The 140418-nt window shown below is 37.6% G+C and overlaps 14 protein-coding genes and 1 long non-coding RNA gene across 20 annotated transcripts; 8 read left to right on the top strand and 7 right to left on the bottom strand.

Annotated features, from left to right (window-relative positions):
• Positions 1 to 4699: 4699 nt before the first annotated feature.
• LOC149047816 (FH1/FH2 domain-containing protein 3-like) lies at positions 4700 to 6334 on the top strand. The gene is made up of 3 exons (XM_089200085.1): positions 4700 to 4851; positions 4995 to 5135; positions 5265 to 6334. The coding sequence occupies exons 1-3, from the start codon at positions 4777 to 4779 to the stop codon at positions 5577 to 5579; spliced, it is 531 nt and encodes a 176-aa protein (XP_089056211.1). The 5' UTR covers positions 4700 to 4776; the 3' UTR covers positions 5580 to 6334.
• A 1563-nt stretch (positions 6335 to 7897) lies between these two features.
• Positions 7898 to 14226, bottom strand: LOC113675241 (uncharacterized). The gene is made up of 3 exons (XM_027191787.2): positions 13376 to 14226; positions 11461 to 11776; positions 7898 to 10883 (listed from the first exon to the last, which is right to left on the bottom strand). Exons 2-3 carry the CDS (start codon positions 11746 to 11748, stop codon positions 8880 to 8882), a joined length of 2292 nt encoding a protein of 763 aa, XP_027047588.2. The 5' UTR covers positions 11749 to 11776; positions 13376 to 14226; the 3' UTR covers positions 7898 to 8879.
• Positions 14227 to 14717: 491 nt separating this feature from the next.
• LOC113675222 (chaperone Ric-8) lies at positions 14718 to 21600 on the bottom strand. Its single transcript, XM_027191764.2, has 5 exons — positions 20786 to 21600; positions 19009 to 19366; positions 17638 to 17901; positions 16988 to 17201; positions 14718 to 16132 (listed from the first exon to the last, which is right to left on the bottom strand). Exons 1-5 carry the CDS (start codon positions 21571 to 21573, stop codon positions 15861 to 15863), a joined length of 1896 nt encoding a protein of 631 aa, XP_027047565.2. The 5' UTR covers positions 21574 to 21600; the 3' UTR covers positions 14718 to 15860.
• Positions 21601 to 21625: 25 nt separating this feature from the next.
• On the top strand, positions 21626 to 36337 carry LOC113675223 (N(6)-adenosine-methyltransferase subunit METTL3). Its single transcript, XM_089200061.1, has 22 exons — positions 21626 to 21876; positions 22694 to 22884; positions 24306 to 24379; positions 24729 to 24795; positions 25265 to 25298; positions 26098 to 26134; positions 26465 to 26540; positions 27863 to 27898; positions 28265 to 28318; positions 29412 to 29531; positions 29611 to 29647; positions 29759 to 29814; positions 30442 to 30522; positions 30926 to 30982; positions 31766 to 31858; positions 32287 to 32381; positions 32678 to 32716; positions 33487 to 33595; positions 33672 to 33737; positions 34101 to 34176; positions 35202 to 35238; positions 35643 to 36337. Exons 1-22 carry the CDS (start codon positions 21756 to 21758, stop codon positions 35758 to 35760), a joined length of 1674 nt encoding a protein of 557 aa, XP_089056187.1. The 5' UTR covers positions 21626 to 21755; the 3' UTR covers positions 35761 to 36337.
• A 630-nt stretch (positions 36338 to 36967) lies between these two features.
• Positions 36968 to 40241, top strand: LOC113675248 (uncharacterized). Its single transcript, XM_027191794.2, has 3 exons — positions 36968 to 37143; positions 37889 to 38778; positions 40105 to 40241. The coding sequence occupies exons 1-3, from the start codon at positions 36997 to 36999 to the stop codon at positions 40109 to 40111; spliced, it is 1044 nt and encodes a 347-aa protein (XP_027047595.2). The 5' UTR covers positions 36968 to 36996; the 3' UTR covers positions 40112 to 40241.
• A 4774-nt stretch (positions 40242 to 45015) lies between these two features.
• LOC149047817 (uncharacterized) lies at positions 45016 to 60301 on the bottom strand. Of its 3 annotated transcripts, none has more exons than XM_089200054.1 (11): positions 60099 to 60301; positions 56388 to 56456; positions 55887 to 55937; positions 55619 to 55684; positions 54623 to 54682; positions 54163 to 54324; positions 53631 to 53708; positions 52707 to 52774; positions 51834 to 51965; positions 46539 to 51531; positions 45016 to 45997 (listed from the first exon to the last, which is right to left on the bottom strand). In XM_089200054.1, the coding sequence occupies exons 3-10, from the start codon at positions 55933 to 55935 to the stop codon at positions 46576 to 46578; spliced, it is 5571 nt and encodes a 1856-aa protein (XP_089056180.1). In that variant the 5' UTR covers positions 55936 to 55937; positions 56388 to 56456; positions 60099 to 60301; the 3' UTR covers positions 45016 to 45997; positions 46539 to 46575. The 3 variants fall into 3 exon arrangements, with proteins under 3 accessions (XP_089056180.1, XP_089056179.1, XP_089056181.1); XM_089200053.1 differs by lacking the exon at positions 60099 to 60301 and adding an exon at positions 58607 to 58766; XM_089200055.1 differs by lacking the exons at positions 55619 to 55684; positions 60099 to 60301 and adding an exon at positions 58607 to 58758.
• Positions 58316 to 64297, top strand: LOC149047818 (glucose-6-phosphate exchanger SLC37A4-like). 4 transcript variants are annotated; one of them, XM_089200089.1, is made up of 4 exons: positions 58316 to 58404; positions 61750 to 61968; positions 62663 to 62733; positions 64118 to 64297. In XM_089200089.1, the coding sequence occupies exons 1-4, from the start codon at positions 58383 to 58385 to the stop codon at positions 64157 to 64159; spliced, it is 354 nt and encodes a 117-aa protein (XP_089056215.1). In that variant the 5' UTR covers positions 58316 to 58382; the 3' UTR covers positions 64160 to 64297. The 4 variants fall into 4 exon arrangements, with proteins under 4 accessions (XP_089056215.1, XP_089056213.1, XP_089056214.1 ...); XM_089200087.1 differs by lacking the exon at positions 58316 to 58404 and adding an exon at positions 60505 to 60705; XM_089200088.1 differs by lacking the exon at positions 58316 to 58404 and adding an exon at positions 60925 to 61094.
• Positions 64298 to 67151: 2854 nt separating this feature from the next.
• Positions 67152 to 70851, top strand: LOC113666982 (uncharacterized). The gene is made up of 3 exons (XM_027182778.2): positions 67152 to 68110; positions 68704 to 68935; positions 69471 to 70851. Exons 1-3 carry the CDS (start codon positions 67814 to 67816, stop codon positions 69743 to 69745), a joined length of 804 nt encoding a protein of 267 aa, XP_027038579.2. The 5' UTR covers positions 67152 to 67813; the 3' UTR covers positions 69746 to 70851.
• Positions 70852 to 73493: 2642 nt separating this feature from the next.
• On the bottom strand, positions 73494 to 77897 carry LOC113666972 (uncharacterized protein C8orf74 homolog). The gene is made up of 3 exons (XM_027182769.2): positions 77622 to 77897; positions 75860 to 76158; positions 73494 to 74382 (listed from the first exon to the last, which is right to left on the bottom strand). Exons 1-3 carry the CDS (start codon positions 77872 to 77874, stop codon positions 74083 to 74085), a joined length of 852 nt encoding a protein of 283 aa, XP_027038570.2. The 5' UTR covers positions 77875 to 77897; the 3' UTR covers positions 73494 to 74082.
• A 1342-nt stretch (positions 77898 to 79239) lies between these two features.
• Positions 79240 to 80319, top strand: LOC113666949 (ciliary microtubule inner protein 2C-like). The gene has a single exon (XM_027182747.2). The coding sequence runs from the start codon at positions 79292 to 79294 to the stop codon at positions 79880 to 79882; it is 591 nt and encodes a 196-aa protein (XP_027038548.2). The 5' UTR covers positions 79240 to 79291; the 3' UTR covers positions 79883 to 80319.
• A 1564-nt stretch (positions 80320 to 81883) lies between these two features.
• Positions 81884 to 82696, bottom strand: LOC149047819 (protein SPATA45 homolog). Its single transcript, XM_089200090.1, has 2 exons — positions 82415 to 82696; positions 81884 to 82123 (listed from the first exon to the last, which is right to left on the bottom strand). The coding sequence occupies exons 1-2, from the start codon at positions 82605 to 82607 to the stop codon at positions 82104 to 82106; spliced, it is 213 nt and encodes a 70-aa protein (XP_089056216.1). The 5' UTR covers positions 82608 to 82696; the 3' UTR covers positions 81884 to 82103.
• A 47-nt stretch (positions 82697 to 82743) lies between these two features.
• LOC113666960 (cleavage and polyadenylation specificity factor subunit 1) lies at positions 82744 to 109623 on the top strand. Its single transcript, XM_089200091.1, has 43 exons — positions 82744 to 83075; positions 83551 to 83590; positions 84126 to 84259; positions 84884 to 84967; positions 85511 to 85668; positions 86369 to 86518; positions 87280 to 87419; positions 87737 to 87847; positions 88160 to 88253; positions 88883 to 88970; positions 89750 to 89837; positions 90373 to 90401; positions 91262 to 91319; positions 92254 to 92327; positions 92495 to 92563; positions 92954 to 92959; positions 93176 to 93256; positions 93879 to 93959; positions 94453 to 94506; positions 96025 to 96132; positions 96549 to 96582; positions 96724 to 96896; positions 97154 to 97275; positions 98557 to 98655; positions 99392 to 99571; positions 100497 to 100680; positions 101282 to 101354; positions 101439 to 101497; positions 101688 to 101840; positions 102492 to 102608; positions 103074 to 103164; positions 103353 to 103437; positions 103860 to 104001; positions 104463 to 104531; positions 105405 to 105488; positions 105691 to 105837; positions 105980 to 106012; positions 106571 to 106637; positions 107224 to 107271; positions 107364 to 107504; positions 107770 to 107899; positions 108221 to 108359; positions 109108 to 109623. The coding sequence occupies exons 1-43, from the start codon at positions 82932 to 82934 to the stop codon at positions 109153 to 109155; spliced, it is 4209 nt and encodes a 1402-aa protein (XP_089056217.1). The 5' UTR covers positions 82744 to 82931; the 3' UTR covers positions 109156 to 109623.
• Positions 109624 to 116054: 6431 nt separating this feature from the next.
• On the bottom strand, positions 116055 to 135194 carry LOC149047820 (uncharacterized). Its single transcript, XR_016184910.1, has 2 exons — positions 134980 to 135194; positions 116055 to 116503 (listed from the first exon to the last, which is right to left on the bottom strand). It is a non-coding gene; the product is annotated as an uncharacterized LOC149047820 (long non-coding RNA).
• On the top strand, positions 126781 to 130670 carry LOC113685140 (uncharacterized). The gene is made up of 3 exons (XM_089200060.1): positions 126781 to 127159; positions 127362 to 129339; positions 129780 to 130670. The coding sequence occupies exons 1-3, from the start codon at positions 126928 to 126930 to the stop codon at positions 130213 to 130215; spliced, it is 2646 nt and encodes an 881-aa protein (XP_089056186.1). The 5' UTR covers positions 126781 to 126927; the 3' UTR covers positions 130216 to 130670.
• LOC149047821 (uncharacterized) lies at positions 130575 to 132191 on the bottom strand. Its single transcript, XM_089200075.1, has 2 exons — positions 131959 to 132191; positions 130575 to 131696 (listed from the first exon to the last, which is right to left on the bottom strand). The coding sequence occupies exons 1-2, from the start codon at positions 132070 to 132072 to the stop codon at positions 130677 to 130679; spliced, it is 1134 nt and encodes a 377-aa protein (XP_089056201.1). The 5' UTR covers positions 132073 to 132191; the 3' UTR covers positions 130575 to 130676.
• Positions 135195 to 140418: the final 5224 nt, after the last annotated feature.

Genomic DNA, 140418 nt, shown 5'->3' on the forward strand with positions numbered 1-140418 from the left:
AAAGGGCCAAGATCTGGCCGTGTTTTAAGCGAACAAATCACAAGTTCCTTGCACTTCTTTGGGTTGAGGTTCATATTATTGCGCGACGACCACTGTGCAATGGCGTCAAGATCTTTCTGAAGGGACGATGTACCGCCTGATGGGATGACCTCGGATATTGTTAGGTCATCTACATATTTCCAGTGGCTCGATAGTAATGGAGTTTCAAACGCGAGATCGTTAATCATCAGGAGGAACAGGATGGGGCCAAGCTTAGTGCCCTGCGGGACTCCAGCGTGCACGGGCAACCAAGGGGATACAATGTTCTTAATCTTAACAGCTTGGCGACGGCCATAAAGAAAACTGCAAATCCAACGGATAATAAAACCACGGACCCCAAGGTGGATGAGTTTATTGACTAAGATAGTGTGGTCAATATGGTCAAAGGCCTTACTAAAATCCAGGAAGCAGGCCCTTAAGAACATACCCGGTTTGTCAATAGAGGACAACCAGTTGTGCATCATATCCAACAGGCAATAGCTGGTTGAAGTTCCTTTGAGGCAGCCGAATTGGCTGAAATCGATGAGGTGCACAACATCCTCAATTAGCCATTCAACTACGAAATCCTCCAGGACTTTAGAGACGATCGCTGTTAGGGAGATAGGTCTTAAATCTTCCCTACCGGTTATGGGCGTAACCTTGGGTACCGGTGTGACATTAGAGTCTTTCCATGCAGTAGGGAAGGAGCCTGATGCAATAGAGGTGTTGAATATTCGCGTGATCGGCTCAGCGAGCTCAGCAGCATATTCTTTCCAAATACGAGTCGGAATCCCATCAGGCCCAGGGGCCTTAAAGGCGCTGATGGCAAGTAGCTTTTTGTAGACCCTTTGTGTCTCGATCACGGGCGGTTGAGGGGATGGTAAGTAGCAGGGCAGTGCACTTGTATCAAGCGGCTTAATGTCAGATATTACAGATACAAAAAACTCGTTAAGGCGTGATGCGAGAGTCGCGCCAGAGATAATTCTGCCTTCCTCGTCAGTATAACTGAGTTCGTTAGGGCTGCTAGCCTTCCCTGCAAGCTTATTCACCATACTCCACCATTTCCTCGGGTCAGTGCTCTTGAGGTTATTAACTTTGTTTTTATAGAACTCGCATTTCCGGCGGGTGATAACCTCTCTGACCTTATTTCTAAGGCGACGCCATTTCTCCTCCGGGCCATTTAGATAGGCGCGTTGGCGCTCTAATATGAAAGCCTTAATCTCAGGTGACATCCAAGGCTTGTCCATTGGATGAATCTTCACGTATTTGGACGGAAAGTAGATATCGCTGGCTGATGAAAGATCCTTAGTAAATGAGTCAGTGAGAGCTTTATCTGAATTTTTGTCGAAGACAACCATCAAATGTCTTTATGATCGATGAGGTAAATAAATTTATTGTAAGGAACTCAATCAACAAAATTTCGACACCCACGTTAAACTGTGCCATGCCTCAAACAAAAATCAGGGGTCAGACATCAGATTGCTTCTTACGCTGATTGACCAGAGCAGAATAGATAGTGCGGAAATGGAAGAGAATATAGCCTCCAGTCGAAGCCCAAACACTAATCCTGCAATGCACGATTGACTAGTACGCTACGATATAGATTTGCTTAAAGTTTTCGTATTTAGTCCAATCTGGACTTTTGCTAAGGACACACACATTTTATGAAGAAGTTAGCGCATTTTGCTTCAGAGCCCTGAGCTGTTATTCACCGATTTCACAAGGCTTTCCAGGAGAGTTTCCCGGTCTAACTTCTTGGCTTCGATCAATTCAATTTTTGTATGGAAAAGGAGCAACGCATTTTTTCAATGGTGTCGGCGGTCACTGGAAAGGAAACCTTGGTGACGTTGGCATGTCGCCAACTGAATGGATCAAAAGTCATAATTTAGCTGGTCTTCCGCCCTGAGCCCTTTCAGCTATGAGCCCAATGGAGTGCCCCATGTTACTAACGGTGTGAGAATTGATGATGTTTGTCGAATGTTCTTTCAATTGAAAGAAACTGAAGCAGTCAGCATGAAAAGACAGGGTGCGGTTGGGATCCTTATTGCTACAGCAAGGGATGCTATGGCTATCAAACCAGGTCTTCAGGTTTCACAGTACGCTGGTGGTATTATAGGGCTGAAAGATCTGCTTGCTATGCTGGTAGATGAGGTTAAAGATCTTTTGCACAGGTCAGACGAGGACATTGTAGCCCTCCTTGAGTCATGCAAATTCAACACTCAGACCCTGGAAGTACACCTCACATAAATGGACGATAAAGTGTCCCGACCAGTTGCTGTGTTTTGCGGAGTTTCGCAAGGTGGATGGCAAGTTGTACAAGATTTGCATAAAAAGCTAAGCATCATCGACGTTTGTGAAGCATGTCTCATAAGCCACTGAGACGACAGACCAGTGCTCTATAGGTGAAAAGATTGCTGGACCGATATACGCGTTTGCGGTTTATGTCTTAACGCAGAATTCAAAGAATGGCAACCCACAGCAAGAGCTTGCTCAAATTGTCACGATAAAAATCAGATTTGTTTCAGAATTTTGTAACTAGGATGGTGTTCTGAGTGCGAATCTCGTCAAAAGGCCTTCATGGAGAGGGTGTTTAGTCTCTATCTAGATACTTTTCAATTTGGTATGCCAGATCCACTGCATAATTTAAGATCTGTCCGATCTGCAGTGTTTTGGTACTGGCTTTTTCTGAACGAAAGACTCATCAATAAGGGTAATCTTAGCTATCCAAAGAGACAGAAACAGCATTTTATCATCTCCCATAAAGAAGGATTTAAGCCTAAAGGCCTTAAGGAACAAAGACATAATGTCAATGGAAACCGTACTGGAGGTCTTTTCACCAAGTGTTCAGAGGGTGCTTCCACAAGAAGATGTAACTGTAACGATTGATCCAAAAATATACACATTTTGGAGGCAGAATAGACCAGGAACTGTGATCTGCCCCGTTGATGCTGTTGTACATTGAGAAACTGGCACTGTGTGTTTTAGCGATCATCAGTTGAACCAGGTAATGTCGTATGATCTTCATTGCACTGCCACGCTAACGTCAGTTGCGGAACATAGCCAGTCAGGTTTCCGCGATTGGAAAAGAAGCCTGTTTTCACAACCCTCAGGTCTTTGCCTGTGAACATGAATCTTATCTTTATGTGCGATTCCGGAAATGCTTCCATAAGGGTTAACGACATTGCAGGGTTGGTGTCTAGAAAGAAAACTGCTCCAACATTGGAAGAGAGCCCCATTGAATCACAGGAGCGAGAAGATGACATCCCTATTGCGTCGAAATACAGTGTTACCTCTACATTTGCTCTGATATCAACACCTCAACGCCGTTGCGGAGGCCCTTCTGCATATGTTGTGGCCGACGACTCCTGCAAGATTATCCTGACCTTTATGTCGGTGACACGAAGCAAGGAAAAGTACCCAAGATCACAGATGCTAAATTACAAGATCAGTGCAGTGGAAGACTTCGGCAAATTTACTCAGCAAATCCAGGTAATGGCGGCATTTATTCAGTGGTAGTTGTGTTTTCAGAGGACCGATTATTCGTTGCAAAAGGAATCAGAAACGAGGCTGGCATTATGATCTTGCACGCTAATCTTGGAACATTGGTGTCTACAATCGTTTCGCTCCTTATCTTGCCTCCTTCTGGAATGTGCCTCGTAGGCAAATTTCTCTTCGCGTCTTGTGGAAACCATACCATCGTGAAAGTTTCACATGTCCACAGTTCTGCGAGTGTCGAGGTCTTTTCTGGAAAAGAAGACGTTCCAGGAAATGAGGATGGTTTTGTCTTATCAGCCAGGTTTTGCTCTCCTCATGGTATCGCTTACAAGGGACATTCCCTATTTATTTGTGACAGTGGAAACAAGGCGATCAGAATAATCAACAACGCAGACCCCCTTCGTAGACTTTCATCGCTTCTTTATCCATACGCATAGGTGTTTGACATTGACCACTAAAGAGGAGCAGCGAGGTTCTCATTTCCCGATACAATGTCTGTGATAGATAGGTGGGTGGAGTTTGTGATGTCTTGAGGGCAGTAAACAAAGGAGAGGACCGGCAGAACATCTACTCAAGGTCCTGACCAAGTTTTACATACTCAATAAGAAGGTCCTTTGACCTGATGTATGGTAGCCTCAATCGACTGCAAAATCTGCTCTCAGAGTTAGGTGCCGAAAACCTTATTGAGGATATGATGTTATCTGCTTTAGTTACGCTAATGGTAGAGAATTTGTTTCCGTTAATGAGGCAAGACGATGCCATACCCACTCAACTACAATATGGCACTCGACGCGCATCTTGTATCAGAGAACTTGATGAGAGAATGTATCAAAGTCATTTCCATTACTTCACCGGCCCAAAGAGCCATTCCTCTCCTCCTCTGAAGCCACCTGTAACGTTGATTGAAGAAGGAATAGCGAGAATGAAGAAACAAGAGAGAGGAGGACAGGGAAGACACTGCCCATCTCCCTTATGCCATATCGTTTTCCTTACAAGGACGCGAGCCCTCTTCCAGTGTTGAAACAACCGCTTTGATGGAGGGTCAAAATGACGCACAACAGCAAGACCGAAAGCTGCCTTTTAATCCATCGTTACTGCAATGTGAGGTCTATTTGAAGTCAGAGGAAGTGATCGTTGTAAAGCACAACGCAGGTAACGCACATGTTTATTCCAATTCATATTTTGCCTGAGGGGATACTTAGAAACCAGTAAAGTAATTCTCGTAGCATAAACTACGGCGCCTGTTTATCGATTGTCATTTTCATGATTATTTTTCAAAGATTTCACAAGATGTTGATGTGCCTTGGACTACAGTCAAGCGTAGCGAACAAGACCAAGGTAACACGGCATGGGGAGTATGTGTTAGTTTGTTGAGCGTTATTTGAAGTCACACAGCTCGGAATTTAACTGCTAACGTTGATTTGGTTATGCTGGCAAATGACGAGTTTACTTTAATTGTCAATGTCATTATGTTTTACCAGGTGAACGAGTTTTGCAAGATTATTGGTGAGTTTTCCTTGGAATACCGAACCACCAGGGAACGCGTGATTCAGATGAAGAAGAAGAAAGAGAACATGAGGGAACGTAGCAAGACGAGAGGAAAGCTTATTACAGAAACAGAGGTAAAGACTTACATTTGGACCTAATACTTTATGAACTACCATTAGTGTAAGGGAAGATCACCATATCTTAATGGAAATTCTTCTTAATTATGTGGTCGTAAATTCCCCGTTCGTTTTCTTTGTTCCCAGTCTTACGCAGTAGCCGCCAGGGTATCCGCTGAGGAAAACATAGAAGCGTTTCGTAAAGCTCTCATATCTAATGGCGATGAAACGGATAACGCAAGAGAGAAGTTGAAAAGCGCCACACTGCCGGGAACACGGAACAGGATCAAGAATGCTGGTCTCTCTGGCACTAATTCAGGCATACAAATACTAGATGAATTTCCCGACGATGCTACTGATAAAGTGATCAACACGCTGGCCAAGTCGACGACAGTTCCGGATTCAAGAACACGACAAGGAAGAAAGCGACCCAGGGCTTCCAATAGAAAATCAGGTCTGTAAGTTAGCAGATTAGGAGGGCAATAGAGGGAAAGCACATAGTTTTGGAGTCGAATGTTCCCGCCACGATTAAGTGTGTACGTAGAGTAATTTGGCCATAGGGCAATAAAAAAATCCAGTGCAGTGCGTTTGAAGGGAAGAAGTAGCTCGGCTTATCTTTTCGTACAATAATCAAACGTGGCTTGAAGATTATCTGGCCGCGTCACGAATCATTGTGACGTGTTTTTATACAGAGAGAGAAAATGCATGGGAACTTATTAACTACAAGCATTTCATTCTGAAAGAGTAGTAAAGCTCTATCGAAAACTAGGATTAATTATACCTTTCTCACATTTCAACACGGGGATTCATGAAGGGTTGTTTTGTAGCTACGGCGAACGAGTATTGAAATCTAGATATTTGTATAGAAATTGTGAGTTTTAGGGAATTGTAAAGTTTATTTCTCTTCCCATGTTGATATCAACAACGAATTGTAGATTTTGACCAACTAACGGTGGTGTAGTTGATCTGTTTTCACTGATACTACTGGTACATTCCTCTTATAATATATTTCCATCAACTAAAACTTCCAGCATAATAGTTTGAGCTACCACGAATTTCCTTTTCTCTCTAAAGGTAAACAAGCAACGTTTTGATGTCAGTTTTTACTACTTTTATTCTCTTACAAAGTATATTTTAACAAATTTGTACTTATATACATTCTTAAGATTTTTTCTAAAATAAAAAAACGACTAACGCGTTTCATTGTCGTTTGTGAATTCCGCCTGATTTCATGACTCGCAGTAAACTTAAATGGCACATTAACTAGCCGATCACCCAAACATTGTTTTGATCTTTTTCTCTCCTGATTTCCACGAATGATCAGTTGTAGATTCTTCTCACAAATAGTGCGATAAGAAGTACGAGCTCTAAAGTATACCAAATAATCAGTGATTGTAGGGGGCGTATAGCTGAGTACCATCTTAGCTTCTAAGTTGACAATTAGACAGCTGTCCTCTATGAGAAAGCATCACCTTCCGTCGCCGAAGATTTATCGGAGATTGTTTGTGCGTTGTGATTCGTTTCCTTGGCGGTAATTTTGTATATTTGTTAGGGTATAATTTGTCCTTATTAATAATGAACTATGTTAAATGAGCAGTATTTCCTTTTCGGTCACAAGCAGGTCTTGTTGTCCTGACTTCAAATGGATCCTATGATAATACTGCCACATAACATGAAAAGTCTACAATTGTTGCTTCTTGTTCGAATATTAATTACTTTGGTAGTAAAGAAACCAAGGAGTTAAAAGATAAAGGGTACACCTATTTAGAACTGGGTTGTTTTGCAATGATACGTATGCTATAGAGTTTTATCCTTGTTTTATAGATAGCAATGTCAGTTGGCACCATAATACAGCCAGTTGATTGGCTGAGTAAACAATCCGGTCTATTTTGAATCTTACGAGTTCTTTGATTAAAAAGTCCAATGTTTGAACTAGTTGACGAGTGTTTTCCTTGTCTGCCCGCTAAAATATGCCTTTAAATGTTTCGATTCTTATTAACTTCTCTTTTTCTGCAACTCTTGAACGTTTTTGAAACTCTATCTTCTAGTTCAAATCAACGTATACCGAGTCTCTAGGATTCACCCAAAAGCTGAGTCGAGCTACTTACGGCCTCATTCTCTAACGCAATTAGTTCTTTATGTAACAACATGCGAGACTCACATGAGAAGGGCACATACGCTTCTTATTCATATACGTTTGTTTGAAATGTGGACCTCTCAGCCTACCGCTTTTCGCTTGATTTTTAATGGCTGATGGCGAGAAGTATTTAATGTCCAATAAAAAGTGTTTGTAATCGGACAGTTTAGAAATGAACAATCATTTAAGCATTTTGTTATTGACGCAATTATACATTTAATTCCTGGGCTGTACAATGAACGCGATTTAAAAATCTCTCTAGTTCAATCATTCTTTACACCGATCACGATGGGATGACGCTAGTTTGTGGGTTTGCCTTTGGAGTTAAGAAGCCACAGTTACTTCAAAGGTCTGTGCGAAAGAAAAAAGTCTCTTTTAATCCTCTCGAGTAGTCGTTTATATAGGTTAAGGCAACCCATCTCCCCTCACAATGACTAAACTTAGCTCTGTTATATTACGAAACAAAAAGTTTAGGGATCAATATCAGTATCTGGGTAACTGCCCACCTACCCCTCCCCTAACCCAACATTAACCTTAAGTTGTTGTCAATTGACTGTTGTTGAGTTAGGGGAGGGGTAGGTGGGCAGTTACCCAGATACTGATATTGATCCAAGTTGAGCACACAAGATTGAACTAGTACGGCAACTCGAAAACTATGAGGTGCTTATTTAAGGCCAAAAGTAATTTTAATGACAGCTATCAACAAGTAATCGTAAAAAATGCTGGAGTTTTCTGTTGTGGTGGTTAAGGTCTAATGTAAAATGTGCGTTGAAAATATCAGAGTTCACGACGGAGTCCGTAAGTATCACACACAGTCACCTCTCAGCGAGGGGGCTGAAATCGAAGCGAGGTTTTCACATGGAAAATAAACCGATCGTGTTATCAGTAATATGTATGCCAGATCAACATTACCGCGCAAAACGTTACGTAATTTTTACTTTTCTGGTTTGTAATTGGTCTTCTCGATTAACCCAAAGAGTGATGGACATGGAACGTTGTTCGGTTGGAGGCAGGAAACGTTGCGTGATAACCCACGGACCAAATGTGAATGAGAGTATGACCTGAATGAAACTCAGTCCTTAAGACCATCGGCCTCGCCTGAATACAGTCTGCACATTCTTCTTCGCACTCCTTCATAGTATGAAACTAGTTCAAACCCTCTAGAAAAAGATAACTAAAATATCCAGTACTTAAAGTACTTTTGGTGTCGAACGACTCAGTTACGGAAGTTGACCATATACTGTAATCGCTGTCATCCTTCACTCAATAGAAAGCATTAGAGTTTTTCACTCATTTACCCCTTTAACCCCTAAGAGTGACTAACATCTAATTTCTCCTCACAACATCAGCCCCGAATAAAGCATTCAGGTCATGAGAATAAGGGAAACAACTAAACTAAAGAAGCTCTTAATTGTTCGACACATTCTCCTTGTTAGCACCTCAGGAAATGTATAGAAAACAGTACGGAGAATATGCATACTGATGTTAGGATGTAAAGGGTTCAAGCCGTTTTCAGTTTCTTAGCCCTCCAACTCAAAAGTTGTGAAGAGCACAAGAACCGCTCCTTTTCTTACTAACAATGTAGTAACTTAGGAAAACTAATCAGAGAGGAGCCTCACATTGTTTTAACACATCGTCTCGCGACAATGCAAGTCTAGAGAACGTAAACAAGCGCCACAATTCTTAGCGTTCTCTTTGTTGTGGTATGTACACGACCTACAAACTCTGCTGCCCGGCTTTGACAGCTCCACAGCACTAAGTCCACGCGTCGTGGAACACATGGCACAGATTTTGTTCTCAGCAGGATTTACATACGTGCAACGAAGACAGGACCATTCTTCTCCACTAATTCCAATGCCTTGTTCACCCTTTCGTTCAGAGGCCGTGAGGTTCGCAAATTGATGCTCTCCTTTAGTAACCGTGCAAAGATCCGTAGCAAAGACTGTCGTACACTTTCCACAGACTAATTGATAACAACGACGGCAAATGCATGACGCGGGTACCGAGCAATGCTCACATATACTGTTTCCAACGTGTTTGGCTTGCTTAACTGCACGAGCCTCATGAGACGATGTTGTTTGAGCAACTGATACAGCTCCAGTTTGAGAACCTTTCACTGAACCTTGAGTAAGATTTTGAACCTGGAAAGGAGGGGAATGACAAGCTGAACCATCCTCTTTTCGAGTCGAATCCCTGCTCGTTCTGCTCTGTACAGATGACGGGAGTTTCTCTAGTGAATGATTCTTCCCCTCAGTTGCACCAGAGCTGAAATTGTAGACACCTGTAGGTGCAACAGGACTTTCAATATTAACTTGCGATCTGTGTGCTTGTCGTGATTTAGCAGCTTCCTCCGCACTAGGAATATGCTCCTGCCTCCTGTGTCCAGTGGACATGTTTTTCTGCTGCTGAGGAGCTTTTGTAGCTTTACCAACGTTAGATGGCTCGTCGCTACTTGACAAATGATTTGAAGATCTCACATGCGTGTCACCCTCCATCCCAACCGAACCCTGTGCGGAGCGAGAGATGTGAGTTTGCTGAATTATCGGTAACCTGTCTTCAAAGCGTCTCTCACCCTCTTTCGTGGGCAAAGATTTATCTGATCCACTGCATCCAATGCTTTGACAGTCAGAACCACCGTTATATCTGAGGTTCACATACCTGCTGGTGTTTATGTCATGAACACTTGCGCCAGCTTCGGCTGAACTATTGAACGAATGGCCATTATTATGGCCGTTAGTGAGACGAGGAGAGTGTGGTGAACCATGCTGATTGAAAGTGTAGTGACTTGAATGAGCGCCATTCTGCTGGCCTCCTTTTGTGTTAGCAGGGTACTGTGGGCGACCTGTTGAAGGTGTTGTAACATGTTGGCTATTACCAGTCTTTTCTCTGAACGTGGCACTCCTGCTGGCATCATCATATCGAGAACTATTCTGGTCGCGCACCTCCTTGTCGTATGCACTTGCGCGCCCAGGTTGGCTTTCTTCAGGATTTACACCGTACAAAGCGTTATCTGTAATCTGTACCGAGTCAACACCGCCTAGTGGTAATTTGTGATGTGATAAAGCAGTACGAACGTATCCGTTGCGGAATGTAGGCTCATTTGAACGATTACTAGCATTCGCAGCACCACTGTCTGTTGCTTTTGACAGAACAGAGGGGTTGGCTGAAGATCCGCTATAGCTGCTGGTGGTGGTTTGGTCCCCTGACGCTAATTCACCTGAAAGCCTGGCTCTGGCTTTGATGTTATCATTGGACGTCCCCCTGGTGAACTTGTAAGATGATGCATCATCTCCCTGCCGTTCGTCAAGTTCTGGCTGTTTACTGGAAGATTTTCGGTCTACATAACGAATAGCTTCCTCTATGGTACGCTTTTTCGATCTTGCTTTAATAATTTCCTTCAATGGAATATTTCTGCTTGAGTTTTGACTTTGAATTTCCTCCATTATTTGCAACTCCACCTGAAGTAAAAAGAGGTTGAAGGACTTCCATATGGGATTTCTTCTCCCAGAATCTTTCATATACACTTTGTGTTCATCTCTTTCTGTGTAGCCAAGAAACTTCAACACAGAAAAAATGAATTCCTTGTCTTTCAGTTGTTTTTCAATATTCTTAAAAAATGCAGTGTAAAGCTGTTGGAGAAGAAATGAAAAATTTGTAAAGCTCACCGAAAACCTCGACGCGCAGAGGCCGAGAGTGGCCATTGGAAGTTAATTCCAAAGTGAAAAGTTAGTCAGGACATCAGCATAACTAGTAAACATAACACAGCCCGTTGACTCATTACCAACTGAACAAAATTGACCAATCACAACTGACTTAATTACTGGGTGAATCTGCAAAGTGAGATGTCAGGTAATGAAAATTGTACATAATGATTTCTGAATCTGACTTTTCACCTTTGATATTCACTAATGAACTTTTTAATTTTCCTTTTGATCCGATATTTCCCACAACCTCTAAGAGCCGCCTGAAATACACATCTCAAAGGGCAAACTCGTGTTGCTCAAACGCTACTTTATCACTGGGAAACAAAACAGACTTTCACAAATCTTCTGTTGTCTCTAACCCATTTACTACCATGAGAGACTATTCAATCACAGACTGAACTCTAGAAGTGATATGCTATTTTTAAAGAAAAAAGTTAACACTCATCATCACTGCCAAAGAGGAAAAAATTCATTGAAAATCATTTATATCCATACAAGGTACCTTAACAGTGTGGTACTCTTTACGCCAGGGGAACCTCCACAAGTTCACTCCATATTTCTCAAGGCTGTTAATTCCAGCCTTCATCATTTTAAAGAAGTCTTCATCACTATCAAATTTCTGAGCAATTCTTTCTACATCATCATAAAATTCCACTTCCAGTGCAAATCTGTAGCCAGGTTTAGAAGTGCTCAAGAATTCTTTAGAATTCCTCACAAGCACCTCCTTGGTTTCATTGGCATTATTTGAGTGATATTCTATGTATTGACTTAACAAAGATTCCCAATCCATTCTTTTTTACTTCACATCACTTTTAAACCTGCAAAGAAAATCAAATCTCATCTTTAAAAAAAATCAAAACCATCAAAAACTCAAAATAAACTGATTTGCATTTCAGCTTTTCAGATATTTTCTACAAATATTTAACATAGAAATCAACATAATTTGATTTCAGGTAAAAAAAAAAAAAGAGGAAAAAAACCTCTACAAGTAAAAGGGAACAGAAGATCTGAGTGAATGAAGTAACATTGTATCTACAGTACATTATGTAAATCAACAAGCTCAAATGATAGCTGGCATGTTTAACCACTTTTTTGGGGGATTGATGATACCAATTTTTCATTCCAAAGTTCTCATGACCTTGCCAAGCATACTTGGGAGCTGCATAGCTAAATTTTCAATTGAAAAGAATCCAAGCTGACTTCAAATCCTCTTAGCTATCAAGAGTCACCGACAGCTCTTGGTTGAAGCATCCACTTTAAATTTCCCCCTAGTTTTATTGAATCATCATGACTACAAAATCATATTCTTTCTCAGAAATTAGATATAAGTTCTCTGAATCTCACTGCAACAAATTTATGGTAAAAATTCAGCATCTTCATATAAGAGATCTTCAAAGGAAAAAGGAATTAGTGCCTACCTAAACAATTTTAAATGAAGCATTTACAAGAAAGACTAGACAGTTTTAAGAATTGCAACATATGTTCTTAAATCAACTATACAGCATTTATCTATTGTTAGTACACATTGATCAGTTGCTCTTTCTCCAAATTTTTTTAAAATTTTTCATTCTTAATCATTGTCCACAATTATTTTGTCAATAGCTAAATACCCTGGCACTTACATTAAGACTACCAACCTCTCTATTTATTAAATGAATTGTGAGGATATAAAGAATTAGACCATTCTGATATAAAGTTTCCTGAAAATTCTGTACATATTAACTTGCAAAATTATGTCAAGGACTTTTTCATGTCTTGTGTTCTACATTTCATCTCGCAAAGGACAGTTCAGTTAATTTTATCTGGTGGAATTTTAACAAAAGATTAATTCTCCTTGATATCATTTCTTCCAGATGTACCATTCATGGGAAGGGAGAAGATCAAAAGTTGCACATTTATTTATTAACGTGTTTTAACTCCACTGTGACAGCTACGACAAAGCAGGAGTCGAAAGTGAAACCGGAAATGTATCATTGGGGGGATCACCGCTTCGCAATATTTATAGAACATTAAAATTGACTTCCTTACGAACCTTCGTTGTGTCCCAGATACAATAGTAAGTTAAATATCGCAAGAAAAATTCAGACTGTTCCTACGATAGAAGAAGATATTCTGGAAAAAAAACTCTAACATTCAAAGAATATTAAATCGTGTGAAAAACGACCTTTTTTTATGCCTACATGTCAGCTTGCACAATCTCGATCAAAAGTAGAAAATCGGTAACGAAACGAAATATTTCGAGCGTTTTTGCATGAAGTCCACCGAATTTCGATCGATCCTAAATTTCTAAGAGATCACGAGAACCTGTCGTAGAACATAACAAAGTTACCACGAAACATAAGCAGAAAAACATTTGCTTCGCTGATCACTGTGCATGACATAACAAACCTTGACGATCAATTACAATAAACACTTACCGTAGTTCAATCTGTCGCCTTGAAATAACTCCAACAGACTGCTAAGATGTCAAGAACCGAAGTATCTCCAAATATCTAGTCATAAAAATATATTGCCTAGTATGACTTCAACCACCTCGCCATCTCGCCAACGAAATAAGGATATAATGTGGGAATTGTGGGATCGGTGGTCCAACTGGTCCAACGCTAGTGCCCAGGTTTTAGTCAACTGATCGGCCACTTCCAGAGGGTGTGGTTGATATGTGCAAGTGAGCAAGATGGTGCTTCAAAATCTCCCAAGAGATGGCCAGTAGAAAAGTAACAGGTTCGGGGGAGGGAGGGGGGGGGGGAGGGGGAGCTAAAGGAACAAAAAGGTAAGAATTTGAGTTAATTATTCAGCCAAGCCAACGTAATATAGCTAGGAAAAACGTACTTGAGTTGATGAGTGCAGATACTTAGTAACTATTACCAAAAACCAACGAGCTCTTATTGCAACATAAATCGCCAAAGACGATTATTTAAAATTCATTGAAAAGATTACTTACAACCTCGAGGTCAATCCATGTCAATTATTTCTATTCCTAAGTATTCAGTCCCAATTATGCATGCTCGTAGGTCTTCATTTCACCATTTTCCACTTGTGTGGAGATGTGGTCTTCACGTTGAAAATTGTTCCGAGCGTCCCAACTGACGAATTGAGAAAACGGTGTTGTGTTAGCCCTTTATCGACATCGAAAGTGGTGTGGCTATATCTCGTCAAGAACTAAAATTTTTACGCTAATTTTCATTCTCAACTTGAAAAACGAAAAGGTACTGAAAGAAAATGAAAGAGATCAGACTAAAGAACAAGGAAGTTAAAACAGATTGGTCGTCTGCGTTTCATTTCGAAGACACCGGTATTGATACATTGTAGCGGACGATCACTTTGTTTTGCTCTCAGTTCTTTAACTCTGGATTTACGTTTGTAACCCATGTTGTTTTTTGATGTTTAATTCCTCCTTATTTGGTGTCGTCTCCTTCCCGTTTAAGAATATCCAAGTCCAACAAAGGAAAAACAACAACTCAAAATATTGTTCTATGCAATTGTTTTCAATAGCACGGAAAAGACACAGTCCAAAGTTTATAGGGACTCCAAATCGACTGTATCGCGAGAAAAACGAGGCATCCTTAAAAACGTTAAGACTAGATTGGGGTGAAGAATCTGCAGGATGAACAAACTTACAAGCATTTGATTTATAAGAAAAAGTACAAGATTTATCTGACATTACCTTCCCATTATACATAACAGGTTTGATTCTATTCAGACCTGTATTGTACGAGGCAGATAATTCAGGCTAACGTTTTGAACTAATGTAAAACTAGATAGCTCAGAGGAAGTTTTATTTCTTTCAAGATAACATCGCCTTTACACACTTTGCGCGTTTGTGAGGTATCAAGTAAAAGATGGCGGGCAGACCCCGGCACTTTTCCAAACCTAGTCTACTTTTCAAGTAAAACAAATGCAATAAATAATAAGGAATAGCTGTGGATCATGTGATCTGATTGTCTGGGTGAGAATACTTCTAAAGCAGAACTGTTATCAGTGACAGTGACTGTTTCAAGCTGGGTTATTAAGTCCAGCAAGTAACGCGTGATTCTCGTGATTACGTAACCAACAACAGTCCTTCCAGGACTACTCCTGTCCAGACGAGGTAACCCTTTCACTCCCCAGATCTGATTGTTAATTCTCCCCTCTAGCTGCTACACATTTCCTTGTAAACGAGTTGCGAGAATTTGGTGTTAGTTAAAGATAACAAATTCTACCTGATACATTAGAATATTTTCATTACCTGTTTGCTAGATAGTGCATGGATATTGCGGGGATAAGTTACTTGTTAGCGACTTCTGGGAGTTAAAGGGTTAAACGTCTTTCTTAAGTTTGCACTGGTCCCTAACATACATGCAGCGTCAGCGTGGTTGTCTGTAACAAGCTTATCCTGCTTGATAAAGGATATCATTACATGTGCAGCGCACTTGTCTTAGTTATGACGATGGGTCTCCCCTCCCTCCCTGTCGTTACGCTATTGTTTGGACTTGCGATAATTAATATTCCATCCGACTGCGGAGCCGGTAATAATGCATCAAAAGAAATAATTTAACCTCATCATGTCGTCAAGTTAAACTTTCTTTCTGACAAAGCAAAACAGTACCGACCAAATATTTTCCAGCAGGGTTTGGACTGATGGCCGGAAAAGGAAAATGTCACTTCAGAGAATGGAGTTTATATTTCTGAATAAAAGGCTTTCATATGTGAAGAACAAAAGAGAGAAAAAAAAAAAACTTAACACAAAGGACTTCCTGGTTTGACCTAATTGCTATCAACATGAAAGAACACTAATTTTATAGTAGCAATCAGAACATATTTTACACTTTGTATCACAAATTAAAACTATTATGAAGATCTTACAATCCTCTAAGAATAATCTACTATTAATTTTTGTCGACGAATGCCAGAGTTCCCCTCATTCTATGATAACTTTCTTTCCTCTACGTTTCCGTTACTGATTGACTCAGAATCTCCAGTGAATTCATCCTCTTGTTCTGCGGCCTCTTCACCCAGAGCTTGTGCCCCTTGAAATTCTTGAGGCCTGCCATCAGGTCCCACCTGAGCTGTCCTGATCAAACCCTTCCTATTGAGGTCTTGGATCAGACCAGCCAATTTCTCAGCTTCTTCCTCCTTCTCTTGCTCAGTCATTTCATCCAGCGGATTAGACTTACCATCATCCTTTGGAATAGCACCTAACAACAAAACAATCTTAGCATCGCCGAATGCCCAGTGAAAATATCTTACACCAAATGCAATTAACTGTCCCACGGTTGCCACAGTCATTAGGTTTGGAATTGTCTCACTTTTCCCTACCAAACATAAAATTTCTCCAACCAATTAAATTAACAATTTAACAAACAAGTCCTAGTTAAGGCTTCCAAACTCCAATCACAGCGAACGTTTCACCAATAACGTTTTGCTTTTAAGCAAGTCACATACAGTGTGCATGAACTGAAAGTTCATTTTTGGTATCATAGAGAAAGGATTGATATTCTTGGAAACCCCATATCAGCTTGTTACTCAATTTCATTACAAAAAATTCTACCAATCCAACACCTTCACTCTGTGAAATGTTCTAAAGAATTGAAAATGATGAAATATTAATTGAGTGGCTAAGACATTGCTGACTTGAATTGACAATCTTTATCTGGCAATCTGGGTATCCCTCTAACAAACTGACCAATAAACTATTACATTGTAAAAAGATTCTACACACAGTGTGATAACTGAGTAGTACTTTTAAGTCTTTTGCACTTTAGTAAGTGAAAAAAAACTACTCACTGCTAGACTGTACAAGACTGTACCTCAATGCGTTTCCTACAAAATACCTAAAAATTCATATTCTCTCTTTTTGTCCTTTTGAAGCATCATATAATACTGATCAACCAGCATCTAGAACAGGCTTTTTTAAAGCATCCCATGTGTCCTTTTCCATAACCTTTGAGGTGTTTCTCTTTCTCTCTCTGTTTCATCTTATGATGGCACAACTGGACCAAATAACTATTATTTACTCCTCTTGAAATCTTAACCTTCATAAAGAAACTCACCAATCATAGGATCAATCTGTGCCTTATCCATGGAATATTCTTCAGTCTCAGAATCATCGTCATCTGAAGAGTAATCTCCAATACTCTGTGGCTGAACACCACCCATAAGTCCACGTGAAGCCAGCAGCCCTGCTGCATTGCCATAACCAGTGTATTTAATGAGCCGATTGACATTCTCCTTACAGAGAACAAATAGAAAATCTGCCACCAGCTCCTGATGAAAAAAAATTCCAATTTTAGCACCTAACTATCCTTGGCAAACTTTCTTTACAGGGCTATATTGTTGTATTGAAAAGGGAAACACTTGTGACCTTCAAGTAATTTCTTATTACCTGCTATTTTGCTAATTTTAGAAAATATTAGTGAACTGTGAAAAACTCTAGGACAACTATAGTTTTGGAAAAAACTTAAAATACAAATTGTGTTAATAAAAAAAAACTTAGTGTTGCAACACCTCAGAAAATTATGGTTTAGAAGTTTAGACTTTTCCACTGCACTGATTCTTGAAATGGTGTTCTGCATATCATCATACTTAAATAAACACAATGTTCATTTGACTCAAGGTGTGCGTATGTGTCCTTCTGTCTCCCGAACTCTGTGTGAAACATTGTAACAGTCAATACAAATGGCATTAATCTCCACAAATCCACCTTAATATCTCCAACTGGCGATGTCATAAGCCTGACCAGGCCATTCCTTATTAAGTTTCCTTCTTCTGGGCGAGTGGTACCCACCCTTCCCAAGGGTGGCAGCACTTCTTGTCGTAGATACTTCCTTATCACTCTGTTTCCACGCGCCATTTGACAAAAGGCACTAAGAAATGGGATGATTTCTTCCTGTGGTGGCTGACTGGCAACTTTAAGACGACCATCCAGGATTGTCAACATAGTCTGAACTGTCAGCATATTGTATTTCTAAAAGACAAAAAAACAGGTATACATGTTTTGTTTGTAAAGTAGCAATAAGGTCACAAACTTTGTGGAGAATCATGACACAATCCCCTCTAACATTCAAATAGATTCTGCTTTGGCAGTTGTTGTAGAATTTGCTTTTAAAGTAAATTATTATTGTCAAATTAAAATATATTAATTAAAATGTTCTTACCAAAAGGGTTTCAGTGTCTTCATTCAATAATTTACAAGTATGCATAATACATTAAAAATTGCAGTTCTTGGCAAATGTAACTGTTTTTCTTATATTATTTGTTAGTAATTTAACAAGAGAGTGAACGATTCAGAATCAGACAGACCAGAAAGGTTTAGTGTCTTATCATTGACTGTGTTGGCCCTGCTCTATGGAACTTGATTTAATCCAGCACATCACCTTCAAGAAACTGCCATAATGAATGGCACATTTACCTTATTAATACTCAAGTTCATAATAAAGAGTGAAACAAACCCTCAAAGTAGCAAACAAATTTTCAACTTTCATTTGTCGCTCTTATAACTGTATCTGTTGGAGATTCCACAAAATACAGAATGTTTAACAGTGAATTGCACTTTCCCTTTGGTATTCATGAAGATTGAAAGAATAACTACAAGTTAAGTAAAACCATTAAAAATAAAAGCCCTGTGTGTAACTGTATTGTTCCTCAAACCCTACATTTTACTTTACCTTACACATGAACTAAACTTATCAATTGAGGAAATTGTTTAATTCTAGAAGTCGTTCCTCAGTTTTATATGTAGTAGTACTACTACTACCTCTTTATAATTTTTGTAACATATTTTGTAGAGGCAACTGGTTAGAAAGCCCAACAGGTTTCTTTTTGTATTTTATTGTGACATTTGTTTTTGGACCCAATTGGACAAAATTTCAGTGGGATTCCACTGATGTCATATCGATTGACCAATAGAAACTATCTGTTGTTCTATTCATTCCCAACGCATGGACATGAAGGCAAAATATTGTGCACAGTCTGAGAGTTACCAACCAGTCATTGCACCACCACTAATATCATTTTTGATGTCTGCAAGATTTTCCAACCAGTTTCCTCAGTCTATTGATTAATATGCTCAAACCTCAAAATATATCCTAAACGTCTTCAATGACCATCTTGTCTCAAAATCTTGAGCAAGTGCTTTACAAACACTGGACGGCATTGTCCACATTAAGTGTTGGAGACAATTAGTTGGCATGTTGGATAGGATGTTAATTGCATGATTTGGAAGGTTCTCTGGCTGTTCAGACAATGGATTGATGTGTGCAAACATGGTTCGTACAATAAACACTATCCTTTCACAGTGTTCAAGTGTGTCAGTGCTATCGGCATCAGGTAGATTTATTGTGATGTTAAACATTGTTTTCAGGATTTCAGCAGACATACGAATCTCATCCTGGGACATGGTGTAAGTTACTGGACTTTCCTCAATCCTGGACCTGTAAGAGGGTTACAAATAATAATCATATAACTTTACATACCACAAAATACATTTGTTAATTTAAGACATGATTTGCAAGGAAATTTACACTCTTTACATCTGGTTATGACAGAAATAATTATTTTCACTCTCCTCAAGATGACTTCATGATAAATATAGTGGCTCAATGGAAAAAAAAACTAACTTCCTTAGTTGGGAGAAGGTAATATCAGTGATTTTCAATCAAGGAGAGGAACATAGTCAAATAAAAATTGACATAGATGATTCTAAAAGGCCTTGTGATCCCTAATTAACCATTGCAAATCAAATTTGGACCACAGAAAAGCAAGAGTGCAATTTCCACCACAATAGTTAAATAACGTGAAAATAACCCAGTTTTATATAAAATGAATGAAATATTAAAAGGGTATATAAAAAAGTCTAGAAGCACAGTGACTGATTGCACTACAAACAGTGCACACAATCAAAATGTTGTCTGCCTCAACGTTCTGTGATATTAATTTCATGTCAATTGTTACTAAGTAATATAACTTTTCTTGGGTAATTTGGTGTAAATAAGCACCTGCAAGTTTTTTGATGACTACAAATGGCACTTTCCCTTGTCTTTGAAAAATTCACTTGTGCTTGTTTACACCAAATTGCACTTGAAATCATTTCATTACCAATTCTAAAACTGACAGCAAAGATTTTTGGTTCTCTGTATCTCTTGCTCAGGAGGATATAAATATCTGATTGTTACATCTTATGGGTTAAACCAGAGAATTGAATCACATCAATTGTTCCCAGCAATTAGTCTTGAAAAGTAAAGTGAAGAAGATTGGTAAAAGTATCTATACTGATGGTAACCTCAATGTGGCACATGCCACTTTCCACCATTTGTGTGCACTAATATGCAAAGAACAGGGTTCACAGTCCATTAACAAAGAACCACCTCACATTTCATTCTATGTTGTACTGTACTAGAGTTAAGTCTTAAATTAAGCAGGGTTTTAAGTTCACTATCCTTAAGTAAAGTTCAGCATATCATTGAAAAAATTGGTGCACTGACAATCCACAGATTGGATGAGTTTTAGTTTGCTTGAATTGCACCTACATGTTGATGACACATCAACAGGCCCTGGCAATATAACCTATCAATTACCTACAACATATACATAATACAATAAAAGTAAAATTAATATTTCTATAAATCTATGCCGTGGTTTGAAATGACTTCAGATTAAAACAACCCGAACTGGTTGGATTTGAATTGTCCTTTCCACAGGAGTATGGTAATTTATCATGAATTAAGGAATACACACATAAAACTATTTGAAAATAAGTTGACCTGGAATTCATCTTAAATTGCAATAACTGCTCATTTGTACAATCTGAAGTAAATTAAAGTCTATCTTTCGCTAAAATCATCGATATTTACCTTTCCACAACAGTCAGCGCCTGGAGCCTTGCTCCCGTCAACTGTCCACAACCTTCTCTAACTTTGGTTTCATGACAGACTTTTCTCTGATCTTTCCCTGGAATACAGCTATCCAAAGCATGAGTCAAGACACAAAAGCCATTGTTAGAAATAACGTCCACTCGAGCAGCGTTTTCAAGAGCAGTAAGAAGGAAAAGAAATCTGAGATCAAAGTATTTCACATCGGTAGCCAAGCGGCTGATCTCAAACCATATTTTTATCCTTGCAATGATTGCTTCTATGCATTTGTATTTCAAACAGAGTCGACGAGCTGCTTGGCTGTGATAGACTACATTACATAAACATTTGAGCGCTTCAATAACTACATCGCTGTATGCGATAACTCTCTCACAAGTGTTCTCTCTATTTTCCTGCTGGTCTTCATATCTTGTTCGCTGTTCTGGTTCTTTTTTAGGAAGACTTTGCGCGGCTTTGGACACTTCTATCATAAGTTCTGCCAGTGAAAGTAGAACTAATGACGACTTATCAGAAGTAAGCGATCCCAGACCGTCTTTATCACGGCTTAGAATCCTCAAAGCACGCAGACCGTGTATTTTGAAGGTAACCCCACGGTCTTTCGTGGACAAATCATCGAGGATCGCATCGATCAATTTCTTTCTAAGACTTAAGTCCACATGGAAGAAGCTGAAAGTCTTTTCGTTTGTAGAACAAAATTGTTGAAGTGTTTTCACAGCAGCTGCTTCGTTTTGGGAACCTATACTTTCAAGAATAGCAGTGAAATTCTCCATGACTTGTACAGCCTACTTTTCAAATACAAGGCTTGGACACTTAGCATCAAATGTTAATAGCCAGGTTCCTAAGGTCGCGTGCATTATCTTTTTTTCCTCTGGCTCTGGCTAACAACTGACTACTCTGAATACCCTTTACATCCTTTTCCCTCCAGTATCCTTCATTTCAGTGAAACGATAAAATGTCCGACACTTGGACCGAGATCCAAGAACACAAGCGCCGTCAGGAAAGATTTCGTGATCGTCTTCAACGGCGAATGAGGGATCGCCAAGGAAGAGGTGTGGAAGACAATGATTCATCAGGTGATGTAAGGACTTGAGACGTCAGTTCTTGATTTACACTCGAACCTCAGAGAGAAACTGAGAAAGGTTCAAGTTAGGAGGGTGTTTATTTATCGAGAGTGGAGAGCTACGGAAATTAGAGGGGTTGGGGGGGGAGGGATTGGTCTACTATTATTATATTTATCCAGCATGCACCATAATCAGATTTAATCACCGGAAACAAACAGGAAGAAACATTGAAAGAACGAGGATATTAAAAGCAGAGCTTTAAAGAGATGCAGGTGCACTTTACTGAAATGAATACTTTGTGAAAACTTGATCCCCAATTAATTTGCACCCCCTCCTCCTCAGGAGTTTTGTCTCTGATCCAGTTAAACATGTACTCTTATTGTCAAGAAGACTCCTTGATTGCTTGTTCATTTATGTTTCATGGCCTAGTGTATATTTGGACACAAGAGAAAACTACTTAGCAGGATTCTACGTTTTGTTTAGATTAGAATTACTGAGACCCTTTGTTGATTTGTTCAAAGATTTTATCAAGGGTACTTGTAAGTTTGCTTTCTTGACTCAGATATATGACCTGTCAATTCCTTCCAGGGTTTAGAAAATGAACCAATGTCACAAGTGTGAAATTTAGTATGCTTGTGCAACAATTTTTCTTGTAATTACAAAAATTATTACTTGAAAAGTTTAGATCCTGAATTTCTGCAATACTAAGTACTTATATATGCAAACATTGCTGGTTAGAACAGAAAGATTTGAAAAAGGGCTGTTTCAGTAAACTTAAATTAAAAATTAACATTTTCACCTTAATAACTGCTTACTAATTGTTTATTAGGTACTGATGCACCTCAACCAGATAGAACAGAGTCCATCCCAACAGATCAGTCTCCTAGTGCAAATAAACAGGCTGATAAAGTTTTAAAAGTGGATCCTTTGCTGGAAAACAATCTTCTCGAGTGTCTGTGTGATCCTTCCTTAACTTTTCCAATAGATTCTGTTCAACTGACAAATTCTCTTTCCACAGAGGTAAGCATTTCACTAGTCTTACCATGTATGACTTCTCCACAACTGAAGTGCTTCTAAAATTTGGTCAAGCACCATTAAATTATATTTACCAAAGTTTGCTGAAATAGTTGTTAAAGTGGTTACATGATTGTTTAAGTGTACATGTACAAATTTTTGTTTTGCCTTCTTGTCAATCCCTCTGCCGTAAACCTATCTTAAATCTTTGATCAACTGACCTCTGGCTGCTCTTTATAATTCAACTATGTCCTCGGTTAACTTTTCTTCTTCCCTCAAGTGGGTAAATTTTCTAATCTTATGATGAAAAAATGAATTAAGGTAAAATTGAAATCTGGTCAGACAAGCAAGGCAATTTTCCGGAAGTAATTACCTTTTTTTCAATTAATTTTTTAATAATTAGCTAAAAAGGGCCAACTTGAGATGTAGCTCCTTTAAGATTGTTAAATTATTTGCAGGGTTGGCCTAGAGTCTTTTGAAAAAATCAGCAAATCCTGTTTGCTTATTTATTTTTTATCATTTGCTGTGTTGATACATTCATTTTCACTGTTATGTATATAATTTATTTAGTAATTTTCCACTACTGCCTGAAACCTTGAGAACATCAGCACACTTTAACAACTCAGGTGTAATAAGGAAATCCTTGCAAAGCATTGTCTGATCTCAATTTACCATTAACCCCTTAAGTTCCTCTAGTGACCTAGACAGAATTTCTTCTTACATGATCAGTATGATATCAAGCAGACAAGTGATGAGAGTAACAAAAATATCAATTAGGGGATTATTGGTTGATCCAATTCCATATTCTCCAAACTATCATCACATGTGTGGCAGACAGTAAGGAGAATTTCTCGCCAAATCTTGGGTGTTAGAGGGTTAATGTCACACCACTGAAAAGAAAACCAATTAACATACAGATTTTTGTTTGTGGCATTTCACTTTCTTTCTGTTCCATTTTCTTATAGTTATAGGCTTTAATCAGAATTCTGTTTGGTCATTTGCATAGATTAAAAAAACAATTGGTCTTTTGCTGTAGAATAAAAAAACAAAGCTTACTGATACATGCCTTGTAATTAAAAAGAGTATTTTTCTTTCCCTTTGTACTCATTAAAGAGATTCTTGTATTGAAATTTCTGGAAAACTATCAAGACATGCTTCTTTCATTCATTAAAAGTTATTAATGGACTGACCTTTTCTTAGTTTCATACTGTGGATCAAGTTTGTCATCAATGCCAGCTGATGCTGTAAGTAATTAACAGCATCAGCTGGCATTGGTGACAAACTTGATCCACAGTATGTCCTGTAAATGATAAGGCAATGGAAACTGTCTTTTTGTGTAGATATATGTGTAAATGTACGTTATAATTAATATAAACTCGCCAAGCACTGAAAATTTGTTCTTGTTTTCCTTTGATTTGGTGACAAAGCTGGATGAGAACAGTATTTCCCACACAGCAGTAGAGAGCCTGCTTCACAAGTTTGCTGTTCAGGACTTTATAAGGTTAAAGCTGTTACCTCAGTTCCTTCACAAAAGACATTGTTATTGTTGATACCTCAGCCAATCTTAGTCTCAAAATTACATGTTAATTAGACTGTATACAATTTTTAGAGCTCATTTGGCATGTGCATAATCTCATGTATTTGAATCCTTATACACCACTTGAATCAGATCAGTGATTGGGGAATAGGTATGGTCTTCCTGAAATATTTAAAAGTCAAGATTGTTTGAAAGTGCTGGTTATGACAATGATGTCAGCAGTGGATTGTGATTGACATCATGGTTACTCTTCATTTAATTCTGACATTTTAAGATAATGCTGAGCTGTGTGTTTTTGTTTTTTTTTCTTCAGTATTAAACATGGGACTTCACCTGATGGAAACACTTGTACAATAGTTACAACTACAAACCATCTGAAGGTATTTTGGAATGAGGTTGTGCCAGTTCCATTTGATAAATTGCACCATTAAGGGAAAATGTTAGCCCTTAAAACCCCTAAGAGTGACCAGCATGCAATTTCTCCCTAGAATATCACCCCATGTTTAAACATTAAGATCACGAGAATTAAAGAAATGATCACCAACTGAAGAAGCACTTGATTGTTGCATAAATTCTCCTTGCTAGCACCTAGGAAATGTATAGAGAACAGTATGGAGAATGTAAATACTGGTGTTAGGGTGTACAGGGTTAACATTCCATCACAGGTTTTTCATTTTTTCTGTTTGATTTGGTTGACTTCTCACTATGACTGTCACAAGATCGCATTTTACTTCGCTTCACCTGAGTGATGTATGGGTATCTGTATACTGTAATCTGCTTTTCTTTAATTCCTTTTTTTCTCTTGTTTAACATCTTGTTTTTTGAAAAATTCTTTTGTTTTCCTACCAGATAGATGCTGTTCGTAGAAATTTTCCCACCAAAGGTACTGTTTTTCTAGTGTATAAGTTTTTTTTCTCTTCATTACATCCATTTTGAAATCACTTGTGATCCTTACAATCTGATTGGCACTCAACAATGCGATTTATTCCCAAATTGAACCATTTTATACTCTAAATTGCATCTTTTTCTCAGCCGATGAGACAGCTTTATTAAAACACAACAATGAATCAAATTTCAAAGCTTGTTTAAAGAAATCAATCAAATTGCAGGAAGATGAAAGACAACTTTAATTTGCAACTTTTTACAAACTAGTCCAATATACTGGATCAATAAAATGTTTTTACAGTTTAAAAAATATTGTATTAGGCAACTGAATTTTGCAACTTCAAATAAATGTAATTTAGTGGTAATTGCACTTTGTGTTGTGCAATTTTGGTTTGAAATCATACTTGTGATTTCAGATCAAACTCATGCTGCTTGTTCATTTAATGTTGAAATCATGCATATGATTTCAGACCAAATTGCACTCCACTTAGTTTAATTATCATTATTTATCAGTCTATATATTTTTCTTTCACTACAAATGACATGTGAATCATTTTGCTATTTCTGTTGGTATCCTTAACAATTTAATGAAAGATGTGTAATAATGACCTTTTTGTCCATACCAGCAAACTCTGTGTGCTGAGGACTGATTGGTGATGAAGTGCACTTCCAAAACCTTATTATACTACACAAAATTATTTTCCTTATGGTTGATTAATGCATTTTATATTGATTCATGAGCTGGTTAGTTTACATCATAAAGGAAGCTGATTTTCTGATTTTCCATTTCTCTGTAGAAGAGAAATCAAATTCAAAGAAGAGGAAAAGAGAAAAGTAAGTCAACGATATGCCTGCTCAAACTTTAAATTATATTCATTTGTTTATATCCACTTGTTAATTTTAACATACAAGTACCATTGTCTGCATGAATTATGATTTATGTCATGTATGCGTGACTCTCTGTTTATTACAGGCAATGATTTCATGATGCTGGCTTTTTTTTTTTTTTTAATCTCATCACTTATGTCTTTGAATATTTTATTTGATTTTTTATATCATTATGATTACTTTGTCACAAGCCCTTTCATACTTATAGCTGGTTTATGGAAAACCAAGCAGGAAAAAACATTCAACTCCTCTGACTGTTTTCTCTTCTCTTCTCAGTGATTCCAGCAATCCAGTGTCATCACCAATCATTGCACAAACAAAACCAAGAATTGAATCAGCTGATGACCTTGAGGTAAGACTGGTGTTTTAGTTTAAATAAGGCAGTAAAATCAACTTTTAATGATGAACTGTCCCTTGAATCAGTCTCTGTAAGTATACTGTATCATCTATGGTTTTGGGAGTCTAGAGTGTCAATTATTCCTAGTTTCAATTCTTTTTTGCTGTCTCGTTTTGTATTGAATCACAACACCACCTAAAAATTTTGGTATACAATAAGGAAACAAGATTTAATTTGCAAGAGATTTCCCAAACATGTGGTAAAATTTGGAGTGAAATTGCCACCCATTGGCCATTCAGAAAAGTAGATTAATTTTTAAACTTTGATTTATGCTAACAGATTCAGATTTCAAATTATTGAATCATGAATTGAGTCTACGAGTGTAAGCTTCTCATATTTTACTCTAGCTTACATATGAATGCTTGAGTCTTAGAAATGCAAGCCGTTCCTTTTATTTTGTATTATTCGTTTGTTAACCCTTAAACTCCCATATCAAATTTGTAATTCTCCCTACTGTCAACCATACAGTTCTTATAATGTTAGTTCTGAGGATTTAGTATTGGATCAACTAATTATCCCCAAATTGATATTTTTCTTTATTTTCGTCACTTATCTGGTTGATATTATGTTAATACTGTAAGGAGAAATTCTGTCTTGGTCACTCATAGGAGTTAAAGGGTTAAATCTGCAGTCAACCATTCAACCAACTTATCTCACTTGAGTTTTATCACATCAGTAACAGACAATAACATTACTGCAAAACTGGCCAATCAGTTTATATGAATCAGACTTAAAACATTTGACTGACAACAACTATTCACTTGACAATGATGACGACCTCTGCTCAGGTTGTTGAAACATCAGTTACTGCTATGAGCAACAGTCCTTTTTTGGACTACACCCATCCAGACAATTAGACTACACTATTACAAAGAGGTTTCATTTACTTGCATGCAGACAAAAAGTGTTTTTGACATCAACTTGTGTCAGCATCACATTTTTGTGGACCTGTGTTGCAGTCTTATAAACTCATTTGAAAAGTGATAAATTTTTGGATTAATCAATAATTGGTTTGAACTGCTCATAGAGGTATACCAACTTGCATAGAAAAAAGTTGCTCATTTATTCCATAACAAGTCCCAAAGGAAGCTAGCGCTTGGGTGGAGATGACCTCTCTTTCCATATAAACATTCCTGATACTGACCCCCATTATTTTCATCTTTGTGGATATCACTTTGTTCCCCTTGAATTGTTGTTTTGTGTAATAGGGTTACTTTGTTTTTCGGTGGTCAATTTTCTTGTAACAATTTGATATTTCTCCTTTTTTCCATTTTTAGAGTCTCCTATCAATGCCAACCATGAAAGAGATGGAAGTAAGAAATTATGATATGCCTCTTTGTCTCACTCAATCAAAGTAACTTTTGTTGACTGTTAAATAACATAACAATTTGTGGTGTGTGTGTGTGTTTTTTTTTTTGTTTGTTTTTACTGCATTGAGACCAACCTTCTGGGGATCAAACTTGGATAATTTACAAGCAGGTTCCAGCACCAGGAAAAGAAAAAATCATTCATAACAATTAACCTAGAAATACTTGTAGCTTTTTTTATGTCTTTGTATTTTTAACTGAAGTTATCTTGCAAACACAATTGAAAGATTGAAAATATGTGGGCAATGTTTGATATTTCCTACTTTTTTCATATACCTTTGAATTTGATTTAATATATGTCTTTCTGTGTAGAGTAAAAAAGTTGGAGAAGAAATTTTGGATCTTCTGAATGTACCTTCACATAAGGTGAGGGAAGAGAGGCAGACTGTCATCTGCTTTAAAAAAAAAACTTTGAAAACGATGTAGGTAAGAGTCATGTCTTGCTCTTCTTAAACAATATTAAAACACACCTTTCATTGTGCCTGATTAATATTGAGCATCCATCATTTGTATACCAGTCAAGTAGCACCTTTAAAATTGGCTCACCATGGAACATCCTAAAAGCTACTTGTGTTTTATTGTTATGCACACAAATCTTTAGAAAAGTCAGTCAGCTAGGAAAATTAAAGTGTCAAGTTGGATATTCTGTAGTTTACCACAAGAAAGTGAGGATACTGTGAGCAACAGAATCAATGAACATATATGAAGACTTCATTGTGAATGGTTGTGAGCTACAGTGTATACCAGTCGTGACCTTGGCAACATTTTCTTTTAAATTTTGAAATAATTTGTTTTTTATAATTTATGAAAAAATGTTTATAGCTTAAACTTCATGACACAAAATGCAAAAATGCACAACTAGTAAAACTTTTGTTAACAAATATGTTACCCAAAAAAATCTGAACAAAGTATAGAAAACATCAAATTGTCTTTCCATGAAAGTTGATAAAAATTAAGTTGTTGAAGGGTTCCAAAAACAAAATCTATAGTATTTCATAATTGTGGCCTAACATCTGAATTATTTAAGAGCTCATTACATTTATTTTGCTCAAATCATTGAGTATACAATGAGTGATAAAGTTTTGGTATGCTCTAATAATTTTGAATTTTTTCCTTTTAAATAATGTTCATTTATCTCCCCCTCCCCCATTTCAATGTTACATGGTGGTACAAAATGGTCACACATATCAGACAAAATTGTTAGGGGGAAGGGGGGACTGGAGAGTAACTTATTAGAGATGAATTACAAGATTTTTCTTCATTATGTTGAGTGTAGGATAGTTGACCACTAAGTAAGTGAGGCATACCATCTACTTTTGCCACTCATTATAGGTTTAGAGCCTTGAAAATCCTTTTTTCCTTTTCCATTAGCAACTTTCTGAGAGAGATGAAAGCAATAATTACCTAGATCGTTTTAATCTAGTTGTGAGTAGCGGTTGTAAATTCTTGAATATTGCAGGAACAATCTACAGTTGAAAAGTTCAAGTCTCAAGGGGGAGCATTTGTGCATGAGTTCTGCGATCATGGAACAAGAGAAGACTGCAGGAAGAACAATCCCAGAGGTCAACCTTGTAGGAAGGTGAGCTTATAATGTTGTGTGCCATTTGTTTTCTTACTTCTTGCCTTTTAACCAACATGCCAATATCTCTCATTACTAGGTTCATTTTCGAAAAATTATTCAGAAGCATACAGATGGTAAGTTCACTTGTTATCAAGACTAAACTTTTTTTGGAAAATTTATTTTGTGTGTAAGTTACATTGTTGGAAGAGAAAGAGTTTGAATAATCATAACTTTTGTTTACTTAGAATCCCTTGGAGATTGCTCATTTCTCAATACATGTTTTCATATGGATACTTGCAAGGTGAGAGTCTTTCCTGGATAACTGGCAATACTTTGAGATTTTAGTTTTAAAAAAAGTCAAGCTTGAGGGGAGTAAATTTGAATATAAATTGCTTTAAGGGTTAATGCCTTTAACCTGGGAGTATCATTTGATCATGTAGTCTGTTTATCCAGGCGATTGTTGTCTTGAAAAGGACTCATTAGTAGTAGTGACTGACATGTCAACAACCTGAGTGGAAGTCATCATCACAGGCAAATGAGGAATTGTTTTTTGGAATGAGTGGTTTGAGTGTGGTTCATGAGATCACTTTAGTCAGTTACCCAAAAGCACAACACACACGCAAGGGATATAACCAATCACAGATTTCCCATTTGACAAGGTTTTCTAACAATATTTCAAAACTCTTTTAAATTTTGTTTGGGAGATGCAGGCACAGAAAGAAGTGTGTCTTTTTCCTAAGAACACAACACGTGTGATCTTGCAGGCCTGCAGGGTTTAATTTGAGTCTCATGCACTAAGTCTGTGTTCTTTCCTTTTCTCTTTGGAGAGAGAGATATATTTTTTGGTAATGGGATTGAAGCCCCTTTCATGCTTTTCTATTTCAACCTGTTGTCTTTTTTTAAAGGAAACTTTTTTTGTCTTTGTCAGTATGTTCATTACAAGGTTGATTACAGTGATGTTGAGTTGAATAAGGAAGAGAAAGAAAAAGACAAGAGAAAAGAAGAAAAGGTAAGCTTGGTTTACCACTTTGTTCATTGGCTTTTACATCACTGAACAATTATCTAAAGTGAGCGCTAATTAAAATTAAGAAATTCCAGATAAGAATTCTGAAGAAATTCAGGTTTGATAAGATTGGAACTCGTGCCTCTCAGATAGTTTGTTGCTGAGTTACAAAGCCACCCGTTTGGGGGGGGGGGGGGGGGGTTTAGTAGATTCTTCTTTCCTGCAATGGAATCTGATTACAATTTCCTTTGAAGAGTGAAAATGTGAACGATAGAGATCTATGTAATTATTATTAAAAAATTAACTATTGAATCGAATAAGTGGCAAAATGACCTTTTTTCGTGCTTTTTTTTTCCTTGCTCTGTAACCAATAATTCGTTGATTCGGTTTTTTGTTTTTTTAATTGGAGGCATCTTTAACAAAAACCGCAGAGGAAGAAAACCGAGTGATACTCTATCCACCTCAGGTAAGAGGGATGTCTTTTGTTGTGTCACCTGCATTGTGAGATATAATGAATTCTTTAGAACAGGACGGTAATATCATCTACTCCCATTTTCTTTCATGTGGCTTGTTTTTAACCCCGATGGGGCGAACATCTACGAAACCCTTGCTAGTGTCTATTTAACACAGGGTGCCCATTTCCATGCTGGTTCTAGTAAATTGTCCAGTCTGTTACAGCGTTCATCACATATATGATTGACTACTTGTGAAATCATTTATTTCAATGATCTGTCAGGATGAAGTGCTGAAATGAAAACAGGGTTGGTAACAAGGTGTAGACGCATTTGCTGAGTAGTTTGTCACTGGTTCATCTTGTCAAAACATCTGGTCTAGTACGCTGTAAATCAAGTAATTACTTGAGCGGAATTTGGCTCTAAAACTGCAAAGTTTTCCCACGACATAAAAAATCCCGTTGATTTGCATGCTTAGTATAGGTGTCCACTGAATGCAGGCTCTAGTCACATGTAATTTGGGAAGGCAAAACTGGGACATTAATTCGTGTTGGCCCGTTTATGACAGGTTTTGTGGATGACGAAGCCCGGGTTTGAATAAATGGCTTCCGTAGCCTCTATACCTTCTTTCACGTGCTATATTACGTTTAAGCTTGGGTCTTGTCCAGGCGGAGCTTGGTTTTATGATAAATAAATCAAATGGGTTGAATCATTCTTTGGAATACGAGGATGTTTACGTAATTGCAAATTCCTTGCACTAATTTTCCAAGACTAGTGGTGTGTTGTCTTCATTTTAGTGGATTCAGTGTGACATGAGGTATTTTGATATGACGGTGCTGGGCAAATTCTCTGTGGTCATGGCCGATCCTCCTTGGGATATACACATGGAGGTACATGCCGTATTTCATTTGTCCTTTTTTTCTGGTTATCCACTCGTTTGAAATCACTGTGACCTCTGTAACTTTAAAGAAAGAGTATAAATATCAAGTTACAGTGATTTGGACTTGGACATAAAAACATAAAACGACATTTTTCATCTCATACGCATTCACATGTATGTTCCAAGACACGCACGCATATGTCCTGCTTTCCATGCAGACCGTTGAGTAGTAAAGCATTTACTGGGTGAATTTAAAAGGCAAAAGATTTGCTAGGAGGCAATTCAGTCCGCTATGATCGCAAACGTTGGGTTACCACCAACAAAATCGGACATACCATTCCTTGGATTTTCTTTTTCTGAATTGATGATCGTGTTTCTTGTTTTAAATGAGTGAGACTTTTTAAGGCTCGGATGGGTAACAGTTCGTTCTTTTTCTAGTTACCGTATGGTACTATGTCAGACGAGGAAATGCGCAAGCTAGACGTTCCCTCCCTTCAAGACGAAGGATACATATTCCTTTGGGTGACTGGTCGGTCAGTACGGAGTTTTTACTGCTTCGTTACTTTATAAAAAAAAAAGTTAGACAAATTTTCCCTGAACTTTATCATAACTAATTTCTATTGCGGAAGTCTTGTGACTAGTGGTTCGTTTTTGCTTAGATTCGCCAAAATTTTTTAGCAAAATTACTCCATGGATAAAAGGCAGCTGTAAACAGTCAAATGTTTCTTGTTTTGTCGGCGAAAGTAAAGTTCCGCTAATTTCCAAGTGTATCGGAGTGCGGTTTATAACACTGTGACTCAAACAAGTACTTTATGTTGTTGTATTGTAGTGCGATGGAACTTGGTCGAGAATGTTTAAAGCTTTGGGGGTAAGTATTTCAGTGGATGAGCTCATTTTTACGTCCACTACACGATGGTGGCCAATTACGGTTTTTGAGCCATTTTTTTTTTTGCTCCGGCTAATTTGCTTAGTTTGAGAATCAACTCGACACTCAGTGTTATTAGTGAGTTTTTGCAATGGGAATGAAGCACCGCTCTTTTATACATGGCTTAAAAACAGTGTTCAGTGAGCAGCAGAGGTTAAGCTGTAGCAAAACTTATTTTGGTTTGAAATTAGAAGATCCTCGCAGCTAAGAACACTACTGAAACTAGTAGTTGTAAGTAGGACCTGAAAAAAATTTCAGGCCCGTACGGGATTTGAACCCATGACCTCTGCGATACCGGTGGGCCTGAAATTTTTTTCAGGTCCTACTTACAACTACTAGTTTCAGTAGTGTTCTTAGCTGCGAGGATCTTCTAATTTCATCTTTCCACCGCAGTGCAAATATGTGAATTTTCATATATCTAAATCTTTATTTTGGTTTGTGCAATTTATTTTATCAATGAAGTTTGCTTCTATAACATAGTGTTACTTGTAACGAAGAATGTTGGGAATATAGTTTAAAATACGGCTCCCTCAGGGTGTTTTCAGCCATCCTAAAACATTATCAGTTTATTACAAAATTTTTGTGCGTTTTCTTCCACATACCACCTGGTAAAAGTTGTTTTTGTAGCTTTGGTTTTTTGGATAGCTACTTTGGTTGTATTGCTAAAAATCCTCACAGAGAAGTTACTGAAGTTGTTTTATTTTATTCAATAGTTATGCGGGCTGCGACGAGTTAATCTGGGTGAAAACAAACCAGCTACAGCGCCTGATTAGAACGGGAAGAACTGGGCACTGGCTTAATCACGGGAAAGAGCACTGTTTGGTAACTTTTAAATCTTTGTATTTACATTCAATTGATCTTCATCTTTGTCATAACCAAATGCATTGTCGTTCTTCAGGTTGGCGTGAAGGGAGAGTGTAAAAACTTTAACAGAGGTTTGGACTGTGATGTGCTTGTTGCTGAGGTTTGTTCACCTATTGACTCTTCCAAGCAAGGCTGATTTTATCTCCTTGCATCTAATTTTCTTTACCTTCTGAAAAATATAAAACCTTTGCAATTCTATTTACTTTTGGTAACAAAAAAAAAAACCTTAGCGATGGTTGAAACAACCAGACAGACAAATAAACCAGGAGACAGAAAAATCTGAACAAAATAGACAAGTATAGCCGTGCGCTATGAATCAACAATCAATTTTAATTTATAGTTAAAATTCATTGTCTCCTTCACTTAAATTGTGCAATTTTTTGATGAATTATTCGATTTTCGTTCTGTAGACAGTTGTCATTATTTTTACATTGCTTACAGGGCAGTTGGATGTATTTTGCAGGTGAGACAGACAAGTCACAAACCAGATGAAATCTACGGAGTGATTGAACGGTTAGCACCCGGAACGCGGAAGATAGGTAGGTATTTTTTGCCTTCTCATCATCAATGTTTTATTTTAACATCAAGAAGAATCAAGATTTCCCTCGCATCTCGCGCATGAAATACCTTCGCTGCGTATAATAAACACACTGTTCTACGTATACCAAATAAGAAGATAAAAATGATATCAAGGTAACCGGGTATATGCAAATGATATTTGTGCATTTTAGGGCCTGTCTACAAGGATGTGGGAGCCCCCAGGTCGGTGAGGTAACCTGCCTAACTGTGGTCGAAAAATAGCCCGCGTTTACATACAATCTTACAACCCCGGAATCCCGGGGTGAAGTTTCTCGAGGTTGTTATCGCACTTGTAGTTAAGGAGTTTAAGATGTCACTACGGCGATGTGTGGTAAAACGTTGCCGAAAAAAAACTAATTTATTTTCCTAAGTTTTCCGCCAATAGTTAGATGCGTTAACCGTTTCTAACGGTACAACGTCTTCACCTCGGCATAACATGTGAATGTACTGTTGAGTTTAAAGTAAAAGTATGACTAAATTGCTGTCGGGGTTTTATTGCTAAGAGGAAGTAAAAAAAATGGTGTTTTAACGTTTTAGCTCTCTATGGGATGGCTAGGAAATGAACAAAGGTTAACACACTCGTGTTCCGCTATTTTTTTGCTCATTTGATATTTCTGTAACATAAATGCGACCCCGGCTAGGTGGGTCACCCCACCTATCATGGAAACGTGATCAAGATAAAAGAGGAGATTATATGGACTTGCGGGTTACCCCAACTAAGCGGGTTACCTCACCTACCTAAGGTCCACTACCATGTAAACAAGCCCTTAATAACGGTTCTCCATCTTTGCTCGCATTACTGAAGTTAAATTCCATTCTTTTATGGCATGTAAACAAACGTTAGAAGATAACTTTGTTTATTTTTGCGTGGAAAGTTTAAACAGAATTTCCACGAGCCTGCGTCCCGGGAATCACTCGGGGATCTCTCACTCGGAGATAAATTCGTATGCTCACACGGCCCCTTTCTCAATTTTTTTCCTTGTAGAGCTCTTTGGAAGGCAGCACAACGTTCAACCAAACTGGTGAGAAATGGTAGAAATTGTTATAAAGATGAACGTTGGTGTCCTTTGCCGTTGAAGGCTAAAAACTCCAAGTGTTTGTTGTTTGATTGACTTTATTGGTTAATCAATCTTAGTATATACCACACGAGTGAATAGTGCTTTTCGCGCGCGCTGATTGGCTAGTTCGGAAGTGAAGAGCAACTGGTACTCACCTCCGAGCAGCCGGTGAGAAAAAATCGCGCGTCAAGAGTTTTATTTCCAACCATTTTTTGGTAACTATGTGGTATGTGCTAAAAACAACTATTCACTTCAGTGTTGGTGCATAATTTTTAAGTGTTGCCATTACTGTAATTGGTCGAGATTTCAGTATTTGTGAAAAAAAGGTTTTGCTTTTGATGTGTAAGTAATACGTTCCCTCTCCACAGGATAACCTTGGGTAATCAACTGGACGGTGTTAGACTTTTAGATCCTGAAGTCACAGCACGCTTCAAAAAACGCTATCCTGACGGAAACGTACTCAAACCTCCCACCACTAAAGCCTGATTCCTCTCGAGGTACTTGACCGTAGACGCCTGTTCCAATCAAAATCTGCGCAGCAACTTCGTGAAGTAAAACATGGTACTCCTCAGTAGCTGCAGAGAAGTTTCAGTCAGATGAGCCGCTTTCCCATTGTGACAACGATAAGACGCCCGAGAAAGTTACAATTGAATCAGTTGGGCCAACGGGATCGGGTGACACACCTGTTCTGTTTTCTATTTGTCCACTTGGAACTAAAAAACAGAGTGTAATCTGTGAAACAGTTTTCTCTGTCTCTTTTAAACCATGCAGAAGAAGCGTGAACTTAGTTGGAGTCACGTGAAAAATTGAATCTTTGTTCTCTTTGATGTTTAACTTAGCGTGACCCCAAAGTAGCTTTCGCTTTTCCTGCTTAGCCGAGGGGGAAAGAAGTCTGTTACGGAAGCCAAACAGCGCGAGTGGATTAGACTGCTCCTGCACCAGCATTATTTGATTCGTTTGTAGTTGTTCTATAATCTGTAAACAAATAGTTTATTTGTGTTTAGATTAATGTGCGTTTTACTCAGATGACCTTGAAAATAAAACGGGGCTTAAAGCAAAGAAATGCCTTTAAGTTTTGCGAGTATACGTCCGCAGAGATATTACAACATTTCACCCTTGCTCGTAAAAAATGTTTGCCTACTGTTAACCTACATTAAAAGCGTGTATCAGCGTGCTTGTGGAAAGGGAAAAAAAGTCGTTACATTTACTTAACAATCTTCGGTTTTCGCTCGTTTGCGCGAGCAAATATCAGGCTACAGGCTCAGCCACTACCCCACAATACAGCAGGCGCTTCAATCGCTTTACAAAGGGAATTAAATTGAGTAGAGTAAATATTGTCAAAGAGACAATATGGTTGACGGCAAATCATAATTATGATTTCAGTTCAACATAGCGCGACACTAAATTGCATCAATTTTGAAACCGCACAATTTAATTGCCTAACCACAGGATTTTTGTCGCTACCAATGGCTTATCGACCAGAGCCTCAAGAGACAGTGCTCTTAGTGAGTAAATCATACTCCTTAAATCTGACATCAGATTGGTTGTCTCGTTTTAGAGTTCCATTCCTGAAACTGTGAACGCAAGATTACAACGGTTATGTTTCAACGCAACATTCTTTATCACCTAACCCAGTCCCGCGCGTGTCACTTAGTTCATTAGCAATTACTAGATATTGTGACGTCAATGGTGGAATGTTCTCTGCTTTGTTATCCAACTGAAATGGATGACTTACAAATTGTAGAAAGCGATGGAGAGAGAAAGTTTTTGCAATATTTACATGGGTATCCCGGGGAACCAGAATGGCTCTCTGTATTACTTGACGAAAAACAAGCTCTACAGGAACCGGAAAAAACAGAAATACAGCAGGTTAGTCTTACGCTATTAGCAGGGTCATCGAGACACATTACAAGTAAATTAGCTGAACTTTGCCACGTACCAGCATAGTAAGACAACTTATAACGACCAGATAACACGCATTAGTACCATTAAAGGGAAACCGTCGTCGTTGAGCATGCGCATTAGTACCCATCCAAACTCATTTTGACAAGTTTTAAAATGGCTTCAGGAGTGGTGGATACGGTCGAAGAAGAAATAGGGGACGGAAACGGAAGAGCGTGGTTTAAACGGAAACCGTCTTCGTTGAGCATGTGCATTTGTATACGAAACTATGAAAAAAAAAAAGAAGAAATAATAACTGTAAATATATGAAAATCATATATGTACACTCCGGTTGAAGAAACGAATATAGAAGCAATCCTCGCAGTAACGAACACTACTGAATTAGTAGTTGAGATAAGGCCTGAAAAAAATTCAGGCCCGTGCGGGATTTAAACCTATAGCCAATGCGATACCGGAAGAAGAAATCTTTCCTTGGATGATGAAGCATTTTGTAGAAAAGAAAAAATGATAGTTAACAGACTTGTTAAGACCCATATCTTGATTCGTACACTTTTGGGAGACCTTTTTTTATCTTTTATTAGTATTCCTTTTTCTTTTTCTCGTTTTCAGTTTATCAGAAATCGAAGAATTGTGAAATGCCTTGAAACACAATCCTATTAGAAAAAAAGCTCACCTTGAATGTATTAGTGTATAATTTCGTTGTCTTCAACAGATGCTGGTAAATTTACGGATCCATGTAAGAGTTCTCTACGAAAAACAAAAGAGTCTGGCCGACAAAGTAGAAACCTCTGAACTGTTGGCCGAGAATAGACTAGAGCGTCTGTCAGATAAAGACAAGCAAATTGGAGAACTGTCACAGTGGATAAGCGATCTAAAGCGACAACTTGAGCAAGAGCAACTACGACTAAATCTGAAACTTAAAGACGTCAAACATGCTGCTGAGAAAGAAAAAGTTGAGTTTCAAAACGAGAAGGAGAGGGTTGTGGCGGAGTTGGAAAACGAAAAAAGAGCATTGCAAAGAGAGCTTTACGAGAGCAGGCATGAATTAACCCAGCTACAGAATCGCTTAGATAAGTCCGTGCAGGAAACAGCAAACATGATAGATAATTTCAAGTTCTTCTATGAAGATTATCTTAGGTTGGAACAAGATCTGTCTAATATCGAGCGAGAGCTAATACCAATACAAAAGCAGTTCCTCCAACTAGCTGAAACCATGAATATAGACCCTGAAGAGTTACAGCGCAAGCTCGAAGTGATTAAGAAAGCTCCCATAAAGAGCAAAAGTCACAAGAATATAAAGGACGTCTTTGATAAATTCTTGATAGCTGCTGATAAAGATCATACGCCTCAAGAGGATTCAGCTGCGTCCTCTTCTGGTGGTAACAGTAACTCAGACAGCTTCACTAAGGGTCAGTTAAGACTGAGTTCGTCCAGCAAAACTAAACAGAGGGAACCGTCCTGTCCTTTTAGCCAAAAATTACTTTTCGAGGAGTTGGAACACGGATCGCTCAAAGAAGCAGATGAAAATGTTATCGTACAGAAAGGAACACTGAAAAGATCAAAGCTTCGCGTAAAGATTCCAAAGTTTCAATGGAAAACACGGTAAGTTGCCACTTCCTGACGAGGGAATTCCCCGAATAAGAGGTTAATCGGTTAATTTTCCTTCTATAGCACGGTCCTTCAAAAAGGGGAAATAAAGCTCTCGCAAAAGATTTGCCCTCGGTCTTGATAATTCTCGCTGTCATGATCAACCTCATCCAGCAGTTGTTAGTTAACAGTCGTTGTCTTTTTTTCTTTGACTTGATCTTTCCGATATTTACAAACAACATCTAGTTGCACAGTTTGTTGCTGCACCGGTTGAATCAAGTTATTAAAAGAATTTGTCAATAAAGTAGTCAACTTCGTGGATGTTTCATAAGATCTCCAGTCGATAACTCGCATGATATCAGCTCCGACATCAACCTCCACACCAACAGAAAATTGAAACACGTCCAGAAAGAAAAACTGAATCAGGTATATGTGATCGAGATGAAAATTGCACGGAAATGTCGGCATAAATACATCCTCAAAGGAGGTGTTCCGACCTAAGAATCTGTGAAATTGGCTGGTACCGTTATTCTCAGTACTATTTTGTTTTTGTGTTGGCTCAAGATTAATGGGAAAAAATGGAGCCTGCTCGTTTCTTCCTTTTTATTTCCTTGTTTTCTTTTTTTCGATGGGATTATGACTCCAACAGTGTTGATGTGCTTGTTTTGATCAGATCACCCGCCAAACGCTGAATATTTCTCGGGAAAAACCGACTATAGTTATGCCGTACTGATTCAATTCAGTGGCATCCTTTCAATAAGTACCCCCTCCCCCCTCCCCCCTCCCCCCTCCTCTTACAATCGCTCCCCTCGAATCTGTTGTTGTTAATAGGCGACAGTTCCAAAAAGCGTCCCTATTAATTAATCACCCTCATTCCAATAAGCGCCCCTTTTTCAATAAACACCCCTGTTCTGTTTCAGAAATAGCACTGCCAGAGTGCTTGTACACTGAGATGCACCGTGGCTCATCCTCCTTTATTGCTCACTTGAAGCCTCACGATAGAAAAAGTGGTCTTCGACTCAGTTTCGCAATTTTTATGTCGCCGTGAGTGCACAGTTCCTTCAAACGATTGCTCGGCTAGTCGTTCTAGCAAGGAAGGATCCATCAATGGGCAACAAGTCCGTTTTCCAGTCTTTTTTATTATCAATCAAATAAACATCAAAGCTTTGTTTTACACTCTGATGTTTCTCAAAAAATTGTAAAGAAGTAAGCGCCCTGTTTCAAATAAGCTGCCTCCCTTGTGGTAACAAAAGTAAAACCTGGCGCTAAATCGAATCATTTCATATTTGTGGCAACAAAATGATCATATAGATAAAACATATATTTGTTTATTTCTTTCAGGATTTGAAGAAACAAGTTAAAACTTTTTTTAAATCACTTGACTGCTTATATCGCTTCAGAGTTCAGTTCGCACAGAACACTTCACTCGTCATGCAGTTCTCGTGAACTTTGTCAGTTATACTTAACAACGAAAGTTGCATTCCTCTATCTTTTTTTTGATCGGCATTTCTTTTGATTGTATTTGTATTTTTTTTTTTACTTCTTTCCATTTAAGCGAATGCACATATTGATTTGTAATCAGTGTCAATAAAGGAACAAGCCAGTGCATTTGTTCAAAGAAATTTCACTTTCCTATTAGAACATTACCCCTCGATAGCTCTCTGCATAATTATAAAAAAAACGCTGTGTTCGCAATACTGAATTTAATTTGAACCATCGTGAAAAAGTCTTGACCAGGGTTGTCAAACTGTATTCACCTTTCACGGAAGCTTCGAAAAAAAACTTTTTTCATCGCTCGGCAATTCTTAGCAAAACTCTTACCGAGACCTTGATTATTCTAAATATCACAAAAAAACTTACAATATGTCCTAGTTAGCCATGTTCTACCACGTTAACCCACATCTACCTTAAGTTAGCCATGTTCTACCTCGTTCACCCACATCTACCCTAAGTTAACCATGTTCTACCACGTTAACCCACATCTACCCTAAGTTAACCATGTTCTACCACGTTAACCCACATCTACCCTAAGTTAGCCATGTTCTGCCACTTTAACCCACATCTACCCTAAGTTAGCCATGTTCTACCACGTCAACCCACATCTACCCTAAGTTAGTCATGTTCCACCACGTTAACCCACATCTTTCCTAAGTTAACCATGTTCTAATCTTTTCTGTGACCTCCAAAGTTTTGTTTCACACTCGCGTGAGATACGTATAAGTCTTCTCCACAGCCGTTGTTTACTGATCTCGTCAAGATTTTTTACTTATAGTTTGTTTCAATATATTCGATTTATTTCATAACGGTAAAGCGTTGTGTCGTCCAGTTTTGTACTGATTCAAACAAAACTGGGCATACAATGCAAAGATTTTCAAATAAAGCAAATTTGAAACAACAAAGGGTTAAATTTGTTCAAGTAAAAGGAGTCCATTTCGTCGTGCCGTTCGAACATTTTGTTGTTTGTAGCAGTCATTTTTCTCCCGATTGCGATGAGAAAAGCTACATGGTTGAAATGGGCCTTAAAATGCAAAAACAACTTCTTCCTAGTGCTGTACCGACGATTCAGGCCCTACCGGAAGCAAATGATTCTGAAGTAAAAAGGGGACCCATACAGTCGGCAGACGGCGAGGATTCGGAAGTGGCCGACCGCACTGACAAAAAACCGAGGAGAAGTGAAGTTCTTCAAAAGTTAGAGGTCATCAGAGTAAGTACTAAATTGATTGACATGGAAACCCTACGAGTATTAAATAACTAAAGCTTTATCGATTCTCTAAAAGCACCTTTTTTCTCATCAATTGAAAGATTGTGGGGAAGCCAGTTCGGGAGCCAGCGCTAAGCCCATAGAAGACATTAACCTGTCTGAACCTTTGCATGAATTCGAAACATATGTCAAAGAAAGAGAATTCGTTGATGTGGGTTTGTGATGTAATGAGCAATTTTTTTGGTTTGATATAAAGAATTTTATACATGATGCTATAATTGACTCTTATTTCTCTATGGGAATCCATGCCAACCCCACTTGCCGCTTCCTTTGAGAAACCCTGCAAAGAAACAATAATTGAAGAATTTATGTCACCGTTTTCACAGCAGTGGAATTACATTCAAAGATCAGAAGGACTATTTTTTTTTATTCTGAATATAGCTCAAAAGATCCCGATTCCAGATTGCGAAACTATCTTTCAGTATTTTCAATGGAAGCAAACACAAACAGGATTCGATAATTATGCAGGCCATACAAAGAGATGTAGAAGTTACAACTTGCTTAAAGATGAAAATGCTTTGGAGATAAAGGAAAGCAATACATAAATATCTCCTAACAAACAGGCACAACCGCTAGTGCTGTAAGACATAAATAACCATATCTGCATTAACATGTACCTTTTCTCTCAAAGGCTAGGGGTTTAATACAGTGAAAAACGTTACAAAATCCGCCGGAAAAGTGTTTCGGATTTTGTTTACCGCACAAGATTTTTTTTTTGTGATTTCTTTCTTCTTTTTTTGCATTTTACAAAACTTTACTCTACTTACAATACACTACAGGACTTAGTTACAATGCGTCACTTACAATAATTTACTGAGAACACACTACTAACAAAGTATAGTTTACAATAAACTTGATTACAGAAGATGACTTACTCTCGATTACTTACACTACCGACACAATACTCTACATTTTCGTTATTTTACGACAAATTGCACTACTTTTAATATGTTACGGTAAATTACTTACAGTATCTTACTAATAGTATATAGCGAAATTGTATGCTTTACAATAAAATTTGACTTCTTCTGCTACTCTGCATTGTTTGGATGACACCCATCACATAAACCGATATGTGGCAAAAGCTTATCCCATTTCTGAAAATGTTTTGCTAATTTATTCCGCTTTGCTGCTATCTTCATTTCTACCTGTTATATCTCCCCGATCTTGGCCTTATAAACTCGTATGGAGGGATTCTTAGAATTCAATTTACACTTGTATATATAAAATTTAGCTGTCAGTATTAGATGATTTAGAATAATCAAGTCCTCTTCTGCATTGAAAACTCCAAAAAATATATCCATTATTGAAAATGTTTGAAAGTTAAATTGACATTCACCAAGCCAAGAATAGAAAACTTCCCAGAAGGCCTTTGTAACATTGCAGTAAAAAAATATATGTTCGAAGGATTCAACCACTCTACAAAAAGTGCATAAAGGCGAATCCGACAATCCCCACTTAAACAATCTTTCATTTGTTAGTACTATATTATTTAATACTTTATATTGGAATCCTCTAATTTAAGTTTAAATTGTGACGGTAAAAGGCGAGGAGTATATTTTCTTCCAGTCAAACGGAAACTGTGGAAATTTTTCATCGAACTTTTTTTGCGCAGTTGGAGGGATATGCTTTTTGCTTTTAAACGCGTTATAAAGTGATTTGGACGTGATTTTTGCTAGCATTACATCAGAATTTTTTAATTTCAAATAAATTATGTCATCGGTATGAGAAGGGAGATGTTGAGCGCTTTGTCTAATAATACGCCTCCAGTCACGAGGAATGGCGTCTACGACGCTCATTAACCTAAAATGTGGTATCGGAGATAAATTTGCATGTAATACCTTCACATCCTTTAAGAAGATTCCAGTGTCAGAGATGAGATCACCGATCGTAACAATTCCTTTAGAAAGCAAGTGTTTTTCGAAAAGTGAGATCTTTTGGACAGTATTATTTTTATTTTTCCATATAACCTGGTGACCTACATCTTCATACGAAAGTATCGAAGGTTGCCTTAACATGGACCAAGCGTCCGGGCACTCCTTATAAAAGGTCGGAAGTTAGATAGGTAACTGTCTGGTATCAAAATTAGACTTAAGAACAAATTCTCCCCCTACCTGAGAAAGGAAGTAATTCAATGATATTTTCCAAGAGCTGTTATAATCTTTATTTGTAAATCTTTTTAATACCACCACCCTCTGTGCGAGGATCATCGACTGAATATCCAACATCTTAAGCTCTCCATCCTCGTATCATTGATAAGAGCGGCGCGTTAATTTTATCATTATCTTTCCAATTAAAACGGTACATCAGGCTGTTGACCTCTTTAATTAAATCATCTGTGACTGTAATCAACGACCCTTTACTCAAGACTTTGGGGATAATAAACGATTTAACAAGCTGTATCCTTCCCAGAAGCGTAAACCCTCTCCATTTCCACATATTTATTGTATTTTTGATAGACTATATAAAACACCTTCGGAAGCTCAGCTTAAAAAATTTCTATGCATTCCTTTAGGTTGTACCCTTGCTTTATTGGATTTTTATGCCAAATACAAATAAATAACACGGTAAATTAAATACCAGTCTGAGTTTCCGAGACGACCATTAACGCTGTCAACATGTTCCGTTCTGTCTTCGTGCGGATCGTTTCGGCGAACCCTACGCGGCTCATATTGTTAAGGACGTGGCCCAGACTCCCCTAAAGATTCTGGATTATCCCCATCGCTGCCATATACTAATCTTAAGGCATTCGAGTCACTCCCTTCTAAAAAAAAACATCGTCCGCAGAACTACTGCTATTTGCACGAGCTGCCAGACCAATTACACTGTGGAATACGTGTTGCGCGATACTTTAGTGCCACCGCTTATTTAAGTCACCACTTCTCGCTACTGTTTTCACCGGAAGTGGAATTTCAGTTAAAATGCCGATTTTTTTCCCTGAAATAAGTCAAATGGACAAAACGAACTGCAAGTTCGTTTTCTATGCCACTTTTCTACATTGAATAAGGAAAACATGTATTACACTCCCTTTAACAATTCACGACATCTTCAATGACTCACACGAGAAAAGAAGAAAATAAAACGCTGTTCCAAAATCGTAACGAGCGTGACACAAAGGGAAGAGGAACTAAACGAGGGGAACTCAAATTGATTGAAAAGATTTGAGTTCCCCTCGAGAATCGAATCTCCTTCCTTCCAATTTCGCAGAGGGTGTTATTAACAATGATCAACCACAGCAGCATCCAACCACAAAATCACAATGCTTGAGCTTCGAATCCGTCCATGTTCGGGGTTACAAGATGTTGCGGGGCTGAGTTCCATCGTCAGGCCCGGTTGTTCAAAAGTAGGATAACGTTATCCACTGGATAAATCGCCATCCACTGGATAGCGCAGTACGTTTTCTCAACAGTTATCCGCTGGATATTGATTTATCTGTTGAACAGCGTTATCCACTTTTTGAACAACTGGGCCCAGATCTATAACAAAGGACATTCTGTTACTCAGTTTTTATTTTCACGCGATAACAAAGTAAGTCAAAGGGATTACAATAACTTTCCAAGTCAATCACTGTACCTAACTCGCTACAAAAACTGTCTCTACAGAGAGGGCTTGGTGAAAGAAAAATCCAACTCAAGCAAATTTAAAAGACACAAGGATCTTGACATGATATCAAAACTCTTTTCTAAAAACCGAAAACTAAACACTATATTAAAGATAGTAAATATGAAAGCGATCTTCGCAGTAATGAAGTTAATATGAAGTATATAGACAAATATGATTGTCATAGATTCACAGTTATATAAAAACATACGGCAAACTTTAATGTTCAATTTGCATAGAAACTACCTCGATGCTGCAATTGACCAAGAACGGAAATCTCAACTTAAAATTGAATTAAATTTTACGATGCAACTGAAACATTCGTAAGATTCATATTGAAAAACATCACCAACACGACCTACTAGCGAAATAAACTGCTTCCCAATCTACAAATAAAGTAGATGGTCCTTTAAAATAAATTCTTTGTGAATAAATCTTCCAAGTTTAACTTTCTACTCATTCCAGAAACAAATGTAAAAAATTTGCCAAAATTTTTTTAACTGAGGAAGTGCCCACTACTTCTTGAGTCTCTTAAAATACTTTAACTATTTCAATCGCGATCAGTAAAACGGAAATTAGTTTTTTAAAATTCAATTGTAAGCAAAATCTACCATAGTTTACCGACTATTCTGCAACACACTGTTGTCTTTCATACTATGCACTAAGAAATTAAAATTGAGTTAATTTAAAAACTAGAGTATTTTTACTGACAGACAATATCGCTACATGCCGAGATAATCAGGACGTTTTAAAACTGAGACATTATGCCTTTAAAACCAAGCTAAATCTCCGAAAATACCGAGGAAGTTCCTGTCGCCGGAGAAGTTGGTTTCAAATCGTTGCCAAAAACCATCAGCAAGGATCTCGTCTTTTCTACAAACAGGATAAAAAGTGTCAGAAAGGAAAATAGAAACTGTTCATTTTAACATAGGTTGAATACGTTCCTGAAGTAAGAAACCTGTTTAACACACCGATATATGTAGAAGTATCAGAAATTGAAGGAGTGATGAACTTCATAATCAACATTTACGATACGAGCTATGCGTAGCAACAGCGCGGAACGAGCTAATATTCCTTTCACTCATTTTGATATACATTGTACACACTCCGAGATTGATATTACGTCATCATGTTCATCATTACACATCCTTGGAAAAGTTTTGGTTAAAGTCTTCCATTAAACCAGAATATCATTTTGCTGCTCATTGCATATCATACGTTGCGATTGCGTGACTAAGAGCAAATCATCTTTGAAGACATAAAAGCCGTTGCAGTTAGCCGCTCGCGAATTTGATCATTTTCGGAGCACTAAAATTTGAATGGCAGAAACTTATACCTTGGCGTGATTGATTCTCTTCATGCAAATATGATGCGGGCTTGATTCAAAATATATTATCAATTAATGTTTGCCTACCTCCATCTGACAATATCCCAAACTCCTATCTTCAAATTCATTCCAGAGTGACGTCATCCCCAATGAGTACAAAGGGTGCCCAGTACTTCACATCGCTGAACTCTTCAGACTCTTTCATGTTCTTCATAGCTTGGTTAAGAGCTTCACTTGCAAGCTTGCCAGTAACCAGTTCTTCATAGAAATGTTTCATAAACTCGAGAGTAGCCTTGTCATCAATTGCCCACAGCGACACGAGAACAGAGCGAGCGCCGGCACCTAAAAACGCTCTTGCAATTCCAACAACTCCCTCAGCCTTAATCTCTCCACAACCACTGTGACAACAACTTAACACAACCAGCCTCGCTCGCATCCGAACATCCAGCACATCTTTCATTGTTAGAATAAAATCCTCCTCAACAAAGAGCAGTGATGAGCAGGTACTTCGTGGCGCCAAGGCAATTTCGCCTGTTTCCATTCGGCCATGTGCAGCAAAGTGCACCAAGGCAACAGAGGGAAGTCGCCTCAACACTTCATCTTTTCTTGCTTCTTCACCAATAAGAGGATCAGCGCCAAGGATTCTTCCGAGTATCTCAACTTCTTCTCTCGCACATGGCAGTGGATCGAGCTTCCTCCCCTCGTAAAGAACCCCCTCTAAACATGGATCACCCACAAGTAAAGCACTTTTCTTATTGTGGAAGTCGTCTGGGTAATCGTTTATCAACTTCAAAGTAGTTAGGGATGGGGTCATTCGAACTCGGAAAGAGTCACACAAATAATTTGACTCGGGATCCATCAATGCAGCAAAAGGGACAGACCACAATGAACCCTCGGGAACAAAGATAATTTCATCGCCATTGATCAGATCACCAATCGGCTCAATGATAACGTCATACAACATCCTCAAGGCAGCTTTCGGTGAGCTTTCAGGAGAGAAATAACCACGACCTGACCTTTTCTTCACCAATTCTTCAGTGCAGGGCTCATCGAGAGAGCGATCTTCACATTCAATAACACCTCTTTTAAACGCTCTTGATACTGTGTTCATTAAGCTTCCAATAAAGGTATTGACATCTTCGAACGAGCCATAATTACTTATCTCAGTACTTCTCAATTGAATATCTTGAAAGCTGTTAATAAACCAGTAGAATATCTTGCGTGCCTTATCATCTACAGCCATGAAAACTGTATGTGAAACAGCACAGCTTGCAAGGACCTCAAGATCACAATTCCCTGGAGTGTGAAGCCCAGGCTGTGTTCCTCCCGACCCATACGTATACCTAGAACAAATCAGATCATTAAGAGCCTGTGCACGTCCTTGTTCAGCAGATAAAAGCGCATCCAAAATTTGATCTAGTTTTAGGTGAAGACACCACAAACAAGTGTATGCGGTTCTTTGCATGTCGCGGTAGCTAATCTTCCAATCATCTCTGAACCGCAAATTGGCTCGGATAACGTCAAAAATTACGACACAAGAACGATACAGGTTGACGGCTCTTTCCAGATTTCCTAACCTCCAATAAGCATTGCCGAGATTGCAGTAACTCTTTCCCTCTCCAGCCTTGTCTCCCACTTCTTTGGCAATTTTTAGATCACGTTCATGATACTGGATGGCTCTTTCGAAATCTCCTAGGCGACGATAAGCATTGCCGAGATTGCAGTAACTCATTCCCTCTCCAGCCTTGTCTCCCACTTCTTTGGCAATTTTTAGATCACGTTCATGATACTGGATGGCTCTTTCGAAATCTCCTAGGCTATGATAAGCATTGCCGAGATTGCCGTAACTCTTTCCCTCTCCAGCCTTGTCTCCCACTTCTTTGGCAATTTTTAGATGACGTTCATGATACTGGATGGCTCTTTCGAAATCTCCTAGACTATGATAAGCATTGCCAAGATTGCCGTAACTCTTTCCCTCTCCAGCCTTGTCTCCCACTTCTTTGGCAATTTTTAGATGACGTTCATGATACTGGATGGCTCTTTCGAAATCTCCAAGGCGACGATAAGCATTGCCGAGATTGCCGTAACTCTTTCCCTCTCCAGCCTTGTCTCCCACTTCTTTGGCAATTTTTAGATCACCTTCATGATACTGGATGGCTCTTTCGAAATCTCCTAGGCTATCATAAGCATTGCCGAGATTGCAGTAACTCTTTCCCTCTCCAGCCTTGTCTCCCACTTCTTTGGCAATTTTTAGATGACGTTCATGATACTGGATGGCTCTTTCGAAATCTCCTAGGCTATAATAAGCATTGCCGAGATTGCAGTAACTGATTCCCTCTCCAGCCTTGTCTCCCACTTCTTTGGCAATTTTTAGATCACGTTCATGATACTGGATGGCTCTTTCGAAATCTCCTAGGCTATCATAAGCATTGCCGAGATTGCAGTAACTCTTTCCCTCTCCAGCCTTGTCTCCCACTTCTTTGGCAATTTTTAGATCACGTTCATGATACTGGATGGCTCTTTCGAAATCTCCTAGGCGACGATAAGCATTGCCGAGATTGCCGTAACTCTTTCCCTCTCCAGCCTTGTCTCCCACTTCTTTGGCAATTTTTAGATGACGTTCATGATACTGGATGGCTCTTTCGAAATCTCCTAGGCTATGATAAGCATTGCCGAGATTGCAGTAACTCTTTCCCTCTCCAGCCTTGTCTCCCACTTCTTTGGCAATTTTTAGATGACGTTCATGATACTGGATGGCTCTTTCGAAATCTCCTAGGCTATCATAAGCATTGCCGAGATTGCAGTAACTCTTTCCCTCTCCAGCCTTGTCTCCCACTTCTTTGGCAATTTTTAGATCACGTTCATGATACTGGATGGCTCTTTCGAAATCTCCTAGGCTATGATAAGCATTGCCGAGATTGCAGTAACTGATTCCCTCTCCAGCCTTGTCTCCCACTTCTTTGGCAATTTTTAGATCACGTTCATGATACTGGATGGCTCTTTCGAAATCTCCTAGGCTATCATAAGCATTGCCGAGATTGCCGTAACTCTTTCCCTCTCCAGCCTTGTCTCCCACTTCTTTGGCAATTTTTAGATGACGTTCATGATACTGGATGGCTCTTTCGAAATCTCCTAGGCTATCATAAGCATTGCCGAGATTGCAGTAACTCTTTCCCTCTCCAGCCTTGTCTCCCACTTCTTTGGCAATTTTTAGATCACGTTCATGATACTGGATGGCTCTTTCGAAATCTCCTAGGCTATGATAAGCATTGCCGAGATTGCAGTAACTGATTCCCTCTCCAGCCTTGTCTCCCACTTCTTTGGCAATTTTTAGATGACGTTCATGATACTGGATGGCTCTTTTGAAATCTCCAAGCCTATGATAAGCATTGCCGAGATTGCAGTAACTCTTTCCCTCTCCAGCCTTGTCTCCCACTTCTTTGGCAATTTTTAGATCACCTTCATGATACTGGATGGCTCTTTCGAAATCTCCTAGGCTATCATAAGCATTGCCGAGATTGCAGTAACTCTTTCCCTCTCCAGCCTTGTCTCCCACTTCTTTGGCAATTTTTAGATCACGTTCATGATACTGGATGGCTCTTTCGAAATCTCCTAGGCTATCATAAGCATTGCCGAGATTGCAGTAACTGATTCCCTCTCCAGCCTTGTCTCCCACTTCTTTGGCAATTTTTAGATCACGTTCATGATACTGGATGGCTCTTTCGAAATCTCCTAGGCTATGATAAGCATTGCCGAGATTGCCGTAACTCTTTCCCTCTCCAGCCTTGTCTCCCACTTCTTTGGCAATTTTTAGATCACGTTCATGATACTGGATGGCTCTTTCGAAATCTCCTAGGCTATCATAAGCATTGCCGAGATTGCCGTAACTCTTTCCCTCTCCAGCCTGGTCTCCCACTTCTTTGGCAATTTTTAGATGACGTTCATGATACTGGATGGCTCTTTCGAAATCTCCTAGGCGACGATAAGCATTGCCGAGATTGCCGTAACTCTTTCCCTCTCCAGCCTTGTCTCCCACTTCTTTGGCAATTTTTAGATCACGTTCATGATACTGGATGGCTCTTTCGAAATCTCCTAGGCTATCATAAGCATTGCCGAGATTGCAGTAACTCTTTCCCTCTCCAGCCTTGTCTCCCACTTCTTTGGCAATTTTTAGATGACGTTCATGATACTGGATGGCTCTTTCGAAATCTCCTAGGCTATCATAAGCATTGCCGAGATTGCAGTAACTCATTCCCTCTCCAGCCTTGTCTCCCACTTCTTTGGCAATTTTTAGATCACGTTCATGATACTGGATGGCTCTTTCGAAATCTCCTAGGCTATGATAAGCATTGCCGAGATTGCAGTAACTGATTCCCTCTCCAGCCTTGTCTCCCACTTCTTTGGCAATTTTTAGATGACGTTCATGATACTGGATGGCTCTTTTGAAATCTCCAAGCCTATGATAAGCATTGCCGAGATTGCAGTAACTCTTTCCCTCTCCAGCCTTGTCTCCCACTTCTTTGGCAATTTTTAGATCACCTTCATGATACTGGATGGCTCTTTCGAAATCTCCTAGGCTATCATAAGCATTGCCGAGATTGCAGTAGCTGATTCCCTCTCCAGCCTTGTCTCCCACTTCTTTGGCAATTTTTAGATCACGTTCATGATACTGGATGGCTCTTTCGAAATCTCCTAGGCTATCATAAGCATTGCCGAGATTGCAGTAACTGATTCCCTCTCCAGCCTTGTCTCCCACTTCTTTGGCAATTTTTAGATCACGTTCATGATACTGGATGGCTCTTTTGAAATCTCCTAGGCTATGATAAGCATTGCCGAGATTGCAGTAGCTGATTCCCTCTCCAGCCTTGTCTCCCACTTCTTTGGCAATTTTTAGATCACGTTCATGATACTGGATGGCTCTTTTGAAATCTCCAAGCCTATGATAAGCATTGCCGAGATTGCAGTAACTCCTCCCTTCTCCAGCTTTGTCCCCTACTTCAATAGAAAAATGCAAATTGTTTGCATAGTGGAGGATCTTTTGGACAGCCGTTTGAGGTAGCTGATCGTTGATTTGTATATCCTAAGGTTTAAAATTGGAAATATTGAAATTGTTTGACTACCTTTTATCCCCTTGGCTTATCTTTCCTTAATTACGTTTCTCGATGGCTTATTACATGAGCCAGACTTGCTTATGGTGCTACTCAATTTATGCAACAAAGCCAGCTGGATATGGACTGAGAAGGTTACCCTTATAGTGCACTTAACTACTATATATATATATATATACGGAAAAATTGAGCTGGTCTGTCTTCCATGGAAGCGTCCCTTTCCGCGTTACCTCTTGGTTTTCGATTAATTTTAAAGTCGTAAACTTTCTCTTACCTCGATTTTCTCTTTGGTGTCGTCACGGTTAGTGTTAATTTCCTGATTAATTCTCGTTTCATCTGTGCCATCAGTTGGTTGATTATCACACTCGGTCCACAAATCAATTAACTTCTTATTGTTGTTGTTAATCTTAAAAGGCTCGAGTCAAAGAATTTACCTTCTAAAGAGTTTTAGGTCAGTTCTATTTACACTACAATTTCAAACTCAACACAGTTCATGCCAGCATTCAATCCAGTGTAATGAAAATTGGCCACAATAGCTGAAAGTAATACAAATACAGTTATTACCACCTCTACTGCTTCTATTACCGGTAATGGTGAGGGTGGTAGAAGCAGAAGTACTACCAGTGCAAGAAGCACAGCCAGCATTATTGTGCAAAATTGTGCACTTAATTCTCATGGTCTAGATTAGTTGTGTTAACGAATATATACGCTTACATGTAAATGTGCACCTGACTCCGCACACTTGCGGTGACTGGAGCCGGCAATGACACTGCCAATGGCGCAGGCAGACGGTTTTAACTCCAGTGATAGGACATGAGAGAAAAGGAATTATAGAACTTTGTTTTTAGGCATGAGGTTTGATAGGAATTTGGAGTTGTTTGGCACCTCGTACTGAGCATTATGGTAAGAGCTGATATAGTTAAGGGCATCACTCAGGTGAACGTTTGAACCCAGTACTGTTTAAGATGATTTCTGGTGTTGTTGGCCGTCTAATATACATGACAAGTCGCCCGGTTTCTTGAATTCGTATATTTATCAGAGTCAACAAGATATGGGAACCGCCTACTTTTCGCTATTTTACATGAGTAATTAAATGAAAGAAATCTCCAAAGCAGAGTTGGCTTTTTCTACATTGGTCAAAGGATACTGCCAATCCTTTCTGACACCAGGTAATGGCTTCTTGATACAAGTGTTGTTGTACACATGCACTGGCCCCTTAAAGAAATTGAAAAAAATTGAAAAAAATTGATATCAAGAAAGATCATTTTTCGCATTGCGGATAATAAAGGACCTCAACTTGTACTTCTATTTCAATCTTACAAATCGTAACTTTAGTGATGTCTCGCAATGTACACAGTCAAAGTAAGTTACCAGACTCGAGACCGAGTGTGAGATGGAGACTGGTCAAGAAATTGAGAGGTATACATTGGTGCGCGTAGATATGGAATTTCTCTTCGAGTGATCAACACGATAGCTTACGAGTGAGAACAGGGGAAGAGGAGGATATCGGGTTGAACACTCGAAGAGAAGTTCCATTTCTTTAAGCAGCCATGTATTATTCTGTATGTTATATAAAAATAATACTAATTTATGACAATAAAAGTCGGCTTTATTAATAAATGAAAAAAGGATCCTCGACCCTCGAAAAAAAAGTTGTAAAGTGCGTGGGCGATAAGGCTCATCGTAATGTTACACGTGTGCTGGTAAGACATTTCTCAGGCCTGGTAATCATTGTAAAACATCACAGTTTATATAATATACGTAATGATATAGCAGCTTTTTCATTAACTATCAAAACTTACAACTTAATCCAAAACCCTATAAGAGTAGGCGGATTACTTTTCAAAATGAGAAATTTGGAATTTTCATTGTGCTTTTGCAAGAAGATCTGTCAAATGCAAAGTCGAAATTAAGACAATAAATTAGGTTGTGAAATGATTTAAGGAGATCAGACAATGCGGAACCCCAGCACAAGCTTTTTTCCTGAATGATCAACTGGTCAGATGAGTCCAATCTTTCGGTCATCCTCGGAGACATTTTCTGCATGTCTCAGGAATTGCAGAGAACTTACCGATTTCTATTGCTTCAATGAAAGTTGGTGCCAATTGAGCAGACACTGTAGCGTCATCCAAAGCTTCTTCCCAATTTCCTGACAAAATAATTTGGTGTGAGTACGGAAGGACAAGTTCTCAACTTTCAGAACTAGAGTTTACTTTAAACGTTTCAGTTACTGATGTCTTCTCAGTGCTGGGTAAGTTGCCAAATTAGCAAAAAAGTCTTGCGAGAGCATCTGAATTTCGGTCTGTCTGATTTTCATATATCTGATTGGCTAATTTGAGGTTCACAATTTTTAGTGTCAGGTTTTATCCCATCTTTCAAATAGCCAGCGGACGAATAGAGAATCGGCCAGAACGAGTGATGTTGGTGACGGGGCCATGCATTGAGCCTGTCCCAGTCATGCCAGCGCTACCTTCCCATATTACCTTGAGGTTGCTGCAAGCACGGCGAAAGTTTTCATTCACGCACACCATTCGAACTGTAGATGATTGTAATCAATCTCTATCAAAATGAATACAAAACTGGAATGATTGATTAATTCTTACCCAGAAGGAGCTGAGCCGCTGCTCTGTTGCTATAGAGTATGGCGTTTAGTTTGACATCTTTGCAGTTCACTTGCAGTCCCTCCGAGTAAAAGTGTACAGCATTGTTGGTTTCTCCTTTGCTGTACTCGTTGTCACCTTCTTTCAAGTACACCTCCGCCATCGCTAACAGAAAGAAGAAAACATGCATGATATAGAATATAACTCAATAGAGATGCACAAAATAGCAGCCAGACATATACAGATGCGTAAAATATCCAGGAGAGCAGCAGTTTGAACCGGCTGTCAAACGTTAAAGTCATTTTGTTGACTTGCAAAATTTGTCTGCATTTTTCCTGTTCCATGATCACTAAGCGGTACAGGTCCCTTTGTGTGCCTCTCTTAAAAGGATTGCGTAACCCTAATTGACTTGATGACCATACCTTATTGAATAGGTTGTGTTTATTTTAATTGTTATTATTACCTTTTAAGGTTGCATCATCAAATTGCGATGTACCATCTGACGGTAAAACGGCCGGAACGTCTATAACGAGAGAAAAATAATCAGACAAGTATATAGGGGACAAGGATCTTTCTGATCTCTCTGTTGGCCTCCAAGCATTGTGGCTTGATAGTTCAGCCACTGAACAGTTTCAAACCTAAATTGTACCATACCAGCTCAAGTAAAGTGAAGAATCAAATACGTTGGAACATTTAGCAAACATAGACAAACACTGATAAGTTCATTCAAAACAACGTGAATCGAAGTATTTGGGAAAATAGTCAAACTCCATCTCCAGTGCTTGATATATGTTACCCATCGAAACTTAAGTTAAGATGTAGAAGCGGCGAAATAAGGTTTTAAAAAAGTACGCCGTGTAAATAAGATTCCTGCCATACATAAGATATGATACATAAGATACACGCCACGGTACCGGCATGCCTTGTGATTAGACACTTAAACACTGATTAATGAGTTTAACGGAGAGATATATGTATATATACAAAATCAACAAAAACGTCAGGTGCTGGACTCCATCGAGGCGGGGGTGAGAGGAAGAACGATAGAGACCTTAAGATGGACAACGGAAAAGTAGATGAAGAGGAACTGATTTACCTGGAGAGAGGTTCTGAGGACAAAGCGAAGAAAAGACTGTTCTGGTGGTCCTTTTTCATAAGGTTAGATGCCCGAAGGCACGAAAAGGACAACAATTTTTCTGATTTTTTCTGTTTTATTTTTATGTTCCTTACGAGATCACATTTAATATTCCATACAGTCTGAGAAATACGCTATCCTAAAGGTTGAGTTAGGTCAAGCAGTCGATAACTTCATACTCCCATATTTTTTTCTTAGTATAAGAGTTTTGGCGTGGAACTGAGTTTCCTTTCAATTCAAGAATTGGCATCTGAAACATGGAAATGAATCACACCATAAATTCATGTTGTGACTATAACCTGCATGTAAGACTACTTTACTCACCTGCCTGAATATCATCAGCTAAATTCACTTTTAAGTCACCAGATCTGACTTGACGTTCCTCTGCAGCTGGAAAACACAACATCACGTTCATGGTGAAACCATTACCCTTAAAAAACAAGACCTTTCACAAGTGGTTTTACTTTTATTTTTCATCATGCTTGAGCGAATCTGTAAAATAATGTGTTTTGCTAATCACCCTGGAAATGATAATCATGTGACATTTTCCGTGACAGAAAGTTAGTTGTAATTAAGGTTTTTTTTTTCTTACCGTCTGTAGATTTCCCATCATCAACGCTGACCTTACCATCTTCCGCCATCACTGCGAAAGAACCAAATACTCTAAAATTTCATGATATCAATTTTGAGATCAATCTCACCGGCTTTGGTTGTATTAAACTGAAATCGAAAAGGAAGGGCTTTCAACATTTATACCTGCTTAGATTTGCAGGCATGCCTCAGTCCACAACCAATCCTCAGCCATGTATAATTCCTAACTAATTTAAGTATTAGCCCTTTTAGCCCAAAATTCAACATAACCATTTCTTCGTTCACCCGTCATTAGTTGATTTTTCGTAATAACTTTTCTGATAATGATATAAATGGGCGAAAACAATCAAGACAGTTGAGTATTCCACAACTGTTTCTTGAAGAAAGTTCAAGGCTTTGACGGAAAATGAAATTCCCAGATAGTAGGAAATCGAGGGGTTCATTCGGAGAATTAGAGCTATTATAGCAGGATTGGTAACATTGATTTTGAGCCCCAACCAACCTGTGTTATTCAGAGTAAACAGAGCGACCTTGGCGCACAAGCGTTAGATAAGTCACATGACCTGTCAACCTAAAGGAAAAAACACGCTATTTCAGCCCTTAACAGCAAAATCAATCAGCCACAATCAGACCAAAGGTTGACAAATATGATTGTAAGAGCACAAGATTCAATATTTTTGAAACAGCAAAACATTGTAAAGGGGTCAGAAACAGTTTAAAGAGCTGACGATATCAGTCACAGTGTTCGAAATGAGAACAGTTTGAGGAAAGTGCCTGTTTATAACCCAGGGAAGAGTTTTTACGATTCCCCTGGATAACGGCTACGCTATGCGTGCGTGTGCGCCTATTGGTACCGAGAGTCTGTAAAGGTAACTTCGGTTACAGATTTAAGCTCTGAACTTGGAAAGGCAGATAACCTTTCAACCGGAAAAGGGAAAAGATCACAAGATTCGCTTTCTGACAAAGCCTTAATAGAACTTACCCCCTTTATTCAAGGCTTAAGTCAACAGCCAATTTACTTAATTTGACACCATCTCCCATAGCCCGGATATAATTATAGTGCAAAAGAATACATAATGCAAAAAACAGCTGACAAAACCTTGTGCCAACTTAACACATGTTACTGGAATCACTTAAAGGTAAATGCGTAGACAGCTGTATTTTAACAACGTTTAAAGATCATCTGAGTTCGAATGTAGTAAACACCTCTGCTACTGTCGGAAACCTTGTGTTTCGTGCGTGACACATATCAGATAATAAGTGTAAACATTATATCAAGAGAGACAATTTTTAAGTTAAAGAGACTGTCATTTGTTATCAAGAGCTAGAAGCACCGCCTTTTGTGATTTTGGCACATTGAAAGGTTTGCATAATCGACGCAACCTTGAATAACCTTTTATATCAGTACTTAGCAACAACCAATCACAATGTAGAGAATGTAGTAAAGAGAGTGATTTCGTTACAAGTTATTCAGAGTAGCTCTTTACACACCCGTTGTAACTGAGTGAATAGGAGAGTGCAATTAAACAGTTGAGCTTAATCGAGTCTATGGATTGATTCTAGTTCGTTAGGATTCTATCCCTAGTAAACGGGGCAAAGTTTACGAAACTACAACCAGATTCTCGCCTTTTATTGAACCATGTAGTAATCAAAACTGTTCCTATAACAGACTAACAGAAGGGAATATGATTTGTCCACGATGGAACTTCCCTTAAAAAGACCCAGTTTCAATCACTACTATAGTGGACCTTCTCAAACGCGCCGGAAGTTTTTTAAACATCTCAAGCGTAACAGGGAAATTTCCCCGAAAGTGAGGAAAAAGGGGTTCCCCTCCGTTAGAAACTGAAACCGGAACTCATGACGTCACCCATTCCTTCACAAAACTCGAACATTCAGATCTTTTTCTGAACATAAATGTAAAATGTAGACGCAGTTTTTAGTTTTGTCCCATGGACTAGCTTGGAGTTATTTCTGCGATATTAGCAAGGAAAAATTTACAACTTGGTTTCGCTGACAGGCAATCATCGACAGTGTGTCATTACTGGCAGTTTTCCATCAGTTCTACCCAAATCAAGAATCTAATTGTCAGTTTTGATGAACTGACAATTAGCATTTAGATCTGTTTATTCTTGTGTTAGATCCATGGTAATCTGTGAAATATCCGCAGACGATTTTTCCAACGATTTACGTAGGTAAAAGTGCAATGAACACGATGTTTGATGTGTTAGGACTGATGACAAGAGATGTAACTACATTTGTAAAGCAAAATGTATCCTGACCGTGATACAGTTATGAATGCGATCGATGTCCCCGACTCTTCACCGAATAATTAATATTCTATGTAAACATACTCTGGTAAAAAAAATTAAAGGCCGCCCCAACATTGCAAGCTGACAGAATTCCGCTATTTTTAGGGGTCTTCATTGAAAGAAGGGTTTTGTCAAACGAGGTAATATTAATTTTAACTTGGCGGACATCTATAACTGCAACTACGTGTATGTCGCTGAGTTTTAAGGAGGGTGAGTTCAACCACAATTACTAGTCCTACTACAGCCAAACTCTTACCGCGGGGTTCCCGAGTTCTTTTTTAGTAACCTACTGGAGGACTCTGGAAATATCTAACGGCAACTATAGACTTGCCTAAAGATACCTACGTTTGTGTCGCCGAGCCATCAGGACGGCAAAATTATTTAATCACATATACAACAACCAAAATCTTACCTCCGTACTTCCGACCTTCTTTTTTAAGTTTTCTTACCAGCCTTAACAAAGAGTCAAGGAGAAAAGCTGATATAATAAACCGACAGCAACAGCTCCGTTTGCAAGACTATGCAAATATACAACTGGAACTCGCTCAGACGCACGAGAGTTTTGACCTCTCAAGTGAGGGGGTTCCCCTAATTTTAGCGGAACTGCTTAGGTCACGTAACCTAATAATTGTTACGAAAATATTCCGGCAAATTGGACGTCCTAATAAGTTTACTCCCATTTTGCGTCGAATGAAAACGTTGTAAAAAATGGTTTAAGTTTTTCTACATGGGTGGTTTAATTCATGTTTCGTCCACGATTAGTATTTGGCAAAGGTAGTTTCACATACAGGCACAAACAGGCAGGCGCTGGTTCATGATTGTCAGTAACTGATTGATGCTGCCCTCGGGAGTTAAATTTCATCTCCCCTATTGAAAAGACTGAAAACAATCTTTTAAATGGAAAAACATTTACATTGACAGAGCATAATCATGTCTGGGATTTATCTCAAAGAATATCTTTCCCAACTTTATTTTGGCCTCGTGTTCCTTTGTCAGTTTAGTTTGGTGTTTTAGAGATTCACAACGATTGAAACGAGGTCAGCCATTTTGTTTTTGTGAGATAAACCTTGGACCGATTTTTCTAGTCTTTAAAAGCAACCTTTTTACCATTAAAAATCGTCAAATCCTCACTTCTAGTCACCTACAAAACATGCACGAGTTACAAATAATTTTGGGAGTCACTAAATGAAAGCCAAAGTAGAGGACAGACAGCGGAAATCATCAGCTACAATACCATTTGCTGTCTTTTCATGTAAAGCTCAAATAGATCATGAGTTTATAACTTCACCTGGAGTTAACTTCTCCAGACCGCGTGAGTTATTCCAAATATCTTCAGCTGACTGACGTTAGACACAGTAAACCGTAGAATATGGACAAACAATCAAACTAACCATTTATGATGAGGAAATTTGGATGTAGTTTACAGCGTTACGACTGCTGACATAGAATATAACTACATTTAAATAAGAACTTTACTCTGTAAAGTGATAACCTATCGTCTGTATAACCATGGACATGTTAACTCAGTTTTCTTTGCAGTAAATTCATCGACCAGATTTATGCCCGTTTAAATTCAATGTGGCATTGTGGATCTGAGTAAACCTAACGAAGCCAATTTCACATCTCCGCCGTCTGCGAATTTTGACAGGCTCTTCGCCGACAAATAAAAAATTCTGAGTCAGGAGCTCCTGTCTGAGTAAAATTACATTGCTAAAGAAAGTTAAAAGCCGCGCTGATATTGTAAGCTGACAAAATTCACCTGCTTTTGAGTTCATTCAAAGAAGGATTTTGCTAAACAAGAAAATTTATGTACATTAGCGGACATCTGTAATTGTACCTACGTTTGTGTCGCTGAGTTATCGGGAGGGCGAGATTATTCTCATATACCACAACTAAAATCTCACCTTGGCGTTTCCGACTTCTATCTAGTTTTCTTCTCTAGCCTTTATGGGCAGCATGAATTTGGAAATATCCCACGACAGCTATCGAAATATACTAGCCCAAACAGAGGGGCGTTTCAACCTTTTAAAAAAACGTCAAAAGGGAAATTTCTCAATATTTTAGGGGGGCTCCCCTACTTAGCTTTTAGGGACTGAAAGCGGAAATCTTCGTCATAAAGCGTAACGCTATTTTATAAAATAATTAAAATAGTACGCGCGCTCTGATTGGCCATAAAACCATTTTACATGAGCGTATGTAAACACAGTTTTCGTTCCTCTTTCATTAGTTATTTTATAAAAAAAATGTAAAATGGTTTTCGTGTTTACATAGCCTGATGTAAACACTTGGGAGGTTGGGAGAACACTCGATAAGCTGGAAACCACTCCGCTTCGCGTCGTGGTTTCCTACGCTTATCTCGTGTTCTCCCAACCTCCCAAGTGTTTACATCAGGCTATGTAAACACGGAAACCATTCTACATTTCTTCAATAAACTCACTCCATTTTGCCCGCAAATGTATATTGTGAAAAGATGTTTTAATTTTACTGTATGGTTTGCTTTATTGATATCAGGTATGCACGTAACTAAACATAAATACAAATTGACTGATTGTTGGAGTTACAAAAATGAAGTCGAACGCTGAAAATTGAAATCAGGACTGGAGCGGAAATCTTGACGTCAATTTTATGCATTGTTGTAATAAGGGGGGGAGGTCAGGGGTAGAGGTCGGGGGAAATCCCGGATAAAATTTTGGGAGGGGGAGAAACGGAGGGGGGATCAGTCGTCGATAACAGAGTATAAAGGGGAGATTGTACAAAACTGGTTGCAAAACGAGGGGGGTCATTAGAATACTACAGAGCCTTGGAGGGGGTTAGGTAGATTTTATCGTGACACAACCAAAATCCTTCAAAATCCTTCTTCCTCAGCTCTATGTTTCGTCTGTATTCGCCTAAAAAATGCGGTGAATATATTAAGAATAAGTTAGTTACATTGAAATATAGTACACATTTGAGAAATTTAAGCTTCAAGCTCGCTGATTTTCTTCCCTTAAACTATACTCAAATTTATGAATAGGAGAAAGGTGAGGTACATAATCTATCGTTACAGACCTTAACTCCCTGAAAACATCATAGCCTGGATGAGCATTTTGTCTTTCCAATTAAAAATTACATAGAGAGGGATTTCTATCATGCATAAAAATGGAGAGCAAATAATCTGATTGTTTAAGTTTATCTACTATTCAATCAAAATACAAACAAGAAGGGCTCATGTTTGTGTCAGTTATTTTGTTTATCACAGAATAGATACTGTAGCAAGTAGCATAACTAGTCAGATTACAGCTGCATTTATGGTAGAATACTGATTCTGCTTACATCCTGTACCTATTTGGCTAATATGCAGTTGAAACTCTTTATTTATCTGTGAATGTCTATTTAAGCTGGGTACTCTGTGGAGTCTTCTTACAGCTGGCTGTAACTTAGCAACAAGCATTTCTCCCATGTTAACAGCATTTCTTACTTCAAACTTTGGTTGGTCAGCAGCACTCATTACTCCTGGAGTCAGTACTGCCGCAATGTCTGTTTTAGCTTACTACCTTATTTGTGATTCTCCATTAGAAATAGGACTGGAGGAATTTACCGAAAGAACTACTATGAAATCAATAACTGAAAACAAAACAGTAGAGGACAAGAAGGACTTCATTATTACAATGCTTCACAGTCCATTTTTGTGGGTTTTAAGTGCAGGATATCTACTGACTTTGTTTGTGAAGATTGGAGTTGGTGAATGGACACAACTTTTTCTAATACAGACAATTGGAAGAACACAATATGATAGTGAGCATAAACTGTTCTACATGTTTTAGATTGAATCACCAATTTTTTAAATAACTCTTTAACCTCTAAGAATGACTAATTTCTCCTTACAGTATCATCCATGAATCAAATGAAAAGGTCGTAAGAATAATGGAAATGATGTCCAATTTGGGAAGCTCTTGATTGTCAACCAAATTCTCCTTGTCATTACCAGATGAAATGTAAAGAGAACAATGAGAAGATTTGAATGTTAACAATAAGGGTTAATAATGTGGTCAAAATTGTGAGAAATTCATGAAATTTTTTTGCAATAAATCAGTCACATTTATGATAGTGATGTGACATTTTCATATTATTTTAAACTGAGTAAGAACTCAAAGAGATGAAAGAAAGCCAAGCAAGGGTATACTAAACAATATGTTTCTATATATTATGATATAAATTTTTATTATAATTAGTATATCATACAGTGGTCTTGCTTATTTTTGGTCACAACAGGTGAGATAAATTTTTCAACTGACTAAGCAAACCTTTTTGCTGTTGTTGTTTAATTTTCTAGACTTCCAATTTCCAACTGATTTTAGCCTGTAATAACAGGTACATGTACAACAGGCAGTGAATTTCACTGTGTATCACCTGAAAAGGAGAACACTGTCACATAACACTATTTGTTTTTACACTTTGATTTTTAATGTTTGTGTTTTCTTATCCCCAGGTAGTGTTGCTATGAGTTTTTTAGAGATACCCTTGCAAACTGAATTCCCAGTTTTCTGGGAATTCCTAGAAATTGTGTGTTTCCAGAAAATATCCATACCCCCACCACGGAGGGAATTGGAAATTCCAGAGGGGTGGGGGGGTCAAAGTCCCAGGAAATTCCAGAGGGGATGGGGGGTAAGAGGCGAAATTTTCGTCCAGAGGGTAGGAAGTCGATCGACTTTCTTCGTATGTCAATTGGCGCCTTTTACCTACTTTAGTGGGACGTTCTGAAGTTTAAGTTGTTAAATTACGATGCTTCTAACAGTTCTGCAGCAAAAGAAAGTTTTCTTTTATCCTTGTAGCGCTTTGGAACATAAATAACATCAAATAAAGAAGAGAATCACTTTGTTTTTCGAACGGAGCCGCCATTACTCGTTACCAGTCTCCAAAGATTACAACCAACAGGAGTGGTTACCTAGGGATTTTCCTCGGTCATAACACGTTTCGCGTTCGTAAAATTTACAAATAACTGTCTCGGTCTCGCAAAAAAAAAAAAAAACGCTGGTCTCGCCGTCTCGCAAAGTTTCGCATAAATTTACCATTCACTACCCCTTATTGACTCCAGCCATCTATTAATTTTGATCTGCACTGAGCTTAATTCCGTTGCATCATAATGTGTAGGAGACTTGACGATTTCTTTATGACTTACTTGCTTGCGATGTTACAATGAATGATAAGTACAGTCGTACCGTAGTAGAAAACAGTTGATAGTAACATTGAGAAACATTAGGATCCAGGGCTTTGTATATATGCGGGTGGGACTGGTAACTAGCCAAGGTTTGTTTATGCACAATCGGACGAAATTATCGACCCGCTGTTAACAAGAATCAATGCTTGTGTGAAGAAATTTTACATTAGAGGCTGGAATTTGGAAAGATGAGTTCAAAATAACTTACTGCTGACTCGTTTTTCTCTTTTGCTCTCTTATTTATGACACAATTTTGTACAAATTTACGTTGCTCAATGTGATTTCGAACGTTTCCATTTCAAGTGCACGCAATTTTCTCAGTACATTGTACAAACTTAACAGTTCAAAAGTGTTTTGTTGCGACTTGTACAGTTTTTTTCTCCTTTCGTGTACTGAGAATACTGTGTTAAATGTTTAAGGATAAGTATTGTATTTAAAAATAAAGCAAACATTAAGTTTAAGCTAGTTAGCGACGTTTACCTTGCGCGTGTACGCCATCTCTCGAATATACACGCGACAAAATCACACGTCCCTCTTGTTTGTTGTTTGCTACGAGAAAAAAATATATTTCCAGGGGGTATAGGGGGTGGTAGAAAATTCTTTGGAAATTCCAGAGGGGTGGGGGGGCTACCACTGCTACCCCAAAATGGAAAATCCGAAGGGGTGGGGGGGTCCTATATGAAATTCCCTCCGTGGTGGGGGTATGGATATTTTCTGGAAACACACATTCTCAAAAATTCTCAACTATGCAAATTAACTCTGATTTAAAAAGCTTGGAATTACTGGGAATTTCTGGGAAAGGAAGACTCCAGTTTTGTGAGGACTTGGAATTCCTAGGAATTCCTAGGAATTCTCAGCTATACAAACTACCTATAATTTAAGAAGGGTGGAATTCTTGGGAATTTCTGGGAATTGAATTTGAGGCAGTTTAAATACCCTGAGGTCCACATAAATTCTAAAAAATTCTCAATACCTTGAATGTGAAGGTTTTAAGAAAAGGAGTAATTTCAGAGGCTTAAAACTTTGGCTCAATAAAAGGTATGTTATACAAAACTTACCAAGAGATATACATACATGTATATGTTTATAACTTAAAGATCATGAAACTTATTAATCAAACTAAGTTTTAGTAAATCTCTATATTAATATAGATTTTCTCATGAACCAGCAGTCAATTATGTTAAATGGAAATTGCCAATTAATCCAATGTACTCATATAATACAGATTTGCTTTCTAATCTCAAAGGACTCTTGGATTCCATGATCATAAAATATTTTTATTGTGATGCAAATTAACGTTTCATGTTCACTGATGTGCCAAAATCATCAAACATTCATTAGCTGTTCCTTGGTACACAACTTCCACAATAATTAATATAGCCGCAAACGCTAATCACTCGTATTTCAAACTTTACTAGAACAAACTTGACACATTGTTGAATACGGTAACTGAAAATGACAAAATTACAAACACGCGAATGAGCATAAAATAACTTACATCGTATGAGTGAAAGTACTGGAAAACGACAAAGCGAGATAAACAAGGATACTTACAAGACGAATGTGACCAACCCAAAGACGAAAACATGAAACCCAGAGCTAGATATGTAACGGTAATTTTCACAAATTAGACAACTAACCAAATAAATTACGCGCAACCAATATATATACGATATGCAAATAAATATAACAAGTACAAAACTGGTAACTGACAAAGGACACTAATGGAAGACGAGAAAATAAACACCTAACACGAAACTATGAAACACCAACACTAACAAAAAATGATAGTACAAATTCTTGCGCCTACAATTAACAATAATTACATTGTTATCTACACTTAAAGAACTTTATTAGTTATGAACATAAGTTACTTCCCTAACCTACATTACTGGTTGCCTTTGTTAGAAAACCTTGGAACAGTCAAGCTCAATTGCCTCAAACACCGTCAGAGACTTCATTATTTTTAGTAGAAATTTCATGCCTTAGACAAAAGTAGTAATGTGCGCTAGGGTAGGACCAAAACGTAGCAACAAGGTTTGCATAGCAACAGGGATTAGATGTAAACAAATGAAGAGAGGACTATATCATAGCAACCAAACTGTTTATTAATCAACACTCTCCAAACAAGTTTGACAATCTAATGCTATGTGATTAAATTCATGTAGATATTCAGTATTAAACTCCATACCATTTCTAAATGATGGTGTTATGTGGAATGGATTACAATATTCATGTTGATATTCAGTATTGGAATAATAAGGTATCTGATATCCTCCATCATAATTACATGGATTTCTCATAATTTCATACTCTCTTCCGTAACATGGAAAAATAGTATAACCCTAAAACAGAGAAGTTGAATCAATATATGATAGAATATATGCCGGTACAACCTAAAACAAAATAAAATTCTTAATTACGCAATTATATTGTAAATATATCTCCAATACAGTGCGCTGTCATTAGTAACTAAAATACGTGATAGACGAATATGTTGAAGAAACCATGCGGTAGAATAAGGTGATTCTCCTCCAAGCATTCTTACCTACAAATTCAACAAAATAAAAAGTTATAAGTCTCCATTGACAAAACCTAATTTTTCTTTTACAAGAACATTTACTTTAGATAATGATTATACTTTATTGAGATCAATTATTTTAAAACCAAATAGACATGTTTCACTTGTTCTTAGACAATCTAATAAACACACATTGTATGTAGTTGATGTAGAAAGATGCAGACATGGATGGTTTTTTTGTTGTAATGAAAAAAATGAATATGATTATAAAATTAGAAAATCATGTTTTAGACATGACATATATAATAAAATAAAACAAGATATGGTTGGGTGTAAGATTTATTTTTTTTAATAATGTTGAATTTGTAGGTAAGAATGCTTGGAGGAGAATCACCTTATTCTACCGCATGGTTTCTTCAACATATTCGTCTATCACGTATTTTAGTTACTAATGACAGCGCACTGTATTGGAGATATATTTACAATATAATTGCGTAATTAAGAATTTTATTTTGTTTTAGGTTGTACCGGCATATATTCTATCATATATTGATTCAACTTCAACTTCAGATTCAAGTTAGAGGTTTTACTCTTGATAGTACCGGTAGTCGCTATGTTAATTTTAACGTTCTCAAACAAAATGTACTAGATGATATCCTCACACCACAAGATGAAGCAACTTGTGTAGAAGTTCCCATACCTTTTAAAATACAACGTAAAGCTAATGATTATACATTAGAAACAATTCAGATGTATAAGAAGTACAAACTAGTTTACAGTAAAAGAGTTGTTGATTGTAATACTTTTAAATCATTTCCTTATGGTTATATGTAAATAAACATTGTTTGGTTGCTATGATATGGTCCTCTCTTCATTTGTTTACATCTAATCCCTGTTGCTATGCAAACCTTGTTGCTACGTTTTGGTCCTACCCTAGCGCACATTACTACTGACAAACAAATTCAACACCTAATTAATCTTTCTTTTTATGATTGTTGTTGCTGGGTTTTTTTTAAGTTTTGTGCTCTGTTTTCATGACTAATTGCTGTAATTCGTTTTGCTGTTTTTATTCTTGCAAAACATTTTGTAAGAGTTCCAATACTTGTGGATCATCCACACCCTTTGCAAACATTTGGCATGCAGACAAGACAGAGGTAGTCAATGTTCCCTTTGAGAAAAAACACCTTTTAAATGACGTCTTCAATTTACTTTATTTGAAACTCTGATCTGAAAATATTTGTCAACAAGACTTGTTAGTAGTGAGAAGTACAAACCAAGTTTCCCTTCATAACTTAATTTCTTAAATGTCTCAATCACTGGATCTCCCCAAAAATATCACATCTTTTCATTTTTAGAAGAACTTTATTAGTTATGAACATAAGTCATTTATGGTTAACGAGGTAGAACATGGCTAACTTAGGGTAAATGTGGGTTAACGTGGTAGAGCATGGTTAACTTAGGGTAGATGTGGGTGAACGTGGTAGAACATGGCTAACTTAGGGTAGGTGCGGGTTAACGTGGTAGAACATGGTTAGCTTGTGGGTTAACGTGGTAGGACATGGCTAACCTAGGGTAGATGTGGGTTAACGTGGTATAACATGGCTAACTAGGACATATTGTAAGTTTTACATGAAGGTTAACCATATATATTGTCAGCCATTTTGTCGTCTATATGGTATTCAGCCATGGCGTATATACCTAAAAAGCCTTCGACGTACGTCCTTCGGCGTAGCATCACTTACGGTGTTTTCAACTGCGTCTTACATTGAGCTCACCCTACGCATACCACTCTGTGCATTCTTCCCGTTGGCGAATTTTCCATTTAACGACCACAAACGGGGTCGATTAACGCTGCTCTTGCATTGCTGTACCTAGAACCATTCGTGAAACGGTTCGTAAACATGGCTTCTGAGGACGCTTCAGAGTGGACGGTGGCTGCGAAGCTGGGCGAAGTTCTTGCTTCTGATAGGTTTGATAAAGATTCTATCTCACAGGGAGAGTTAGGGTTATCACAAGCGTTTTGCTTGTTGTGGCAAAATCAAAACACAGGAGATGTTGCCGGAAGGCTAAGACCGAATGTCATGACAACTATGGCAACTGCCACTGTTTTGCTAGATTTGTATGTGTTGGATAAAATTGACTTCAACAAAGACATCAAACATTGGATGGACAGGACGAGAGAAGTTATCACGGTGAAAGTAGGTATTTTTATGCACGCTGGTAATCATTTGCTCGGTTAACCTTGTGTCTGTTGAGCTATTCAGTAACAACAGTTCTTTTTTACCTCATGGTATAACGTCAGTTATACTATGAGGTTTTGGTTTGGACGTAAAATTCACTCTCTTACTTCATTATCTGATCAGTTGGACAATTTAGTCATGCAATGAAAATTGGATTAAACGTAATTATGTTAACGCAAAGTAATTCTATTGTCTTCTGTTTGGATGTCTAGGGGTTAGGACAAATGCAGGGCTATCACAAGAGCTACAGCAGAAAAATACTGTCTTAGCTCGAATCAACTTTAAGATTTGAGAATGAAATACTCTCTAGTGTTAGCTGGTGCATAAGGGGTCATTAATTTATTTTATTGAGTGAAGTGGGGAGGTGTAATTTTTGTCATGTGTTGGAAAACATTGAGAAGTACAGTTTACACTGGCCTTTAAGTGAAATAGTACCACTCTATGGAGCAATCAGCTGCAAATTAGTATATTAAATAGTCCACTTTTCATGTACCATTCTTTATAGAATTGGTATCCAATAACTACCACTGGTAATCTAACTCTGGTTACAGGTTAAAGATACCACTTTAACTGGGACATACTTAGACCAGGCTTTATTTCTGGACATTGTAAAGTATCATCAGGCTGCCAAGGGAAAACCAAGAACAATTGTGGAATGGATAATCCATGGATCCTATGAGAGAGAAAATTCTGCTACAATAGTCTTGGACAGTTTAGTGTTACATGGCATCCTAAAAAGAGAGTCAAAACTATTTGGAAGGAGATATCCCATTGTTGATGCAAGTATGCCTATACATTTTACAGTATGTGTCATGTTCAGATTCCTTCAAAGACACTTCTTGAAAATGATGTGATGAATTGGGATGTGAAGTGGGGCAATGATAGGCAGCCCTTTTATCATGTATGGGAAATGAAACATTTAGCTCCTTTTTACTCAGAAAATGGCTGAAAGTATTTCCTTTTATAGTATTTCCTTCCAAGAAGAAGCGGTGCTGATTAGAAGGGGTCTTTTGTTCTGAAAGGGAAGTCAGTGTGCTGATCCAAGGGAGGGTGCTTATTTGAAGCTGCTGTATGTATTACATCAACTTATAATCCCCATGATATTTTTCTTTATTCTCTTCACTTGTTAGCTTGATACTGTATTAATATCATACTTAATTCTGTCTTGGTCACTTATGGGAGATAAAGGGTTAACAATCCTGAGAAAAGCACTATTTGCAGATTCTTACACAAAAAATGCAGAGATGTTGACCTTACAGGTGTTAAAAAAAAAGGAGTAACTTGGATCTTTGTATTTTTTCATTTTCTCTACTGTTAGATCCAAAGCAGAAGCTAGTGAGTGAAATAAGACAAACAGTTCTCCTAAATCAGCCTGCAGTTGGATTTATTTGGACTTTGCTCAAGCTTGTGTATGAGGCAGACTGTTGTGCTGGAAAGAAAATGCCACTTCTTAGCATGTATTTTGAAGTTGATGAGCTCCAAATGGCAAAAGAAAATATGAAGATGCTAGTAACAGTTAATGTGCAGAGTGAACAAGTTGCAAATGAAGACGTAGATTGTTCTCAGTCATTTGAGCTGGAAGTTGTTGGATGATATAATGCAAAGTTACCTTTGCTGCTCTTTATTTTTTTCTTATGGAGAAGATCAAGGGAAGAGACTGGACTCAATGTGCAAGCCTTACATTTGAAATCGAAAGGCAAATCACCTTAACTCATTTTTAGCTCACTTTTTGTTTTTTGAGAGGTTAAAGTAACTCTTGTAGGCTTTATGCAGTGCTATTGAAGTTTATCCCAACCTCCATGGTTCCTTGGAATGAAGTACCAGAGAATTCTCCAGGATGAGATGCCAGATCATTTCAAGTAACCTTGTGCTTCATCAAGTTCTCTGCCAGTTTTAATTTCCTGGGAGGAGTGGATTATTCCACCAAAGACAAATGCAATGACCCCATGTAGACAGTAAAGGCTTAAAGCTTTAGTACTGTTAAAGAATGTACTCTAAAGTCTGTAAATTCTGCTTAAAACAAATATGATAAAATTATGCCAAACATAAATGCTACATATTTTGGTGGATGTATTTTTAATGCTGGATTCAAGATTTTGTCAGTCATTTGCCAGGAACATGACAAAAAGAAAATCATACTAAATATGCTGCAAACTTGTCAGATATGCACATAGTGCAAAGCTCTCCAACACTCTCTCTGTATCTCAGATGATAGAGAACTGACGATCTTAGGTTTAATTCCTTGTTGAGGACTTGGCAGTTCTGTTCTTCACCTGATGCTTGTTGTGAAACAGTTTCCATGACATTTTAATCAAGTAACTAACAGCTTTATAAAACTGTCTGCAATAAGTTCAATCACCAAGCGTATATTTTGGTTTAAAATGTTACAATGTATCAATCATGTTAGTGACAAGCAAATTTGTACAGACTCTCCTTTTTTGCCTATTTAAATGAGGAAACTTTCCTCATTGCTAATCGTCTTAATAACAAAAGCAATTTTGGAGGGAGATCAATCATTTTCGCCACTTCTTTTTATAAATGGATAAAGATAATGTCGATACCACAGGCAAACCACACCAAGTGTTCGTTGACATGAGACAAATGAAATCTGTAAGGGTTATGAATACAGCTCTGAAAATTGCATATCTAAGAATTACATCTTGGTCTGAATATCTCAATAAAGTTAATTGAAATGTTAATTGATGCATTTGTGATGTTTTTAAGCCTTCTTGGGCCATTTGAAGTGTCTTTTTTTTTAATCAATTTTTGCCTCTGTGCAGCGTAAACAAGGACTGAACCAGACTGGACCAGATCAAATCACGTAATTGGTGCTCCCTAGCCCTAGGAATACCTGGTCCTGGTTTCCAGTGTCAGTGATAACTCCTTTGTTTGCAAAACAGATAAAATTGATATTTTTGCTTTCCTATATTGCAAGTACAGCAGTGTTTTTGTTCGATTTGAGAATATGGATTCCTCTTCGAATCTGAGTCAAAGAAATGTGACAGAAAAAGAAAAACTGCAACATTTTTATAACTGATTTCACAACATAGGGTGTAATCCAACTGTCAAGATCCAACCACTACAATGTGATGAAAATTGCTGTGGTGCATGATATTCAAATATCCATCCTTAATTCTCTTTCACAGAAATGAAGGAGTTGATCACTGATACTGGAAACCTTGACCAGGTATCGTGTATCATGAAAATTGTGCGGTTTTCACTTTTTGGCAGTTTTTGGCAGATTGTTCTTGATCTGTAAAAATAAATAATCGATGTGAGATTTTAGGGCAAAATACACCAACACATGTGTGTGAAATTTAGAGAAGACTTGACATGAAGGGAGCCCAAAAATTAGTCCAATCTAATTGTTGGTGCTCCCTTCACATTGGGTATCAAAATTTCATGTGAGTGTGTATGTATTTTGCACGCCTAGCAAATCACTCCACCAAAATTAGAGACTACTCACAGTGTACATGTTCTGCTGCTTGAACTTCAGAAAAGTTGCCTTGCAGCAGCACATGCATTGATGACAGTGGGACAACATCATGATTTGTACACATAATTAGCCTACATGCAGATCTGTCCATGGGGTTTTTGTTGTAAAATCTGAGCATCAATGTACAGATGAAACTTAGTTACAAGTGGTTTTAAGTTGCTATAAGTGGTCTTCAGGCAAAATTCTTCCCCTAAATACAGATTGGAATGTAAATGCCTAAATACACATCTAAAGGAAATTTTGACTGAACCATGTGTTCTTTTTTTTTTATTTTTCACTATCCTGAATTCCCCCCCCCTTCCTCCCCCCCTGCTGTTCATCTTATTACAGTTGTTATTATCATTCTTGTAATACTATGTTATTCTCCAAATAAACGTGGGCCTGAACGAGCACCTCTCTTTAATATGCACTGTAGACACAAGTCGTGAAATTCAATGAGCTTCCTAGCACTTTTTTGAGGAAACAGGTAATCTTGCTGGTTGCCTGGGTGAAGGATGAACCTTTCTTATCTTTGCATGTTTTGTCTGATGGTTATGGAGAAAGTTTTTAATATTGCACCAAGAAGCTCATAGAAATTTCTGGCATGACCCACAAAAGGTGAAAATAGCAATTCAAAAATTAATTATAATATGTGTTTATTAACTTATGGCTACCTTCAATTCTCTTTCATCTTTGGTTACAAATATCTTTTGATCCTCTTAGCTGACTGATATCAAACTTGGCAGCATCACATATTCAATTAAAAAAACAAGCATATTCAATCAAAATACATTTCAATATTCCTATGCTTGTCTGCATTACTGGTGACAGAACTGTGCTTGCAGTTTCACATATGACATTTTTCCTCTGCAAAACTTAACAAGAAAACATTTTAACAAAGGGATGTTAAAAAATTGGAATGTCAGACATTGGAGCACAGTACTTGGCTGAAGCCATCAACAACAACTGTCAGCCACACACGTTAATCCTCAGAGCAAATAACATCTCAGACATTGGAGCACAGCACTTGGCTGTAGCCATCAATAACAACTGTCAGCTACCTATGTTAAACCTCTTGTTCAATAACATCTCACACATTGGAACACAGCACTTGGCTGTGTTCCAATGTTGTAGATTTGCAGTTGAAAATCTGAAGTTGAAGCATCAGCCTTGAACAGTTAAGATTTTAACTTACCAGCTACTACTCAGTTATTGTTCATAGAGCCAGACCCCCCAAATTTATTGTTGTTGAATAAATTTTGTAAACCAATTTTAACTTTGTGTTGTGATATATTTAGCCCCAATTGTTAGACACAACTTGGAAGCTATGGGGGAGGGGTGTGGCCTTTTCAATATCAGTCCGAATCTATCAATCTACCAGGGAGATTGCCTCACGGTAAGGGTATGAAGCACCCCTTAAAAAGATCCTTACCTGATTTCAAATAAACTATTTTCTCCTGCTTCTTTTAACTCAAAACAAAAATTCAACACCATGTCTCAAACCAACAGTAAAATATTTAAGGAAGTGTAGAATGTAAGTGACATGAAATCAATGTAAAATATTTCCTTGAGTAGATTAGTGGCTACTTTAAGAACACATATTAACCTTTTTGAAGAAAGATTTATGAAATCAGTGCACCTGAGCACACACAAAAATTAAAGAACAGAAAAGAAATCAGTGAATAGAAATGAATCCCACAGGCAAAAAAAATGGGAAGAGGAGGCAAGGAAACCTCACAAAGATTTCCACTTGTTGCAGCTAAGAAAAAACATAACACTTGTGACTTATTCTCATTTTTTTTAACACTTTCATTCCCAGTTTTCATGATTTTTGCAGGACTTAGAATCAAAATGTAACTTTCCACATTTTTGAAAAACAAAGGATAAGTGTCCAAACACTTTCATTGAACATATCTTTTGATCTCTTTCAAAACCCTTTAATTATCATAACTGACAAAGACAGAATTTCTCCTTATAATGACAATACAATATCAAGCAGACAAGTAATGAGAATAAAGAAAATATCCATTAGGGTAATATTAGTTGATCCAATACCAAATTTTTTGAGCTAACATCATAAGTATTGTATGGCAGACAGTAAGGAGAGACATGAACAGAGACACCTATGCAGAGCAGGGCTTCTCCCAGTTTTCTAAGCCTTTGCATACACACACTTTCAACAACCTAGCAAATCATTATTAAGCAAAAGGAAACAAAAATTCAGTGGATGTTTTTATACAGGTTCACCACAAATTTAAAGTATTAGCAATCATAAGTTTCAAAAAAAAAAGAAAAATAGACTCTTGAGTTCGTAAAGCTGCACATAATTAGCTCACAATGTCAATACAGTGATAAATAATGATAAGAAATTCATCTCTAAAATAACTTGTCTGAAAGTCAAAAAATTATATAAAGTACATTTACAACTGGAAAGTATACTTGCACAATGAGATCACTACTTTCCAGAATTTCCTTTGGAACGACGACTGGAAGCTGCAGATTTTTTACCTCCCTTATCATTCTCCTGACTAACAGTGGCCCGTTTGTACTTGAATTTTAAAGAATCATGCATTTCTTCCATTTTATAACTGAGAGTGGCACTTGTCACAGCAGCCTTTTTAGCAGTAACATTAGCCACAACTGTGGCTAAATTTTCTGCTGATAAGTTTACTGGTGATGAGTACAACTCCAAAAACTGCTGCTCCAGTTGCTGAAAAGCTTGTTGGATTTCATTTTCATGGTATGTTGTTCTTTCCTAAATAGAAAAGAGAACAGTATCAGTGTCGAGTAACAGTGACTGATGAAGAAAAAGCTATGAACAAATACAGTCAAACCTGTATTAAGTAGTCAGCAGTAATAACCACTATTTAATGCCATAATTGAAAATGCATTGACTCCTTGTTAATACCAGTAAACAGAACCATCAAAATGGTGAAATAGCATAAAAAAAAGAACACTAAAGCTGAATTACTATATACTTCTATCTATCAGTTGGGCCTCTAGGTCATATCTATAGGCATAATGTTTGTGCATAATATTTGTTTCAACAGTTCTCAGAAAAATTAGATAATTTGCAATATGTTGAGCACATTTGAACTCAAAGTACTATTCCTAGTTTTATTCAAGAGGTTCTGCTTAAGTGACTGTTCAACGCATGTAAGAAGAAGACAATAAAGGCCAGATGCTGGGACTCAGTCAAGGATGACCATGACTGCTTAAGTGGAGAAAAATTAGCAACTGACCACTTTATAATAGGGTGACTGCATATCATATAGTGCCACTTAATGCAGGTTCAACTTTATATTGATCCCCAGTTTCATAATGAAATATGTGGGCTTAGCTATGTATTCTTTTGTAGCATTGATTATTCCAATAATGTAAATGCGTGACTTTCGAACTTGCGTGACATTTGCGTTACAGTTGGCCTTTGTGCCATTTGATTCCTTTTTAAACTATTTAAAAATAGTTTTTCTCTCCCGCTTTCATTAATCGCCTGTTCATGTTCAGAGTGCATACAAAGTTAATTTATAAAGTGTGATTTCAAGCCACCGGCGTATAGGGACTGATATGTAAGTTGTTTTCGCTTTTTCGTTGTTTATCTCGTTTCAAGCAAGCTCTTTCGTCCTTATTTGTATATATATTTTGTGTTTGCCGTAGCATTTGGTTCATTTATTAGTTCCTTTGTTATGTTAGATTCATTTACGCTGTTAAGTCGCCACGTGTTTAATTGAATACAATCTATTATATAAGTCCCTTTTTTAATTCGTTTACAGTTTACGAGATTGATTAAAGTTATGTCCCTGTAATATATTCCCTGGATTTGGTTGGCATTTTTCTCCGGTCACGATTTTCTTGGTATTTCATCGAGCCTTGATGTTCGTTTGCCGCAACAAATAAAGAGGAACATTTCATAAAATCATAAGAGGGAAATGCATATTCTTTAATAACCAGTACTTCTAGACCACTTTTAAGTTAGGGCAGGCAACATTTATCCATCGGTTCCAGTCAACCATAAAAAACCTTGCTTGCTCTTGTACATGATACATTACATTGTTACACTTTTATTCCAATAAAATGTGTCTTTCTCAAGAAAGAGCATAATAAACATTGAAATAGACTGATTCAAGTAAGAAAGGTTTTGAGGTGAATCGGGCAGTACAACTTCTTAGAATGGACATTACTTCTCAAGTTAACTTGCTACTAGGTCAATGGTTGCATACACAGTCACATACCTGGATGCGTTTTTGCTCCATCTCTTCAATTTGTTTTATTCGCTGTTCTTCATCCCAAACACTCTTAGGTACACCATCCCTCAGAGGTTCTGGAACCAAGGGAGGCTCAATATCCAGCTCACACTTGGTGATGTCATCAGCTCTTTCTTGTGTCAGAACAAATTGATACAGCTTGTAGTGTTGAAATAATGTCATGAAAACAAAATCTATCATAGACTTGAGGTTGTTTTCACTGGAGTAATGGGCAATTCTGTTGAGCTGTTGTTTAAACAGTGTTATAGCCTCCTCAAGTGGTTTGCCTGATCAAAAACAAAATAGTTACTGGTGAAGTTTACACCCAAGGCAGTGGACACAGCATCAATTACAGCATTAATTACAGCATTACAATTGTCTCTTTGTTTTTAAACCTCTTGAAAATACAGTTCCTCTATTTTAATTGTATTAAATTCCACTTTTTGATTTTGCTTTTGTGCTTGACACTTGGTTGGTGCACATAATTCTAAGGATAGAACAGATGTATTCAAGTTTGGAAATGCTTCTTCCTTTTTGAAATATTGAAATGTCATTAAATTCTTCCAGCTGGCCTCATCCCGACATTTCCTTCCACATTGAACCTCCCTACCCACTAAAAAGTTACAGTACCATTAATAAATAAATAGCATGAATTGAAAAATCCCTTGTTAATTACTGGGTAACAAATAAATGAAACAATTTAAGCAAAAAAGCCTGTAGGATGCTAAATGTGTTTAGTTGACTGAGAGCTATTATGTCTTGTACATTGAGCATGAGACTCGCACAAACAAATTCAATCTTACACTCTCATGCTAAAACAATTATTTCTCACTACTTTAAGGTTTCAAATTTATTCTTTTCATTTTGAGATAGCAAACTTTTGCTTAAATTTAGTACTTATTAAATTAATTATCCTTCCAAACATAATTTATTCCTGGTTCCCTATACACTCACTTCACACACTTTTTAACAGCAGAAATCCTCTCTCAGATTAGAGAAATGCACATCTTAGACATTTCATCTTTTTACAATTTTAAAGGGAAATATTGCCCCATACCCTCTCCCCCCTTCCACCCTTGATAGGTGATGCCCATAAAATCTCACTCTTTGCCAGAAAATGGACTTGACAGCTCCAATTGACTTAAACTGCATTACAACACAAGTCATAAGAGTTCACTTTCTAGAAAAGTATACAGGAAAGTTTACAGCCAATCAGTAACTCTAGCATTAATTCTTGGAATAAAAAGGGAGATTTTTGTCCAATATTGCTCCAAATAAAAAGCTTAAATGACTTAACAAAAACTAAATTTAGTTCTGCAGAAAAATTTTAAAAATGTACCACCTTCAAGTCCAAATCTATTGATTGAATCTTCAAATTTGCTGACTCAGGTCTTTCACAAGCAAAACAGTAAGCGTTTGAACAAGATCTTATGTCATACAAGAGCATATTTTTTTTCAGCCATAAAATTTTGGGAACATATTTCTTGCATAACGCCAAATCATTCGTTCTGAATACGGCAGGTGCTGAATTTTGTACGTTAAATTTTTTTACATGTCAATGACACTAAACAGTGGACAGTGTGGGATAATTCTACGCAAAGTCAATCACAATCAAAAAAAGAAAGGCTGATATGTGGCTATTAGGTAATGGTGTTTACTACCTTAACTAGACTTGAACCCATAGTTAGGTGGCACATAATACCGGCAGGGAAAACACTCATCGATCGACGAATTGAAAGTAATAGCTCACCTCGTACTTCGTTTAATAAATTTTGAAATACTTCCCACAGCTGAGCCACTTCTCGCCATGGAAAACCATTGTTTACAAAATAAGCCAACGTGTCATAATGAATATCAAGAAGTATCCCGGACCTCAAATCATCTTCTTCGTTAAATTCTGGAATTTTTAGAACTTTACCTAACAATTTCTTTCTTTCTTTTACGTCGGTAACACAAAAGACAGTTTTAAAATCTATATGTCTAGTGTCCGACTCGGTAGCCATGTTTACCACTCGAAAGGCATTTGTTCCCAGGGAAACTCGTCCTTAATGATTCACACGAAGCGGGCTTAATGAGAGCTCAAACAGAGAGTGGAAAATAACTCAGTAGATACAGTGAAACCTAAGTGAACTTGGCTCTTTTTCCTTAATAAAAGTACTTTTTATAGATTTCCTTTGGGTGTGAATTAGAACTAATCAAGTGTGCATTGATAAAACGTCGTAAAAATGTTCTATGGCCCATTGCTTTAATGATGCAATCAATGTCTATCAGTTGTGTCAGAAACTGAAGTAGTAAAAGGTACAGTCAGTCTTCAAGTTTTGCTGATCATGTTGATCATTGTGTTCTTTGATTGGAATTTTCTATAGAGGATCAAATTTCGCGTGATTGAATTTATTTTGCCGGTCTTAAAAATTTCCCGATTTTTTGCAGTCACTGAAATTAAGTATCCATACGTTCGTTGCAAAATATTTGAAGGATAAGAAACACAATGGCCTCTATTTTGCGCAAAAATATGATCGTATATTTGTTCTTGGACAAAATCCGTTCCTCGAAGCTGACTTTTTTTTCGTTCCTTGAATTTACAAAAAAGAGAACGTGAATATCGATGAAAAATATCTGTTCCTCATTATAAACTACATCTAAAACAAAAAAGGAGTCGATTAGCATTTTATTTGAGATATTAAGACCGAGATGTATTTTAGATACGCAATTTTCAGAGCTTTATTCATAACCCTCATAGATTTTGTTCGTTCCACGTCAACGAACACAGTGTGGTCTGCCTGTGAGAAGACAGAAAAACCAAGAAAACATAGACGATATTCGTGGGTTTATTATGTTAACAAAAACAGGAAAATACGTAAATGATGGAAGGGCTTTTATTGAAAGAAAAACGAGGCAAGAGAAGTTAGTTTCATTCCAAGAGCAAGAACAGAGTGTGCTTTTGAGATTTTTTTTTTTTAAAACGTAACTAAAACATACCTTTTTTTTTGTTTATCAGATGAAAAACAAACACGTATCGGTTGGCTTTCTTTCCCAGGGTTCGAAATAAACAGTTAGTTATTCTTGATTCTTATTACGTTGTTAAAGCGAAATCTTTTTGCATCAAAATAAATCTCTTCTTGACCAAGCTCGTTCGATCAAGGTGACCTGATATCAGCCTCGTTCTTTTTTGTGTTTTATGGATCTCGACTTCGTCTCATTCAATAGAAATGCGAAAAGAACTCAAGTCAATGTCCAACCATCCTAACCTCAGCCGCCCCCCCCCCCCCCTCCCCTTCACGCTTGGTCAATAACATACATGTATTTTCGCGCCAAGTAAAGGCTATTATTTATTTACTCCCGAGCCTTATTTGGCCCAAATATATACATGTACACATCACCAACCTATTTCAGTCACCTAGCGACGGTAAACGATCAAACATGGCGAACCATAAGGTTCTAAGGTTCTCAACTTGGTATAGAGAAACATACGTTGATCCGATAAATATGCCTGCAAATAGATACTTTACACCACACTTTATGCCGTATAGAGATAGTCAACGATATGGAGAAGGAAGAGAAAAATGGTTTCAAGACTACAGGCGTTCGTACGTGGCTGAGAGAACCTTGGTGAAGAACTTAAATACGCTTGGTTCCCCCTACCGACCCACAAGCTTATCCGATAAGCCTGACCGTGTATTAGGGACTCGGTGCCTGCGAAGAGAAGCTGTTTTGAACAAACCGCATCATCACCTCACCAACAGAATTCCTGACCGCGAGAGAGACCGCGCTCAAATCGACGACTTAGTCTTTCAGCATCGTCAACAGTATCGAGACCAAAGTGGTACGTTGTTCGACCAAAAAGTAGCTTATTTTCACAATCCCACCACAGCCGAAGAGCAGTTTTTGCCCAAAGTGAATCCTCCGAAAGATACAATCGGCAGTTATCCGAATAACACTAAAGCTGCTCTGGAATACACGTATGACTTGGAGAGAGGGCCTAAAGAATATGAACTTTGGCACAAGGTGTAAGTTTTCGAGATGTTCACAAAAAAATGCTACTATAACCTACTACTAAACACCGCATCTTAAAATCTGTTGTTTTAGAAGTTGTGAATTATCCAGTTTGACTGAAATATGTAGGAAAGCACCAACGAAGTTCTGTATGTTCGCTTGTACCGTTAATAACAGATTGATTTTACTCCCTTGGATTTATGGCGAAAAGCCGTAAATCAGGGGGAGGGGAACAAAGATCCGTCACTTGTAGTACATATCAAGAAGACAAAGTTTGTAAGATATTTATTCTATCTCTATATTGTGTCTGACGAGTTCCATGTAAAATAAGATTCCAAGTCATGATCATTCGAAAAACTAAGGCATGTCAATTGAAGCAAAATAAGTCTATTGAAATTGTTTTTCAGTTAATTTAAACTCTTGTGGATCCAATAAAATTCAAGAAAAATGGCAAATAAGTATCAATTAAATTTAGCAACAAGCTAAAAGGCTGCTTGCTGAACTGATCAGTCACAACATCAATTTCCCCCTTCTCTGTCCCTTTGCACTGGGAACACTAGTGGTTTGTGAGTCATACCATTGTGACTGTGTTAAAAAAAAAATACGTTAGTATTCATGCTAGAATTTGATTGAGCCTGACTAATACTTCACTTAAAAGTCCTTTTGGCAGGCTCTAGTCTTTCTACTGCACTGATATTTTTCAGAATGGAAGTTGTTTGCCCACAACAGTAGTTCATTTACTTGGTCTGCATTTTAAAATATCTCCAGTACGAAATTGTATGCCTCAAAAGTTATGCAAACTGTTTGGTCAAATGAATGAAACTTATCTTTTCTTTTTTTAAGATGAAATGGCATGATATCTAATTTGTGCTAAATCTAGAGGAGAACCCCTTTTATGTTACAATGAGCTGATTGCACTCAATCAGATAAATTGTCAAAGTTTTAATATTATCATTTCTCCCTCAGTGTTGGCAGGGTTACATGAAAGTTTTTTCCTTTTGGTAGCCCTGTCTCCCACACATTTTGTTTGGTTTTCTTTTATGATATATTGGAGGACAAATGCATAGATGACCTCATCATTAAAAACATCTCTCTTTTTTATCATATGAAATAAATGGATTCCATGTTGCCAAGGGTCTGTGCAGTGTAAGGTTACAGAAAACATCAAAATGTGGTAAGAACATCAGTGACACACTCAGCTGCGCCTTGTGTGCAACCTTTTTGTTGTTACCACATTTTTACCTCATCTGTTATTGGTTACCAAACAGACACACTGCAACATGGATTGAGGGTGCAGTAAGAGAATTTTAACTGAAAAGACAGGTCACATTTTCTTTAAAAAACAAATTAAGTGTAATCACACTTAATAGTTGCGTAGAGGTCATCTATTTTTAATTTGAATTTTTTTACTTATTCAATTCCTTTTGAGGTCTTGTAATAGAAGAGAAGATTATGAATAGGACTTAAATTGAAGGGTTGCATCTTGCAACAGTTATTTTGCAATATTATTTTATTAAGTGAGAGAATCACATCCATTCTAATTGCAGAAATGCCATTTATCTTCCTAATAAAATTGGAACATTTTTCCTATCTTCCATTAAGGGCATCTCTGAAAGAAGGTTAGTTTGGCATTTGTAGGAGAAATATCTCTCAGTGTAAGGGAGTTTAAGGAACATTAAGCTCAACAATGAACTCTTCTCCCTTCTTAACCCTTCACACCCTGCCATCAGTATTCATATTCTCCATACTGTTCTCTATACATTTCCAAAGGTGCTGTTGAGGAGAATTTGTTTACCAATCAAGAGCCTCTCTAGTTGGTGATCATTTTCTTTATTCTCATGACCTTTACATTTGATTCAAGGGTGACGATAAAAGGAGAAATTTGAAGTCAATCACTCTCAAAGGTTAAAGGGTTGAGTGGTAGTTTAGTATAGAGCAAACCATGTATAAGGAGATACCTACCCTCAGAAACATGGTCTTAACATCTTAAGGTGTAACAGTAATAGCAGAAGACAGCCATTTTTGATGCAGAGACAAATCTATGTTTTTTAATCCAGAACAGTCTATTCATTTCTTTAATTTGCTTACAGCAGAGTAATCTGGTGAAATATATTAGGATCCATTTTTGTATAAAGCAAGTTGTAAAAATTGTCAATGTCAATTTCAATCAATGGGTTTGCAGTGCTGTGCCACAGTGCTAAATTCTTGTTTCCTGGCTAGATAACCTTCTGAGTTTATGTCACTTGAGCTGAGTTTGAGCTGAAAGAAAATACAAAGTTTCAAAAAAAATTGCTGACAAAGTGGCTAAAAAATCCGTACTTTGAAGAAAAAGTAATCAAGCGAAATATCTTATTGTTCGATTCGTATCGCTTGCGACGATATGGAAATAAAATATTTCTGTATATGATTGGCATGTTTGGCTGATTGGTAGGAATCTGTTGTACTGTCCTGCACGCGAACAAGGCGTCAAACCGGGTGCTTGAAGTCTTGCATAACCCAGAATAATCAGATTCTAATGAACAAGTCAAGAAAATTTGAGGATTTTTTTACCTTTATCAGGAAAATGTCTTCTTTCCCTGTGTTTTTCTGGAGAACTTTTGAAGTCCAGCCTGCTTGCTTGGTGTTGATTTGAATCACCTTTGAACACGCTACTTGCAAACGCATTTGTGTTGTGTTTCCTGTTTGCTCGCAGCCAGTCTTGCTTGGAGTTGAGTTCGACGGTGCACCAAGATTCTATATTCATGACCTCTTTTTTCCCTTTTCTTAGTTTCTAACTACTTTGTTGCTGTCGGTGAGAACCTCCTTCAAGACTGAGAACCACACACACCAGAAATCGTTTCCATGGAAATAACGCCCAGTGTGGAATCTTCTGGGAAGGCCTGGTGTCAAAGCAGAAGGCCTGGTAGATTTCTGCGCACAAACACGAGGAGAGAAAATGGTATCAATCAAGATATATATGGCATTCCGTTTCATGCTGTTTTGCTACTGAACTTCTTCGATTACCTGTTTCCTGCTATAACTTTCAATTATTTGCAGGAGATTCTTTTTTACTATTATTTTGAAAAGAATGTATGCGATTTATAAACAAACGCACCCTCCGACAGGGATCGAACACTGCGTCTACTGTCAATTCTTTTCGCCAGCTGAAAACAATCTTGTTGTGGCGGGGACATCACAGCTTCGTATCTACAAGTTTTATACCCAAGATGAGGTAGGAGACGGGCTCGGGAATCGTTTAGTGGGGACTTCAGTTGTTGTATTATTGAAAATATCTTGCTCGATTATCAGGTGTAGACATAAATACTCTATTCTCTGCAAGCGAAATTCCCTAGGCAATTAAACTATTTCCGACGTCTCTTTTTTCCTGGTGGTTAAAGTTCTTCTCAGACTGTCACGTTGGTACCTAGAAAAGGAAATATTGTTTAAGTAGTCAAATCAAATTATGTATATCAAATTTCAAAACAAAATGATCTGAGGTAAACAAACAATATGGCGGCTGAGGGGCTGGCGAAGGGAATTGACCGCTGTAGGTAAATGAAACAGCTGTTTTCTCATGCTTAATTTGTATGCCTTGTTATCAATTCCTTGGGTCTCCATCTTGTGTTTAACTATTTAGTAATGTTCACATGGCCTTTGGCAATTAATTATAATTAAACTTTCTTTGATCTATGATGTCTTCCTTTTAGCATAATTCAACAGGACCAGCATCATCAGACAAGACAGGAGGTCAGTATTTACTTAAGGTATCAGTATTTGCTTGGGTTATTAAGTGTGAGATGTACTCATAACAGGCTTTCTTAAGTTAACTCAAAACCAACGATTAAATTAGATTTTAGCTTCAAAGAAAAACACCAGATTTAGAAAGTAGAAAGTTGCCAAAATATATAGAGTGTTATTATGAATATTTCTGGTTACTTAAGCTGGCACACTTGGTGATTTCAAACACTGATTGTAATGAATTTGATCCCCACCAAAAATGGCCAATATCTGACATGCTATAGAGATGGAGATGTTCTCAATCTTCTGTATTATTACTTCCTAGTAGTTTAGGTTTAATTTTTAATTTTTTTTTGGGGGGGGGGGGGGAGAGATTTGGGAGGGAGGGAATTAGCCTCTCAGCAGATTGTAAATGTAGGTTTACATGTGGATGGTTACCAACATTCTGAGACATCTTTACCCTTCAATGTAATAGTCAATTAAATAGCTCATATACAGGAGGTTCACTTTGCAACATTGGGTATCTATGGTTTACTTTACCTAGATGGTACTGCAAAGAGAAGGAAGTTGGAGCTTGTCAGCCAGTATTCTTTGTTTGGCAACATAGAATGCCTTAAAGCTGTTAGGTTAGCTGGAAATTCAAGGGACTCACTGCTATTGAGCTTTAAGGATGCCAAGGTATTCTCTTCTTCAAATTTAAGCAATTAAATATTAAGTTTTTTTTTTTCAATGACTTTTTTTTTCATTTTTGCATAAAGAGGTGAATAAGCCTTTTGAGTTGATTTATATCAATTCTGTCACTTTGGAATAACCAAACATTCATATTTAAAGGAGAAATGTTCTTCACTTTAAAATGTTATTTGCATCATGTTGTGGACTTTTAGTCAAAATCAGGGTCAACATTTGATGAAATGTTCTCTCTAATATATTAACGATGAATTGATTTGTAATCAGCCAATGGGAATTTAATTATTTGGTCAGAGAAACCTAAATAGGCATATGAAAATGAACTAATATTTCCAAAAGATTCAATTGCTAGTTAAATCCTAAGACATTTACAAGACCTACATTAAATTACATTACTCATGGAGCGCTTTAAGTGAAATGTATGAGATAAGAAAGTTTTCCCATTTTAAGTCATTTTTCTTCCACTTTAACTTCTTTGCCATTTATTTTAGGAAAGGAAAGAAAATTTGACTTAAGGTACACACGTGTGCCTTGATAATTAACATGATGTCCAAATTTATAAATTTAAATTCTTAGAAGTGTTTTTTAATAAGTGTTATTTGATTATGCGTGCAGTTTGCTGTGGTGGATTATGATCCAGGCACTCATGACTTGAAGACAAGAAGTTTGCATTACTTTGAAGATGACAAAATAACCAAGGTAATAGAATTTATTATTAAAACCTCTGCAGTGGTAACCAAAATTTTAAATTTATCACAAAATGTTGTCTTCACAGCAAGAATGGTTATGTTTCAAATAAAAGCTATTGTTAAGTAAAGTAAAGGTGAAGTCTGTACTAGAACCAAAAGACTCCATCAGTTTAGTGGAGAATATGTAATGGCTGATCACTTTCAAGCAGTCCATTCAAAGTTGGTTTATACAGCAGAAAAATTGCCCACCAACCCACCAACAAAGAGGTACAAATCCAAAACGTTTGCCAGGGTAAACTATATGTGTCATGTTGTTTAGGGACCTGTCTGTTTAAAAGTTTTGGGGTCAAAGCCATCTTTGCCCCAAAACTTGAAAAAAACTTGGTTCTGTACCACTTTCTTCATGTTGTAAAATAGGTTTTGTATGTTCACCATTCCTGATATTCCTGCTTTGTAAATGGCAACATGAATTCATATTCACATGTTAAATAATGAGACAGATGGTACTTTCTTAATTTTACAGTCATTTTGTATTCCTTGTATCACACTACAGAGTTGCAATCAAGAGTATTTTCGGCCTCCTGTGGTGTGTGTGGATCCTGATCGACGCTGTGCAGTTATGCTTATCTATGGCACACATATTGTGGTTTTACCATTTAGACAAGAAGGAGTATTGGATGAACACGAGCAGGAAGGAACTTTTACAGCAAGGTATGATATATGTGCATAAATGACCTGATTTTTGTAACAATATATCCAAAAAGCATTATGGGACTTACTCTGTAGATGGGTATATAGATCTACCAAGTATAATTAAATTTGGTCATAGCCAGGTAAGTGATGTGATGATGTCACCAAAAACAATCACAACAATAAATAAAAAACAACAACAATGTGCAGCCTGGAAGCATTACATTAGGGTAAACTATTCCAACCTCTCTTTCAATAATGACCCCATGGCAGGGCAGAACAGTCATTCATTTGTTAATTTTACAGTAACTTCTTGAGACACAAAGTATGCAGTGGTGAAGCAAACAAATTTAAGTGATGGCCATGCTTTTTAAACTATAGATTGAATTTCTTCTTGATTCAGCCTTCACAGTCATTACAGGGTACATGTTTATTTGGTTAAATTTGTGCCTTATGAGTAATGGAGATTGTGTATGGCCTAACTTCAGAATTTTTTAAAGGAGTTTTATTTTCAGATTGGGAATTAGGAATTGTTTGTGTTTTGTGGAAATACTTTTTAGGGGCCAGGATGTCTGAAATTTATGCTGTGAACTAATTTTTGCCATTGAAGGTAGTGTTGTGTTTCATGTACTTCTCTGTGGGAATGGATTTCTGTAGATTGAGGAGAATCTACAAAAATTTTGACCTACAAAATGTTTGTTTTTGTTATGTTCTGTTTCAGTGGTGATCGATCTCCTTTGTTACCAAGTTACACCATCAACCTCAAGGACATTCATGAAAAGTTGTGCAACATTATAGATATTCAGTTTCTTCACGGTTACTATGAACCTACCTTGTTAATACTTTATGAACCACTGCAAACTTGGCCAGGGTGAGTAAATCATTGTATTTTACAGTGCTGGTAATTTGGTTAGTGTTTGTCTGACCAAAAGTTATGGCCTTCTTTTTTTTTTAAGAATTCGCTTGAGGGAGTGCAGAAATTGTTAATAGTTTACTTTTATTTGTGGAATAAGAGTGTTTCATTTTATGTGACCATCTACCCTTTTGATGTAGAAATATGAAGTCTTCTTCAATTTTGGGCACAAAAATTCACAGTTGTTCCCAAGAAAAATGGGTTTCAAATGGCAAATGTTAACTTGCTTAGGGTTAGGGTTAGGGTTAGTCAGACAGTCTGGGAAGTCACTAGTAATTATTGCAATGAAACTAAAACTAAACTGTGTGTGTAAACCATACAAAATTGTTGCCAGCTTTTTTTTAGCTTCAGAGGTACCAGGCTTTCTAATAAGTGAAGTGAGTGCTGGACTCAGCACCAAAAACTCTGTTTGAAGCCAGTTTATTATGAATGGAAGTAATGGGATAATAAGAGGGAAATTGTTTTTCTTATTTTTCTCATATGGGCTCTTTACCAAGGAAACCGCCTTCTTCAAATCTTCTTGAAAGTGCTGTTATGGTTACATTTGCTTTATTATTTCTATTTATGGCTTGGCTACATATCACTGGCTTCAATTGCACAACAATGGTATGAATAATTTTCTGACAAGCATTCAAGGACTTGTAAGCTATAAGGATGTATACAGTTACATTAAAGTGAAGTAGTCCATTTATTCCATTTGTTTATTTGTTTGTTATTAGCCGTCTTGCCATGCGACATGACACATGTGCTTTGGTAGCTGTCTCCCTGAATTTATCTCAGCGCACTCATCCAGTTGTGTGGTCCCTGAATAATCTGCCATTTGATTGTAGTCAAGTTCTTGCTGTACCTAAGCCAATTGGTAGGTTAAAAATAGTAATAATACATCAATTATTGGGGACTACAAGTCAACTTTATTTATTTATTTATTTAATCTGTTGGTATTTCTCCTGTAAGGAACATATACATACACCAAAGAACAAGTCTTGCCATAATTATGACAAAGAATTCAAGTCAAGGAGTTTTCTCCATTATTTATACTGTTACAGGATAGATTTAACTTTTTAAGATTACCTTTGTTGACAGGCATGGGATTTTTCCAGGAAGAGGTTTGCACTCATTTCATTGGTTTAGTTTTAGGTTTGCATTTGACTAAACTGTTATTTTTTCATTGGGCAGGAGGAGTATTGGTTTGTGCTACAAACTCTCTGCTGTACCTCAATCAGAGTGTTCCACCATATGGTGTGTCATTAAACAGCATAGCTGAACACAGCACAGACTTTCCTCTAAGTAAATACCAACTTTTTTTTGTTGAAGCATAAATGTTATACATTTAATATTGTTTTTTTTTAGTAATGTATTTGGACAGGCAACATTTTTTCTTTTAATTACTCCACTGAGAAATATAAATTTTAATTAAAATGAGTGAGGCAGGTATTTTTGGTGGAAAAGTGTGAAATGGCAGGACCAGTTGTCTTCAAACCTCTTAGCAGATCATGTCCTAGATGACGGCTTGAATTAAGCCGATCCTGCTTCTTCTGATTCACAATCTATGTATGTTGTCGTGATGAGGGTAGCCAAGCAAGTTATTGTATTTTTCAGAGGTCCAAGAGGGTGTGGTGATCACCCTGGATGGTGCCCAGACTTTGTTTATATCATCAGACAAACTGGTCTTTTCACTAAAGGGGGGAGAAATGTGAGTTCATCATAAAAGTATTGAATGTAATGCTGAATTATATTTATGTAGGTTTTGATGGGCTGGTTGAAGTGTAAAAATACCACTCTGACTTATAAAAAGTAATTTAACATGCATTTTCCCAACTGGTTCAACTTACACATAAACCATAGTTATCATCCGTGGAGTATATAACCCTTTTGACCCCTTTAGAGTGATTGGTATCAAATTTCTCCTTACAGTATCACTGCTGAATCAAACACTATGGTCATAAGAATAGAGTAAAAGATCACCACCTTGAGAACCTATTGATAGGTGAAGAAATTCTCCTTGTCAGCACCATAGGAAATGTATAGAGAACAGTCTGGAGAATATTCACACTGATGTTAGGGTGCAAAGAATTAAATGTTAAAAACTCTTTGTCATGATGTACGTCATTGAGTTGCATAAAACATTTTCAAATGTTTTCCTTTATAAATGAATGCCTTGTGGGAAAGGAAGAAAACTTTTTCAAAATGTCAGTATGAACTTGAGCAATGAGATGTGATAAACATAGACTATGAAAGTCTTCCTAATTACCTTGAAATTAATAAATGGGAAGACATGTTTTAAATTTATACCTATATTGTTTTGTTTGCTCCCATGTGTAGTTATGTTGTAACCTTGGTAACTGATGGAGTGCGGAGTGTACGGGGCTTTAATTTTGACAAAGCAGCAGCAAGTGTGCTTACTTCCTGTGTATGTAACAAATTTACTATGATAATTAAACTTTCTTTGTAAGTAATATGATAAGATTTATGGTTCATTCTTTTGTTACAAGAGTTGCTTATGCAGTGAGAGGTTACAGTATGGTTGCATTTACAACAACAGGGGCCTTTGGCAAAGGAAATCAACACACAAATATAATCCAAAGTTGTTTAAATTGCTCTGGCTTTTCTTTGCGATTTTTAGTTTGCATCATTTTGTGTAGGTCCTTCCAACCAGTTGTCATGGCTAAAATTCATCTTGCAGTGGCTCAAATCTGAAGATCATTTTTATTTAGTGTGGTACAGATTTTCATATTTTTGGCCTCCTCAGTCACTTAAATTATTCTTCTGTTTTCATTCAGACAGTTAAGAAAACTTAACAAGATCAGTTGGGTCTGCTTTGGGACAAAGACCAGAAAAAATTGTTGCGCCTTCTTTTTCTCCTGTCTATTCCTTTTTTACTTACCATATCACAACTTTTGGATAGTTTTCATCAGTGGCACAGGAATATTTTGAGACACATGAACTGATCTGTAAAAAGTTGTTTTTGTTGCTACAACTTTATAGTTAAGTCAGTTGTTGTATTCTTCATTCTGGAAATATTTACCTCAGTCATCTGAAGAACGTTTTTTTATATTTTGCAGCAAATCTCTCCTACTATGATACCTTACTTAGTTTTCCTTCATGAAACTTATTTTTACTCTAAATTTTTTTTCTAGGGATCATACTTTCTGTAGGTCTTATAGCTGTTTTTGTGTGTATTTCCTTCAGGTTTGTGAGTGTGGAAATGGGTATTTATTTCTTGGATCTCGACTTGGCAACTCAATCCTTGTCAAATACACTGAAAAGGAGGAACTAGGTAATGAAAAGACAATTGAATCAACTGTAGATGTTTTCTGAATGAAGACATTTCTACTCTCTCTTGTTCCTCTTGAAGAAAAATAATGGTATCCAAATTGGATTACGTTAGGATGTTGTAGTTAATAAAAACCACCAGCCTAAGGTTGAATTAAGAACCATTTTCAGTACACAAACTAATTGATAAAGTACTGTTGCATTTGATATCAAGGGTACTTTTGATTTGTGCCTTATTCCACATCAAGAAATGACAACATTTTCAAGGGCAATCCAAACAGATCTCTCATAATGGTTTAATCAGTACCTGATAAAGATATTTTATGTATGGGCAGTATTAGATACACTTCAAAAGGTTCTCCAGTTACATACTATTTGTAACATACCTGGCCCAATATCAGCTTCAGAGCAGTAGAAATTTTAAAAAAAACTACAGATGGGTAGCATGAAGCCCTCCAGCAATCATCCAAACAAGCAGCTAGAATACCATATTTCTGTATAACTTAACATTTCATGGTCCTTTCTTTGCTCTTTGTTAGGTACAGAACCAGATTTGTTCTCACCAGGAGTAAGTTCCTGATGCCTTCAATTCAAGTCTGTTAAGCCTTACTCATTGTAATTAAGTATTGGTAATAACATGATTTTGAGTGAAATTTGGTTTAAAAAAGCATGAGAAAATTTCTCTAAGGTGACAAAATTTGTAGTCTTTGAAAAATTTACAAGTGCTTATTACAACAAATTGCAAGAGAAATCATGTTATAACTTGTCAATAGTGTACATAAAAAACCATTGCAGAAACTCAAGCTAAATTTTGAAAGCTTGCATGTGCTATTTGTAATTTGCTCTCGTGTTACAACTTTGCTGTCATGTTACATGAGAATGCTTGTTTTCAGCCAATCAGAATGGTGTAACCTTTTCATGTGCATTATTACAGCTGATTAACTCTTCTAATGAATACAAAACCTTTATTTTACCAAAACATGGTACAATATGTACTCATGGAAACTACTTGATGTTCTACATACACACTTTATGTTTGCATGCATCAAGTTGAGGATAAAATTCCTTGCAAAAATCTAGATAATTGGAAAAAATTGCTGTAACATAGCATGCCTGCAAATTTAACTAGATCCTGTATAAATGAATAGACACTTCAGAGCCTAAGTGCACAACATGACAGGAAACTGAACTCAGTAGCTTTGAAGAAATCAGTAAGCACTAAATACATGCAATTACCTAACAGAGTACTGGTGAAATAAATCTTATTTTAAACTTGACAAGAGAACAGAGCAATATTTATGTTTACATAACAAAGTTCAGACTATCGTTTCTTCATTAGGCTGTGTGGTGATAACTTAGTATTTTGGTACTTACTACTCAAGCTATGCCTTCTATATGAGAGAATGAATAGAGTGGTATGTTTTTTAGATGGACCCTCCACAAGCCAAAAGAAGAAGACTGGACACAGATTACACATATGCTTTAGGTCTGTATTGGATAATATATTTTTCATTTTTTCCACTGCTACTGACAATAATATACTAATACAAGCAAAACTACCATATTAACTTGAGGATGGAACACAGTTTTATATTGGAAAAAATGGGGTAAGAGTTAGGGGCACAGCTTATCTGAAGGTATCAGCATTTTGACACCTCATTAATTTGCTTGATCATAAATATTTTGTATTAAATGACTAAAGCTAAGGTAGAAAAAGGTAGGCATGAAATATGAGTATTATCATTTTTCCTGTGGTGTTGTCACTTCCTATGTGGATGGCAATTTTCTATTGCATACAGCTAGCCTTCTTAAGGCAGTGAAGTTTACTGAATATGCATCACCTAATGATACATTATGCTTGGCCAGATTGGCTGGTACTCAATAGCAGTGATTAGACCATTTGGAAGATGTGTTCCATGAGCGGTCCACAATTGTTTAGTTCCCCCTTTGTAGTTTCTCTTGTTTCTGTCATTGCTTTGAAATCTTCCGTCAATCACTTCTCTCACCCTGCGCGTGTAACAGCAGGGCTCAGAATCAAGAGACTTAACTTTTGTTCTAGAGAAGGCTGTGTCTACTGATGTGGCTGTGCACTGAAATGGCACTGGACTGTGTTTCAGCGAGCCAGATGTCTCTGTAATGCTCTTTAATTTTGTTCTGCATGGGGTCTTTCACTCTTGTTGCTGTTAACATAACCACATCCACAAGGAATCTTGTAAACCAGGCTATCATATGATCCCAGTTTGATAACATATTTTAGCTGCACTAAGTCTGATGGTAGCATGGTCTGTGACTTGAAAACAGCATGTATCAGTATTCCGTGATTTAGAAAGCTGCGGCAGTGTTTTCAATGTACTCAACCCAGTAAATAACCACCACCTTTTCACAATTTATTTATTTATGTTTGTTTATGTCTTTGACAGATGATCTGGATGAGTTGGAAGTGTATGGTAAAGAAGAACAATCAGGGGTGAAGCTCACATCATACTCATTTGAAGTGAGTTTGTTATATTTGACATATACATACTTGTCAACTCTGTGGAAGTGAATGATTGTCACTGAGAGAAGTATTGCCAACTCATATATGTTTAGTTTCAATCTGCCAGGTAAAGGAAAAAATATATTGTACCTACCTTAATTAAGATGCCATTGTCTCATTGACAGGTATGCGACAGTTTGCTCAACATTGGACCTTGCACTAGTGTTGATATGGGAGAGCCTGCATTTCTTTCGGTGAGCTTTTGGGATCAGAGTTTTGTCTCTGAAGTAGTTTTCATAGTATGATCTATATTTTGTTTGCTATCCTCCCTGCAATAGTAGAGAGATGAGACAGACAAATGAAGCAATATAAATTTAGTTTCAGAAAGTGCATGGAAAGGAGAAGAAATTATTACATCATTAATGCTTGTAAATTGTGCAAGAGAGTCTTATCTTTATGCTCTCAATAGCAAATTAACCTCCAGAAGTTGGTGTAGGGTATGAAGTTTGAAAACTAAACTCAATCAATTCCAATCACTTAGCAGAAAACATGTTTTATATTTCATTTTTAGTTTTGTTTATTTTCAAAGAACTAACAATTTCATTTTGCTTTTGAATTGACATGTTCTTCATTGTCGTCAACAGGAAGAGGTTTGTAATTTTCATCATCTCTATCTATGTGTATTCTACAAATTAGCATGCATGTAGTTTTTGTTTATGGTGATTTCAGTTTTGCTCTAATTTATTTTAAGAAGTGAAAATGCAATCCTTATGGTTTAACAACTATTTCCCTGTTTCGTAGAGAGTATGCAAGTGTTTTATGTGTACTGTTTAACTTCATGCAGCTATTTTGTTACTGCTCTGCAGTTTTCTGGTGGTAAGGAGCTGGATTTGGAACTTGTTTCATGTTCTGGGTATGGAAAAAATGGTGCATTATCAGTTCTACAGGTGTTGTAAATGTCTTTTTGTTTTATTATTAGTTTTATGTATGAGATTCAGCAAGTCTGTATTTCCTTCTTAAAATAAAACTTTGTGGGGTTAAGACTTGAAAGACTTGTAATGGAAGATAAACTTCTGACAGTTGACTGTTGAAATAAAATTTAGTTTCTTGTTTTCTGAGATGAAAGCAATATTAACCAACTAGTCCCCAAGTGTTCATACATATCTCTGCTGGAAGCTTAAGAAATTTAGGGATACATGAAAAATTTTACTTGCTCAGAGTTATTAAAGAAACATGTCAATTATTATCATAATGTATTTCTAATGTCTACTGAAGAAGATGCAGTAGAACAAAATCATTTGAAAGCATTGAACAACAAAAGTGAGCTAAAGATGTGATTGAATAAGAAGTCTCAACTTGATATTTGAATTTTGAATATGAATGAATTTAACATGGTGATATGACGAAGAATCATTATTTTGAATATGAAATTTGGATGTGAATTGGTTCATTACTCTTCCTATAGTGTTAAATGTAACCAATCTAAATGTTAATCCATATAGATATGAGTCTGTGTCATTACAGCATGTTAATCTTTTAGTGTTCATTCAAATTATTTCCTATTTTTAGCGAAGTGTGAGACCTCAAGTTGTGACAACATTTGAGCTTCCTGGCTGTGTTGACATGTGGACTGTTTTGTCTGGTGAACAGGTCTGTTAAAAACAGGAGAATAAATTTCATTACAGACAAGTACAAGATTTACTACACTGTGAAATGCTGGTGTACAATTGAAATATAAGTTCCCTCTCAGTATTCAATGTTCACACTGTTTTTGCCAATAGTTTGGCAATCAAGTGTATTTACTGAACTGTTCAATCCCTCACCAACAAGTTTTCTTTGACTCTACAACTTGCAATGCTTGCTTTTATTAATGGTTTCTTTCAAAAAAACTTGTAAGGATGTGTCTTGGCTATTGTAATTAATGAAAGGCAATCTTCTTAATCTCTGGGAAACACAAGGCAGTCATTCATTCTGAAAAAGGGTATGAAATCTGTAGTAAATATAATTTTGCCTTGAAACATTTCCTGGGGTGACTTCACCCTGAAGAGTCAGCCGCTATTAATGGCAAGAGGGAGGGTATAGTTGGCTTGGAACATTCCCTAAACATAGTAATGTTGCTTCTTTGCTTTGTACATTTACCCAGGGTGACAACAGCTATCACTCATTCCTACTGCTCAGCAGAGAGGACTCTAGCATGGTAGGTATTTAGTGAGAATCCTGTGGAATATTTTTCATCAGTATACACCACACAGGTGAATACTGCTTTTCATGCACACTGACTGGCCGGTTCAGATGTGTTTTGGGAGAACCATTCACCCTCAAGCAGTAGAAGAGACAAAATTGCACCAAATTGCAATAAGAAAACGTTGTGATATTAAATTAATTACTGGGATACCTGTGGTAGCCCAGTCATAAAATGCCTTTGTTTTTTTGTCTTTTTTTTTTTTTTTTCCTCCGCCACAAAATGGAAAAATTGCGCAATAGTACCCAGTGGTCATTGGGCCCTCAACACCATGACAACTAACTGTGATCCAATGAGGGTGAAGGTGTTCACATGCTGATCACGTGTTATCTTGATGATGATTGACGTTGTCATGCACGGACAGGTCCGGGTCACATGACGAACACGAGATTTTTGCTTAGAAAACTCTTTTGTCGGTCGTTTTGTATTTCAACGTGTTCTGATTACGATCACCTGAAGCATTATAGCGCAAACGCTCGAAATACTTACAGACGCATACACAAGTCGTATTGTTCGCGGCCAATCCACACTAAAAGATGTTATTGAGCGGTAATTTTGGACTGGATTGAGTCGCGAACTGTGTATCCGTTGTAGTTTCTGGTGATTTCTGCCGTTTTAAGCTTGCTTTACCATCACTGTTATTCACATCATCTACTTTTGTTACGTTGGTAAAATCTGTACAGACATCACACAAACCAACTCGCGCACAAAGTAAGAAGACTATATTGAAGGCTTGAAATTATATTACGATTGATTTTCATCAAGAAATAGGCCAGGAATTTTCCACAATAGTGCAAATAATCGTGAAGGCTGATCGAGGAAAAGCGATTGCGTGATGCTCGGTAAGCTGTAAGATGACATATTATTTACCAGACGTAAAAACTCTTCAGATTCTCAGTCTGCATTTTGTACCCACTCTGCAGTCTCCAGTCTATATTTTGTATCCGGTCTGCTGACTGCATTTTGTACTAACAGGTATCTGTGGCACCAATACAGTTTATTTTTGGTTACATTTATTCGCACAAAACACATAATCTACCACAAAATACCTGTGTGTGAGGTAATTCGACATTTTCGTTCTTTTCCACGTTAATACTCTTCTTTCCTTTTGTAAGAATGTAGACCACAAAGAATCCACCCACCCTACAAAAAATAACTCTGGCATGCATAGCATGCCTATGTTTTGAAATAGGTGTATGCCCTTAGCCGGACTTGAGTTCACTATTTCAGTATACTAATCGGACACCCGTAGTATCACTACACTTGATTCCAAGGATCCAGTACTATGCAGGTATCCCAGTTACCCTGCTCACAGGGTCTAGTTTAACTAGTACCATAAATGACACACATCAGGTCCTTCTCTCACTTTTAAGCTGTAGTGCCTGTATCAGGTATTTAGGACTACTGTAATGGTTGGTGCATGTAATTTTTTATTTGATCAGGCATTTAAATACCATTTTTACTCCAATGAAGGTGTTAAAGACAGAACAAGAGATTATGGAACTTGATCACTCAGGCTTTACTTCCCAGTATCCCACTGTATTTGCTGGAAATCTTGGGAATGGAAAGTACATCTTGCAGGTTGTTATTGTTACCTTGAGGTGTTTGGTCACAAGTAGCTGAAAGTAGACAGACAAAATAAGAGTTTATGTTCACAATTTGTATAATTGCATGTAATTTACAATTTGACTAAAAGAAGTATCAAAGAAAAAGGGTGCTAGTTTTACGGATATGTTTTTCATACAGAAAGTTATATTTTTCACTAGTTATATTTATTACCAGTAAATAAGTTAAGGTTTATATATAATTTTAGAGATTTTATGAGGCGATAACTTTTACAATTTTTATTTTGTTTCTTTAAAAAAAAAGTTACCTTCAATTTCTATGATGACGATGATGATGTCAAATTTAGATGCTAGAGAAATTAAGTTAATTCTTTGCAAGCTATTGACTCTCAAAAGTAAATAATTATTAATAATTATCTTTCTATTTATTAGGTAACTCCTCAAGGTGTTAGCTTGTTAGAAGGAGGTGAGGACGACCTCTACTTCATCAAGTTGTTTGATTTTTGACTGTATTGTCTGTTTCTAAAACCAAAATCATTTTCTTTGTTCTTAGGAGTAATTATGCTTAAGAATGCGTTAAAGTTTTGTTTGGTTGTATTTTATTTAGTAACACAGTTGTATCACATTTCACTGGATGCTGGCTTGTCATCAATTGTCTGGTGTTCACTGTCTGATCCTTATGCAGTCATGATGACAGCAGATGGTTCCATTATTTTACTTGAGTTTACATTGGAAGGTACAGAACCTAAGGTGAAGATATCCAGGCCACAGATAAACCAAGTAAGCATTCAGAACAAGAAGGCCAACATTTCCTTCACCTAATCAAATCCTGTGTTGGTAAGGTTAAATTCAAATGAGTACCTAAGCTTTTTATTTGAATTGCTTTTAATTAGGGTTGCTTCAGTTATGCACTGTCTGTGGTGATAACATCAGTTCTGTAACTTATAGTGAAATCAGCTGTAAGTGAAAGTGACTCCATTTGACTATGACTTATACTACTCAGAGACAACCTTTAATATGCAAACATCTGTTTTTAGGGGGGGAAAGTCTGCGCCTGCTGTGCATATAGAGATGTCAGTGGTATCTTTTCCACAGAGAAGGTGGACCAGTCACTCAGAAAAGTTCAACGTCAAACCAGTACTCCCACCACTCCCAAAAGGTAGATCAAAGTTGGTAGAGCAAAATAATTTTTAAAAAATAAGGTTACTTTTTAGTATCATGCTATACATATAATTTTACTTTTAGGTTATCGTCTCATACCTATTAATGGTCTACATGGTTTATGACTGTATTGGTGTTTTTTCAGTCAAAATTGTATTAGATCATTGTAGTTATATAATTATTACTACTGACAGTAAGCTTTCCTAGAATAACAACTCTTTCTGTGCTCTTGCAATAGGCATATTTTGACATATTTTATGGAAAAGTATATCATTTTGGTAACAGAAATGTCCCATTCTTTTATTTCTTTTTATCAAAATTATTTTCATATATTTTTCTTAGCAATTACTACTAGCTAGCTTTTTGAATGGTTATAACTTGATGCACTGCCCAAAGTTTCAGTCATTTTGATTGCCATGGCATTTAGAAAAAGATTTGGGGGTTAATACTCCATTGAAAGTTGCCAGTAGTGAACAGTGTTTGGCTGTCATGTAACAAGTTGAACATTGTGTTTTTGTTACTCTGCGTGTGTTTGTTGTCAAATGTTAAATTGAGATAAATGTTTACATAAAATATTAGGAAGTGGTAGACAAATCATCCTCTATGTTTTTTTCTTTTTTTAGTAGCTTAAATTGTATTCATGGCAACCAATGCATGATTTAAGTTAGTCAAAATTGACTCTTTTAAAAAGTGGTGGATTGAGCCCTTTGATTGCTTGTGTTTGGCAGAATCTGTTGAAAATGATTTTGGCAGGTCGCTCGAAGTATAACATGCTTTTTTCAGCCTGTTACAGCTCTTAAGCTCTTCTCATGGAATGTTTTTCAATTCAAAGATTATTCCTTGCCTTGATTATAGTACCATGAGAGATATCCAAATTTATGGCTGTGATGCAGGGTCATCAAATCCCTTTTGTCTCCTTTGATAAAGAGGATAAATCCAGATATTGTTTGTTTTCTATTTATTTACAAAGTTTTTTTTTAAGTTAGTTACTCCTGATGTTAGTTTGCATCCTTCTGGGGAAAGAAAAGATAACTCTTTACCATGATTGATTCTTAAGAGACTGCAATTGTTTCTTTTTTTTCAAATTGTCATGTACTATGTTTTTTGTGCAAATTACTCATTCTGTTTTCCTTGTGAGGAAGTCTAAGCTTACAAACTTTTTTTTTTTTTTTTATGTTTCCAAGCCATTTATTTGTTTGATAATAAATTAATCTCTAGATGTAAGATGCAATAAAACATGTGAAATGTTCTCTTACATTGTTGCTCATTAAATCTTCAGTATGGATGTGTTAGATGAGGATGAACTGTTGTATGGAGAATCATCTTTGCCATTTACGTCTGATGAAGAAGCGCAAGAACAGAAGAACGTAAATGACAGGTCAGTTGCTGGCTTTGGTGTTTAAACACTTGTTTTCCATTTATTTCACCACAAGAAGGCTGGGTATTCCTTTTACTGACAAAAATATCAGAACTTTTTGCGTTCAAAACCATTTTTAACTAGTGGATTTATTATTTTTCTCACAAGCTGCCATTAATGCCTAAAATTTGTGTGTAAGGAATTTTTTGTTGTTGGTAATACTATGTGTTTGAAATGTAGTTTTAAGATATTTAATTATGGTGAAAATGAACTAATACTTGATTGGCATTATGTTATCTTGATCTTTTTAAAAGGGATATAAGCTTAGTTAAAGCAGAAGGCTTTTTTTAAATTTTTTTTTAATTTTACATCTTAGTACTAGTCACGTTGTAAACCTCGCTCTTATGTAAGACCTTTTCTGCACTGCCAGACATTTTTCTAGCATTTTTTGTACCACATTGCCATAACTCTGCTGGTTCTAATTGAATTCACAACATTTCTTTGAAACTGATCCTTACTAACCTCCCTTATCTCATTTTATGGACAATTTAGAATCTTATAGACTATAGTCAAAGGTACTCACTCAAATGGTGTCAATGATGTCACTCCTTTGAAAATATAAGCTACAGGAGAAAAAATCATCAACCATTTAATACTTGTTGTTATTCACTTATTTGTTCTGCATGTCAGTGTTTCTAGTCTATTGGTTTATGTGGAAAAGAACTTTCTTTGCTTAAATTCTTGTGTGTCTTTGTAGTGTTTTCACAGGGGAATCAAATGCTGAAACAGTGAATCCAACATGGTGGTGTGTTGTTTGTCGTGACAATGGTGTCTTGGAGATTTACACTTTACCTGATTTCAAGTTGGTTTTCTTGGTTAAGAATTTCAATATGGCTCCAAGAGTGCTCGTGGACAGTGGGTCTGCTTCTGGTGTAAGGTAATGAACTGTTTGCGCCTGTGGGTCATCTGCATTATTGAGACTTAAATAAACAAGGAGTTGTGTTTATTTGTTTATTTTTAAAGGCTGTTTGTAGCAGCCTCCTAGAGTCCCAACACTTCCTGCAGTCTCAGATTGTTCAGTTGTAGAGCTTCATGTACCATCAGGGATAATCACATTGAATCAAAGGGAAAACTATCAGAACTCACCAGTTTGTTCTAAAATTTAACTGTGCTGATGTGAAATGTCCTGAAAGTATAGAAGAATTGAGGTGATTGCAATGTTATCAAAACTTGTGCAGGTAATGTTTTTTGAAGTTTACATGAGTTTGACAAAAACTCTCATTTGGAAACTGTCTTGGTTGTTTGCTTGCAGTTTAATAGACTTTTCTCAATTATTTTGTAGAGCCAAAGTATAGTTTAAAAAGAATGATCGCATTTTGTGGATACAAGATTACCTTTCAAAGTGCTATCGTTTTGTCTGGCTTTTACTGAATCAAATCATTTCTCAAGAAAATATTGTCCTATCTACTTTGATTCATTTGCTATAACTGATCAACAAGTCCAGAAAAAAAGTTAATTAACATTATAACAATCATGTTTTAGAGAATTGAAAAACAGTAATTATTAGTATGGTCAGAAATTCCAGTATCTTGCTGTAAGGTGTTCTGCCTCAATGCACCTCTCCAGCCTAGAGGACCCTTTTAGCTTTAGGTTTAATATTGATTATGACCTCATGGGTCAAAGAGTGAAAAATTGCATGGTTTGGTTTCACTGAGGAACTGAATATTGGCCTGTGGTTGTTTCTAGCACACCATTTCATTCCATCAGGATTTTACATTCCCATGAAGGGTACCAGGAAGTTATCATTGTTTTGAAGACTTTGTCATCTCTAATTTCCAATCTTTTTTATTTATTTTTGAAAGTATCACAGGCAGTGTCGGTCAGGAGGATTCTTCACCTGTCAGGGAAATCTTACTAGCAGGCTTAGGGCACAAAAACAGCAGACCTATGCTTATTGCACTTGTGGAACAGGAACTTTTGGTGTATGAAGCATTCACTTTCACTGAAGCTTCTGTAGAAAGTCACCTTAACTTAAGGTTCAAGAAGGTTGGTTTCAGTTTCTTGTGTCATAGAATATCTAATATGTGATACAACAGGAGGAGAAGGGCTCTTTTGCTAGATTTTTATAGCAGTGTATCTGACTAGTAAAGAAGTTAAAACTTTCTCAAATAGCACCAGAGACATTTTCTACCAAGATTTGTAATTGAAGGGGACAGTGTTTGTATATTATAATATATTATTATATTATATTATAATATTATATATTTAATTTTACATTTATTGCAACATATTTTTTGGTATGGAACTTAAAAAATTATTAAGATTCCTCTGAGAGCCTTCAGTTAATGCTTTTAATGTGTGGATAAATTATTATTCAAATGATATCTTAATTCAGTGAAGTATTTTGAAGATACTGTACTGGGTTCATGATGCAGCTAAAGATAAAATTAATTGACTGTACATGTACTTATTTTCTCTAAAATGCAAAAGCAGCATGTATATGTATTTTGAACCTCACTCCATTTATGAGTAGGATGGTATATCTATTCTTAGTGGCACGTGTGAGACAGTTTTGGTAGGAATTAAACTTTGACTGAAGATGAATTGCTTAAAACATAGCTTTAAAATCATATCTCTTTTTTATCAGGTCCAACACAATCTGCTTCTGCGTGACAAGAAATCAAAGCAGCAAAAAGTAAAGCAGGTTGATGGTATTCAAGGTAAATGTTTAATAATAAACCCTAATTACGGAGCATTTTGGGCACTTAGTGGATTAAATTTTGCCTTCATGATCTTTGTTGCAGGGACAAAACCAAAAGTGTCCAGTCTCCGTGTCTTCAGTGATGTCTCATCTTATTCAGGGGTAAGTAACTTCTTCATCAAACTTACACTTGATCATTCATTGGCAAAGGTGAGTAGATTACACCTCTGAACATGCCTTGATGCTCAATAATAAGGGATTGATGTTGTTTGAGTGAAATAAGTTATATAAGTGACATTCAGTGGGTTAGGAAACGTCATTTAATAATCATGGATGTATGTTGTGTTTTCAGGTGTTTTTGTGTGGTTCCTACCCCTACTGGCTGTTTGTTACTAGTAGAGGTGCGCTGCGAACTCATCCGATGAACATTGATGGCGCTGTCACTTGCTTTGCCCCTTTCCATAATGTCAACTGTCCAAAAGGTTTTCTTTACTTCAACAAGAAGGTACACACAAGGCTTGTCACGCAACACACTTTGTACCCTTGTCCTGTTGCTTGGTAGGAAAGTAGACATGTTGTGTAACGAGCTTAAACGACTTTTGCTAAGAAGACCAGACTAATCTATTTACATGTGTATACAGTCTTCACAGATTATAGTTCTACATGTTCATCAGGAAATGTAATGTTGTAGATTTGAGCTAGGAAAGAAGTTTGTACCAATACTTCGGTCAAGTTGATGATACTTCCCTTTGAGAACAATCAGGTCTCTCTGGGTCAAATAGCCAACAAGATCCTTAGGGGAAAATAAGGGAAATGAATTTAGGGGGCAACTTTCTAAAGAAACTGTGGTGCTCTGTCGGTGGAAGAGTACAACAGGGTTATTTTTGTATTGTCAACTTAGTTGATGGCGTAAATTGGCCACCGTAAAGAGTTTGAAGGCTGACGTTAGCAGAGCTCGAAACGTCAGCTTTCAAACTCTTTACGGTGGCCAATTTACGCCATCAACTCAGGTAATAATACTAAATTACCCTGTAAAACTGGGAAGTCACTTTTCAGAACCGTTGTGGTAAAGTGCTGTGTAAAACTGAGACCTTTAAGTTTACTTTTTTGAATTCGTGTTTCATTGTTTCCTTTAGTTTCATTGTTTCCTTTACAGGGGGAGTTAAGAATTTCAGTTCTCCCAACCCATCTTAGTTACGATGCCCCGTGGCCTGTAAGGAAGGTTCCTCTGAGATGCACTCCTCATTTTGTGACTTACAACAGAGAAAGCAAGGTACTGCGGGTCACATTTCAAAGATATACCACCAGTGTCAGTTTGTTAGTTGTAGTGAGCTTTTTTCTTCAGTTGTCAGAGTAGCTGAAAACTTCTCACATTTTGAGATCACGACTGAAAGACAATCATTGCAAGCTTGACGTCTGAAGACTCATAAATGTGATACACCACCCAACATTCAAAATTCGAAAAGTGAAAACAACGATTCCACCGATCACATTGACATCTCTGTCATAAGCAAAAAACACAGGAGGACCACAACACGATGCAAAATTAACAAATTTGATGGAATTTTGAAGTTTATGTGACCAAAAGTTCTTAATTTCCGTCTTCAATGATTCCTCATAAGTGGCGTTCCCCAAGTGTGGTTGCAGAAAATGAACGGGGGGAGGGGTAGGTAGGGAGGCTTAGCGAAAAAAAATCGTTCTTCCTTGTGTCTTGATTGTGTCATTGCTGTTGTGTCAGACATATGCAGTTGTCACAAGCTTGTCAGAACAAACTAAGAGAGTGGTCAAATTGAACACTGAGGATCATGAAGCTGAAGATATCGATAGAGGTAAGCGAGAACTGCATCCCTCGGCAGGCCTTCAAATTTTCATTATTTCATTCGAGGTTCCCTCAATCGTATTTGAGAATGTTCCACTGTGATAATATGATTGTACTTTCAGTTCATGAATATCGAGTAAAAAATGAAATAATAGAACCTGTCTAACTACAAAACTAAGTTGTCCAATTTCATTGTAGATTCAAGATTTGTATATCCAATTATTGACCGATTCAGCCTACAGCTTATCTCACCAGTTAGTTGGGAGATTATACCAGGCACACGGTTAGTAAGAAATGAAGATCTGTTTCCATTCTCGGTTTTTTTCTGTTTTTTGTTTCTTGTTTTTTCTTGCATAATTATTGACTTAGTAAAATATTTCCAATTTCATATGAACTTAATCAGCAGACCTCAAACCTACTGTCTTCATTTACTTCATGACAAAAATTTTCACATCAACATTCGAACTGACCATATGGTGCACGATTGGTTCAATGGTCTGACCAGTTTGAAGAAAAAAGGAAAAGTAATCCAAAGAAAAATCGAGAATTCATGGTGTTGAAAAATTCATTTCGATTGTACATAAAAGCAGCCTACAACCAATGAATCTAATGACATTTTGATTGATGGGGTGAAAACATTTCTTTATTTATTTTTTTTTTTGCATAGTCATCCACTTTCTTATTCAACGATTGACCTTGTTTCAGAATTGAGATGGAGGACTGGGAACATGTCACCACCTGCAAGAATCTTATGCTAGCAAGTCAGGAGACTCATGCAGGTCACAAGGGTTTTATTTGTGTTGGCACAACTCATGTGTACGGTGAAGATATTACCTGCAGGGGACGGGTAGGTTTCTCTGATGGGTTGACATATTGCAAAAACAAAAACAAAAAAACGCATTGTCATATAACCGGCATCCAAGCAATTTTTATAGAATTTCCACTCAATAATTCTTTCAAATCTCTTGATAATATCAGAATTCTTCTAAGAATTGTTCAGTGACTTTCAAAATTATCTTTGCTCTCTAATGAACTAATTTTCTGAGGTTGAGCTTAACTTCTTCTTGACACAAATTAAACATTTTGTGGCGAGAATTTTCTTCTCATTTATCCACTCAACTTCCTTAACGCTTTTACGATGTGTTTTTTAAAATCTCCTTGACAAGATATATGCGTATTACCTTAGAATGAAAATTTCCGATTGACTTTTTGGTCGAAGGAGGTGATTATGATGTCACGACTTGAACAAGGATCGACCTTCTTCACATTTGGTGTTACTGTTTTTAAAAACAATTTTTTTCCAAACAGATTTTGATATTTGATATCATTGAAGTTGTCCCCGAGCCGGGCCAGCCATTGACCAAGAATAAGTTTAAGGTAACAGCGAGGATTTTGTTATGTCGATGTACACTGTTTAGCATTACAATTGATAGATTACAGGCAAGCATGCTGATTCTCCTTGCAATGGAAGTTCAAGATAGCTTATGAATTAAATCATAGAATAATGTTTGAGAAAAACTCAATCCTTTTTCTTGTTATGTCAAGAGTATTCGTTCATGTAAACTGAGTGTGACCTGCTTAAACCATGAATGAGTGGGTGGAGAAGATGTGTGTGAAGCCCAATTATAACCATCACAATTTCTACTGTTGTGATTGGTGGATGGATGTATTGCTTTATTTTTCACAAATTGTTTGGTAGAGTTGTAATCAGACACCTTAAAGCAAACAAATGCATCAGCCAATCACACTGAGTATCCTCAAATGAATCTACCAATTACAGATTGAAACACTTTTAACAATATCCAATAGCTGTTTCTAGACCTTTTCATTACACTTTTTACAGCAGATTGTTAACGGTTAAAATATTGAATTACAAGTCTTTCTATCGATATATAAATTTGTTTTTATTGGAAATTGTAATGGTTTTTATTAATTGGTAATTAATTGTTGTCCAATTGGGTCATTAGTCATCCTCGTGATTAACAAATCAAACTCGCGCTCCTGAGATTGTTAACTTTTCTCCCGGAAAAGTCAGGGAATTTCAAAATTCTATGGCTGTGGCAACCATGTCAATGAACTGCGCATAAACTTAAAATTAAAATTATGATAAAGTTGTTAAATGTAAAACTGCAATTCATCGAGCCACGTCTTCGCCATTCGCGGATCATTGACGCATCCAACAAGAAATGTTACCACAGAAGCTGTACTAATTGTGATCTGCTCCGAATTTTTCTTTTTGTTTGTTTTTAGATGTTGTACGGTAAGGAACAGAAAGGTCCAGTGAGTGCTCTGACTCAAGTCAATGGTTACCTTGTAAGCGCCATAGGACAGAAGGTATGTTGGCCTTCATCTGTCTCATTCATTAAAAAAATATGGCATGTCATATTCATTTGTAACTTCATAGCTCGGAACAAAATGGGAAAAATCTCAGAAATCTCTACATATATGTAATGTATGTATCTCTGTAAGTTACAGTATATAGGACTCCGTAAGGATGTCATGCTAAAATTTCTGTTTGTTTGGTCAAAATTAACAGATTTACATCTGGAATTTCAAAGATAGCAATGATTTGGTGGGAATGGCATTTATTGACACGCAAATGTACATTCATTCCTTAATGTCCATCAAGACTCTGATTATTGCAGCTGATTTATGCAAGAGCATCACTCTCCTTCGATTACAGGCAAGTCAAAGTTTCATTTCACTAGGTATAAAATAAATGAAGGTCACCCTTAATTCTTCTTACGTGTTAGTTCTCATTGAAACCCTACGATAGAATTCCTATGTGTGCAGTTGAATGTTATTTTTGTATGTTCGATATCTAGGAGGAAACGAAGACTTTGGCATTCGTTAGCAAGGTCAGTAACCTATTTTCAAAGTTATTCAATGGCCTCGTTCTTTTTTCGCGTTTTTATAGACCTCAACATCGTCTCGCTTCATAAAAAAGGAAGGAAAAAACTCAGCCAATATCCAGTCATCTTGACCTCAGGCTCGGTCAACAACGCATTTATTGCCGTCTCACTTTTGCAGCCTGCGACTTGCTCAAAATTTACCTCACGACGCTGAAATGGGTTCCTCACGCACGCCTCAATATTTATTACACTCGCGTGACGTGATTTCTTGGCAATAATAGAAAAAAAATGGGAAATTTGGGACGATTTTTTTCACTAAAATATCACGACGAATTGTCATACTCAACAACAAAGCATAAATTTAAGGAAGTTTCAGAGGATTCCAAAAACTCCCGAAACCAAGAAGTAACATTGCTATTACCAAATTACAATTTTGAATACCTTATATTCTGCCGCTAAGCGTTCTCCTCCCACTGGTTGACCAGTTTATTTCCTTGTTTTTCATTTCCTTTCCTTTATTTACTCAAGTAGGTGTATTCACGAAGTATTTACTTTTTTGTTCAGGATCCAAAACCATTAGAAGTGTATTCGGCCGATTTTGTCATTGATGGTCCACAACTGGGATTTCTTGGTAATGTACCTTCTTTCTCTTTCTCTTTCTCTCTCTTTTTTTCAATTTTTTTTTTCGCTTGTACACTTTGAAGATTATTAGTAAGGATATGAGTCAAATTAAACTCCTCAGAGGACAATTGTTTAATCACTTGCACTCAGCAATTTTTCCATTACAAGTCTCGTTCATCAAAGACTTCCATTTCAATTCATGGCCAAGGGGGCTGATCGAAAAATACCTCGTCTTATTTAAGGGTGCATCATGGAAGGTAATGATTTGAGCTAAAGGAATTGAAAGCCAACCTGAACTAATCGACGAAAGCTTTTTTTTTTGCGAATTTTGACTACTTCAACCTCTAGCTGTGTATAAGTTGATGAAATATTGTTTTAAATACTTGTGATCGTTAATGGAGTGTTATTTAAATTCAACGTGGTTTCATTGTATTCAGTTTTATTCAAAGATACGATGGCCTTTTCCATTTGAGTCAGTCGTGTCGTCTAAAATATGTTACGGGAAGCCATTTGAATTCAATTGACTGCCAATGACTGTTGTGTTGTTTCTCATTTTTGTGCCTTTGTCAGGCTAACGATCGTAATTTCTTTTACAGTATCAGATGGTGATCAAAACTTGCTTTTACTCACTTATCAACCAGAAGGTAAGAAAATGACGCAGCCAATCTCTATTGAAGTTTTATGCTTCCGGTTAAACTTCTTTGAAATATCACGGGCTGTGTTCTTTTATTTTTAGCTGTTGAAAGCTTCGGTGGTCAGCGACTTCTTCAGCGAGCGGATATTAACATAGGAAGCCATATTACTTCATTCTTCAGGATCCGTGCAAGAACAACAGGAAAAGTTGGCGGTAAAGACTTGAGACAGCTGACTTGTTTTGGTAAGTTTACATTCTTATTTTACTGGGCTAATGTGTTGGTTCAAAGAAAGTTTTAGAATTGATCGGATCTCAAGATCCACGACCAAGAACACTGAATTTTGGAAGAAATTTTGTTGTTTTTCTTGAAAAGATGCTCGCGCAGAAATGTCTGTTCACATGGTAAATTGCCGTGGTATTACCATATTCACCATCAGAAACGCTTTTACAAGTATTTAATTAATAAATTAGAATTCAGTGATGATGATTGATGATTGCTGTTGTTCAGGTACACTGGATGGTGGGCTTGGACTGTTATTACCTATGACTGAGAAAACATACAGACGACTACACATGCTGCAAACTAAACTTGTCGAATGCATTCCACACGTCGCTGGTCTAAATCCAAAGGCTTTCAGGTCGGTTGACATTTTAATCTTATTGTTTCCGGTTATATCCCTTGGTATTCAACAAGTTTAAGGATTGCGATTGTGCACTTGAATGCGTTGTTCGCTGAAGTCAGTTCCAGAACTGTTAGTAATTCTTGAATATTCAGCAGTCATGACTGGTGAAAGGCTTTCCTGAAGAAATAGGATTCAGTTTTATTTATAAATCATGTTTTCCAATTTATTATTCATATACAGTGCCGTGGAAAATATCATCTCCTGTTTTTGACAATGACGCAGTTCAGAGATTCAGTCCTTGCGTATTTAATAAGTCGTTTTATTGTTCTTTTTTAGACTTGTACGAGGTAAGAAACGAAGCTTGAACAATCCTCACAGAAACATATTGGATGGAGAGTTACTCGGCAAATTTCTGCAGCTTGGCACTATGGAAAAACTTGAGGTTGCAAAGAAAATCGGCACCACGCCAGCTCAGGTATATTAAGCATCTTCTATAAAATCGTTCAGTTGAGAGTAAAACAAAGATAACACACGCAGATACACGAGGTTTGATGACACGAGGTGTGATTGCAAACAAACAAAAAATCATTTCAGTAAAAAAGTCTTCACTAAAAGTCAAGCCTTTACGACGTTAACAAATTAAAGGTTGGTTTGTTCAGTGTGGCCGCTTTGTGATTCCGCTCACCGTATTTTCCCTGCGTTTGCTGTCTAATACTGCCGCTTGGTTTGCGCGTTCTGTTGCCCTAATGTGGTCAAATGGTGAAATAGTGAAATGATACCATGCAGATATTCTAAATTTGTTACTGAGGCATATGTAGAAGTAACTTCAACGAAAATGTGCGCGGACAGTATCATCCTAGCAGAATAGCTCAAGTGTCGTTCGAAGCTAGCTTTTATACTTCAAAGTGAAGCTGGCTTGAACTCGCTGACAATTTTAGTGGGAACGAAGATTATGAATCGGCTTATATATTCACCCACCTCAATACTTTTTCTTAGTGAAATTTTATCGTTCGTACTCTTGATGGGTTACTTTTGAAATTAGTACGGGATAATTATCAGTACCTACGAGATAAATGGTCACTTGACACGTCTACACACTGAAATCGCACATGAGCAAATGATATGATGGTTTGTAACACCGCAACGTTTGCTCTTTTCGCTTAGTATATACATCACTTCAGATTAAGTAAAAACAGAACACTACCTACTTTTGTAACTTCCAGATTCTTGACGACTTGATGGATGTTGAAAGATCGTGTTCACATTTCTGAGGGCAACGCCGGAGAGGTGTTTAAATACAAGTGAAAGATCGTGATCGCATCAAGGATGTAACTTTTCCTTTACGGACAATTGTACCGGGATGACAATTAGTTACTATACTTTCTTTTTTCGTTAAAATCTCCAAGAAGTTAGAGAACTTTACTAATCAGAGGTTACAAAATTTATGAAACATTGTCATCTAGATTCCCAATCTCTTACACTTCTCTTACGCGTCCTTAGCGTGATAAATGTCGAAATACATGTAATTTTTTGTGAGTTGTCGGACCCGCCACCTAAATAGAATGGTCTACTACTTTTGTTGCTGATGCGAATCATAATTTAAGAAACTACCCATTGTCTCTTGGCTTGATTATGAGTTATTTGTTTCAAGTGGTCCTGTTAGTAGCACTTCCTAGAAAGTTGTTGATATTGTTTCTCTCCTGTTTTTATTGTGTACAAAGAATTCAAATTCTGTGGTCTACACTTGTATTTTGTTTAATCGAGATTGACCGCGTAAAAAGTATTCCCGTCAACTACGTAATTGTCATTAGCTTGATCGTGACGTTGAATGACTCGCTAGTAGCGAGCTAAACAACAATGGTCATGCCTCATTGTTATGAAATCGCTCTAAAAATCTAGTAGGACTACGAATAGAACCCGACACATATTTTGGGGAAGAAATCGCTAACTAATTAGAAAGCACGAGCTAGAGTATCATCGATGTACTGTTTTGTTTACAAATGAACTCACATGGCCGATGAGTCCGATGACATAAATTAACAAAACAGTCTCCGAAGAAGGAAAGCACACTGCCCTTAATTTGACTCCAAATTTGTGAACACCAGAGCTTTGTTCCATGATTTTCTTTGGTTGATGCAGGTTATTAAAGGTCGGTGGGTGTAATCTGTGAAATTTTCTTCCTAAAACCGGAGCGCGATAATCGATCATATTTTTGCGTTGTGAGCGCAACGCAGAAGTCAAACTCTTGGGCTTAGTCTGTCGTTCCTACTTTTCGAGCGCCTCACTCCAAAAGCTCCAGACGGCGCGCTAATATCAATTTTCTTTTCCACGCTAAATTTTTGTACTCGCGCGACGTAATTCGACGTCAAGGAGGGAGTGCCCTTAGTCTAAATCCGTAGTCTATATGAGTAATAACAACGGGAATAATGATAATCACAAATCTTCAACTCGACAAAGGATGTGACAGCGTAGTTCTTGTCACTGACACCCACCACGATCGTGATGAGATGAGAACTTTAATCGAAACAGGGCCGTATTTTTACGACACCGTCGAGAATTACTTGGTTTGCATTAGTTTTCCTTCACTAAGCTGCTTTGGGATTAGTGTGGAAAACTTACACCACCCTCGTAAATAATCAGACGCAAAACCTCAACCAATCATGACTTGAATCAGCCAAGGGTTATCATTTCCATCCCAAAGAATTACCAACCTAATGAAATGTCCACACCTGGCAACTCAGAATTTAGCAGTCTTCAACCTGTTAATGTAACACAGATTTACGGACTCATTTCAGAGCGGGAATTTGACGATTAAAAGTTTAGCTTGACGCGGAAATTCTTGCCTCATCATTATGTTATCCAAAGTATTTCTTTCATTACCTCTCCCACTAGCTTCGAAAAAAGAAGTATTTGACCTGAATCACATCCTGGTGTTTTAGATACAAATCTCTTTTGAAGTAAATACCATCGCTTAGAATTTAGCAGGCTTCAAGCTAATTGAAAGTTTCCAAAGAGCCAATCAAACGAAAGTTCTCTATCTCTTTAAATAAACTATGATCGAATTAGGAGTTCATTTGAACCGAAGAAAATCAGTACTCGAACAAAAATAACAGAATCACCAAAAATGTCAGTGGAAAAGTTATTAGATTATTTGAAGCCAAAAACTTTCAGCAAAATTCCCTATGCGGCAGTGGTTATTTGGATCCTGACTGGTGTAATCTTCCTTGGTATATTCGCCGACATGGAAAACAACGAACCCAGGTTTGATTTCAACTGTGGTGGAGCGAAAAGTGAAAACATCAAAGTCGTCCAGGGAAAATGTTACGAGAAATACGTGAAGCAGTACAAAGAAAGACCTACAGTCAATCGACTGTCGCGAAGCATTCGTAACGGTGATGCAGAGAGACAGTCGCGCGACCAAGAGAACCCATTTTCAACGGGATACAAGCTTTTTATCGCTTACTGCTGTCAACTATCCACAAGACTTGTTTTAGGTGTTCTTTTCATCATTCTACAAACTCAGTTGCTTTATCCTTTAAAGTTTTCCTCTAAGTTCTACTGTAATTTAACCGATGGAACGACTCAGTCAAGGAATTCATCTGACAACGCCCAACACTCCACTTTACACGACTGTCACAATCAACTAGCGGTAAAGAAAACCTCCTGGATGGACGCTGTCCTTGTAGTGAATGTAATTTTTTTCGCCGTCAATCTGATTAAAATCGTCTACATTTCTTTTCGGGCATGCAGAGAGAGGGATTTCATGCAAAACTCAAAGTTTCAAACATCTCATTTAAATCCTCCCGAAGCACCTCAGCGGCAAGAAAGAATACAACTTGTAATAAACATCCCACATGAAATTCAGAAGCAAGAAAGGACAGAACATGAAACAAATATCCCACAAGAACTTCCCCAGGTAGAGGAAAGTAAAGAACATGAAAGGAACATCCCATATCTACCACGCGGGCCTGAACAACTCCTAAAAGCACCGCTTCAGGAATTCATCCAGAATACAAAGAAAATGATTATAGACGACACTTATCAACCTCCACAACTCCGGTCGCTTTTTCCGAGTCCTCCTGGCAAAGGGCACCCACCTAAACATTTGACTCTTGATCAGATTTACACAAACCTTGTTGTTGTACCTGACATGGCTGATTATGACTTTACGGAAGACAGACGGAAGAATTTGCAAATCTACACCAAGTCGGGTGAGAAAAACGAAACACCGAGAGGGCCAGAGGACATTCTTGATCACGAAAACAAAAACGTTTTGATTGTTGGTCGTCCCGGAATTGGAAAGACACTTTGCTGTACAAAAATTATCAGAGACTGGGCATCTAACAAAGTATTTAATAAAACATCCGATAACAAAATCCACTTCGATGCTGCTTTCTTCGTCAAGTTCAGAACATTCAACGCTGCAACCGACCTTAGCCTTAGGGAGCTACTGACCCGCTCCACATTCTCACCCAGAAATGAGCTGGATGAAGAAGTCTGTAATTACATCCTACAAAACCCCCATAAAGTTCTCCTTATTTTCGATGGAATTGATGAATTTAAATTTAACTCAAAAATCAGCACGGGAGATAATGAACCTCAGAAGATGCCCCTCTCCGCGCTTTATGCCAAGCTTGCGACTGGAAAACTTCTTAACGGAGCAGCCGTTATGACTACTACAAGACCTACAGCTCTGAAATGCATCGAAAGTATTCGTTTTGACAAAATATTCGAGATCCTAGGCTTCTCATCCGAACAAGTCGAAGAATACGTAACCAAATTTGCTGAAGAAGACAAAGAAGCAGGCGAAATAGTAAGGCGACACATTACCAGCTTTTTTGTAGGGTGGGTGGATTACTTGAAACATTGTGAGTGATGTCTACATTCTTACGAAAGGAGAGAAGAATATTAATGTGGGAAAGAACGAAAATGTCGAATTACCTCACTCACGGGTATTTTGTGGTAGATTATGTGTGTTTTGCGAATAAATTATAACCAAAAATAAACTGTATTGGTGCCACGGATACCTGTTACTACAAAATGCAGACAGCAGACTGCAGACCGGATACAAAATATAGACTGCAGACTGCAGAGTGGGTACAAAATGCAGACTAAGAATCTGAAGAGTTTTTACGTCTGGTATATAATAACATGTCATCTTACAGCTTACCGAGCGTCACGCAATCGCTTTTCTGCGATCCGCCTTCACGATCATTTGCACTATTGCGGAATATTCCTGGCCCATTTCTTGATGAAAATCGATCGCAATATTATTTCAAGCCTTCAATATAGTCTTCTTACTTTGTGCGCGAGTTGGTTGGTGTGAGTCTGTACAGATTTTACCAACGTAATTAAAGTAAATGACGTGAATAACAGTGATGGTAAAGCAAGCTTAAAACGGCAGAAATCGCCAGAAAATACAACGGATACACAGGGTATGAGTAATTTTTATTGATTTTACGAGAAAAATGTTCATATTTCGAAATATGTATCGTTGTAAATCGACCATACTTCGTTCCCTATACTATTCCTTATAACGTGCAGTTCCTCTCGTAACTTAACACCGAGTCACACAACGCGTGACGCGTTCATATTTTTCTCGAGACGTGAGCTTGGGCTGCCTGTGACGAGACAATTGCGTAAACAATATTTAACATAATAACATTATACACAAAAAACACAGGGTTTTGGATCACGTATTTATTATGCTTTTTACAACAAGTGAACGTTTTTCAACTAAGACATTGGCATACTTAGCGTACAAGGCATTCAAGGCTTTCAAGCGTTCGCGACTCAATCCGTTCCAAAATTACCGCTCAATAACATCTTTCAGTGTGGATTAGCCGCGATTAAAACGACTTGTATATGCGTCTGTAAGTATTTTGCGCGTTTGCGCCATAAAGCTCCAGGAAATCGCAATCCAAATACGTTGAAATACAAAACAACTGACCAAAGAGTTTTATAAGCAAAAACCTCGTGATTCGTCATGTGACCCGACCCTGTCTGTGCATGACAACGTCAATCATCATCAAGATAACACACGTGATCAGCATGTGAACGCCTCATTGGATCACAGTTAGTTGTCATGGTGTTGAGGGATAACACGCGTGATCAGCATGTGAACACCTCATTGGATCACAGTTAGTTGTCATGGTGTTGAGGGCCCAATGACCTCTGGGTAATATTGCGCAATTTTTCCATTTTGTGGCGGAGGAAAAAAAAAAGACTACAAAAAAACAAAGGCATTTTATGACTGGGCTACCACAGGTATCCCAGTAATGAACATGTTTATTGAGAACAAAGGAATGTCAAACTTTTCTATAAACGAACCAATAGCATTGAAGTAAAAAACACAAAGCTTCCTGAAGAGTGAACAAACAAACCTCGGACCTCTCAGGAAACTTTATCGATTTATTATTGGTTAGTTTCGATTCTAAATTCCCTCCATGCTTCTGTATGTTTTGATTGCTTAAAGTTTTGTAGGAGATTTTAAGCGCATCAGATGTGTGTACACTACTGATTGCTTGGTAGAGTATCAGGTGTTTTTTTTTTCAGTGTTTGTGTTTTCCGTAATTTTTTTTCCGATTGAAGCGAACCGGTTCAAGTAGTTTCACACTTCTAGCAAAATATCGAAAAAAGAATTATAGCCAAATTATAAATCATATCGTCGCGCTTTCAAAGACAGAAAGCCTTTCTGTAGGTTATTGGTGTAAGATTTACATCACATTTAAACGATTTTATCAGGAAGGTTTCGGCATTTTTTGTAAATATTAATGTAATTTTTGTACATATTTATGGGCTGTTACTCGTTCAATATAATGAAATGTTGTAGAGTTGCATATTAATATCTAAACATGAAGCATCAGACTTGAACAGTTAAAAATTTTAATTTACCAGTTATTGTTAATATAGTCTATAGGGCCAGACCTCCCAAATTTGTCATTGTAGAATAAATTTTGTACACCGATTTCAACTTTGTGTTATTGTGATATATCTAGCCCCAATTGTTAGGCCCGATTTGGAATCTATGGGAGAGGGGTGTGGCCTTTTCAATATCAGTTAAAATCTATCAATTTAACAGAGAGTCTCCCTCAAGGGGAGGGTATGAAGCACCCCTCAAAAAGATCCTTACCCTACCTCCAATTAAACGATTTTCTCGTCCTTAATTTAACCCAGGACAAAAATTCAACACCATGTCTTGAACCAACATCAAAATATCTCAGGAAGAGTAGAATGCAAGTGACATGATATCAGTGTAGCATATCTCCTTGAGTAGGTTCCTGGCCACGTTAAGGACACCTATTAACCTTTTTTAAACAAAGATTCATGAAATCAGTAGACCTCAGCGCACACAAAAATTAAATAACAGAAAAGAAATCAGAGAAAAGAAATGAATCCCACAGGCAAAGAGAATGGGAAGAGGAGGCAAGGAAATCTCACAAAGATTTCCACTTGTTCCAGCTAAGAAAAAACATAACACTTGAGACTTCTCATTTTTTTCAAAAGCACTCTCATTCCCAGTTTTCATGATTTTTGCAGGACTTAAGAATGAAAATGTAACTTTCAACATTTTTTAAAGAATGCCTTTTGAAACTTTTTTGAAAAAGCAAGTGATTATAATTTCTGTGTCCAAACACTTATATTGAAAATATCTTTTAATCTCTTTTAAAACCCTTTAATTTTCGGACAGAATTTCTCCTTACAATGTCAATACAATATCAAGCAGACAAGTAATGAATAAAGAAATGTCCTTTAGGGATATATAACTTGATCCAGCACCAAATTGTTTGAGCTAACATTATAAGTGTTGTATGGCAGACAGTAAAGAGAATTACTGATGAGAGTAAAAAAATTTGCAGAACAGAGACACCTATGCAGAGTAGGGCTTCTTCCAATTTCCACTCCATTCCACATATAACCTTATTCCAACCTGTTTGAGAAATGTTTCTATTGTTTAGAAATGACAGGGGATGCCATAAATTATATTTGCTTAGTAATGGACAATTTTTCCAAGCCTTTGCATACACACAATTTCTTTTAAGAATCAACAACCTAGCAATTTTATGTTAAGCAAAAGGAAAGAAAATTCAGTGGATGTATTGATAGTGGTTCAACAGAAATTTAAAGTATTAGCAATCATAAGTGTGAAAAGAAGAAAAATCAACACTGGCTCCATGAAGTAACATGTAATTAACTCACAATGTCATTACAGTGATAAATAATGATGGGAAATTAACACCAAAATAACTTGTCTGAAAGTTAAAAAAATTATACCACAGTACATTTACAACTGAAAAGTATACTTGTGCAATGAGATCACTACTTTCCAGAATTTCCTTTGGAACGACGACTGGAAGCTGTGGATTTGTTACCTCCCTTATCATTCTCTTGACTAACAGTGGCCCTTTTGTACTTGAATTTTAAAGAATTGTGCATTTCTTCCATTTTATAACTGATAGTGGCACTTGTCACTGCAGCCTTTTAAGCAGTAACATTGGCCACAATTGTGGCTAAATTTTCAGCTGATAAGTTTTCTGGTGATGAGTCAAACTCCAAAAACTGCTGCTCCAGTTGCTGGACAGCTTGTTGGATTTCATTTTTATGATATGTTGTTCTTTCCTACATAGAAAAGAGGGATCATGTGTAGTATAGGTGGACTCGGTCGACATATCGGGCGACCGTCGACCGATATATCGGTCGATTATCGGTCGACTATCGACCGATAGTCGGTCGATAGTCGACCGATAGTCAACCGATTGTCGACCGATTGTCGACCGATAGTCGACCGATGGTTAACCGATATATCGACCGACTGTCGGCCGATGCATCGGCCGATATGTAGCGATCAACTGCCGGTGAAGTATCGGTCAAGTATCGGTCAAGTATCGGTCAAGTATCGGTCAAGTATCGGTCAAGTATCGGTCAAGTATCGGTCAAGTATCGGTCAAGTATTGGTCAAGCATCGGTCAAATATCGGTCAAGTAGCGGTCAAGTATCGGTCAAGTATCGGTCAAGTATCAATCAAGTATCGGTCAAGTAGCGGTCAAGTAGCGGTCAAGTAGCGGTCAAGTATCGGTCAAGTAGCGGTCAAGTATCGATCAAGTAGCGGTCAAGTAGCGGTCAAGTAGCGGTCAAGTAGCGGTCAAGTATCGGTCAAGTATCGGTCAGGTATCGGTCGAGGATCGGTCAAGTATCGGTCAAGTATCGGTCAAGTTTCGGTCAAGTGTCGGTCAAGTGTCGGTCAAGTGTCGGCCAAGTATCGGTCAAGTATCGGTCAAGTATCGGCCAAGTATAGGTTCACTTACCGACCATATTGCTCAGAAGAAAATAGACTAAGAAAGAGTGCGAGGTTTTTTCGATATATGTTCCCATTTGGTAATGGAAAAATACATTATAAAGTTGGTCGCTCTTGTGTAATTAATGTTGTACCTTAACGTATTTCCATTATTCCTAAAACTACCCGGCTTATGCTTTATCCCTGATGTCATGCTGCCCTTAATCCAACATACCTAAAATAATTATTATTCCTTAGCTCTTATAGCTCTAACAGGTCCTCAACGTTATATTGCTTGTACAACGTTAACGATATTAACTGTCCAGTTTATGTCAGTAATGGGATCCACCTAAATTGTATCAGCTAAAATTGCAGTGTGTAACTGCCCAGCGAAACGAAAAGTAAATGATCTTTTGAAACTGAACAAGGCGGTTAAACTCATAAGCAAAGCGATTTTATAAAGACTTTTTTTTTGCAGTGCGAGGTCAGCCGTTGTTTGTTTGTTTTTTTTATTATTGTTATTTTACCTAGAATAGGGCGTCTTTTGGGGGGTTTGGGCCTTAACAACGGTATCAATTTTTTTATCCTTAAATAGGGAACTCCGCGGCACCCACCTATCGGAAATACAGTACTAATCCGCTTCTAAGAACCTAGAATTCACGAACCTGTTAGCCTAAAAATATCAATTTAGACCCCCTTTACATAAGAACCTATTTAGCCTAAATTTAAAACAGGTTCCTGTTTTAGAAAATAAACCTTAAAGATCTTCAGGCAAAGATAAAAGGCATGACTCTCAAAAGAAGTGAACTTAAACATGTATGAATTATAAAAATCTCTAAATTTGGTATAAATAATGTATGAAAAACGGTAGTATGTACATGTTGGTTTTGAATTAGAATTCACATGAGTACACCCTATGAGTACATTTAGAACTGAGAACTCAGATTCTTATAAGCGGGCAAGTACTGTAGTTTGACTTACTAAAATGAAATCAAGTCTGCAATGAATATCTGGTTGTCTTTGCCTCCAGATACCTCTTGCCATTTGGATTAAAAATTCTCCAAACATCGCATAGCTCCAAATTTTCCATCGCATTTTGCACTACCTTTAAAGCGTTCTGATGTGTTCTGGCGATGCCATTTTTTCAGAGAAAATTGAGAGAGTAAAAAACATCCTAAGCAGCTGGTCTGCTAGGAGACTTACTCTTCTAGGTAAAATCACGATAATAAAAGTTTTGGCAGTATCCCAAATTGTACATGTTTTAACCTCTCTTCCAACGCATCAGGGTGCACTTAAGGAAATCAATACCCTGCTATATGACTTTCTCTGGGAGAGCAAATGGGACAAAATTAAAAGGACACAAATGATCAATGATTACGATAAAGGAGGCCTCAAGATGATAGATATTCAAAGCTTTAATAAATTGCTAAACAAAGAGTGAGTAAATGGAAACTTCTCGTAGACTTCCACCTCTAGAAGTGTAGGGGGAAAGTAATGTTTTTAAAGTGCTACTACGATCAAACTGTCGATATCCATTTTTTATAATTTCGTGTAAAATATGACTGTCTAAAATACCTTGCTAAATATCAATCCATTACGACCATCAGAAATCTTTTTTTTATTTGTATTTTTATTTCCGAGAAGTTGCAGTCGCCATTTCTTTATCTCGTTCCAATTATAGCCTGGTTGAGAATTAGGGAAAATGACGTCAAATGCTAAAAATACCTCGCGTAAAATAACTCGAGTGTGCTAGACTATTGCAATGTTTGAATTTATTACAGGTACAGTAAAAAACCCTTTTTTAAGAACCTAGATTTTAAGAAAAAAATAGATTAACTGAAAATGTTAGACAAAAATTGTACATTAAAACTCCTTTTACACGAGAACCTGTTTTAGCCTACAACTTTGAAACAGGTTCTTTTTTTTGAGAAATTCAATCAAAGCAACAACACAGTTCCATGTATTAATGTTGCGTTTTGTTCTGTTTATCTTGGATAACTTTGTAAACTTGGTAAATATATGCTTGGCAAAAATAGGCCACGCCCTCCAATGACAAACAACTCATTTATTTTGAAAACTAGACTGCGAGCAGAGGGCGCAATCGACGAGCGGTGAGCGGCCAAGCTGCGATCTCTTTTCGCTGTGACTGGCGCCCCTGCTTCTCGCAGATCACGGCCTCGCCCCTCATCGCTCGTCGATCACGTTCGCTTTTTCCCCGTTCGTTCCAGTGGGATTTCACAGCAAAAGAGACTGCTCGCAGTCTATTTGAAAACAAGAACCTGTTAAAGAACCTGAGTAGCCAAATTTTCTAGTTAAGCACCATCTTTTATAATAACCTTCTTAGCCTTGCTTGGAAAAAAATTAGGTTCCTATTAGCGGGTTTTTACCGTATATGCTTCTGAGTCTAAAATTGAAAAAAATACCAAATTGCACCAATGTTGCACTAAGGTCACAGGAACTGTCCCGTTTCGGGGGAGGGGGGTACTCCCGTAAATTTTGAATAAGTGTGTGCCTCGAAGAGTCTTGAACCCTGTCCCACTTTAAGGATGAAACAAACGAGAATTGTCCAAACACGAAATATGACACCCTATTCAAGGAAAAACAATAACCAAACAACGGCTAACCCTGCGCGGCAAAACACAACAAACGCACAAATCTCGATAAAATCGCTTTGTTGACAATTTTAGCGGAATTTGCTTTTTGTTTAGCTGGCCATTTACACACTGCAATTTAGCCGATACAATTTACATATCCTATCTAGAGATCACAACGGAAACACATACATGTATATGGGAGTACCCCCACCTCTGGGTATTTAAAGTGGATATTGTTCTGCAATGTCCTCCATCAACCGTCCAAAACAGCCATTCGGGTGAAGCTCACCATGCCATCTTCTCCACATGAATTCCTTAAGGTATTCTTGTAGGAAGTTAGGATTTGTGTTCCCTTTCATCTTCTTAAATTTGTCCTTTGCTGCAGACCGATTGCTCTCTGCGTGTTGTGTGTGGACACCGGTGATTGGGTCTACAAAGTTAACCGAGTGATTAACCGTTTAATGATTGAAACCCAAGACCCTTTGCATTTGCCTGTATGCCGCCCGTTCATCAGTATAAACCAAAGAGCCTGGTTGTACGTGTCTTTGGATAATGGTCAAAAGAGTACGCGCATCTCGCCTTCTCACAAGCTGTAAATACGGTCGAGCGGGGTCATACTGTGTGTGGAAAAGCCCAAGAACCCATCTCTCTCCTCGAGGTCGACGTCCCCTTTGGAACTGTGCTTAAGAAGAGACAAATTTCATTAAAACGTGTTGAATATATAGAAAAAAAATAAGAAAGACTGTTTCCTAGCTGGTGCAGGACATAAGTTGGTATTATAAACTGAAATACGGTTGATGTAATGTTTCGTATGTATTTTAGTTGTAAAAAAGACCTGAATGAAATACAATGTATACGAGGCATCGAGGTGAATCTCTTTATGGGCACATTTCTTGATGACACATTAATTGTTAACATTTTCAAGGTAAAATGCGCACAGTTTTTGGCATTCTGGCTCTAATCTGGCTACAGGTTTTGCCGAAGATTTTGGGAATAATTCGGATGGCGCTATTTTTCTGTTGAAGTCACTACGGTGAGATCGACTTGCTGGGATGGAAGAGAAGAGAATAAAACGTGCTATAGCCATTCGCGAGAAGAAGATAAGGTGCAGATAAGCTTACATTTGTTCAATTTATCTTCAAAGGATAGTGACTAAAACACCACACGAGCACTACGAGTAACATACAAGTACATACGAGTAATTACGAGTCATACGGGCGCACACAGATACATATGAGTAACATTAAAGTAACATACGAATACATGGAGTAACACACAGATAACATACGGCCAAATGTGGGTAATACGCATGAAATCTGCAAAGTAAAATACAAGAAATTGGACCTTTAACGGAAATCGTCGATATGTTTTTAACTGCTCGGTATGGAGAGAAATTAGCATTTTAGGGTGTGTGTGTCTGTGTGTGCGATGGGGGTGGGAGGGCTGGGAAGAGACCTTCCTTAATACTTCCTGTGAGCCTATTACTGCATAAAATAGCAATAACAAAACTAATAATAAATTAAAATACTATTCAATCCTGTAGGCTGAACAACAACGCTGATTTCCTACGGTTACCACCCTCCCGAGGTAATACCCGGGACAATATCGACCCTTGTGACCCGAGGATGGAAAATGTTTGAAGTTTTCAGTTTTTCCCGTGGGTAGGGGGTTGGGCAACTTCAAATAACTACCCACACAAAGACTCCTGGGGCGAAACGAGATATGTATTATTTTATTATTTTTTATAATTATTTCATTAGTTCTCATTTCTTTTATTTTCATTGTATTTCTTATCATTAATTTATGTTATTTCTATTTTATGCAGCAATAGGCCACACGAAGCACACGCAAACACACCCTTAAATGCTAATTTCTCCCCACACTACCCCGTTTTGTACATATGATATCATTTGCACATTTATCGCGATTGACTACCTAATTTACCCCGACCTGCTCTCGTGCTGGTCTCGTAGCTCAGTCGGTAGATCTAATTCGGAGGTCGTGGCTTCAATCCCCACTTGGTAAAATTTTCTTTGCCCCGTGAGGACTCCCAAATTTCCTTTAAAAAGGGTAGTAACCCAGGGGGATTTATTGTATCGGCAGTATTGCCTTCTTCCAGCACCCAAACATTTATTTAAAAAAAATTATAATTTATATTACGGGTGCTTCGCGGTTCACATTCTATATCTATATCATTTGAACCAATGAATACACTGAGCAGTAAAAACAAATCGAAGGTTTCCAAGAAAGGTCCAATTTCTCGTATTTTACTTTGTTTTTACAAATCAAAGGAAAGAAAGTCAATTAAGCTTTCGCTAAAATGCATGCGATCAAAAACCATTTCCCATTTGAGTTTTGGAATGAAATTTTTTTTTTGGATAACAAACTGCAGTTACCGGTATACATCTTGTATTACGGAGGACAGTAAGGAAATTAACCAATGTTTTTTAAAACACTTGCACACAGCCATTGTTTTGCTCCATTTTGTCGGACAAATATCTCGAAACAGTTGTATCCCTATAAAGTGGATCTACAAAGCTACGGAACCTAATACGATCTATATTTTCAACCGTCACCACCATTTAGTACACCAGCGTTGAAGACTACATCATCGGAAAATGAAATTTCCTTACTCGCGGTCCAATGGGAACAAACACTGTTAGAATTGTTTTGACGTTTACTAAAAACACGCGCTTGATATAGAATGAAATAGAAATTAAAACTTTATGAGTGCGACTGGAAGTATTGCGAGTTCACTCCACCGACGTCCCGTTTGCCGTCATGTCTCAAACTGGAGGTTTTTAACCCTTTAAATAGTCGAATTGTGTGCTCTTTATCGACAGACGGTGACACTTTTTTTTAAAGAATAATGACAGCGGCGGCGGAAAAAAAAGTTAAAATGCCATTCATTGTCCAATGAAATAAGCTTCCAAAGCACAGATAATAAGTGATAAGTGCACTTAGGTATGACATGTATTTATAGCAAAGACCCTTCATTAAGAAAGAATGCTCAATTTGATTGGTTTACAAAACACATTAAAGGGTCGTCTCACCCAAGATATGTTAATTACGATAGACAGATGTTTTCAAAAGAAGACACCCACCACTACAGCTAATTCATTTCAAGTAAAGAACACGCATCGTAATTAAAGGGGCACAAATATGCTTTGATACCTAAAGTAAGATGTACAAACATGGTCTAAGGTCTCTTCGTTACTTCGCCGCTGTAAGGACTTGGAATTCGCTGCCGGAGACGATACGCGCTATGGCCGGCACAAGAGAAATTTAAAACTGGATTCCAGACACGCAATTTACATCTAAATTATGAGGTAATCACATTACTTATTAGAGTTTTATATCTTTTATCGTGGAATAAACCCTCCCCCCCGAGGGGCAATGAATTATCGGCCAAGTATCAGTGAAGTATCGGTGAAGTGTCGGTCAAGTATCGGTGAAGTGTCGGTCAAGTATTGGTGAAGTACCGGTGAAGTATCGGTCATGTATCGTTCAAGTATCGGTCATGTATCGGTCAAGTATCGGTCGTGAATCGGTCAAATATCGGTCAAGTGTCGGTCAAGTATCGGTCAAGTGTCGGTCAAGTGTCGGTCAAGATTCGGTCAAGTATCGGTCAAGTGTCGGTCATGTATCGGTCATGTATCGGTCAAGTATCGGTCGTGAATCGGTCAAGTATCGGTTAAGTATCGGTCATGTATCGGTCAAGTATCGGTCATGTATCGGTCAAGTATCGGTCAAGTATCGGTCATGTATCGGTCAAGTATCGGTCATGTATCGGTCAAGTATCGGTCATGTATCGGTCGAGTATCGATGGTTTAAGACTATATCGGTCGACACATTTATCGGTCGACTGTCGGCCGATATATCGGTCGACTATCGGTCGACTATCGGTCGACAATCGGTTGACTATCGGTCGACTATCGACCGATTATCGGTCGATAGTCGACCGATAGTCGACCGATATCGGTCGACTATCGGTCGACAATCGGTTGACTATCGGTCGACTATCGACCGATTATCGGTCGATAGTCGATCGATAGTCGACCGATATATCGGTCGACGGTCGCCCGATATGTCGACCGAGTCCACCTATAGTACACATGATCCGAAAAGAGAACAGTATCGGTGTTGAGTAACAGTGATTGATGAAGAGAAAGCATCTTGAAACATATACAGTCAAACTTGTATTGAGCAGTCACCCACAGGGAATTGCAAGGAGACTGCTTAAACAGTTTCTACAGAACAGGAGTCAAATGCAGTAAAAAATGCTATTTTATGCCATAATTGATCACTTGATTTAGAGTTTATTCAAAAGCTCCCTAAAAAAATGCATGAACTCTTTGTTAATACCAGTAAACAGAATCAACAAAATGGTGACATAGCATAAAAAAAGAACACTAAAGCAGAATTACTGTTTACTATTATCTATCAGTTGGACCTCCAAGTCATAACTGTCAGCCGATTGACTTATGTAATGCTTGTGCATAACATTTTTCCTAATAAAATTAGATACTTTGCAATATGTTGAGCACAGTTAAACTCAAAGTACTATTCCTAGTTTTATTTGAGAGGTTTGTCGGATTAGTTGCTTATTACATCAGACTTCCGGTGTTCTAGTTAGCAAGGCCCCGTTGCATGTTGGGGGCCATGTGCTTTGATGTTCGGGCATCTTGTATGTACTTCTTCTGTGTGCGGAATAAATCTTTACTTTGAAGCCTAGATATTACAAGGTTCTGCTTAAGGAACTGTTCAACACATGAAAGAAGAAGACAATAAAAACAGGAAGCTGGGACTCAGTCAAAGATGGCTATGATCACTTAATAGAAGTGACAATTACTGCAACAGTAATTAATGGGAGAAAAACTGACAACTGACCACTTTATTACAGGGTGACTATTTAATATGGTACTGTTCAATACAGGTTCAACTGTATAATGATCACCTCTTTGAACATAATGAAATATATGTGCTGAACTATGTTTTCTTTTGTAGCACTAACTCCTCCAGTGAGGAGGAACATTTCAGAAAACATTAGAGGGAAATACATCTCCATTAATCGCTAGCGGATATGGACTCCCCCTCGCAGATTTGGACCCCCCCTACCAAACTTTCCTTTTAAGCATCCTTTTTTTCATATTTGGTAACTAATTCTATTTGCAAGCTTTTTTGTCGATGTTCTTTTCAATCACAACACAACATTTCCTCAATAAAGGTAAAAAAAAAAAACAACAACAGCCATTTCGTTCCAATTCTACCGCATTCATTATAGCGAGTCGAACAGTATACGCAAGAATTAGATGTGAACAAACTATTCGAACTATTGAAATTGTTGCACTAAATCTTTGCTTCTTCTGATGCGAATCGACATTGGTACGAAACGTCATAACAATAGTGGAGACTATTGCGTCCAGTCACAAAAATTAGTCAGTCTGATTTTCTAAAATAATAACATTAAACAGTTTTTGAACAAGAACGAAGAAACTACTCGCATTACAAGTCTTTCGTAACGCCTATGATAAGTAAAAATATTTCTATTCTGAACTATTGGAACTCTCAGCTTATTTTCAGATGCAAATCAACGTTAATGTCAACGTCTTAACAAAAGTGGAGACTATTACATCGAACTCAATCTTATTTTCTAATTTTAACGATTATTAACTGTTGAGGGATCCGAAGTAACACCTTAACAATTACGAAGACGTCTAGAGTCTAGCAATCTGCAGACAATTCAAAGCCACTCGTCCTCCGAGGCAGTCTTAAATCCCTCGCACTGTACCATGTCGTCCCAACACTCGGGCATTGAACAATGACAAAATAAATTAGTGTCACAAGTTTGTTTCTTATTGAATCTAACGGTGTTCGACTATCGCGGAAAAGGTTCAAAAACGACCTCTCTCCAGACATTAAACTAAATTCTTGCCCATCTTCCCTTGGTCAAAAGAAACATCCGACGGGATGCCAGTTCTTATGCATTAACGATACGCATGTTTTGAATTGAAAACATACTTTAGTACTCTCTGGAACGTAAAGTATCATCCATTTTTATTAGAACGTTAAGGATGATGTTTTCACTCAGTTTTATTGGGGGGTCCAAATCCGCGGAGGGGGGGTCCATATCTGCTAGCGGATTTGGACCGGGGGGTCCATATCCGCTAGCGGATTTGGACCGGGGGGTCCAAATCTAGGGGGGTCCAAATCCGCTGGGACACCGGCATCTTCGAGAGGCCAAAAGATGTCGATGATTTTACAAATTGCCCCACTCACAGATCAAATCTCGGTGAAACATGTTTCTCTTCGCCAAAATCACATCAGAATTTGGCCTTGCTAAATGTCAAGTAAGCTGCACGTATTAGTACCCCAGGGGGACCCTTTACATAAGTGGGCGAGGGTGCGCGCCTGGAATTTCGAAAACGACCGCTATAAAATTACAAAAGGTGTCTGAGGGAGTGGGAACAATTAGCTTGTAAAAAAAAGTGTTTATGTCTTTTTCTGTCTTTTTCAATGCTTCCCTCGCTCCTACAGAGGATTCATACAAACATGAAAGCCGTGCCGCGTTTATATTGTACAGGTAGAAAAGGTCGTCCAGAACGAGTGTTTCGTTCTGTAATGAAAACCCCAATAAACTCACTCAGAAATGACTCATTTCGAATAAATTTTACGCAGGTTATTATGTGGCAACCGTACAAAATTCATTCGGATATCATGTAAAAGGCCCCTAAAAGTTTGTATTCCCACGCGGCATCACGCTTTGCTCGCCTGTCTGAATACTAAAAATTTCAGTAACGTTGAAGCAACAACCCGCTTTAATTTTAACTGCTTTGCTGCCGCTGAAACAACGATTAGTGAATAAAAGCACATATTTTAATATTTTCAATTCAACGTAAACAAAAATCTTTATAAATGGTAAATATTCAGTTGTGTCGGTATCAACATAGTTAGTAGAGGGGACTGGTTGGGAAACCCGGCGAACTTCAAAGGAGGAACTCTTTGTTCTGATTTTCGAGTGATCACGTGTTCACGACCGTGCACACACACTCACCCAAAGCAAGATGGCGTACTGAGTAGCGTTATTCCGTTTGTAGAACAAAATTGTTTGATATTCGGGCGAAAGAAGAATTCGTTGAAATCAGATACTAGAAATATAGCATCCTGGGGAAATTATGCCCGGCGACAACTGCGCTGTGTTTGGCTGTGGGACCAGCAGAAGGACGAAAGGCATTGGAATTTGGAAGTTGCCTGCACCAAAGGACGAGGCTCACAAGAAATGGAGACAAAAGTGGCTGAACGAAATTACAAAGACAAGAGAAAGCGATGCTCCATTTAAAGTCTTAGTAGCGAAGGACAGGATCTTTACCTGCGAAAAACACTTCGAACCAGAGGACGTTGAAATATGTAAGTAGCTCGAACTTGTACGAGCGAGTGTAGACTGTCACGGTGTCGATTTGTGTTTAGATATCAGTCCTGTATATTCTGTGTAGTCGTGTTAGTGGTGCAATTCAGGCGATTTTTACTAGACATTGACTGTATATGGGGTTTTTCCATCCATTGTATCGCCGTTAAAACTTGGCGTGTAATTTTTTTATTTTGTTTATAGTTCATTCAGAGAAAATGACTAAGAAGAAGGCTCGGTTTGGTGCTCTTCCCAAGTTGAACATGCCGAAAAAAACTCACGAGACTCCAAAACCCGAGCAAAGACCTAAGCGAACCATTGTCCAGGATCTGATCAAGAAGCCGCAAGTTCATTACAAGACTTTCACGGAGTTTTGTCAGCGCTTGACTAAGCTAAAGAGCCTTCAAAACTGGAACATTGGGACATTTTCTGACAGAGCTGTCTTAAAACAGGTAGAGATTCCATATGTGCTTCCGAAGTTTGAAATCGTTGTGGATGATAGTCTAGCATTTACAGTAAGAGTTTATGGCTGTTATTTTCCGGAGGATCATCCTGTGTACCTTGATTATCGGCGTACAGTCAGGAATATATCCATACATAGTCTTGCTGAACTGTTGGGGGAGAACTACAGTTTGTGTTGTGGAGTTGACACACTAGAGATGACAAGCACACTGTTTCATCATGTTGTTGCCATGAGTGAGGGGTTAGAGGAAGACGAACAGTTTCCACACAAAGGTTACTGGAGAGTAAAGGACTGTTTGATTATATGTGGAAAACTTGAAAAGGTGTGCAGTGCATGCATGGAGTACCAAAAGTGTTCTGAAAAAGCGAAGAAGGCAAAAGACAAGCATCAGTTAACACCCGCTCATGTCAATGCTCCTATATCAAAGACTGATCCAGAGAGGATCAAACTGACTCTGCGACAGCAAAGGCTGCGATGTTATGAACTTGAAAGAGAGCTCAATGAAATGCGCAATGAATTACAGAAATCAAGCATTGAAGTAGACCATGAACTGAGCAATGACTTCGTTAAACTATTTGATTCAGCGGACAATGAAATAACTCCCTTTATGAATCTTTTCTGGCAACAGCAAAAGAAATTGTTTTCAAGTAGCTGCACTGGTGTACGTTATCACCCAATGATGATTCGCTTCTGCTTGTCCCTTGCGGTAAAGTCACCTTCATGCTATGAGGAACTTCGAAAAAGCAAGGTTTTGGTTCTTCCAAGTCAGCGACGTTTGAAGGACTACCGAAACGCTATAAAGCCACAACGGGGCTTTCAAGAGGAAGTGATTGAGCAACTCAGGACTGAGACTGACTGCTATTTTGATGTACAACGATATGTTGTTCTCCTGTTTGACGAAATGAAAGTTATGGCAAACCTTGTACTTGACAAGACAACTGGTGAACTGATTGGCTTTACCGATCTTGGAGACCCAAACTTGAACTTTGGAGTTCTTGAGAAGGTTGATGATGTTGCTACGCATGCCCTTGCTTTCCTTGTACGCGGAATTTGTACAGAGCTTAAATTTGGCTTGGCTCACTTTGCCACTACAGGTGCTACTGCTGCTCAGTTGTTGCCATTGTTTTGGGAAGCTGTCTGTATCCTTGAGACCTCTTGCAACTTGTGGGTTATTGCTGCCACATCTGATGGTGCTTCACCCAACAGGAGGTTTTATCGGCTTCACAAGTCACTTGATGGGCAATCAGATAAGGATGTTTGTTATCGTACAACAAATTTGTTTGCACCCCATCGTTATATATATTTCTTCTCAGATGCCCCACACCTGGTCAAGACAACAAGGAACTGTCTGATGCATTCAGGCTCTGGAAAGTCCACAAGATACATGTGGAACAATGGTCTCTCTCTATTGTGGCAGCACATTACACAAATTTTCTATCAAGATTTGGACAATGGTTTGAAACTGTTGCCTAAGTTGTCATTTGAACATGTCAACCTAAATGCATACTCTGTTATGCGAGTGAACCTAGCAGCTCAAGTCCTTAGTGCATCTGTGGCTGCAGTGTTAAAGGAATTTGGGCCACCAGAGGCAGCAGCAACTGCAAAACTCTGTCAAATGGTTGATGGCTTTTTTGATTGTCTGAATGTTCGGAGTACCACAGAATATCAGAGGAAGCGCAAGCCATTCGTAGCCCCTTACCGATCTGATCAAGATGAAAGGTATTACTGTTTTTTTAACACCTGAATGGAATAACATGTAGTTGTTTTAGTCATCTCTACTTTGCTTCTCTTTGTGAGAAGTTTCAGCACAACACAAAATTTGTTTAATTTTTTTTTTCCATAATTCTATTGCTGTATACTTATTTCTATGAAAATTTTTTCCAGTGAGGTTATCATTATTTCATTGGTATATACTAAAACAGTGGATAGCATAGATTTTTGTGTGTGCCCAGATTGCTATCCATTCTCATTTGTGGCTCGGTAAATGTCCACCACTAGGCACATCCACTTTAGGTGAATAATGTCATTGTTATTGTAAATTTATGAGCAGCAGATGACAATCAATAGTATTAAATGTTACTTTGACAGATACGAGTGTCAGTGTTGACAGCTGAGAGTAGTTGGTGTTACTAACATTTTTGGTTGCCACTTGGTTTCAGGTTTAAGTTTCTACTGAATTTCTTGGAGTATCTGAGGAAATGGAAGGAGAGCACAGAGGAAAGGCCAGGAAACTTCAGCAAGAATGCCAGATCCCGTATGTTCCTTTCCTGGCAGACCTACGAGGGCTTCCAGATAACCGTGTATTCTGCAATTGAGGCAACCAAATTCCTGCTTCATGAAGGGATGGAGTTCGTGCTCACAGAGCGTTTCTGCCAGGACCCAGTGGAGGAATATTTTGGGAACCAGCGCAAACTGGGAAGGCGAAGTGACAATCCAGATATCCGCACATTTGGATATAACAACAACACCATCAGAATCCAGAGGACAGTGTCATGCCAGAGTGGGAACACTAGGGGTAGAAGGGATGCCTGCCATGCATGGGATCAAGTTACACACACCAAGCTTCCATGCAGAAAAAAATTAAAAATTGCTTGACTGTTTCAATACATGTACATTAAACTGGACATAATGGCATTGCAGACAACTGATTTTAGAGCAAGGGTGGAGTGGGAATGTAAAACTCCAAATTTGAATGCTTTTTTACTTTAAAAAACCACCCAAAAGAGTGATATTTCAAGTGGGCAATAATATTGCTAGAAAAGAGGTTGCTCAGGGATTGTATTTTCTCATAATGAGGTACTTCAAACAAAAAAGTCCTTCCCTTTCCTGGCTTTATTCAGACCAAAGCGAGTATCTGTTGACTTTCCAGTTTACAGCAACCAATACATGTACATATATGCACAGTCTTCAAGTGCTTTAAGTAGGAGTTATATTTGCAACAAATGCCCAACAGAAACAGGAAAAGGAACATTTTTTAGCAGCATATGTTAGTGTTTTTTACATTCTTTTATACAGCAAAAAGTAAAAATCTTAAAAAAGTTCTAATGAAGCCTCTCTTATTGTTGCTCTTCACAGCTCCTGCTTATCTCCTTGCGAAGTGCCTTAGCTTTTGATTGCTTCGTATTAATTTTATGACACTGGATAATATCCTTGGCAAAAGAAAATGAACGCACCCTGACATACAAGTGTACAATACCATGCAAGATATCTTTGACAATGTGATTGTCTGGAACAAGTTCAGCATCAGAAACTAATAAATAGTAATTTGACAACAATTCACTATCACTCACTGATTTGCCCACAATATCAGCTATGTCAACTTGAGCCAGATTGACTGTAGATGTCATTTGTCGAAAATAATGTTCTGTTCTGATAAAAATCTTTTCTGCTGGCTTGGTTATGGACCAAAGACCTCCACGACTCAAACTTGACACCAGTCTTTGTGAATCAAACCCTGTCTCCAATTTTCCAGCTTTTAAGATTGCCATAGCATGATTGCTTTCAATTGTTGATATTTTTGCATGCTGCTTGTGTAGATTATGTAATACATAACCTCCCACATATTGAAGACCAGCCTTCTCTCTCTCTGATAACAGAGTTTGGGTTGGATGATTGCTGCTACAACAAGCCTTCGTGGACTTGCAGTATACCAGCATACTATCTGCCACCTTAGTTGCTAATAATGTTGCAGCATTGTGGGATAGTCCTGAAAGAAACTTTTTGGACTGCAATGGTACTTGACCATAATATTTTCCATAAAACTTCTCGATGTCCCCATTTTTCAAATATCCATCATAAATTGTTTTCAGCACGGTAAATTCATCAGTTCCCTCATCAAATTGTTTGAATTGGTACAAATTCAACTCATTCCTAAGGCTTGGTGCAAAAGCTCTGCCTCTGTTTACAGTCTGTATGGCATATTTTACAATTTCAGCAAGACTGCTTGGAGTGAGAGTCGTCCGTTCCTGTCTGTCGTTTTCATTAGGGTTATGCTTAGAAGCTCTGTGTCTCTGGTAGCCTCCTCTTGTCTTGTATTTCTTTCCACATTCACTACAAACGAAATCTGCCGATTGAACCTGTGGTAAAAACGATCACAAAGTGGTCTTGGTCATTACCGCAAAATGCATGGACATTAATGGCCTTCAAAGTTCACTTAAGCTTACGTTTACGTACAGTTTTTTCATCTAGCTCGACAGTATCTTGGCGATACAAAATTTCGCGTAGTTAACTTGTCAACGTTGGGTACGATGGTCAAATTGTTGTCGAAGAGTCGCGTATGGTACACTTAGGGTCACTGCGGCCGAAATAGGCCGAAGAATTCACATAGAATATACTTACATCAATCGCTGTAGTTGAAAAGTGTTTCTCGATTGCTTCATCCTCCTCTAACATGTTCAAAATCGTTTCAAAATCGTCTCCAAACACGAAGAGTTCGTTTGTAGCATCCGCCATCTTGTTGTGTGCACGGTCAGAGTCACGTGACGGGTCAATTCAACCTCGGCTGGGACTCTATTGTTTGGGCCTTTGAAGTTCGCCGGCTTTCCCAACCAGTCCCCTCTACTAACTATGGTATCAATTATTGCGTGACTAGCTTATGAGATAAATGAGGGAGGGGAAAACACAACGCAAAACCTGAGCTCCTATCAAAAAGTTATACCCAGGGGTAATATAATAATCGAAATGGCTAATAAAATCATAAATAAACAAGGTAAGAGTGTTATGTTAGACTTTTTTACAAACTGTAGTGATTTATGCCAATTAACGGTGGCGACAAGTAGGCGCACCATGTATATTTCATAGTCGCTATCAAGTAAATTTTGCCGGACTTTGAGTTGGTCTCAAGATAGAACAACACAAATACACAAGGAAATTTTTACAGTCACTTTATAACCATACTTTTGTCTTATAAAAGCTTGAAGCTCAGTAGATTGTATCATATCTGTTATTGTTAAAACTGTCTTTGTTTTGATGCTACTTTTCGACATAGGAAAAGTATGTCGGACAAAAATATTCACCATAAAATAAATATTTCTTTGCCAGCTTCAGTAACGACAGGGGATTAAGTTTAGATGATAAAACAAAGGATTATGTTCACAGAAATACCGTAGGTCTAGTACATTCGTTACATGAGGTCACACAACTCGGGTAATATTCACGGTGAAAATTTGCATATTTGAGCGGTCGAACGAAAAAAGTCATTTCTCGAAAACTAAATATATTTTTACAAAAAAACTACACCACAATTACTAGAACATATTGGGGTACAAAATATGAAAGTAGGAGAGAAAACGAATTTTGGGCGACTTGCCACAATATTTCAAATTTGTTCGATGGATGCTGACATCCTCTCTTAAATTCTTCCAGCCCTCATCCTATCATTTCCTTTTACATTGAACCTCCCTACCCACTAAAAAGTAACAGTACCATTAATAAATAAATGGTATGAACTGAAGAATCCCTTGTAATTTACTGGGTAAATAAAAGAAACAATTTAAGCAAAAAATGTTGTAGTATGCTTAAGTGTTGAGTTGCCTTAAAGCTCTCAATTCTCATGCATTGGGTGTGAGACTCAAGCAAACAAATTCAATCTTACACTCTCGTGCTAAAGCCATTATTTCTCCCTCCTTTAAGGTTTTGAATTGATTCTGTTGATTTGAGATAGCAAACTGCGGCTTTCATTAAGTACCTATAGATCAATTATCCTTCCAAATATAATTTACACCTTGTTTGCTATGCAATCATTTCTAACAGCAGAAATTCTCTTTCAGATTACAGAAATGCTCATTTTAGCTACTTCATTTTTTCACAATTTTCCAGGGGAACATGCCCCCATACCGTCTTGCCCCTCCTACCCTTGATAGGTGATGCCCATAAAATCTCACTCTCTGCCAGAAAATGGACTTTAGAGCTTTAGTTGACTTAAACTGCATTGCAACACAGGTCATAAGATTACACTTTATAGAAAAGTATACAGGAAGGTTTATAGTTAATCAGTAACTAAAGCATTAAGTCTTGGAATAAAAAGGGAGATTTTTGTCCAATATTGCTCTTAATGAAACGCATAAATGACTCAACAAAGACTAATTTTAGGCCCGCAGAAAAATTTAAAAAATGCACCACCTTCAACTCCAAATCTAGTGATTGAATCTCCAAATTTGCTAACTCAGATCTTTCACAAGCAAAACAGTAAGCGTTTGAATAAGATCTTATGTCACACAAGAACTTTGGATTCTGTTTTCCACAGCATTCAACTTCAAAATTTTTCAGCCAGAAGATTTTGGTGACATATATATTTCTTGCATAAGACCAAATTATTCGTTCTGAATACGACAAGTCCTGAATTTTGTATGTTAAATTTTGTATATGTCAAAGACATTAGACAGTGAATGAGTTTAGACAGTGAGCGATAATTGTATACAAAGTCAATCACGATTAAAAAAAGAAAGTCTGATACGTGGCCAAGGTAATGGTGTTTACTTCCTTAACTAGACTTGAATCCATAATTAGGTAGCACATATTACCAGCTGCGAAGACACTCATCGATCGACGAATTGAAAGCATTAGCTCACCTTGTACTTCGTTTAATAAATCTCGAAATACCTCCCACAGCTGAGTCACATCTCGTCATGGAAATCCACTGTTTACAAAATAAGTCAATTTGTCCTATAATGAACATCAAGGGCAAAGTTTCCGCACAGCCCCATACTTCATGATGCATACAGTCCTTTGTTAGAATAAAACAATAGCGCAAACAATAGATTACCTTTGGGACTATTCGCTTTGTTTTCAAGAAGTTGGATTTTTTTATAAGTCTTTAGTCAAACCTTCAAAAAATCGCCGTTTTTTAATTAACAATTGCGCTTAATCGAGCGCTGATTTAAAACATTTAACAGACAGACAAATGAGCTCCTGGTGTTTCTTAACTGAGGATCACGAAACCGCGGAGCCTTCGGAACTCATATTTTATTGTAAAAGAAAAGTGATCAGATAAAATTAAAACTAAAAAGACCCTAACACTGTCTGAAAGTTTGTTTTTGAGTATAAAGAAGAAGATTTAATTATCGGCATTCACATTACTAGTACAAGGGTATTAATGTCTTGGAAAGGATTACGTAGAGGGCTAAGTAGATGAACTAAAACCGAGCTAAACTACCCTAGCTCAGCCCAAAAAATTCACACGATGCAAAAGAACAACCACTTGAGCGGGGTAAATTTGTCGAATTCTTATTGTCAAAATCTTATTCAAAACACGTCCAGATCTTTTTAAAGGTCGAGAGTGCGGCTCTCTATTACCATGCAAATCCCTGTGCTTCACTCTTTGCCCAACGGGTACATATTTGCATATTCATAGAGGCTCACCAAAATAAACGAATAGTTCCGCAGGTCCCGCGGTCTGCTAATCCACAGTTTAGTAACACCCAGCGAAAGCGAACTTCCCTCCACTCGTATACTTTTCATTTATCACATTATTAATAGAATCGAAGTTGTTTGTCTTGCAAGTTTAAAGTCACTCAGGGGAACTGAATTTCATGATGTCTTAAGTACTCTTCGCTATTGTCACGATATTTGTCCTGAAGCTCTTTTATCCTCCCGCCAAGCATCAATCTGGCGCCAAATCTATCAGTTATTTACAGTGCTCCCTTAACCCCTTGAACAACTGATGACGTCAAGCCAAAGGGATTTGGCGCCGCGTGCTCTTCACATGCTACGGAATTTTTTGGCCACGTGGAGTGAAGAGCTACAACTAAATGATAGGGTTAAAATAATATTTATACAGTTTGTGTTCTTATCGTTCTTAAACTAAGCAAGTGATAGTCAATATAAACCAGTTTTGCGGACTCATTCCTAAGCGAAAGTTTAGCTTGACGCGGAAATTCTTGTCTTATCAGACTAAGTGTTTCTTTCATCATGTCTCCTACTGGCGTCAGAAAAAGAAGTCTTTGACCTTCATCACACCCTGGTGTTTTCGCGTCAAAGTGAGAAATACAAATCTCTTTTGAAGTAAATACCACAGAAATTGGTGATACTTGGTAGCTTAGAATTCAGCAGGCTTAAAGCTGCAAAATAATCAACATTAGCACTCTAGGTTTAACAGCTGAAATTAAATCGAAGGGTAAGTGTGTGGAAATAAGCACGGGGGGTGGGGGGGGGGGGGTGAGTATATGAATGGAGGTCAAGCGCATCTCCAGAAACAACACCTGTCAGTATCCGTCTCAACTCTGTAGTCTGATATCTTTTTCTTATGTAAACGAGTAAACGTTGCAGAAGCCATCGCCTTTTTGACAGTTCAAAGTTTTCAAAGAGCCAATCAAACGAAAGTTCTGTAGCTCTTTAAATATACTATGATCAAATTAGCAGTTCATTTGAACCGAAGAAAATCAGTATTCAAACGAAAATAACAGAATCACCAAAAATGTCGGTGGAAAAGCTATTAGATTATTTGAAGCCAAAAACTTTCGGCAAATTTCACTTTGTGGCAGTGGTTATTCGGATCCTGATTGGTGTCATCTTCTTTGCTATATTTGCCGACATGGAAAACAACGAACCCTGGTCTGATTTCCGCTGTGCTGGAGCGAAAACTGAAAACATAGACCTCGTCCGGGGAAAATGTTACGAGAAATACGAGAAGCAGTACAACGAATACGCTTTGCCTGTCTATGGCTTCGTAATCGTGAATTTCGTCCTTATTATATTTGTATGTGTTATCTACTCCCAAATAGTAAGACCTACAGTCAATCGACTGTCGCGAAGCATTCGTAACGGTGATGCAGAAAGACAGTCGCACGACCAAGGAAACGCATTGTCAACGGGATACAAGCTTTTTAAGGCTTACTACTATCAACTATTGTTGAGACTCAATTTAGGAGTTTTTTTCATCATCCTACAAACTCGAACGCTTTATCCTTTGAAGTTTCCCTCTAAGTTTCACTGTAATTTAACCGATGGAACCACTCAGCCATGGAATTCATCTGACAACGCCCAAAACTCTACTTTACACGACTGTCACAATCTACGAGCGGTAAAGAAAACCTCCTGGATGGACGCTGTCCTTGTAGTGAATGGAATTTTTGTCGTTGGCATTCTGATTGAAATTGTCTACCTTTTTCTACGGGCATGCAGGCAAAGGGATTTCATGCAGAACTCAAAGTTTCAAACATCTCATTTAAATCTTCCCGAAAAAGCTAAGCAGCAAGAAAGTATCAAAAACATCCCACTTTTGAGAAGCAAGTGTGAACAACGCCTAAAAACACCGCTTCAGGAATTCATCCAAGAAACAAAGAAAATGATTATAGACGACACTTATCAACCTCCACAACTCCAGTCGCTTTTTTCAAGTCCTGCTGACAAAGGAGACCCACCTGAACATTTGACTCTAGATCAGATTTACACAAGCCTTTTTATTCTACCTGGCATGACTAACGAGCATATGAGTTTACCGATGACAGACTTTCCTGAAGACAGACGGAAGAATTTAGAAACCTATACCAGGTTGTTTGAGAAAAACGAAAGACCGAGAGAGCCAGAGGACATTCTTAATCGCGGAAACAAAAACGTTTTGATTGTCGGTTGTCCCGGAATCGGAAAGACACTTTGGTGTACAAAAATTCTCAGAGACTGGGCATCTGGCAAAATATTCCATAATACACCCGATAACAAAATCCACTTTGATGCTGCTTTCTTCGTCGAATACAGAATTTTCAACACAGAAACCGACCTTAGCCTTAAGGAGCTACTGACCCGCTCCACATACTCGCCCAGCGATCAGCTAAATGAGGAAGTCTGGAATTACATCCTTGAAAACCCTCAGAGAGTTCTACTTATTTTCGATGGAGTCAAATTAAACTCAAAGATCAGCACGGAAGCTAATAAACCTCAGTTCATAAACAGCGTAGACGAGAAGATGCCCATTTTCGCCCTTTATGCTAAGCTTGCGACTGGGAAACTTCTTAAAGGAGCTGCCGTTTTGACAACCACAAGACCTACAGCTCTGTCATGCATCGAAAGTATTCCTTTCGACAAAGTCTTTGAGATCCTTGGCTTCCCATCCGAACAAGTCAAAGAATACGTAACCAAATTTGCTGAAGAAGACGAGGAAGCAGTCAACACAGTAAGGCGACATATCACTAGCAACATCGTCATCTTATCTCTCTGCCACATTCCTGCGAGTTGCTTCATCATTTGCTCAAGACTCTTTAAAATGGTGAAGCTCTTTGGTTCTGAAAGTCTTAACCTACCAACAAGATTTACAGATATATACAAGAAAGCCGTGAAAATTTTCTACTTGAGACACAACGAAGAATTTCGCAATAAACACTTCACCCGCGAAAACTTTGAATCAAATGATTTTCCCCCTAAAGAAGAAAAGAAATTCGAGAAACTGGAAAAAATGGCATTTGAAGGAATTAAAGAAGGAAGGCTTATCTTTGGAGGAAACGAAGTGCGCGGAATGGAAGACAGCGCTCTATTTTACCGCTTACCCGACCGTGAACCTGACCCGTTTAACAACAAAGGACAGTTCCGTTTTATTCATCCTACAATGCCGGACTTTTTCGCTGCGGAGCACCTGACAAACATGAGTGAAACAGAATTAAGGAACTTTGTTTCAATGAACACCAAAGAAAGGAAATGGCAGCTGGTTTTTCAGTTTCTAGCAGGATTAATGGAGAGTAAAAATCCACTACTCAGCAAAATTATCACGGACCTTCTTTCTTTGGAAACTGAATAAAAAAGAGAGCGCACGCTACAACGAACAGTGGACAGAGAGCGAAGAGCCAAAGAAAGTGACCTGTTGGCCGACTGAGGACGAACAATATTTAGCAGTGACATCTATTAAATGTATAAACGAAAATAGTTGAATGAAGTTAGAAGCACAGAGAAAACTCTAACAAATGAACTTTGTGTAAATTTGATTTCTTTTCACCTCACAGCTGTTGATTGCTCTTCGTTAGTAAATGTAATTAATGTTCAACAACTTTCACATTTAGATTTGAGTGACAATAACATTGGTCAATTAGGTTGTTTTAAGATTTGTAAATTGTTAAAATGTAAGACATCGCAATTGAGCTGGTTAAATCTTACAGACATTAAATTGATAGATGAAGCAGCAGAGTATTTTGCTGAAGCCATCAACAACAACAACTGTCAGCTACGCACAATACAATACAATACAAAGACTTTATTTAAACACGATAATTGTTAAAGCGACTACACGCTTGTGGGGTCGTGCGTAAAATGGAATAAAATGAAATGTAGTAAAATACAATAATTAAAGTAGCCTATCAAAATTAGAAGATCTAAAAATATTTAAAATTGGGGTCCTTAAAATTCACTGTCTGTGGAGAAATGGAATTAAAGTTCAAATTTAAAAGTGCCTTTGATTTGTAGGCTAACGAGGAGAGCTGCTTAATGGTTATATTTCTTAAATTTGATTCTTGGAGAAGTGTGTTAAAAACGATAGGTCCTCTTCTGGAAAAACTGTTTTTCATGTAATATGTATTGAATTTTGGTACTTTTATGTTGGCATTACTTCTTAGATTTTTCTTAGTATTCACATCAACTTCTTCGGTGGTATCTAAGATGGATATAGGTAAAGTCTTCTTATCTATTTTGAACATCAGTTTAGCTAAATTAACTTTATATGTGGTTTCAATAGAAGACCATCGAGCTTTGCTTAGTACGTCAGACTTAGGCATATCCCATGGCCAGTTAAAAATTAATTTTGCCGCTCTACAGTGTAAAGACTCTAATGCAATTAGGCCCTCCTTATTAGTAAGGCCGCCCCAGACGGTGATACCATATATAATTGATGGGTAGATTACTTTAAAGTATAAGTCCAGTAGCATGGGTCTTGGTAAGAACAAGCTGCGCTTCAGCATGTTAAGCTTATTTGCAAAGCTGATCTTTAGTGCTTTGACATGGTAGTCCCAGTTAAGTCTATTATCAATATAGACTCCAAGCAGCCTGGTGTGTTTAACCCATCTTATACAATGATTCATCAGTATTAATGACTGTAGTGGACCATTGAAGTTTCCTCGATGAATTAGCATGCCTTCGCATTTCTTGGGGTGAGGCAATAGTTGATTTCTTAAGCACCATAGCTCTAGTTCCTTGAGAGCAGCATTTAGTTCGGCAATAGCAATGTCTACGGTGTCTCCGATACAGAACAGGGTGGTATCGTCTGCGTACATAAAAACAGTTGCATTTGTTATATTATCAGGTAGATCATTTGTGTAAAGTGCGAACAAGGTTGGACCGAGGACTGATCCCTGAGGAACGCCCGTATTAATGCGAGCAAAATCAGAGGCTGCGCCGTCAATGACTGTGAACTGTCGCCTCCCCTTTAAGTAGCTGTGAAGCCAAGCAGCCAGGTTGCCCTTGATCCCAAAGTCAATCTCGAGTTTATGCAGCAATATTTTATGCGATACACAGTCAAAGGCCTTTTGAAAATCGACAAAAACCACGCCGACAACTTTACTGTTATCAACCGCTTGTCTCCATTGTTCTGTCAGTTTTATAAGCATTAATTCAGTAGAAAAGCCTTTCCTATAAGCCCATTGGTTTTCAGTGACTAAACTGTGCTCGTGGAATGTATGGTTGACGATTCTCTGAGAGACCGTTGATTCAAGGATCTTGCTGGGTATACTGAGAATAGAAATTGGCCGATAGTTGCTCATGTCGCTCTCATCGTCCTTTTTGTGGATAGGGCTCAGCCTAGCCACTTTCCATTGTTCAAACACGTAGCCAGATCTTAGACTTTCACAATAAATATGGTATAATGGATGGACCAACGCATTCCCG

This window comes from Pocillopora damicornis, chromosome 3 (assembly GCF_964200805.1).
Source record: "Pocillopora damicornis chromosome 3, jaPocDami1.2, whole genome shotgun sequence".
NCBI classification, from domain to species: Eukaryota; Metazoa; Cnidaria; class Anthozoa; order Scleractinia; family Pocilloporidae; genus Pocillopora; species Pocillopora damicornis.

Coding starts and splice junctions, on each gene's coding strand:
- LOC149047816 (XM_089200085.1), top strand. CDS start 4,777: ATGATTATTTTTCAAAGATTTCACAAGATGTTGATGTGCCTTGGACTA. Junction 4,852..4,994: donor GCGTAGCGAACAAGACCAAG/GTAACACGGCAT, acceptor ATGTTTTACCAG/GTGAACGAGTTTTGCAAGAT. Junction 5,136..5,264: donor AGCTTATTACAGAAACAGAG/GTAAAGACTTAC, acceptor CTTTGTTCCCAG/TCTTACGCAGTAGCCGCCAG.
- LOC113675241 (XM_027191787.2), bottom strand. CDS start 11,748: ATGGATTGGGAATCTTTGTTAAGTCAATACATAGAATATCACTCAAAT. Junction 10,884..11,460: donor AAGAGTACCACACTGTTAAG/GTACCTTGTATG, acceptor CTTCTCCAACAG/CTTTACACTGCATTTTTTAA.
- LOC113675222 (XM_027191764.2), bottom strand. CDS start 21,573: ATGGAGAATTTCACTGCTATTCTTGAAAGTATAGGTTCCCAAAACGAA. Junction 17,902..19,008: donor CGTTTAGGATATATTTTGAG/GTTTGAGCATAT, acceptor TTTGTCTTTTAG/AAATACAATATGCTGACAGT. Junction 17,202..17,637: donor CGCCAGTTGGAGATATTAAG/GTGGATTTGTGG, acceptor TTTTTTCATCAG/GAGCTGGTGGCAGATTTTCT.
- LOC113675223 (XM_089200061.1), top strand. CDS start 21,756: ATGTCCGACACTTGGACCGAGATCCAAGAACACAAGCGCCGTCAGGAA. Junction 25,299..26,097: donor TAGAAATTTTCCCACCAAAG/GTACTGTTTTTC, acceptor ATTTCTCTGTAG/AAGAGAAATCAAATTCAAAG. Junction 28,319..29,411: donor TGAATGTACCTTCACATAAG/GTGAGGGAAGAG, acceptor TGAATATTGCAG/GAACAATCTACAGTTGAAAA.
- LOC113675248 (XM_027191794.2), top strand. CDS start 36,997: ATGGATGACTTACAAATTGTAGAAAGCGATGGAGAGAGAAAGTTTTTG. Junction 37,144..37,888: donor AAAAAACAGAAATACAGCAG/GTTAGTCTTACG, acceptor TGTCTTCAACAG/ATGCTGGTAAATTTACGGAT.
- LOC149047817 (XM_089200054.1), bottom strand. CDS start 55,935: ATGGCGGAAGATGGTAAGGTCAGCGTTGATGATGGGAAATCTACAGAC. Junction 54,325..54,622: donor TGATGATGCAACCTTAAAAG/GTAATAATAACA, acceptor TCTTTCTGTTAG/CGATGGCGGAGGTGTACTTG. Junction 51,532..51,833: donor ACACCAAAGAGAAAATCGAG/GTAAGAGAAAGT, acceptor TTTAAACCTTAG/GATATACAAATCAACGATCA.
- LOC149047818 (XM_089200086.1), top strand. CDS start 61,632: ATGTTAACAGCATTTCTTACTTCAAACTTTGGTTGGTCAGCAGCACTC. Junction 61,969..62,662: donor TGGAAGAACACAATATGATA/GTGAGCATAAAC, acceptor TCTTATCCCCAG/GTAGTGTTGCTATGAGTTTT. Junction 62,734..64,117: donor TTTTCTGGGAATTCCTAGAA/ATTGTGTGTTTC, acceptor CTGGAAACACAC/ATTCTCAAAAATTCTCAACT.
- LOC113666982 (XM_027182778.2), top strand. CDS start 67,814: ATGGCTTCTGAGGACGCTTCAGAGTGGACGGTGGCTGCGAAGCTGGGC. Junction 68,111..68,703: donor GAGAAGTTATCACGGTGAAA/GTAGGTATTTTT, acceptor CTCTGGTTACAG/GTTAAAGATACCACTTTAAC. Junction 68,936..69,470: donor ATATCCCATTGTTGATGCAA/GTATGCCTATAC, acceptor CTCTACTGTTAG/ATCCAAAGCAGAAGCTAGTG.
- LOC113666972 (XM_027182769.2), bottom strand. CDS start 77,874: ATGGCTACCGAGTCGGACACTAGACATATAGATTTTAAAACTGTCTTT. Junction 76,159..77,621: donor TTTATTAAACGAAGTACGAG/GTGAGCTATTAC, acceptor GTTTTTGATCAG/GCAAACCACTTGAGGAGGCT. Junction 74,383..75,859: donor TGGAGCAAAAACGCATCCAG/GTATGTGACTGT, acceptor TTTTCTATTTAG/GAAAGAACAACATACCATGA.
- LOC113666949 (XM_027182747.2), top strand. CDS start 79,292: ATGGCGAACCATAAGGTTCTAAGGTTCTCAACTTGGTATAGAGAAACA.
- LOC149047819 (XM_089200090.1), bottom strand. CDS start 82,607: ATGAATATAGAATCTTGGTGCACCGTCGAACTCAACTCCAAGCAAGAC. Junction 82,124..82,414: donor AAGACATTTTCCTGATAAAG/GTAAAAAAATCC, acceptor ATTTTCTTTCAG/CTCAAACTCAGCTCAAGTGA.
- LOC113666960 (XM_089200091.1), top strand. CDS start 82,932: ATGTATGCGATTTATAAACAAACGCACCCTCCGACAGGGATCGAACAC. Junction 84,968..85,510: donor AAGATGACAAAATAACCAAG/GTAATAGAATTT, acceptor ATCACACTACAG/AGTTGCAATCAAGAGTATTT. Junction 93,960..94,452: donor CTGTTTTGTCTGGTGAACAG/GTCTGTTAAAAA, acceptor ACATTTACCCAG/GGTGACAACAGCTATCACTC.
- LOC113685140 (XM_089200060.1), top strand. CDS start 126,928: ATGCCCGGCGACAACTGCGCTGTGTTTGGCTGTGGGACCAGCAGAAGG. Junction 127,160..127,361: donor ACCAGAGGACGTTGAAATAT/GTAAGTAGCTCG, acceptor TTTTGTTTATAG/TTCATTCAGAGAAAATGACT. Junction 129,340..129,779: donor CGATCTGATCAAGATGAAAG/GTATTACTGTTT, acceptor ACTTGGTTTCAG/GTTTAAGTTTCTACTGAATT.
- LOC149047821 (XM_089200075.1), bottom strand. CDS start 132,072: ATGGCGGATGCTACAAACGAACTCTTCGTGTTTGGAGACGATTTTGAA. Junction 131,697..131,958: donor TTTCAACTACAGCGATTGAT/GTAAGTATATTC, acceptor TTTTTACCACAG/GTTCAATCGGCAGATTTCGT.